At 40.2% G+C, this 122,802-nt stretch overlaps 12 protein-coding genes across 17 annotated transcripts in view; 6 read left to right on the plus strand and 6 right to left on the minus strand.

The window, feature by feature from the left end:
• LOC115757619 (probable hexosyltransferase MUCI70) overlaps window positions 1-223 on the minus strand; it is a 4,898-nt gene extending 4,675 nt beyond the window's left edge. The window contains exon 1 of the mRNA XM_030697918.2: window positions 1-223. This exon is cut by the window's left edge and continues 18 nt beyond it. Coding sequence (XP_030553778.1) covers window positions 1-223 — 223 coding nt within the window.
• A 32,018-nt stretch (window positions 224-32,241) lies between these two features.
• On the plus strand, window positions 32,242-38,545 carry LOC115757613 (uncharacterized protein At4g18257-like). Of its 2 annotated transcripts, none has more exons than XM_030697911.2 (4): window positions 32,242-32,561; window positions 33,069-33,383; window positions 33,595-33,737; window positions 38,049-38,545. In XM_030697911.2, exons 1-4 carry the CDS (start codon window positions 32,287-32,289, stop codon window positions 38,066-38,068), a joined length of 753 nt encoding a protein of 250 aa, XP_030553771.1. In that variant the 5' UTR covers window positions 32,242-32,286; the 3' UTR covers window positions 38,069-38,545. The 2 variants fall into 2 exon arrangements, with proteins under 2 accessions (XP_030553771.1, XP_048132582.1); XM_048276625.1 differs by lacking the exon at window positions 38,049-38,545 and adding an exon at window positions 34,969-35,143.
• Window positions 38,546-41,196: 2,651 nt separating this feature from the next.
• Window positions 41,197-44,354, minus strand: LOC115757612 (uncharacterized protein At2g34460, chloroplastic-like). The gene is made up of 5 exons (XM_030697910.2): window positions 43,981-44,354; window positions 43,674-43,892; window positions 43,280-43,399; window positions 41,958-42,230; window positions 41,197-41,524 (listed from the first exon to the last, which is right to left on the minus strand). The coding sequence occupies exons 1-5, from the start codon at window positions 44,116-44,118 to the stop codon at window positions 41,360-41,362; spliced, it is 915 nt and encodes a 304-aa protein (XP_030553770.1). The 5' UTR covers window positions 44,119-44,354; the 3' UTR covers window positions 41,197-41,359.
• Window positions 44,355-50,372: 6,018 nt separating this feature from the next.
• Window positions 50,373-56,287, minus strand: LOC115757622 (DNA replication licensing factor MCM3 homolog 3-like). The gene is made up of 16 exons (XM_048276589.1): window positions 56,086-56,287; window positions 55,883-55,989; window positions 55,235-55,443; window positions 54,466-54,596; window positions 54,152-54,390; window positions 53,806-54,042; window positions 53,545-53,699; window positions 53,258-53,466; window positions 52,975-53,140; window positions 52,701-52,897; window positions 52,481-52,540; window positions 52,312-52,401; window positions 52,049-52,233; window positions 51,136-51,201; window positions 50,914-51,055; window positions 50,373-50,755 (listed from the first exon to the last, which is right to left on the minus strand). The coding sequence occupies exons 1-16, from the start codon at window positions 56,149-56,151 to the stop codon at window positions 50,693-50,695; spliced, it is 2,322 nt and encodes a 773-aa protein (XP_048132546.1). The 5' UTR covers window positions 56,152-56,287; the 3' UTR covers window positions 50,373-50,692.
• Window positions 56,288-58,505: 2,218 nt separating this feature from the next.
• LOC115757030 (cation/H(+) antiporter 15-like) lies at window positions 58,506-61,634 on the plus strand. Its single transcript, XM_030697108.2, has 3 exons — window positions 58,506-58,712; window positions 58,795-59,781; window positions 60,399-61,634. Exons 1-3 carry the CDS (start codon window positions 58,506-58,508, stop codon window positions 61,632-61,634), a joined length of 2,430 nt encoding a protein of 809 aa, XP_030552968.2.
• Window positions 61,635-64,525: 2,891 nt separating this feature from the next.
• On the plus strand, window positions 64,526-65,110 carry LOC125314140 (agamous-like MADS-box protein AGL61). Its single transcript, XM_048275622.1, has one exon. The coding sequence runs from the start codon at window positions 64,526-64,528 to the stop codon at window positions 65,108-65,110; it is 585 nt and encodes a 194-aa protein (XP_048131579.1).
• A 6,875-nt stretch (window positions 65,111-71,985) lies between these two features.
• Window positions 71,986-79,286, plus strand: LOC125312471 (tRNA-specific adenosine deaminase TAD2-like). Of its 5 annotated transcripts, XR_007197747.1 has the most exons (8): window positions 71,986-72,246; window positions 73,889-73,926; window positions 74,051-74,117; window positions 75,116-75,275; window positions 75,365-75,461; window positions 76,662-76,765; window positions 78,102-78,199; window positions 78,972-79,286. XR_007197747.1 is itself a non-coding variant. In XM_030697085.2 (7 exons), exons 1-7 carry the CDS (start codon window positions 72,124-72,126, stop codon window positions 78,989-78,991), a joined length of 603 nt encoding a protein of 200 aa, XP_030552945.2. In that variant the 5' UTR covers window positions 71,986-72,123; the 3' UTR covers window positions 78,992-79,286. The 5 variants fall into 5 exon arrangements, 4 of the variants coding, with proteins under 4 accessions (XP_030552945.2, XP_048131660.1, XP_030552943.2 ...); XM_030697085.2 differs by lacking the exon at window positions 76,662-76,765; XM_048275703.1 differs by lacking the exon at window positions 78,102-78,199 and having other exon boundaries at window positions 78,972-79,010.
• A 1,690-nt stretch (window positions 79,287-80,976) lies between these two features.
• Window positions 80,977-85,984, plus strand: LOC125314141 (TMV resistance protein N-like). Its single transcript, XM_048275623.1, has 5 exons — window positions 80,977-81,469; window positions 81,677-82,784; window positions 82,875-83,153; window positions 85,058-85,882; window positions 85,961-85,984. The coding sequence occupies exons 1-5, from the start codon at window positions 80,997-80,999 to the stop codon at window positions 85,982-85,984; spliced, it is 2,709 nt and encodes a 902-aa protein (XP_048131580.1). The 5' UTR covers window positions 80,977-80,996.
• Window positions 85,919-86,946, plus strand: LOC125314191. The gene is made up of 2 exons (XM_048275701.1): window positions 85,919-86,762; window positions 86,851-86,946. The coding sequence occupies exon 1, from the start codon at window positions 86,068-86,070 to the stop codon at window positions 86,731-86,733; it is 666 nt and encodes a 221-aa protein (XP_048131658.1). The 5' UTR covers window positions 85,919-86,067; the 3' UTR covers window positions 86,734-86,762; window positions 86,851-86,946.
• A 5,970-nt stretch (window positions 86,947-92,916) lies between these two features.
• Window positions 92,917-96,296, minus strand: LOC125312466 (UDP-N-acetylglucosamine transferase subunit ALG14-like). The gene is given in 6 exon segments (XM_048275700.1): window positions 92,917-93,571; window positions 93,680-93,739; window positions 93,830-93,976; window positions 95,621-95,656; window positions 95,658-95,760; window positions 95,857-96,296. Coding segments are annotated over 6 exon segments (690 nt in total). The 5' UTR covers window positions 96,024-96,296; the 3' UTR covers window positions 92,917-93,394.
• A 4,648-nt stretch (window positions 96,297-100,944) lies between these two features.
• Window positions 100,945-101,920, minus strand: LOC115757015 (chlorophyll a-b binding protein of LHCII type 1-like). Its single transcript, XM_030697078.2, has one exon. The coding sequence runs from the start codon at window positions 101,859-101,861 to the stop codon at window positions 101,067-101,069; it is 795 nt and encodes a 264-aa protein (XP_030552938.1). The 5' UTR covers window positions 101,862-101,920; the 3' UTR covers window positions 100,945-101,066.
• A 9,864-nt stretch (window positions 101,921-111,784) lies between these two features.
• Window positions 111,785-117,595, minus strand: LOC115727627 (SNF2 domain-containing protein CLASSY 4-like). The gene is made up of 3 exons (XM_048275624.1): window positions 115,502-117,595; window positions 114,271-114,414; window positions 111,785-114,050 (listed from the first exon to the last, which is right to left on the minus strand). Exons 1-3 carry the CDS (start codon window positions 117,593-117,595, stop codon window positions 112,116-112,118), a joined length of 4,173 nt encoding a protein of 1,390 aa, XP_048131581.1. The 3' UTR covers window positions 111,785-112,115.
• Between the last annotated feature and the right edge of the window lie 5,207 nt (window positions 117,596-122,802).

Here is a 122,802-nt window from a genome sequence, read left to right on the forward strand (position 1 = left end):
AGGAGCAGGAGGGGCGGGCAGTCGGGAGGGCGTACTTGTGCTCGCCGTAGGCGGGAGGGTAAGAGAAGAGAGGGGTCTGGAGGGGGTCGAAGGGGGAGGACCGGAGGAGGCATCTGGTGGGGGAGAGAGAGGTGTAGAGGGCCAGGAACAGGGCGGTGAAGAGGTAGAGCAGGGAGAAACAGAGCAGCTTCGATTGGAAGAGGGGGACTGGTGGCTTCCCCATTGAAGTTTTGAGGCCATGGGTTTCCACGCCCTTTTGATGAATAAGTCGCAATCATCCTCTTTTTTTCTTTTTTTCCCTCTCTTCTCGCTTTATAACAAGGGAAAAAACCACCAAAAACCCCGAACTATGTCAACTATGACACATTTACCCCAAACATTTTTTTGTGACACCAAAAACCCCTAACTTTTATTCATGTGACACATTTACCCTAAACTTTTTCTTATGACATCGAAAACCCTAAACTTATATCCGTGTGACATATTTACTCGAAAATATTTTTTGTGACATCAAAAATCTTAAACTTATATCTATGTGACACATTTACCTCAAAATTTGTGATAAATGTGTCATATGCCTATAAGTTTGGAATTTTTAGTGTCACAATAAAAAGTTTGGGGTAAATGTGTCACACGAGCATAAGTTTGGGGTAAATATGTCACACGAGTATAAGTGTGGGGTAAATATGTCACAGCACGCATAGTTTAGGATTTTTGGTGGCTTTTTCCCTTATAATAATCAAGTGTGATCCAGCCCTTAAATATGGTGCCTAGAAAAAAATGTTTTTTTTTAACATATTTTGTATGGCAATGGAGTATCTTTCAACACTACGTTAATTCCACCGAAAAAAAAAATTCGGTCGAAATTCCACTAGATATAATAGTGGGTAGCTTTATACACATGCGAAATCAAGTTCTTAGTAACCATGAACCTTGAGGGAGTCATAAGTGAACAAAAGAAAGACCGTAAAATAATGTTCAGGATGAGCAAAAGAAACGAAAGGTGGCTTTCGTAAGTCGCCTATTGATTGGCCCGCCAACCAACCCAAAGAATATGATTGCTGAACTTTCTTTTTGTCATTAAGTCCAATTGAATACCATTCGATTATTGCGTGAACTGCACACGCAATGCTTGTGATCATTGAGGATGCTGTACATATTTTGAGCTGCCACACATCTACCGAGTTTTTTGCAAACTGCGGATTCACGGTAAATGGTTTCACCGAAAAAGCGAAAATCTTTCGAAAGACTAATGGAATGGATGAAGGCTATGAAAAAGGAGTTCTTTGTTGATTCTCGATGGAAAAATACGGATAGAAGGATCTCTCAAGTGCTAATATTTATATACGACGCTCACTTTGGTGTCAATATTTTTTGTTAGCTAACTTAAGTGCCAAAACCTAATAAAAAAACTTAATTGACAAGTCGGAGAAAAAACGATCACTTAAATGTTAATGGTGAAAAGTTCCGGCCAACTAATTACGTGTCATTTATTTTTAGTTTTTTAACATTAGGTGGCAATTTAAAAAAGAAATTAGGCCACATGGCGTCCACATGGCACCCGCTTTTAAACTTAAAAATAAGTTACTTTTTTCTTTAAAAAAAAATCAAATTAAACAGAAAATAAATAAAAAATAGAAAAAGGTTAAAAAAAATGGATTGTTTGCTGTGGCAAGGGTGGGGGATGGCCGAGCCACGACGACCCCCACCGAGGCCTCGTAGACCCACGGCGAGGCTTGACCTCGACGGTGGTGAGCATTGCAACGTCTAATTTTTTTAAGCTTATTTTTAATTTTTTAATATTGCGTGATATTTTTTATTAATTTTTATCTTTTTTATTAGCGATTGGGATCTTCCAGCGAGTTATGTGGATGCCACATATGATTTCCCATGAAGCTCATTGGAGTTGACAATGAAATAATCGCTTTTCAAAAAAATTGGTACTTAAGTGATTCAAAAAAAATATTGGTACTAAAGTGAGTGTCGTACACAAATATTGACACTTGAGGTGTCCTTATGCTGAAAAATACGTGGCTGAAATTGAAAGAGGATAAAAAAAAGCAAATATTGGAAATGAAAGTCCACAAGAAATGTAAATTGTGCGTGTATTCGAAAATGACGGAATTGAAATGTTGCAAGGAATTTAGACTCTGTTCTTTTCATAAAAAATAAATAAGTTGAAAAAAATTAAAAATGATGACCTATTTTGTTTGAAATAATTAGCTAATAAACAATATTTTCATAATGAGCGACCATTTATGTCTCAATATTTTGTAACCGATGAGATTTTTTTTTTTGTTCATTCATTTTTTGTGAGCAATATAGGCAATCATTTTCAAGAAATTTTTTTTCAAATAATTCATTTTCCGCGAAACAAACAGGACCTCAAAAATGAAAATAAATGCGAAAAACAAACGTGCTGTTATTGATTATGCACGGGAGTTTACAAAGATAACACCGTTGGCTGTTATATCCAATTCACAACAGTTGTCACAAATGGTCATGAATTTTTGTCCTTTGATAACTTTCTAGTGCTATCTTTAGTTATTGATAAAAGTTTTACATTATTAGATTCTAGCTATGTTGATCCACAAAAAGTTATAAATCCCAAGTTATAGGCATAGCAACCATGTAGCATTGGATATGTGCCGATCGACTGTCTTTGTGTTTGAGCTCCAACACTTAGCAAAAATTTGCAATAGATGACTTTTGGGGCATGCATGGTAACCATTCTCATTCTCTGATTCTGATTCCGGGAACAAAAAAGGATGAGAATCGCGTTTGGTAACGCGAATAAATTTGATTCCGATTCTGTTCCCAGAATCGGTTTTAGAGAATCAAAATCAGTTTTAAAGCAAAATCTAAAATTAAAAAAAAGTTGGTTCCGAAAAAGAATCACTTTTGAGAATCACAAAACAAAATGAAATCTCACATCTTTCACTTTTCCCTTTTAGTTCTCTCGTCGCTTTTTTCTCAACCTAATAAAAATAAAATTTTAAATTTAAAAAAAAAATTGGAAATTTTTTAAAAAATCACCAAAAATTTAGAAAATCCCTAAAAATAGAATAAGCTTATATTAGGCTAGTTTGACCTCATTTTCATAAATTTGGGCATAGATTTCCTAGATTTCATAGATTTCACTCCTATGCAAAAAATGTCACAGAAGATGATGGCATCCACCATGTGGATGATAACATATATACTCGTAGTTGTGCGTCACAAAATGTAAACATTTGCATGCAGAGCTGAAGCTAAACACCTACTTGGATTTAGGATAGAAGGCGCCAAATGTTAGTGAAGAACTTGTACTTCGTATCAAGGAGGATAATTTTTTTTTTTTTTGGTCAGTGAATAATTTGATTATTTGGTTGCTATGTTTGTATGTATTTTGGATAATGCAACATTTAAAGAAAAAAATGAGTTCTTAATATGGGAACTTTTCCATGCTTCAATCGAACTTCAAATGTAATATATTAAAATTTGTGTTTCATTTATGACATGATAAAAAATAATTTATTTTAAATTGTTTTAGTGTGCATTGAAAATTAGTCTTCAATTTAGAATGAAATTTTACAAAGTAATTACATATTTATTTGACTTAAATGAAAAAAAAATTAGGAAGAGAAACAGTTTTTGAAACAGAAATTTTGTACAAGTTATCAAATGCGTTTCTATTCCAGGAACAGAAATTTTGGGCAATTATCAAACGCGTTTCGATTCTCTAAAACTCATCCAGGAACGGAATCGGAAAAAGTCATTTTAATCAGAATCGGTTTTCCGGAACAGAATCGTCGACTAATGAAGTCCTCATCGATACCTTTTATACTGCATGCTATCGATGACTTCATTAGTGAGTTATCGATCCCTTTGAGTTATCAAATGTTTTTGTTCATCAGTTGCCTTTGCTTTGAGTTATCAAATGTTTGTCGTTTTTTTTTTTTTTTGTGCTGACAATACGGTACATGTTTGACTCTCTCACCATTCAACGGAGACAATCATATGTACACCTTACAATTTTTTTTTCCTCAAAAGAGGGCATTTTCAATCTTTTACCTATTGAAAGCACTTTGTGCCTTCTAAGCATTTTTATGTGACTTTTCTTAACCTTTCAATTTTTAATATCTCAATTTATTAAGGGAAAATGTAATACTTGCCTCTTCGATAGATAGCAATTGTTGAATATTGGGCATGATAAAATAAAGCTTCCTAATTCCCTAACAATTAATTGTTTCATCTTAAAGCATATTATACATTCTCAAATGATGTTTCTCATAATAACACAACAACCCTATAAAATTCACGAAAATGTCTCTACTTGAAAAGAGGCAACTAGCTTTACAAATAAGGCAACGGTGATTAACACGAGATCCTTATGTTTCGTCGGAATTTCTCGTGTGACAAAATATCTTTTGCTGAAGTTAATTCTTTAGCTTTTAAATGTAGAAAAAGGGCCACGTGATTATTCCGGACAAGAGTGATCTAGAAAATCAGGTAATCAATAGGTAGAAACTTCAATAAAATTATACAATCCTAAATCAAATCGGAATTTGACTTGACCGAAAGGTTTAGAGAATACAATTCTTACAACGGGCCAGCACATACCAACTACTATGTTACAATGAATTTCCATAAGCCTTTGAAAACCCGCGTAAAATAAAAGTTTGGAATATGCAAATATTTATGACGTCATGAACAGTGCTACATTAAACGTTGTAAGCTTTTGTAAATTGTACGAAAATATTAAGGGATTGGAATGTTAAAATATTTCGGACGCTTTGTACTATATTGCGACAATTGATATGTACTTTTATTAGCTTATAATATATAGGTAATTAATCCAATGACTCGTATATTTTTGCAATTGGATCTTAATGGTTGATGTACGTTTAGAGAGTAGACCCGATCATGGGTTTGGCAGCCCACCACGTGCTAGGCCAGCTCAAGCAACAAGAGCTAAAGACATCTTTAGGCGAGCTTTTTTTTTTTTTTGGTCAGATCTTTAGGCGAGCTTGGACCAACGGTAAGAGGGCTTGACCCGCCCGACTGGCCCCGAGCAAGCTCACCCTCCTCGCCTGAAATGAGGGGTCGATAAGACATGGCTCGAACCTGCGCATTTATAACCTCTATTATTAGTGCGCTCACCATTAACTGTATTGCTTTAGTAGTATTGATTATGATTAAGGACAAAGTTGCTATTAATCAGGATCATAAATTAACTGTATATTCTGCTAAGGTGCTGTTCTGTGCAAATGATTGTTACCTCTCCTGTGGACAGAGGGAAGATGCTGTCCATTCGGGGAATCAGTCTTCGTACGCGTCTGATAAAACTTAGCCCATGTACTTCTAGTTTTACGGTACGTGTATTTCGCCGTGTCGTTGATCATGTCATTGGGACATGATTCATACTCCCTATCGGCAGGAATAGCTATTGTTATATAGATAATCTCTTTCTCTTGTAATCAAGAGTTGTAACAAACACTACAAAAAAACAGGGCTTTAACGACGAATTTTGCCACGAAAAAATGGGAAAAATTCATCTTCAATTTGGCATCGCAAAATTTAGCGGCGAAAAGTTGTGTAAATCGTCGCTAATTAGCAACGAACTTTTTATCGTGGTAAAATTCATCGCAAATTAGCGACGAACTATTTTCGTGGTAAAATTCATCGGTAATTTGCGACAGACAATTTCGTGGCAAAATTAGTGGCAAATTAGCGACAAATTTATTTTCGTGGCCAAATTAGTCGCTAATTTGCGACGAAAATAAATTAGCGTCAAATTTGTTTTCGCGGAAAATTTGTCGCTAATTTGCCAGGAACATTTTCGGGACAAGATTTGTGGCAAATTAGCAACGAACAAAATTCGTTGCTAATTTGCCACTAATGTGTTTGTGACAAAATTCGTGGCTAAACTAAGTCACGACGAAATTTGCGACGAAAATTATTTTGTCGCTAAATTGGAGTAGCAAGATGTTGCGACGAAAAGCACGAGATTTCGTCGCTAATTTGCTATGAAACTTACGTTGGTCGCTAACTTGCGACGAAAGTATTCGTGGCACATTTCGTCGCTAATTTGCGACGGAAACTTTCGCGGCAAAAGTCGTTGCTAACTTAACTTGGTGACAAGTTTTACTTACGGCATTTGCGACGAAAAGCAATTAGCGACGAATTCTTTCATCACAAAAGTTGTTTCTGTTTATCGTCGACAGCATTGATGAATTTTGCAATAATTTAGTGATGAAATTAGTGACGATCGGGCATGAATTTCACAAGGAACTTTTATAATTTGTGATTGTATGATAAAATAATTTCTTTTATTTTTGATTTTAAATCTAATTAAAAGCAAAATTAATTTCTAGAATTTATAGTTAACATTGATTAAGTAAGTAATAAGATCTAAATATTATAATAAAATGAAAAAGGAGGAAAACTATATATAAAACACAAGAATGTACAATTGGTACAAATACACGTAAGAACTGGCCCTTCCATTATTTTGACTACCAAAAAAAAAAAATCTAGTTTAAAGGGACACGAAAATTAATCCGGAATACAAATGTGAAAAAAAATGAGCAACTTGCTCTAGAATAATGAGAACATTAGAGGAATGAATCAAAGATATTGATTTTAGAGACAAAAATCATACACCACCTGCCGTGTCCCTATTGCATCAGCCTCTGAATTGAAGTCAATAGTATGAGCTTGCTGCTTGAAGCTTCATGGAAAGAAACTGGAAGGGGCAGAAAGGAAATGAGCATCAATTGATTATCTGTGGACAAGAATGAAAAGCAAAGGCAAAAAAATGAAGGACCAAAATGAAATTTTGGTTTTTTTTTTTTTTTTGGTTTTGGTATACCCACTTACCTCAACTTGACTCTACATGACCTGACATAGTTAATGATCTCATCCAGCATCACTGCCATTCCCATGGTCTGCAATTTTGAAATCCTATTTGATCATATGAGAACATAGCTATGAAATTTGTGCAACAAAGGGAAGAAGATTGCTTATCTGATTGCACCCAGGAACAAGATCTTACAGAAGCCACAATGATCAATATCGAGCGCCTGCACGAATGGATTGAAAAAACCTATTGTTGCTTTGAATACCAATAAAAGCTTGGTATATTAAAATGATAAGTATAATACATACTCTTTTAGACCTTTTAAAGTCTATTTACCATGAAAACTTCGGGCACAAAAGGAAAGTTAAGACTCCTATTGCACTCAATAAGTTTTTAATTGAGACCAAACTTTAGTGAACAAATCTTGTCACGGGATCGACATTTTTTGGAAGCATTAAACTATTCTTGTGCATAAAACATAGATGCATGTGCTTCTGGGAAGATGGAGATAAATGGAGTGAATGAGTCAAAATCTCATAATCTTAAATGGGAAAGAAAGAACCTTTTACTAACAACAATGACAATTTAACAATGTTAGCTTTCCCACAATTTCCCAAAAAGATAATAAATACCAGAAGCCGTGAAGGATATAAACAATCGACATCCTAAACAAACCTTTCCACCATTCCCAGGCTGAAATACCTCCATTGAACACAAAAGTAAAAATGTAGAAATGCAGATACTGGGAATAAGAAAGAGCTGTGAAGGAGAAGTAGACAATGGACGCAGGAAGAATAAAACCACTAGAGAGGGGGAGAGAGAGAGTGTATGGGCATTCAAAACTTCCTTCCTCCATTCTTAAAAAAAAAAAAATTAGGATGCAAAACACTCTCCATCGATCGATTCGCTAGCTCAATGCTGCAACTATAAAATTGCATTCACTACCAAATATCTAACAGACCAATTGTTCCCTCTTGATTCTTCCACGTGCTCTTGAAACCAGAAAGTTTCCTCAAACAAAACGATAAGTTTCCCGAAGGGGGAAAAAGAAAGAAGAAACGTATGTACGCGCATAAAAAATCACCAACAAACCAACTACGCACCAACCTCACTACAGGATGAGAAGCCTGTAGAGGAGCCACCGTCAGCTCCACCACCTGCGATGGTTGCGTCGCCACCGCCTGAGAAAACGCGTGCACGCGCATAGAAAATCACCAACAAACCAACTACGCACCAACCTCACTGCAGGATGAGAAGCCTGCAAAGGAGCCACCGTCAGCTCCACCGCCTGAGAAACAGCTTGCGGCTGGGGATGCTGCGGCAACACCACTACAAAAAAATAGGGTTTAGTGATGAATTTTGCCAAGTATAAATTGGGGAACATAACAATGAAATGTAGGCAAGAAAGGGAAGAAGATTGCTTACTTGATAGCACCCAGGAATAAGATCCTACAAAAGCCACAGTGAACAATATCGCGCGCCTGCACGAATGGATTGAAAAAACCTATTGTTGCTTCGAATACAAATAAAAGCTCAGTATATTAAAATTGTAGCAAAGGACGATACATGCACTACATTAAACACTTATTTTTCCAGAGTTTTCACTTGTCTTCTCTGCCAGAGTATCTGCCGCAGCGTTTAAATCTTTGATTTAACCTGTCTATATCACTCATGACATTGGATGGAAGGAAAACTTAGGCCACATTGATATTCTTTGCAAGAGACAAATACTCTGTAACATTTCTGAGTGTCTGCACTGTGTAATCTGACTGGTTGACAGCATATTTCAGAGTACTAAACCAACATAAGTATCACAATTTATGAGCACTTGTCTCCTGCCCATATAACAAATAAGCTTACAAAAAATACTAACCTGACTGCCAAATAAAAAAGAAGCTCTGATGCCTTCTTATTTAATCAATAAAACTTCTAATTAATTCATCATCATCATCATCAGCAGCAATCTCGTCCTCATTGTGTCAACCATCATTGTGCCCATCACCTATTTCATGAGTGGGGAGGTACGGGAGGAACCTAATCTTGATTTAGGTTGAGGTGTCGCAAGACCAATTGTATTTGACTCTACAGAGAACTGATTTGCTCATCCTTCCGTGACATTTGTTGTGACATTTGTTCTTTGACTACTTTCATTTCTTCGTCCTTCTCTGCAAGTAAATATCTCGGTTGGCTCACTTGTTTTGTCATTTCCTCCTCGAGTCGTGTCCCCTTGAAGCAGCCGCATTGGAGGATGAACTTCCAGCAGCCTTTACTGTATATACCCTTGACAAGGATCCTAACCCAAATATTTTCACTCTCTTCACCCCACCCGACGCCTCCACCCATAATGCCATATTGTCGGCTACTGCCTTGGACATAGCCCCACCATCATCGCCACCAGTTGTAATGATTAAAAGCTCGTCATGTTTTTCCTACATCAACAAAATAGATATGAAAATATAATAACTTCATATATGTAACTGCCATAACTATTAAAAGGATTCATGATTTTCATTCCGGTTTCCATAAAGTCAAAAGTATAACTTTACATACCTTAACAGATTTTGCTCGGTCACCAACCATGTCTTATCTTTCTTTTGAAATGTGCATTCGAATGTAGCTACATACATTGGTTCTGTCCTCAATTCATGTGCCTACAAAATTGAAACATAAATGAGTAATTGAATTAAATTAACTTACAACATGTTTAACAAACTTACCATTTTTTTTCTATGCTCCCCAATGGTGATGGAGCCCCAAGTATATGTTGCAGGCGCAGAAGACCCTTCACTAGAACTAGAAGCTCGATTCTTGGCATTTTGTTCACTCCTTTGTTTATTTTTTTCACCTTCCCAACTTCTCTTTATTGCGGTCCAATCGTCACTAGTAATAAAATTTGGATTCACATTTTTTGTCTTTGCTTTATTCATCACATTGCGTATGTAATCATCACCTTTCTTCTTAAAAATTCTTATAATTTCATTTTCTTGCGATTCATCCCAGCTGAATTTACGCTGTAATCAATAGAAAAACAACTAGCTTTATTCACGTCGAACTTAGTTGTGAGAAAATTGAAGTAGAAAACTTACCTTAAACTCGTTCCACCATAAATCTTTTACTTCTTTTGGAGCTCTACTTGTAACTAATCCACAGCCCCTCCAATAGTTATTCACTATTTTATTAAGTTCCCGCACGACGTACGTACCTTCTTCAAATCTGTAAACAGGAACAATTCGGTTCACATTCATAGCTACAACCCAAACGAAGGGACACCTTGAATTTTACATTTACTTAAAAAAAATGAAGTACCTACGAATCTCCATGTGGGCATATCACACGCCGGTTATCTTCTTCAGCTATGTTTTCCTTGTCATTCGAGAGTTCCACTGAAGAAGGTGGAGTCGAGGCTGACGGAACTGCAGTACATTCAGTTCGGATGTATCCAAGTTGTCCCCTAAAATGCTCTTGAGGGTCAGTATGTAGTGGTTGAGGATGAGATGAAAGGGAAGAGCAAGATTGATGGGGCGGGGATGAGGAAGGGGAAGGCGAATGGGAAGGGGCTGCTGGTCTTCTTTGTGAAACCGCACCACGTATGCAACCTCCACATCTATGATCTTGACAAATAGGAATGTTGGACAAATATCAGCAAAAATAATAACATGTATTAGGGAAACATAATGACGTACATCATAAAACTTACCATTTTGGTTCGAAGAGCACATGAGAAACTTGAGAAATCAAAAGAATCAATGGTTGCCTCCGATAAATAGCAATCTATGGCACCGAAGGAACCTATTGAAAGCTTGTCATCAAGGGTTGGTCTGTTATAATCTATCTACTGAATCTAGGTTCAAGAGGCAACCACAAAGATGGAGGATGAAAATGAAAAATTTATAATGTTTTGAACCGACTCAATTTTGATTTTTATCTTGTTTGTTTGTCTTACTCGTATCTTTGAGCAAGTTTAGCTTGTGGCTTTCTCCTATATGATTCATCAACAAATAATACCGCCTAAATGAACATGTCTCTCGTAAAAACTAAGTTGTTTTTGAAGCATAATGAAAACCTTATCCATGTGACGATCGCATCTCTATAGTCAGCAATTCTTCGTAGATCACAATCAGAAACATTATTTGTAGGCCAAGACATGGTATTAGGTAAGAATTTCTCCCTTCGATCAACTAGAATTTAAGGAATATGAGGAATAACGCCGATCATCCTCCACTACTACAATATTGGGAGCTTGGGGAAATCGAAATCTTGGGCAGAGGTTCATGATGTGCTTGTCCATTTACCTCTTGTGTCCAACACTGAAAATGGTTTGAGGATTAAAACATGGCTAGTATATCCTATCTTACTTGACTAAGAGTATATTGTGGATCAATCGGAAGAAGTATATGGATGGAGTAGTCCTTGAATTCCACCTATTTTCTAGATTTGGAGAAGCATGCAATTTCGTAAACAGAGATCCCATCGATTAATGGAATCGTACCGCCATCATACATTTAAGCCTACGAAGTAGTAGCATCATGCAAAATGAGCTATTTCATAAAGCCTGCCAAAAATCAAATCAAGTATTTCTATGCCCTTTGCAATTGGACGAAGAATGCTTACCTTTAATTTTGGCAATACGAGACTATCTTCCACATGCCTGCCCGACCTCAAACTAGCACAATTAAAAGGACTTCCTTTGTGATGAGTCTTGAACTTAGATCCTTGTATGCATCTTCTATTTGTAGTGCCTGCCTCAACACTGTACAATGCAAACCTCATCACCATTCTCGGGTCTATACTTGAGCAGCCAATAGCCGCTGCATGGATCATTCAAGCGATGCATTTGGATGCATTTGGTTCATACTCAAGTAGCACAATCGCAAAACCAAGGTAAAGCTCATAAATGAAATTCATGGATCCACAGTTCACGAGCACATACCCTTGAACACTGCGGAGAGTCGGGTCGAATCGAGAATCAAGGTTGGGGGTCTCGGCCTTAGATCTATGAGTCTCAAGCTGCTGTGTTGCTCTTTCTTATGAACTGCTCCCGAGGAGAAAGGTATTGGGGCGAGGATAAAGGTACCAAAGATTAAGCGGATCAATTAAAGTTAAAATTCATCGTTGATCAATAACAAGCATCTATTTTCACTTACCCGAGAATACACAGACTTGAAGCAGCATAAATTGTCCATATAATTCAGCCTCCACCTCTCACCGGCACCCTCTGCCACCTACCATCTACTTCTGCGACATACCAATTCAACACATAATCGAGAGTTAACAACGAAAAACCCATCTCCAAAAAAACTCCCAAATCCCCACCACAATCAATATCAAATCAAGCAATTCTGACCAATCATTATAACGAATACCCACAAGAACAAAGACCCCTCTCAACTCAAAAAAAAAAAAAAAAAACCCCTAAATTGAGCCCGAGCGGATCGTCACAAGATCTTACCTTTACCGACTCTCACCAAACCAAAAACGAGCGGAAATAGTCCCCGCGTCCATTGCCACTAGACAATTACAAAGATGGGTGATGAAGCACAAAGACCACCTCGCTGCCCAATGCGACGAGAAGGGAAAGAAGGAAGAAACCGACCCTAAAAATGAAAAACCCGTCTCAATTACGTAGTCATATTGGTACAGAGAGAGAGAGAGAGAGAGAGAGAGAGAGAGAGAGAGCTGGGTCGCACGTGTTGAATTTGTTGGGTTTTTTTCCTTGTATTGCCGGTGCGTTTGGTTCGGTAATGAAGAACAAGCGAAGGAGGAAATTAAGAAGTAGAAGTGCAGGGGGAAATGAAGATGTCGTCCCGCTGCTGATATTAATAGGGTTTAGTGACGCAACATTTTTTCGTTGCTAATAAGCAATGAAATTAATTTTTCATCGCTAATTAGCGACGAACTTAGAGACGTACTTACGTTTATGTCGCTAATTAGCGACGAACAGACTTTTCGTGGCCAACTTCTACAAAACAAATTAGCAACGAAAGACGATGTTCCTCGCTAATTATTCAATGTCACTCATTTGCGACGAAAAAAGGATTTCGTCGCTAAATACAATTAGCGATGACACAAGAATTTCGTCGCTAACTAGCGAGGAAAGGACTTTCCATGGCCAACTTAAGCAAATTAGCGATAAAACACGATGTTCGGTGCTAACTATTCAATATCGCTCATTAGCGACAAAAAATAAATTTCGTCGCTAATTATACTCATTGGCGAGGAAAAATGAATTTCGTTGTTAAATGCAATTGGCGACGAAACATGAATTTCGTTGCTAATTAGCGAGGAATGGACTTTTCGTGGCCAAATATTAAGAAGCAAATTAGCAACAAAACACAATGTTCATCGCTAATTATTCAATGTCGCTCATTTGCGACGAAAAATTAATTTCGTCGCTAAATGTAATTAGCGACGAAACATGAATGTCGTCGCTAATTAGCGAGGAACGGACTTTTTGTGGCCAACTTCTACGAAGCATATTAGCAACGAAACACGATGTTCGTCGCTAATTATTCAATGTCGCTCATTTGCAACAAAAACAAATTTCGTCGCTAATTATTGTCGTTTACAATGAAAAAGGAATTTCGTCGCTAAGCGCTATGTAGCTTGTTAGTGACGAAATCCGGTTTTCGTCGCTAACTATCGAGTTTCGCTCATTTACAACGAAAAATGCATTTCGGCACTCTTTTCACAATTTGTGATGAAAATTGAATTTCGTCACTAATGAACGACGAACACAAATTTCGGTTTGTTATTTTATTGCTACGAGGCAACAAATTTTTTTAAATTTTGCTACGCATAGCAATTGTCTTCGACATCATAACAATAAAATTATATAATAATAATAACAACAATAAAATAACAAACGTTGCAGTAATAATAATAATTAAACAAAATTAGTTAAAAGTGTCAAAAATCCCAATCTTCGTCTTCGTCTTCATCTTCATCTTCACATTTGTCTTCATCTTGATCGTCATCTTCGTCTTCATCTTCTTCATGAGCATCATCTTCATCCTTTGCCGCGAAATCAAATTCTTCATCACATTCGACATTTGATTCACGAATTTCAATTGGATCCACATCTATCACTGCTCCACATAGATCTCGTAAAGTCGGAATGTTATATTCCTCAACTTCAACGATGTTACAAACTTCCTCGATTTTTTTTTTTTTTTTTTTTGCTTTGGTTTTACATACAACCCACCAATCAAATTTGTCACTCTTCAAACTAGGATACGATGCATAATATACTTGAATTATTTGTTGTGCCAAGACAAATGGTTCATATTTCATATAGCTTCTCTTGTGATTTACTTCAACCAAATTAAATTTCGTATGCACCTTCATTCCTTCGATGGGGTCGAACCACATGCATTTGAATAACACAACCTGCATTAATGGTCCAAGGTACTCTATCTCTATGATTTCATCCAACAAGCCATAAAAATCATTTTTCGCACCGCCATCATTGAATGACCGAATACACACACTACTATTCATTGTAGTTTTTTCCATTTCATACTTTCGAGTGTGAAAATTGTACCCGTTTATGAAATATGCTATCCAAGTTCGTATCCTTTTTTGTGGACTCCATGACAGATAATATAGAAATCATTGCTCTTCGACTTGATCATGATTCTTGTGAACTTGGAGGTACACACACAAAGTCAATAATATTTTTTAATTAATGATTTATAAAATATAAATAACTTGCTTTTTGTCCATAGGCAACTTACATATGTTTTGAATCATGCTGCAAATTCTTCATCACACAAATGTTGAAACTCATTCGATGGTAGTCCATACATTGAAGTTTGAAAAATCCTATTAACAAATACCATTTATATATTAGCAAATATTTGACACACAATAAATATATTTGCAAAAGTACACTTACTCAAAGTGTCACGCCTCATGTCCTTCGAGCGCGCCAACATCCCTTGATTTATCATTACTCATTAATGTTCCCATGATCAAACGGCGCATGACGTGTATAAAACTGAAATGCGCATGCGGAAGCAATAATGAAACTCTGACAGAAAACGTAACAAGATGACATCGGATGAACGAAAACTTAAGCATAGAAATTAGATCATTCTTACGGTTAGACATAAACAGTACAAAAAAGGGTTCCGGGAGAGGTGGTTAGTTTGAGCAAAAAGGAGCATTCCAACATCACACTACACCTATCCTACAAGGTGTCCAAAAAGGTCGGGAGGCACAACTACACCTAAAGGTCGGGCTCACTACCGTCGAAGAAATCCTCATCGCCCACGGGGTCAAAGTTTGCAGAAGCATCTGACTCCAAGTTTTCGGGGACATTTGCCCCCTCCGGGTCGGATTATGAATCCACGGGTGCATCGGACTCATCCTCCATCTCTAGCTCGGACTCGGGGTCCAATGGGGCATTCAACTCGTTCTCTAGCTCCAACTCGAACTCGGGAGATTCTCCGGACTTGACATCGGCATCGAAAGGCTCCACAACTTGCATGTCTTCAACAGGCTCTTAGGATTTCGGTTGGCTACCTTCATGCTTGGCTTCGGGGTGGAATATTTCACCATCGGGAGGAGTGGGGTTGCACCAACCGGAAATCATACTACGGGGTATGTCGAAACTCTAAAGAGGTCTAAAAGTCGTATCGCCATCTCGATAGAACTACGCCTCGAAACAGTGGGGTTTCCATTCATCGTCTCCCTCGTTGACCCACACTATGCTCCCTTTCCTAATATAGGCCTTGTCCTCATCCACGGGATACACGGCAACCAAGGTCATAATGTCCATCGGCACCCCAAAAATGCTTCGGCAACATACTCAAGGTCTCGGGTTTGAAAAGTTGAACGCACGACGAGGTGAGATTTTTATCTCAGCAAATCGAACCTAAACCTAAGCTAGGCCAATAGTACCTCCAAACAATTTATAACACACGTAAATCAAACGGGAGTAATCATCGGATGATCGACACCACAATCAGAATTTAAGGATAAATTGGCACAACACATGCTTTTAATCAACATTTAATTAATCAACTAGGATTATGCTTTGCACTTAAGCACTGGATATCATATCAATTATAGAGTAGTAATAGACTCAATATGGCTCGAATTTCTAGCAATCGGGCCCACGTATTAACGTCTTAGGCTTAATAAGATATTGCACCCACGTTAGTATTCCTCAGGTTACCATGCCCTTCTCGGACCCGCGTTTAACGCATTAGGGTATCATATACATATCAATTTGCAACTCATCCAATTGAGAGCCAAAAGCAGTAAATTGCGCATTTTCGCAGTCAAGGCACACAAATTGGACTTTACACCCAAGACTCAATCGTCTCACATTTTAAAACTTCATGATTGAATATAATGGAATTAAGCCAAACTTTCAATATTGGGTTCGCGAAAATCACCACATGATCGAATACTCTAGGGCACCAAATGGATTCAATCATCAACTTTCCCAATCACCACATGATGCTCGAATAATCTTAAGGATCAAACATTCACGCTAGAGCAATATAGCACAATGACTCGCCCAATCGAACATTAGGGATTCAATCAACCACTATGGTATCTTTACAAGCAATATCATGGTATCAATTTTATTCATACTACCATTGCATCAATTGGGCATTTAAACAAACTCATATGCCGAAAATAATTACTCGGCTCTCAAACAAATATACTAGACCAAATATATGCTCCCAAATCAGTCATGTTTAGCCACTTTAGTCTCTAGCACACACAATTCCATTTGGTTCATACATGGCAGATTTGGCTCCTCATTACACGTCCAAAACAGCCCCTCAACCTAACAAAAATCATCATCTAACATGCTCTTTAGTAGCCTATAGTCCTAAGTTAGGTTTAAGAACAACTTACCCTTGATTTGAGCAAGAGAAATCCAAGGGAATGACAGCAACACCCCACGACCAGAACTGTCCAAGAGTGAGTTGGTTCGATTCCAAGGAAAAAACACCAAGTTTTAATAAACAAAACTCCTTCAAATCTAACTATGATGTCCACCTTTTGTTCCCTAACAAGCTAAGATAAGTTTAAGGGTAGCTCACCTTCCGAAAAGGACTAAGCAAACCGAGCAAGGATGGCCTCCAAAGCTCACGGTTCAGCGGGTAGTTCGGGAAGAGGCTGAGGTGGTGGCGCCGGCTTGAAGCTTCCTTCACCGAGCAAGCAAGGATGAGAGGAAGGGAGTGTCGGTTTCTTGAGCTCAACCGAGAGAGAAAACCGAGAGAGAGGTTTAGAGAGAGAGCGAAAATGAGGGAGAGAGGGAGTTCAAATGGAGAAGATGAAAAGAAGGAAAAAGATGAGTGGGAGTTGTTTTAGGGGTTTCATGACAAGAGGGGTGTGAAATGACAAAAGGAATAGTAATGGTGGTTGAGAGTGGTTGGTGGGATTTGGAGCATAAAAAACACATGCCAAAAATTGCTTCAACAATGGAAGACCACTCTTGGACCAAATTGCCCTTGGATATTTCGGCCAAAGAGGGAGAAAAAGTCAAAAGGTTGAAATGCCCACCACCATTTCTAAAGGATTGAATATTAACTCAAGGGTAAAAAGGTAAATTCCATTTTGCAGTCCAAAATTCCACTTTTCCAAATTCATGTGGGGCGTAGCATGATTTTAATTGTACATGATGAGGCGACGTCCAATTTAATAACATTGGGATCCTTAAATATCCGACCTCAAATTTCGAAGTTCGATTCATGCTCAAAATCAATCGATTAAGAATTCGGTGCATCTCAAACTGACAAGCGACTCTTAGGAGTTACGCATATCGACTTGTGAGTAGTATCATGTTTAAGAGTTATTCAAACCATGGCGACCATGATTATCATGTAATTGTGAGGGTAAATTACTAGTTCCAAAGGATCCGATCGTCATAAATCAGTTTAACACTCGCAAATTATACTATGATTAGACGGAATCACTCATGAACCAATTGCATAATACTAGCAAATCGTTCTAAACAAATCTTAGATCAGCCCGCGATGGCCCAAAATATTCCCTCGACAATCCTTATAGTCAAGGTACTAATCCGCGGTCGAGTTCTTTAGTCCACGTACTTAGATCTTAGTTAGCCATTCCCTTTTGGTCAGTTGACTCTAGAGAGATCAATTCCGAGCGAGATCATTGAAATACATCGATAAGCATTTTATTCATTCATAAGCTTCGAAATGGGGTCGGAATTTAGAATGTCACAATTTCTTCCCCCTTACAGAAATTTCGTCCTCAAAATTTACAAAAATACAACTACTCGAACAAATGGGGGTATTGACGCCTCATAGCTTACTCGCTTTTGCAAGTAGCTCCTTCGGTTTAGTGATATTCCCGGATCACCTTCACTAGCAGAATCGTATTGTTTCTTAGGACTTGCTCCTTCTTATCCTCAATTCTGACCGGTCTTTCCACATACGTCACGCGGTCATCTACTTATATGACTTCATGGTCCAATACATGGGTCGGGTCCGGTTCGTACTTCCTCAGCATCGATACATGAAAGACGATGTAGACCTGCGATAAGTTTGGCGGCAAGGCGAGTCAATATGCTAAAATCCCAATCCGTTCTAATATCTCAAAGGGACCCACGTACCTCGAGCTTAGTTTCCCTTCTTTCCAAATCGAGACAATCCTAGCATTTGTGACACTTTGAGGAAGACATGATCTCCCACTTGGAATTCGAAAGGTCGACGTCGCTTGTCGGCATAGCTTTTCTAGCGGCTCTGAGCCGTTTTAAGCCTTTTTCTAATGACCTTCACTACCTCGATTGACCATTCTACTAACTCTGGACCCGTTATACTCATTTCGCCAACTTCGTCCGAACATATCGGAGTTGTGTACGCTCCGCCATACAGTGCCTTAAACGGTGCCATTCCGATACTTTGCCGATAAGCGTTATTGTAGGCAAATTCTACCGGGTGTAACTGTTCTTCCCAACCTCCTTTAAAATCTATGATACATGCTTGTAACATATCCTCCAACGTCTGAATCGTCCTCTCAAATTGCCCATCCATCCGAGTATGATAAGTCGTATTGTACTACAGTTTTATCCCCATAGCCTCTTGTAGGCTTTTCCAAAATGAAGTGGTGAACTTGGGATCCCTATTTGACGTAATTGTCATTGGAACCCCATGCAATCGGACTATACGTCGCATATACAACTCGGCGTATCTGTCCATAGCGAAATCTTTTCGCACGACCAAGAAATGCGCAGACTTAGTCAACCTATCCACAATTACCCAAATAGAGTCATGACCTCTCTAGCTCCTCGGCAAGGCCATAACAAAATCCATCGTGATGTGCTCCCACTTCTATTCGAGGATTTCCAACGGTTGAAGTAGGCCACCCGATTTACAATGTTGTGCCTTCAATTGTTGGCATGTCGGACACTTCGTTACATGTTTCGCAACATCCACTTTCATCCCATTCCACCAGTAATGCTGTCGTAAGTTCCGATACATCTTCGTGCTATCCGGATGGATGCTATAATTACTTTTGTGGGCTTCTGACGGGATCATTTCCCTTAACTCCTCATCTTTGGGTACACACAACGATCAGTGAAACTTCAAGGTTCCGTCCTCATACACTTGGAAATCGGGTTTTCTTTTCTCCCCATCCATCTCCAGAATTTTTTGGACATCGGGATCCGTAGGTTGCAGCGTCTTAATCCTTTCTCGAATCGCGGGTTCCACTCTCAATGTAGCTAATAAACTGGAAAGCTGGCAAACTTCAAGCTTGAATCCCGAATCCCTTATTCCTTCCAGTAGAGTCCACTCTTTAACTATCAAATGTGCGATGCTCGATTTCCGACTAAGTGCATCCGCTACCTTATTTGCCTTCTCGGGGTGATACAGAATATCACAATCAAAATCCTTAAGCAACTCCATCCATCGACGTTGCCTCATATTCAGCTCTTTTTGGGAAAACAAATACTTCAAGCTTTGATGATCTATATAAATCTGAAACTTCCCTCCACACAGACAATGCCTCTAGATTTTCAACGCAAAGATAATTGCTGCTAACTTCAAATCATGCATTGGGTAGTTCATCTCGTGTGGTCTCAACTGTCGCGAAGCATATGCAACAAATCTCCCATGCTGCATCAGAACATACCCTAATCCTTTTTGTAATGCGTCGCTATAGATTTCATAACCTCCAGGGCCGGAAGGGATCGTCAATACCGGTGCGGTCGTTAGTCTATCTTTGAGTTCTTGGAAACTCCTTTCGCATTTAACTGTCCATTCAAACCGTGTATCCTTCATTGTCATCTTCATCAAAGGGGTAGCTATCGAGGAGAACTTTTCCATAAATCTTCTATAACAGCCAACCGGTCCTAAGAAACTTCGAACCTCGGTTGCCGACGTTGGCCTCTGCCAATTCGTAATCGCTTCAATCTTCGCGGGGTCTATCGAGATCCCATTTTTGAAAATTACGTGTCCGAGGAATGCCACTCTATTGAGCCGAACTCGCACTTACTTGAACTTGGCATAAAACGAGTGCTCCCTTAACGTCCGTAGAACTACACCTAGATGTTGTTCATGTTCCTCGGAGTTTTTCGAGTAAATCAAGATGTCGTCAATGAAGACGATGACGAATCGATCCAAATGCCCCTCGAATACTCGATGCATCATATCCATGAAAGCGGCCGGAGTGTTGGTCAATCCAAATGGCATTACTATAAACTCATAATGCCCATATCTTGTCCGAAATGCCGTCTTTGATATGTCTTCCTTCTTATTCCTCAATTGATGGTAACCCGTCCTCAAATCTATCTTGGAGAACACTTGAAGCCCCCTGCGGTGATCGAATAAATCATCTATTCTAGGCAACGGGTACTTGTTTTTGACTGTCACTTGGTTCGGTTGTCTATAGTCGATGCATAGCCGCAAAGACCCGTCCTTTTTTCCTTACAAATAGTACCGGCGCCCTCCATGGTGACGCACTTGGACGAATAAAGCTTTTGTCCAATAACTCCCGTATCTAAACCTTCAATTCCTTTAACTTCGATGGAGATATCTAGTAGGGTATTTTCGAGATCGACTCCGTCCCAAGGGCTAACTTGATCACGAACTTTGTTTCCCTTTTTGATGGCAATCCCGACAATTCATGAGGAAAGATATCGGGAAAATTGTGCACCACTGCTATATCTTCCAACTTTGGTTCCTCGATTGTCGAGTCCACTACTACACCCAAATAAGCTTGGCACCCTTCGTCTAACAACTTAGTCACCTCCAATGACGATATCAAAGGGATCAAGGTTCCTCCTCGACTCCCTATAAATTCGAATCTAGGGTGACCGTTTGGACGAAATTGGATCACCCCGCTACCACAATTTATAACGGCCCTTATCTTATCCAACCAATCCATCCCAATAATAACGTCAAAGTCGTACATGGTCAACACAGCCAGGTCTATCCTTTCTTCACTACCACCAATTACTATGTTACAATCCGAGCATCCTAACAAAACCAATACTTTATCCTTTAATGGGGTGGTAACATGCAACACAACATCCAACAATTTCAAATCCAATTCGGCCAAATCAGCAAACCGTGTAGATACAAATGAATGCGATACTCCAGGATCAAATAAAGCATAGGCAGCATGATCGCATAATGTAACCGTACCAGTGACCACGCCGGACGCATTCTCCACCTCCTTACGTGCCACAGCATAGACTCGTCCTTGAGCCGGCAGCCTATTCAAGTTATTCCGCTTAGCAGCTCCAGTTGGCGGTCCCGACCGAGGTCGTTGCCTTTGAAATTGAAGTCTTGGGGCTTGATTTGGGCAGCTCCTCATTTGATGGCCCAGCTAGCCACACTTAAAGCATGCACGCGTCTTACTCGGGCAAGGCCCATTCCCATGTCTCCTTTCACACGGGCGATAATTCCAGTTGATTTGGTGAGCAAGCTTTCCAATATTTTTCCTAACTGGAGGGATAAAGCGTCTATTGTGTGTCATTGGCCTCTTGCCGAACCGACGATTGTCCCTAGTGGGGTTAAACCGCAATCCAGATGCGGCAGCCCTTTCTTTCATTTATCTTTCGGTCATCCGGCCTCGCTCATACATCTCATTATAGGTCATTAAATTCATAGCTATCATATGGCAGCGAAGGTTCGATCTCAGCCCATCTCGAAACCTTCGTGCTTTATCTATCGAATTCTCAACCATCCTTGGTGCGTACCTTGACAACCTTGCAAACTCCGCTTCATATTGATCGATCGTCAATTGGTTTTAGCGAAATTGTTGAAACTCTATTAGCTTCCGCTCCTAAGCGGTCTCCGAGAAGTACTTCCCATTAAATGCTTCAACGAAGGCGGTCCAATTAAGAGCGGTGCCTTTGGGAAAAACTCCTCCCCTGGTGGCCTTCCACCAATCATCAGCGGTACCTTCCGGTTGGTAAGCCGCCAGGGTCACTTTTTCTTCTTCCGTGCACCCTAGAACTTCAAAAGTCTTTTCTAACCTCTCGATCCATCGAGGTACAGTCTCCGCATCTCCGGCGCCATCAAATTGAGTCGGCTTCAACTTCAAAAATTGTTCCACTAATTGGCTCATCCGACGATTCACATTCTCATTTCCTCCTCCATGATTATTCCCATTCAGTCCATTGTTCCCATTTGCTAGGTTAGCAGCAACAACGGCAACCTCGGCGGCCCGGGCAGCGGCTCTTTCTTGAGCCTATCTGCCCATTAAGTTCCCAATCTCTTCCAGTGCTCTAAGGACTCCATCAACTCTCGGCTCTTCTACGACTGGTGACCTTGAGCTAGAAGCTCCTCTTGTTCCTTTATTCCGGTTGTTCATCCTCGCTAAGCCTCACAATACCTAAACCACCCTATAATCCTATCTATGAATTAGAGACCTAAGTCGTCTACTAAGTCTAACAAACCTATGCCACACATCAAAGCGACGGTCACAACAAGGTGAACAACTCATCAAGCAAGCAACCAAGCAATCCAGAGTACCACATTCAAAGGTTCATATTCATATCTCAAGTTCAGACGCATTTGCAACTTAGCATAATCACAATCAATCATCCACTTGCCCGATGAACACCATACTAAGCCACAACAATTAGGGCCAAGTACGAAGCTCTATAGTCTTATAATCACCCGAGGTGATGCCAACCAAATGTGCCAAATCACAAGCGCCAAATCACATGACATGCATTTCGTGTCTAACTATAGCGAATCCCTAAGGTCTTGCTACCCGGTCATCCCAAAGTCATCACTCCTTATTACTCCAAACCTCAATCAACTTGGACCAAGCTAACATTGCTCTGATTCCACTTCGACGGGTATGTCACGTCCCGTGTCCTTCGAGTGTGCCAACATCCTTTGATTTACCGTTACTCATTAATGTTCCCAGGATCAAACGGCGCATGACGTGTATAAAATTGAAATGCGCATGAGGAAGCAATAATGAAACTCCGACGGAAAACGTAACAAGATGACATCGGATGAACGAAAACTCAAGCATATAAATTAGATCATTCTTACACCCAGATATAAACAGTACACAAAAGGGTTCTAGGAGAGGCGATCGGTCTTAGCAAAAAGGAGCGTTCCAACATCATACTACACCTATCCTACAAGGTGTCCAAAAAGGTCATGAGGCACGCCTACATCTAATGGTCGGGCTCACTACCGTCGGAGAAATCCTCATCGCCCACGGGGTCATAGTCTGAAGAAGCATCTGACTCCAAGTCTTGGGGGACATCTGCCCCCTCCGGGTTGGATTCTAAATCCACAGGTGCATTGAACTCATCCTCCATCTTTGGTTCGGACTCGGGGTCCAATGGGGCATTCAACTCGTTCTCCAACTCCAGCTCGGACTTAGGAGATTCTCCGGACTCGACATCGACATCGGAAGGCTCCACAACTTGCATGTCTTCAACGGGCTCTTAGGGTTTCGGTTGGCTACCTTCAAGCTTGGCTTCGGGGTGGAATACTTCACCATCGGGAGGAGTGGGGATGCACCAACCAGGAATCATACTACGGGATATGTCGAAACTCCTAAGAGGTCCAAAAGTCGTATCGCCATCTCGATAGAACCACGCCTCGAAACAGTGGGGTTTCCATTCATCATCTCTCTCGTCGACCCACACTATGCTCCATTTCCTTATATAAACATTATCCTCATCCACGGGATACGCGGCAACCAAGGTCATAATGTCCATCGGCACCCCAAAATGCTTCTGCGGCATACTCAAAGTCTTGGGTCCGAAAAGTTGAACGCACGACGGGGTGAGATTTTTATCTCAGCAAGTCAAACCTAAACCTAAGCTAGGCCAATAGTACCTCCAAACAATTTATAACACACAGAAATCAAACAGGAGTAATCGTCGGACGATCGACACCATAATCAGAATTTAAGGATAAATTGGCACTCACATGCTTTCAATCAACATTCAATTAATCAACTAGGACTATGCTTCGCACTTAGGCACTGGATATCACATCGATTATAGAGTAGTAATAGACTCAATATGGCTCAAATTCAACAATCGGGCTTGCGTATTAATGTCTCGGGCTTTATAAGATATTGCACTTGCGTTAGTACGCTTCAGGTTATCATGCCCTTCTCAAACCCGCGTTAGTACGCCTTAGGTTGATCCCACGTATTAACGCCTCAAAATAAATTCCAAACCCCATGTTTAACGCATCGGGGTATCATATATATATCAACTTGCAACTCATCCAATTAAGAGCCAAAAGCAATAAATTGCGCATTTTCGCAATCGGGGTACACAAATTGGATTTCACGCCCAAGACTCGATTGTCTCACATTTTAAAACTTCATGATCGAATAATGGAATGAAGCCAAACTTTCAATAATGGGTTCGCAAAAATCACCACATGATCGAATACTTTAGGGCACCATATGGATTCAATCATCAACTTTCTCAACCACCACTTGATGCCCGAATAATCTTAAGGATCAAACCTTCACGCTAGAGCAATATAGCACAACGACTCGCCCAACTGGACATTAGGGATTCAATCAGCCACTATGGTATCTTTACAAGCAATATCATGGTATCAATTTTATTCATGACTATCATTGCATCAATTGGGCATTTAAACATACTCATATGCCGAAAATAATTACTCGGCTCTCAAACAAATACACTAGACCAAATATATGATCCCAAATCAGTCATCGTTACCCACTTTAGTCTCTAGCACACACAATTCCATTCGGTTCCTACATGGCAGATTCAGCTCCTCATTACACGCCCAAAACAGCCCCTCAACCTAAGAAAAATCACCATCTAACATGCTCTTTAGTAGCCTATAGTCCTAAATTAGGTTTAAGAACAATTTACCCTTGATTTGAGCAAAAGAAATCCAAGGAAATGGTAGCAACACCCCACAACCAGAATTATGCAAGAGTGAGTTGGTTCGGTTCCAGGGAAAAACATCAAGTTTTAGTCAACAAAACTCCTTCAAATCTAACTATGATGTCCACCTTTTGTTCCCTAACAAGCTAAGATAAGTTTAAGGGCAGCTCACCTTTCGAAAAGGACTAAGTAAACCGAGCAAGGATGGCCTCCAAAGCTCACGGTTCAGCAGGCGGTTCGGGAGGAGGCCGAGGTGGTGGCACCGGCTTGAAGCTTCCTTGGCCGAGCAAGCAAGGAGGAGAGGAAGGGAGTGTCGATTTCTTGAGCTCAACCGAGAGAGAAAACAGAGAGAGAGAGAGAGAGAGAGAGAGAGAGAGAGAGAGAGAGAGAGTTCAAATGGAGAAGATGAAGAGGAGAAAAAAGATGAATAGGAGTTGTTTGTGGGGTTTCATGACAAGAGGAGTGTAAAGTGACAAAAGGAATAGTAATAGTGGTTGAGAGTGGTTGGTGAGATTTGGGCATCAAAAACACATGCTAAAAATTACTTCAACAATGGAAGACCACTCTTGGACCAAATTGCCCTTGGATATTTTGGCCAAAGAGGGGGAAAAAGTCAAAAGACTGAAATGCCCCCTACCATTTCTGAAGGATTGAATATTAACTCGGGAGAGAAAAGGTAAATTTCATTATGCAGTCCAAAATTTCACTTTTTCAAATTCATGTGGGGCATGGCACGATCTTAACTGTACATGATGAGGCGACGTCCAATTTAATAATATTGGGATCTTTAAATATCCAACCTCAAATTTCGAAGTCCGATTCATGCTCAAAATCAATCGATTAAGAATCTAGTGCATCTCAAACTAGCGGGCGGCTCTTATGAGTTACGTGTATCGACCCGTGAGTAGCATCACGTTTAAGAGTTAGTCGAACCATGGCGACCTTGATTGTCATGTAATTGTGAGGGTAAATTGCTAGTTCCAAAGGACACGATCGTCATAAATATGTTTAGGTTAACTCGTAAATTATACTATGGTCAGGCGGAATCACCCACGAACCAATCGCATAATACTAGCAAATCGTTCTAAACAAATCTTAGATCGACCCGCGATGGCCCAAAATATTCCCTCGATAATCCTTATGGTCAAGGTACTAATCCGCGGTCGAGTTCTTTATTCCACGTACTTAGATCCTAGTTAGCCATTCCCTTTTGGTCGGTTGACTCTAGAGAAATCAATTCCGAGTGAGATCACTGAAATACATTGATAAGCATTTTAGTCATTCATAAGCTTCAAATTGGGGTTGGAATTCAGAATTTCACACGAAGTATGGCTCTACTTCTAGACAGTTCAGCAAAATATTTGTATGGGCTGCCCGCCATTCTTCGTTTGTTAAATAACGAAACTTACATGTGCCGCTTAGTCAACCAAGATAATTGAAAATAGAGAATGATTTGCAATTGGGAACAATGGGTTTCTCATCATTTCTTCTTGCTCTTCGCCTCTTACACCGCACGTGTGGCTCAAAATCGTGTGATGCAAATGTTGTCACTTCTTCCACAATATATGCATTACCAATTGAAACTTCAACACATGCCTTGTTCTTCGCTTTTCTCTTCAAATGATATAAAAACATAATTGCAATATGGAACAGTTTATCGGAACATAACAAGTGATAAAGTAATTTCAAATTTATAAAAAATATATATTTTACCTCTCAAATGGATACATCCAGCGAAATTGGACGGGAATTGCAACTTTGGCCTCATAAGACAAGTGAACTAAGAGATGCTCCATTGAATCAAAGAACGATGGAAGAAATATCATTTCTAAGTTACAAAGAATGATTGGAATATCTCTCTCCAGCTTCTCAATGTATGATGCTTTTAATATTGTCGAGCAAATATCACGAAGAAAATTACTTAACTCCGTGATGGAGCCCCATACAAAATTTGGTAGAAGTTTCTTGAAAGCTATTGGAATTAGTCTTTCCATAAATATGTGGCAATCATGGCTCTTTAAACCTATTAACTTGCATTCATTTAAATCAACACATCTCTCGAGGTTCAAAGTGCATCCATCGGGAAATCGCACATATTTCCGCCATTGACAAACAACCCATCTCTACTCCCTATTCAATGTGCAAACTGCTTTTGGTTTTGGTCTCTGTTGCTTGCATCAACATGTAGTGCTGGCCGATCACAAATAACTCTCATATCTTTTCTTGTATTCAAGTTGTCCTTCGTTTTTCCAGTGACATCCATCATGGTATTTATGACATTGTCGAAAACATTCTTTTCTATGTGCATGACGTCAAGATTATGACGAATAACATAGGTCTTCCAATATGGTAGATCCTAAAATATACTACGCTGAGTCCACTTTTGTGTGCTTCCGTACGCAATAGTAGTGCCAAGGAGGTTTTCAACAACAGTTGAAAAGTGATGCATTCACTCCCAAATTTGATCACCGATCAACCTTAATGGTGGAGGTGTTCTTTCAATCCTATTCTTGATGAACTCTTTTTTATTCCTTCGGAATGTATGATTTATGGGCAAAAATTATCAGTGACGGTCGAAATAGTTGGCCTTCTTACCGTGTTTTAACTCGAATGACTTTGATCTCTCCATACATATCAAACATCCTAAGATCCCAGCTATACTCCCATCTAGATAATATCTCATAAGCTGGAAAGTCATTTATCGTCTAAAGAAGTGCAGCCTTCATTACAAATGTTTGATCAGTAGAAACATCATACGTAAGAATACCTTCATCCTATAACTATCGTAACTCCGCAATCAATGGTTGCATATAAACATCTATCAATTTTTTCGGATTTTGCGGGCCAGACACGATCAATGTCAAAAACATGTAAGGTGTCTTCATGTACATACCAGGTGGAAGATTATACGGAGTTAAGATAACTGGCCAACATGAATAACTTTTTCCTGATTTTTCAAATGGGGCAAATCCATTAGCACAGAGACCTAATCTAATGTTTCAAGGCTCCATCGCAAACTCGGGGTATGTTCTATCAAAATGTTTCCATGCCTTTGCATCCGAAGGATAACACATCAGACCCTCCTCGGTTTCATGATTTGCAATGCCAAGTCATGTGTTTAGCAATGGTTTGAGACGCATAAAGCCTTTGCAATCTAGGGATTAAGGGCAGATAAAATAATTGTTTGCATGGTTTACGCTTCTTATTACGACCTTGCCTCCTGCTAATCTTGTACCTCGGTTGGCTATAGGATTTGCAAGATTCGGCATTTTCATCATCCCTCTAATGTAACATACAACCCCTACATACATCAATCCATACAATTGGAAAACTTAAGTTATCCATTAGCTTCTTCATGTCGTAAAAATCACCTGGCATGATATTATCGCGAGGCATTGCTTCCTGCATTACGTCAACAAAAGAGTTGAAGCAATTCTCCGCCCCATTATACTCTGCCTTGATGTTTAACATTCTTGCGGTCACCGATAACTTAGTGTAATTATCACAACTTGCTCATAAAGGTTCATCTGCTGCTTTCAGTACTTCCCAGAACCGATTAGATGTAAAATTTTCATTATGCACATTCTCATCAATACATGTTACTCCAGCCTCTTCCAATTGTGATACATAGCTAGTACCCACTTGTTCAAATGTAGGAGCAAAACTAGTACTCGCATGGTTCGATTCTGAAACGAAATTTTGACCAGCTACATCAATCACCATCCTCTAATATGGGTTCAATTGGTTATAATAGCTACATTCTTCCCTAATTGAAAATTGGTCACTTCTTCGATATTCTTCATCGGATATAAATGGTTCACCATGGCAAGTCCAATTATAATAATTCAGCGTGAATCCAAATCTACAAAGATATTCTCTAACTTTGTCACACACATGAAATTTACTATTATTACACCTTTTACACGGACACCTTAACTTATTTCTATCCATGAACTCAAATTTACTACTAGCAAATTCCAAAAACTGTTCCAACCCAAGACGAAACTCATCGGTCAATCCTCGTTGTCCAGGTAAGTCCTTATTATACATCAAAGCCCTGTCACTTTGCATTGTGTCTGCATAAATATTAAAAATCTCATAAAATATTAAAAATACCATATCTACTATTTAATATTCTTAATTAAAACCATAAAATCGTAAAAATTAAAATTTTATCCGTGACGCAATAATTACCTTGAAGTTGAAAAAAATAAAAATAAAAAATATCATGTCAAGAAGACTTACCCAAGTATTTGGCTGAAATATTTATAGCACAAAGTAGTTAATTTGATGAGAATTGCAATATACACTTGGATTGCGAGACCTTCAAATGGACATATACCTTAAAAAAAGAAAAATTACATAAGATTCATGAAGTTTATGGCAATTGATAGATGAAAATTGTGAAAAAAAAACAAGAATTTATTCTAATTAGCGACGAAAAAATACGTTCGTCGCTAATTAGCGACTAAAGAGAAAGTTCATCGCTACATATTAGCGACGAACGTGTTATTTTGTCGCTAATTCGACAGATCTCCTAAATTCACCACAACCCTATATGAACAATCCAACGGAATAATGTCGTAGATATTGTCGCTAATTGTGCATTACTACACTTTTTTACAGAGACACCATAACTTATTTCAATCCATGAGCTCAATTTTACTTTGAAATTGAAAAAAAAAATTACAATGTCAATAAGACTTACCCAAGTATCTGATTGAATTTTTTGTAGAAGAAAGTGGTCAATTTGATAAAAATTGCAAGGTTCACTTGGCGAGACCTTCAAATGGATACGTACCTAAAAAAAGAGAATTACTTAAGATTCATGAAGCTTGTGGCAATTGATAGAAGAAAATAGTGAAATAAACAACAATTTATTCTCTGATTACCATAAGGCACAAATAATAATAGAAAGGAGAGAAGACAGAAGGCAAAAGAGAAGGGAGAAGAGAGGAGAGAAGAGAGCGGGTGAAAGAGAAGAGTGCGGAGAGAGAAGGTAATGTGATTTTAAAGGGCGAAATTTTACTCAGCCACGAGATTAGCGACGAAAATATCTTGTACAAATTTAGCGACAAATGTAGTGACGAAATTTGAAATTAACGTCGTAAAAGCGTCGATGGCTTTAGCGACAAAACATTATTGTCATTAATTAGTGACAAATGAATTTTCCTCGCTAATTAGCGACAAAAGAGTAATTCGTCACTAATTTAGCAACGAAAAATGGTTTCGTCGTTAATATAGCAAGCAAAATTTAGCAACGAAATTGTTTTTCGTCGCTAAATTAGCGACGCAAAGTTAGTTCGTCGCTAAACTTGCGACGATAGCGGTGTTGGTCTCTAAATTAGCGACGAAATAATATTTCGTTGCTAATTTGCGACGAAAATAATTTTCATCGCAAAAATTGCGATGGAATAATTTTTTTGTCGCAAATTAGGGACGAATTTTTTCCATAGCTATTTTCGTCGCAAATTATCGACAAATTAGTTTTTTGTTGCTAATTTTGTCACAAATTAGCGATGAATTATTTCCATCGCAAATTTTTCATGGCTAAATCCATGTTTTTTTTGTAGTGAAAGAGGTGAGAGATACTAATTTAGCTCGTGACAAAGGCGAAAGTCAAAGTCTAAAGCCTGTTCTGTCCGAAGGGAAGCGAAAGATAATGGGACCGCCTGCGAAACTTGCTTGAACATCGCCAAGTGGGCCGCCATTTGACTCATGTCGAATGACGGATAAACCAACTTTCTCAAGGCTCTGCTAGATATAGTCATTGTTTAAGGGTGAACCATGATAAACATTTGAGTCTCAATTTCTCTTTCTTGTATTTATTCTTTACTCCGTTGTGTTTGCGCATCTACTCCTAACGCGTATCATATCCTTGCCCGTCGGTGCAATTGATGAATTTGATCATCGTCTGCATTAGGTAGTAATAAGGCATCATATCCTTAAATGGTCGAATTTTCATCATAGAAAATTTGAAATCTCACAATCGCTTTCTCTGATATGGCCGAGGAGATCATCAAATTTCATGTCGCTCGAACTAAGACCACCCTTTGTTTCCACGACAAGGATGGTTTCATTCGAGATTAATCTCGTTGGCCACCCTTGCAGCATGTTCGCCGACTAGACGAGCATCGACAAATGTTCTGCACCAGTTGCCCAGCAACAATGTTCGCCAAGTAATCTCGTCCACAGGTATTTGCATAAAGTATGGAGGTTTTCCAGACAAAAACGTCCACTAGGGGTCGACAAAAGACCATGTGACCAGCCAATGAACAGCACCAACCTCAACTTCGTGCTACCAATTTTGTCGTGTTGAACTCTCTCAACTGAACTTCAATTTGAGCGAACTTGTTGTTCGAAAGAAAAATCTTTTGAAGCAATATAAGACCCTTAAGTTTCTCCAACCTATCGGATGGCCGGAGACAGGCGAAAACTAATGCTAAACACGGTAACTCGAAACTATTTCCGAAAGCGCTCACAAAACTTCAAATTTCATCCTGACCGAGCGGAACCCCAAACCAACTTACATAAAGTCTCGCAGCTCCGCGACACCCTCTAATTTCACTACAAAATGATTTTTACAGCTCAACAATCTCCCGAATGAACCCAACAACCGAAAACGCAATCTAATCCGAATTCACAGCTTAACCAAGAAAATTCCTTCGATTAGATGAATAAAGGCTTCGACTCGCCAGCTAACACTTTGAAACGGAACTAACCCGGTTCGGCCGGACCTCCGAGAAGCGTGCATGCAACGAAAGCCCTTTCTTCTTTCCTCTCTTCCCCGTGTCTCTCTGTTTTCTCCCTCTCCCTTCTCCATCTCAGGAAGGCTGTCGCAAGAGGAAGAATGGGGAAGACCTCTTGAAGCTTATTGGGCTGAGGAGTGCTGAGTTGGGCCTCCGGTTGGCGGCCCAGATTTCCTTAATTTTTCATTACTGGGCCCACGCATAAACTTTCATTACGTGGGCCCATACATTACGCCATCCATCAAATCGAGAAAAGGCAAAAAAAATTCAAAAAGGAATTGAATTTTGTCACGGTCGGCGCCGAGATTTCGTTTCAGAAATTCTTTTGCGATTGGAGTTGAGAGAAAGAGATGGCCGACGAGGAGAGGAAGAAGCGAGTGGTGGAGTCGCTGGGATGGCTCACCGAGTCCTCGATCATGCCCAAGAAGCACCGCGCCATCGCCGGCGTCGGCGCGTCCTCGATCATGGAGCTCAAAGCTCAGCTCTACAGGTCTCAGGAGGAGTCCAAGCAATCCAAGGATCTTTCGGGCGGTTCCGACGCCTCCTACCATCGCGCCAAGATTACCGACCCCACGCCCGATTCCTTCTCTCGCAAAAACTCCGGCGTGGAGGCACGTGCTCATAAGTGCGTCTTTACCCTTCGATTTTTTTTGTTCATTTAGTCTGATTGTCGCTTTTGATACTTAGTGGTTTCTGATTGGTTGTTGAGTACCAGGTTCTGCGGTTTCTAGTTTTGTTGGTGCTTCCAAGCCCTAATTTGTTCCATTTCTTCCGGATGCGAAACGATTGAAGTATGCCGTATGGTCGACCTTTCTGGCATGCTTGTAATTACTCCAAATTGTGATATTAGGATTTAGAATTGTGGTGAATTGAACTGGAAAATGCTGAGAGAATCTGGTGCTGCAATCTTATTCTCTCTGTTATATATTGGTAGAGAATTAATGGGAACTTCTCTATCATTTTGTTATTTTGTCGGGCATTCGTCATACATTGGATGCAGTTTTTCTGTAAATCGTCGGTGTTTCCAACAAAAACCGTGTCATCTTTTCTGTGGGACTTTCCAGTTGATATAATGATTCCTTCTATGTAGTTGAAGGTGATATTCACTTGTGTTTGTTGATTTTCATTCAAGGGACAAGCTTGAGCTGAAAGCCATTAACGATGGTTCGAAAAGCTACGAAGCACTAGAGAAGAAGGCAGCCTTATATGATAAGCTAGTTAAGGGAGAGCTCTCTGATGAGGAGGACCAGGAAAAATATTGTGTGGATTTCTTTCGCAAGAACCTCGAGCATGATGACTCACAGCAGCCACAAGGGCATGACATGCCTTCTTCAGAAGTGCTGGAAGATAGGGATGACGAGGCCTCAGTGTTATTTGAGACAAAGTTTACAGGACCTGGTCGAACAGTTGGAGCAATGGATAGGGATGAACATAAGCGTTTTGTGAGGTAGGGCTCGACCTTTTTCTCCTTTTCCCAATGATATCTGGATTAAGATATTTTGCATTTGTGGACCTTGTCAATTTTTGGAAATATAAGCTTGAAAAATGATGAAAATATAACATCCATTCCTAACGGCGACTTCGATGTCAACAATGACATATATATTAGGTTCATGCCTTGCATATTTGCTTATTTAGTTATTCACGATCAATTACAGGGAAGTACATGAAGAGGTGAATCAAGCACGAGAAAAGGCATCTGACCTGAAAATGCGCAGACAAATCCAGGTAGAGGCTCGTCGTGAGAAACTGAAGCAGGCTTATCTTCGGAAGCAGCTGGACAAATTGAAGGCTACATCAGGTACAGAACAAAAATGACTATTTGGAGAAAGACATATCTTGCTCGTGCATGTGATAGATTTCCCATTTGCTTATGAAAAAAATGAATAACTTCATAAAGATCATCTCAGTGTAGTTTTTGTATTATTTTACTTTTCTACTGATTTGATTTGGTACCATTGTCTTGTACTATTGTTTCGTCGCGTTTTCTTTACGGTACTACGCACATGATGATATAGTAGCATAGTATAGGACTATTGAGTCCAACTGAGACTCTCCTATTGCACCGTAGCAATCTCTTGTGAAAATGTTGAATTTAGAGATTGTTGATTGTAAATAAAAACACGAATTTTCATCAAACAATATCTTCAGAGTACAATACACACTATAAGATGACTTAAATGCAATACCTCTCTCATGCTCACAAGAAACTCCCTTGGCTTCTGAAAAATGAATTCACGTTGCTCACCAACACTAAGGCTCACGACACTCGCTCTACACACTTAACTAATTTTTCTTTGCAAGCTCCTATTACTTGTTTATAGTTCTGTAAACCATGAAAGACTCCCTTTATTAAAACTAGTTGTAAGTCCACAGTTCTTGGATAGGAGAGGCTGCATGGATGTTATTCATGCTTGGACACAAAATGATCACAGAGCAATAGAGATGAATAGCTGAAATTTGTTGGCTTTTGATGAAAGGCCAAGAACTAGAAAGGATCCTTTAACATTGTGAAAGGTCATCTTATCTTGAAGCAAGTCGGTTGTCTTCATTTAACAGTCCTCTCGACACCAACTCCTTACCATGCCAAGTTGTTCTCTAAGTGTTGCCAATCATGAAAAAGACATCCTGGTGAACCTGGCAGCAATTTGGCATACTGTCTCTGTCGATATCATCTTTTTTCCTCCCTCAAGTACCTTCTTCTGGTTGGTGGACTTTTACATGTTTTATTTGGGTAGAGACACTGTTAAATGTTTAGTTGAATGGTTACACAATAGAGCAGTATTGAGTAGTTATCACTTGTTGCAAGTCTCTTGTCATAGTCAAAACATTAATCAAGAGAGCGTCTTGAGTATTAAGACTTGTTCTGCGTCTCTCGTCAATTGGACTAGCCATTTACATTCTTGTGCTTCCTTTGCTGCTACTCTGTACTGTACCTATTAGTTAATAAGGATACAGTGGACCGTCTTTTGGCACTCGGAAGTTGTCAATGTCACTATATCTTTCCTGTTCATTCCACTCTATTTCTGCAGAAAATGCTAGAGTCTAGAATTCGCTTTGGATACCATAGAATATGCTAAATTGCTTGCAAGCGAGGCTTCTTCAATAATGTTACTTTTGATTCCAATGGCAGAGGAGATATTTGGCCTTGTCAATCTCAACTAGATCAAAATCCATGGTATTGATAAATCTTCCATCTTTTGAATCTTTGCCTTCAGCAGAACAGAATTTTATATTAAGTTTTATTAAAGTTTAAAGTGGTTTGCGTTCTAGGATACAAAATTCTTAGAAAAGATTGTATTGAGAAGCCATGTTTTGCACTGCACTTTCAAGTATGAGAATGTTTGAGCTCTCCAAGGTCCTCGTGAAACCTAACCATAGGTTCACCTTTGTCCTTTAGATTTTTTTTATGTTATCTCCAGTAATAATAACCATCAATGCCGCAGCACGCAGCTAGCTTGCTTTTCTGGGTCCTGACAAACAAACTGGTATTTGTTTTTTTTTTTTTTTTGGTCGGAAACTGGTATTTGTTGAGCCATTGAATATTACGTTGGACAATAAATTGAGGAGTCTTCTTGCACCACATTCATGGTGCTTTTTTCAGCTGAGGATTGTTCTTTAATTTGCACATGTACTTGCAATGAGTTTGTTTTTGAACCCTGGGCATTTATCCATGTAAAATTGTTGTCTTAATCACTCATGTCAAAAGTTGTTCTTTTCATCCATTTGCACGACTTCCAATGGTTGCAAATTGCAACAGGTGTTAACAGAACGTTGACAATTTTTAATTTGGCTACAAGACAACTTCTCATCGTTATGATCACATTTTACTGTGAGAATCTTTGAGGCAACCATTGAGTTTCTTGTCTCTCTATTACCTATCAGGTTTTGTCTTCATTACGTTACAGGGGTCTCACATCTTTCTTAGGATTGTTTTCGTAGGGTTGGATCTCTACATTCAATTGCTCAAGGAGTATATTATGTCTCACATGTCATCGGTTCCACACATCCTTCTACATATATCACATTGGCATATCTAGGGTTTTATTTGTCTCGCCCAGTGGATTTCTGAAGTCATGGATCAGATGAAGTTCCTTCTACTATTTCCTGTTGACTTGTAATACTTCTTTGCTACAATCCCGGATTCACTTCCTTTTTCATCCTTGTCATTTTTTTGTTGTTTCTTTTGATTCCAAACTTGGTTACTCTCACATTGGCTTCTTATTTAATTGCTTCCACTACATAATTTCCCACTCTTTTTCATTGTATATTCTTCTTTTTGACCACGGATCATGTTGCATTGCCTTTAATAGCTTTGTTATTGGATCTGCAACTTATAGCATAATGAGCTTTTAACTGCAAGATAATCATTCGGTCATTTGTTTCTCTGTATTTCCCCGTAAGTTGATTGCAACACTGTTGAGCTCCACCTGCATGTAAGCTTTTACAGTGGTCTCCCCTTATTTCCCTTTTTAGTGTGGTAAAGCTCCTGTTTGTTGGATAGCTTTCAGACTATTTTGTGGGGCCTCCTCTTCACTTCTCATCAGTCATCTACATTTTTCAGAGTTTCTTTGTTGGCTAAAATACTTAATTTTTGTGTGATGGTGAGATTGGCCACCGTTGGTAGGCAGTGATAAATCCTTGATATCGACCATTTTAGCCAATAATCATAATTCTTTTCATGTTGTCTTCCTCTAATGCATTTTCAAGCTGCTGCGATTTCATGTCAGTTTTCTTGGAAAATTAAGAGGCAAGGCTGTCCCCAAGCCTCGTTTTGTGTTGTAGCATACCCATGTCACAACAATCTCTCCACAATAGTTTCCTTGATGGCAACTGCAGCTTAGACTTCACTTTCCATCTTTTGTTTTCTTCACTATCCACTTTTGGCCCTTTAAGTGTGATGTGATTGTTGTCGTTCAACCATTTGATGTCACCTACAGTTTAGAGATCTTCCGTTGTAATCTGTACTTTTCTGTACAAACATAACCTTGGCCTCTGACCGAGAATAATTAAAATTTTGACCAGACACTTGGCGAAATCCAACTCCAAATGGATAGCTTCCACAGATTGGTCTGTGCGACCTTATATCTACTCGACAGCCCCTGATTATGTTTGGACAAAACATTTTTCAATAACTCCAGATAAGACAGCCCCTAATTGCCTACCTTCATACTAATTTGTTGAATTTAGAGATTGGCGAGCACCAAATAAGAAATTGAATTTCCATTTAACTATAGCTTCGAACAATAACACACTTGCAAGATCACTTACAGTGCAGCACTTCACATGCTCATAAAACTCTCTTGGCTTCTCAAAAATGAACTCGGGTTTCTCAGAGAAGGTTTATTGTTTCCGTTCTGCATTCTCAGAAGCTTACATTATAGTGAAGGGGGATGGATATGCTAAGTTATTGCTGTGAGCTTTAGTGAGGTTTATGAGTGTGCAGAAAGTAAAGCAATAAGCTTATTGAGCACTGAGCTCATTTATAAACAAGTCGAGAATTTCTTGTGCCCCTGAGAAAATAGTATATTGCAAGTGACGTGTGTGTTATTGTACTATGAAGTAGCCGTAGCGATGGAAATTGATCTTATCTACTGCCCACCAATCTCTGAACTTATCGAAAAACAGTTTCAGTTTCATTTGAGTTTATCCAAGTAGCTCATCCATTATTTGGGTGATAGAGGGGGCTATCAAATTCTTCAATGTTCATGTTGGGAAGAAGAATGGCTAATCTGCGTTTTGTACTGTCTTGTCTTATGAGGCCATGGATTGTTCGCTGCATATTCCATCGAAATACTTGCATAACTGATGGTTTGATGACTTAATGACATAAAGAGATGAATAACTGGAGGAGTTGATGTTGTACAAACAATATTGAAGAAAACCGCTTCTGTCAGCCTCATCCATCTTATAAGGCATATCTGTTATATTTTGTTCTGTTTTTCGGGGTGTGAGGGCACACATTTCATTAAACAATTGAGAGAGAGACAGAGAGATCCTTTCCACGCTACAGTACCATTCTAGGTTTATGATTACCAGTTCTGCTTGGACTCTTGTAAAATTATACTGTAGTAGCTAAGCTCTTTTTCTTACTTGTGCTTGTTCTCTGCAGGTGAGGAGAAGAAGGCATAGAAAATTTGAGGGATAGAACTGAGAAAAGCAGCTCTCCCGCTTCAATTGGTTCGGGTGAACGGGGACATATCACATCTGGAAGATATCAAGCTCTGGCGGCGAATGAGGCACTTCCAAATCCCGGTTTTGGCAATTCTGCGGATGCCTCGAACCATTTCAAACAGCTACAAGAAGATGGCATGCACAACAGTGGTAATTACAATTGAAGACGCTGAGTTAATTGCACCTGCGACGATGGAAAAGTGGAGTCAAATGTACATTTTCCTTCCATTAACGTTCTTGATCTGCAAGAACTGCGATTTAGGTTAAGTGAAATTACCTGTCGGGAGCGAAGCAATCCCGTTGGAAGCTGCCTCCATCTAAGCTGTGCCAGATTTCAATATTGTTCTCTTCCTACATGTAAGGTGATACATTTTGAGCGGAAAATGATTGTATTGGGAAGCGCGCGCTCTCTCTCTCTCTCTCTGTTAAAGTGACAAATCATTGGGGGTGATGTTCAGAAAAATCTATAGATAGATTTGGGGATGAGTGGTCTGTAAATGGAAGGAAAATCGTGATGACAAGGTCTATGGTCGCCCACTAGACACTTCCCGAGTTTTTTTTTTGGTCCAATACACTTCCCGAGTTAAAGTCAGCTAGTTTTGGCAAAAACGGCAGGGTAGGATTTGGCACAAACCCATGCGGGAATTTAGCTCAGGCGAGACCGGTGCTCTGTCCCTTCTGTCATCGAAAGGCTTTAAACCCTGTTTCGCTTAGACGGGGTTCTTGATGATCATCGTTTCGTCAGACAATTATATATAAACAATTGGGTTGGGGGGTCATGTGGATATTTGAAGTTGAGAAGGGAGAGAATACATTGCGCAAGTACCCTCCCCATCTTGACGATTCGTAATATCCAAAAAGGAAAATAGAAAACCCTTGGCGATGTCAATTGTTCGCTGGCTTAATTAATACTCTGAAAAATCTTTAGCTTTTAAATCTTATCTCAATTTTACTTTTTGTCTTACAAAAAATTCCTACCTTAAGTGCAGTTTAAGTTCTACCATAAATTTATAAAAACCTCAACTTTATGTTGGTATCAATTATGTCCTATTTTTTTTTTTTATCTTATTAAAAACTCTTGACTTTAGATCCAGTACCAATTTTATTCTAAACTTTGTCTCATAGCAAAAATCTCATATTTAGATCTAGTTTCAATTTAACTTTAATTTTTTTGTCCAAACTCTGCTTTCATGAACTCTCCGTATATATCGTCCTTAGTGATTTTTCGCTCGGTCTTCAATCCTTCGTGTTTGGAATTGTTCCATCTCTCACATTCGGAGAGCTTGCACTTAGTCGCTCGAATGGCTTGTGTTTGTTATTTTTTATGAGACTGTACAAATTTTAGGTTAAAAATGGGACTAGACGGTAAAATTAGGACAAGGCATGAAGTTGGGGGTTTTCATAGCACAAAAAAAAATTAGGTTAGGATTGGGACATAAACTAAACTTGAAAATTTTTTACGGGACAAAAAAATTTTATGGTAGAATTGAGACCGAATCTAAAGTTAGAGATTTTTTATGAGACAAAATAATATTGGAGCAAAAATCTAAAAGGAAAATTTTTTAGGGTAGTAGGCCATTGCCGGCCTCGGAATCTTTGCTACCAATCTTTCTAACTCTCTCTTCGTTCTCTTCCTCGAGGAAGAGGAAGGCTTCTCACCCTAGCAGTATTGGGAATGAAGAGGGAACTTTGCAAGCATTCTGGACCAGAAGCTTCTCAATTGGGGCAAATGTGGGGTCTGCTTAAGGCCTTACTGATTTAGGTATATAGCTAATAGGGGTGAGCATGGGTCGGGTGGGTCGGGTCCAGACCTAGACCCCGAAACCAACCTTATTATAATCGGTTTCCAGTTTTTAGAATCGAGAATCTATCCTGTTTTTCTCGGAACCTGTTTTGGAACCGACCCTGTTTTTCTGTCCGGTTCTAAGGTCTACCCGAAAATCTGTTTTTTTTAATCAAAATAATATGATTATCGATGAAATAAGCAATAAAAATTACAATCCACCAAAAGCAATAGTCCAAAATATAATAGATAATACGATAAGATGGGAAAAAATAGAGGACTAAAAGGAGGTGAGGGATGTGAGGCAACCAAAGGGCAAGCGACGATGGACTAGACACTAGGGTTTCTTTTTTAAAAAAAAAAATAACTAAAAATCAATTCTAAAATCGGTCCGGGTGGATCTTCACCTAGAACTAGAAACCAAACCGATTTCAATCGATTCTCAAAAATTGGAACCGATTCCCTGGATGGTTTAAGCGGGAACCGATTCCCGACCTCGTTTTTCGGGTGGGCCAATTCGGGTTTCGGATAAACCCAGTTTGGTTGCACACCCCTAATAGCTAATTCGTTCCACAACTAGAGAAGTGATTTTTGAAAGAGAAATTATGCGTTTTTCTTTTTTTTCAGATCAATGTTCACTTCAAAACTGACTTTTAGCCCATTTCAACTGTGGACCAAAGTCCTTAGCCATTGTATGTAGGGTAATCGATTTGGGATCCCTTACAGATTTCATTTGAAACATATTTGTTGAAATAAATTTCTCATTTTTTAAAACTTGAAACCTATTCTAAAACATGAAATCTACTATATATACCGTGAAACCTAATGGTTGATTACGGGGTTTACCTAAATTTCACGATTGCAATAAATCATCACTATTAATAACCACTAATTGTTGCTATAACTCACCGACCACAACTCACATTTAGACATGCAAAATAAATATGAAATATTACTAAATTAAAAATCTCAGTCATAAATATCGCTAAAAATAAAAGTCAAATTAGTAGTTCTAGATTACACTTGTTATCGGACACTATGAAATACCGTAAGATTGTGTGAAGATATATACCAAGAAAAATACAAAAACTTATTCCAGGTTCAAGTTTTTGGAACCTAACCGTCGTTACCGATTTCTCAATTTTTAGAGTTTGTAACTTGACAGCTTCCCCACCTGCCTGGTTTTAGATTCCATATTCTACCTTGAAACCATGCTCACCCACACGTGTAACTGTATGCTAATTTACATTTTAACTCAGCTTCTCTGGAAGTCTTATCCACAGTGCACTAATGTCCGACCTGCTGCATAGAATACTTAAGTACATCATTAAAGTATTTGCTCGTCAAAGGATAACGACATGTTTCTGCTCTTTGTAAGCAATGTACAACATGTGGCGTCGCATGTACATAGCGAAACTAAAGTGAATAATGCCTGAGAAAAATTCCGTATCGCGAAATTTAATATTTCACTGCTGCTTAATGGAACCAAACAGTTCTTCAAACGAACGCTTTGGAGCATCTTCGCGGGCGACTATCTCGACAACTTTGTAAGAGGATTCCGGAAGGTTTAAGGCCTCAACAGCAACTTCTGCAACTTGGTCTCTGGAAATAGAGCCTTCATACAGAGTATCCTGAGGATCGAAGAGAAAGTAGCACAACTGATTTTGATCAATTTAAGATTTTGCTAAGGAATGGACAAATATATTTGGCAAACTATTTTTCAGTATATTCTTCTTGGGAAGCAGTTCTTCAGAACAAACCTACATCTAAAATCAACTGATGTTCTCAATGTTTTGACCAAGATGCATTTGAATAGTTGGGAAAAACTTATGCAAAGACTAATCAATATCTGAGAAAACAATGAACTTTAAACAGGAAAAACGATGCAATGAATGGTACTTCTAATCTTTAAAAACCAGGGGTGCCGAAAGGATTCTTGAATATCGTCAATTCATGGCCCAAAAAACTGGAAAAGATCTTTTCAGAAGCAATGGTTATAAACACTTCCAATTGACCGCTGCAAGTACCAAATGAAACCAGAACAAAATGTACGGGTCGAATTACCTCAGGCTCCATGACGATATTACCCTTGGGAGGTTCATTACGCAAACCACCAGGCCTTACTATGGTGTAGTTTATTCCGGATCTCCTGATATGTTGCTCTGCCTGAAGCTTGGCAACTAAGGTGAGACCAAAAACATTTAGGAAGATGTAAGCGGGATTAAGTAACTGCCCCATAGCAGCTCCGTTTACTAAGATAGAACTAATTAGGATGAATCTGTTCACTCCACGTTTGCGGCAAGCTTCAACAAGATTGACAGTGCCAAAATTATCAACCTGCGACAACAACAATCTCATCATTCCTGCTCTACATAGAGAATCTTTCTTATTTTCCGAGGTTAAGGTATGACATTCGGGGTCTGAACCTGGTAAAGATTTGTTAATGAAGATGCACAGGATGCATACGGATATGGGGCCATGTAACACTAATCAAATAATCTCATAGACAAACGATTCTTTCAATTTACCTGGAAGCCATCCAAACAGATCACTGAGAAATGTATCTGTCAGTGTTCGATTAGATGGAGACTTTTGTTCTGGTGTTCTTTTCTCCTGCTTCTTTATAGGCATATATTCAATGGAGGCGCAGACATCAAGAGACATGATTTCCTAGAATATCAGTTCCTTTCTCTTTCCCATTGTTACCTTTCTCCTATTCTGAATATCTTGAATTTCATTATCAACAAAATTTTCATTATACACTAACATAACATTTGACATTTCAATAAAGCCTGAGACGCAATAGGTGTAGATGTTCACCTCTCAGAGACAAATCCTATCGCATGTCTTATGTAGTAAGCCAAGAAAAAGTGTGACATCATACTAGAAGCGTTGCTAAAATTGTATGAAACTGAGCTTTGCTATCAACTCTTCTAAGAATAAACTGGCAACGGAGTAACACTAGCATTGGTTATTCGAAATTGCATCAAAAGTTCATCTTTCTCCTTCAATGAATTTACCTTCAAACACCAAAACCTCATAGAAGATAAGATTTGACACGAGATGCATTTCTCACAATTGATGTACCTTCTTTTTCCTTGGAGGAAGAGAGAGAGAGAGAGAAGATGAAGTGGAAGAAACAGAAAGGAACACAGTATCTTCTTTCGTAGTCCGAATGATAAGCAATTGTCTCTTTGACATTCAATTGAAAAGCTCGTGACATTGACAGCCCAAATGACTAGACAAACATTGTAAGTATAATCAAAGAAAACGTTCAACGGACATCAACAGGATGGAAACAGCCGCACTTGACTGCACTACATGACACTACGGATATACAAGAGGAATCTACTGAATGCATAACTGCGACTTTTGCTTCGACTAACCTTCCAAGGAGCAAACAAATCCCACCCTGGCCTAAACCCGGTGGCACAAATCACAGCCTCGGAGTCACCGCCAATTGCTTCAGCCAGCTTCTCGGACCCTTCCGTCACATCAGCTTTCACCTTCAAATGAACTTATTAGATTACACTCCTCTTACAATTCAACCAACTCTGCAACTTAAGATGTTCATTACACTTTAATACTCAATTTCTTCATTTCAGAATCGCAGCCATACTTGCTAGCCCCAACCCAAAAGGACGGCATTTCCCTATATCTGAAAACCAAATTTTCGCAGAATGGCACCATAATTTTCCCCTATACATTGCGAATTCTTCCAAACCTCAAAAAGGTGGAAAAAAAAAAAACCACAAATCAAGAAGAGCATGTATGACTCACAATTTGAAGAGCTGGGTTGTTCTGGGGGAAGGCCGCTCTCGCCCCGTCGATGTCGCGGACCCCGGCCTTGACAGCGAAACCCTTGGCGAGCAGCCGGTCGACGATTCTCTTGCCAGTGCTTCCCGTCGCGCCGGCGACGAAGACTTTCTTTGTCGGGCCCGCATTGGCGTCGGCCTTCCCCGCGGCCTCCTCTGTAATCTCATTGCCCTGCTGCATCATCTATCACAGAGAGAGATAGAGAGAGGAGTGAGAACTGGGGGCTTCAAGAAGAAGAAGAAGAAGACAGAAAACTTGGGTGGGCACGTACCCTGATGGAGTTGAGGGACGTAGACAACGAGGACGATGATGGTGATTGTGGTTTTCCGAGAGAGAACGAGAAGGGAGGCGGGGGAAGAAGAAAGTGAGACGTGGTCGCTCTAAAACTCAGAATCGAAGGAGTGGCCATTTGGGCTTAGGTGGGCGTTGACGGGTTATCCTGCAAAAATCTAAGCAAAAACTGCGGCCACAAAAAACTCCCTCCTCCTCCACTCTGCTTCTGCCAGTTGCCAGCAGCAGACTGGCATGTAAAAAAAAAAAAATGATCAATCGTCCCGGTCGGACTTCCGGTTCATGTGGGGGGGATTACAAGATGGACGACACAAATGGATAAATGAGAGTAACTTCAAGAAAATTTATGCTCCGACACAAATGGAAGATGTTCGAAGGTGAAGTTGGCTATCCTCGCCCGAGCAGATGCCACTCTCTTAACGACGGTGACGGGACGAAACTAGTTATTGTGTTGAATTGAGACGTAAGCGCTCGACTTACTCAAGCTAAAAGAAGTCATGATATAAGGATTTTTTGTAATATGAGTCATGAGAATCGTTTTTGAGAAAGGAAGGATGGCTTGTTATGTTGACTCGAAAAGTATTGCATGATTCATGACCATACTCAATCAGTTTGGACCGTAAAAAATAATTTATATTGGTGTAAGCGATGAAAGATGTGTTTTTGTAAGGCGAGCATAGAGGCCATTCACCTAAGACTAAGGGAGGGCGAGGAAGCCACGGTAAGCGATGTGTTTTGTTGGGCAAGTATCAGCCATTCATCAAAGACCTCAGGAGGGGCCATGATGGTTAAGGAAATACAAGGAAGCGACAAAATAACCCGCAATTAAGGGCGTTACGAAAATCAAGTGGGAAGAATGCCACAATCCAATTTTCCTCATTCAATGAAGGTTTGGAGGTAGACATGGCCATATGGAACCGTGGGCCCGGAACCGGCCCGTTGACCGGGCCCACGATACCATAATTGTGGGAACCGACTCGGAACCGCCGAGTTCGAGCTAGTTACGACCCGTTATTAAAAAAAAAAAGATATGGGCCAGTGGGGCAAAGAGCCAGGGCGGTTCGGGCCGGTTACGACCCGTTATTAAAAAAAAAAGATATGGGCCGGTGGAGCAAAGAGCCGTTGGGCTCTTTGCCCCACCGGGCCGCCCCTCCCCCCCCACCTCCAACCACACACACACACAACGGCTCTTTGGGCCGTTGGTTAAAAAAAAAAATCGAATTGTTTTTAATTCTTGCCTATAAATACCTATCTTCCCCCTTTCATTTTTCTCACAAATCCTCTCAACAATTCTCTTAAATCCTCTCAAACCCTCTCAATTCGCTCAAATTCTCTCAATTCGCTCAATTCTCTTAATCCCGCCTCAATTCTCTCAATCGGATTTCTGATCAATTCTCTCAAAAATGGCAAGTAGAAGCGGAAATGCTGGAAATGACAAGATGACTATGGGAGATTTCGAGTGTCCCATTCCCGAATATGATCCTCGTGAGTATGCATGTTGGGAAGACAACGACGATAATATCAACATTGTCCCGATTCTGAACGTCAAGCACATCCCAACACAAGAAAGTCTTCATTCTCCTACCGGTGTCGAAGAAACGTCAACGGCAAATGAGTCGGAACGAAAGGGCCGAGATAGTACATCCGACTTGTGACTACACTTCGACAAGGTACGTAATGAAGGCAAAGGTAAGTATAATATAAATTGTAAATATTGTTCGGAAACATATAAATTTACAAAAGAAGACGGCTACGGAACATTCCGTCGGCATTTGACGAAAAAACATCCAACGCAAGCGGAGATGGACAATACATAACAACAAATTTCGGGGTACGCCAATTATAATCCTCATCCTTTATTCTGTTATCTTGATGCACTTTATAAACAAACATTAGATGAATATGTTGCCTTTGATCATGCTCCGTTTACTACTAGTGAAAATTTTAATTTGAAATATTTGATAAATACTACGTTGGTTCCGCAAGCACCAACTATTCCAAAAAATACTCTTAAATGTGAAGTTTTCCATCTTTATAAAAAACGAAAAAAATCTTTAGCAAATTTTTTTGTGGAATTCAATGGACGTGTACATATAGGTAGAGATATTTGGAGTGATCCTTGGCAAATTCATTCTTATACGGGTGTCACGTGTCATTGGATAGGTGACGATTGGACCATTCAAAAAAGACTTATTGCATTTTGAGTTTTTGATGAAAGACATTCGGCTCATAAATATTTATAGAATAATTATGCAAGTTTTAGAATAATATAATTTGATAAATAAAGTATTTTCAATTGGTTTTGATAATGCCGCTGCAAATACCGCTTCTATTCCCGAATTAGAAAATATTTGCAAGTCCTCTTTTGGCAGATAATTTTTTCACATTAGATGTGTTTGTCATGTTTTAAATTTATGTGTACAAGATGGTTTACGAACTATTGACACTTCTCTAACCCCAATTAAGGGTGCAATTAAATTTTTATGGAGTCGTGCCCATTTTATGAAAGCATGGGGAAAATTTTGTAAACAACATAGGAGAAGGGCAAAAAAATTTCCAAAAGATATTCCGACTCGTTGGAATTCTACCTACGAGTTGCTTCGGCAAACTTTTGATTACAAAGATTTATTATGTATGTTTATTTCACAAAATATTCCCGAAATTATTTTACTTCCGCAACATTGGGACGTTTACAAAAAAAATTTAGATTTTTTAAAAAAATTTAATGATGCTACTAAGACTTCATCTGGTATTTATTATCCTACCATGCATATATTTTTAATAAAGTGTGTTAATATTAGTAGTGTTTTTAGTAAATATGAAAATGATACTGAATTAGCTCGAACTATTTTAGTAATGCGAGAAAAATGGTTGCATTATTATTTCCAAATTCCTCTTGTCTATTTAATTGGTATTGTTTTTTATCCACGTATTAAATTAGACGGTTTACTAGATTATTTAAATGTGTATTATCATGATTGTTTACATTTGGAAGATTCAATAGATATTTCAAAAATACAAGGAGATATTAAAGAATCTATAGTAGTATTATATGAAGAATTTTGTAGTAGATATGGTTTAACCGATTCTGGATCTTTACAATTTACTATCTCACGTAGCGAAGGTGGTAGTTCACTTAGTAGAGGGTATAATATGCTTAAGAGTAGGCAAAAAATAAAAATAAAAATAGGCAACATGTAGTATTTCTGAATTAGAAAAATATTTAACCACTCAATTTGAGTTTTGTGATGCATTACATAGTATAGATTTCGAAATCCTAAAGTGGTGGAAGAGTCACCAAATCGATTACCCAGTTCTTGCCCTCATCGCTCGCCGGATATTAACAACCTCTTCTTCAATAGTTGCAGTTGAACAAGCATTTAGCGCTGGAGAATTAGTTTTGGACTCTCGCCGTTCAAAATTAAGTCCGGAGTCTATGGAAGCTCAAGCTTGTGTCGATGATTGGATGAAGGCGAAATTTCAACACCAAAAGTCGGATCGAGAACACGAATTTTTTAGTGAGGATTGTGGAGATATCATAGCCATGGGTACCACAACGGATAACGACGATTGACGATGAGGTAAGTTGGGGTTATCAAAAGTAAAAGAACTACATAGGCTTTGATTCTTCTATCCCCAAGAAAATATGTAGGCGCTTAATGATAATTCATTAAGTTCAAGCCCATTCCTCCTCTCTCTTTTTTTCTCCACATTTTATTACAATGTACAATTTGATTATATTTTATAATTTATAATTTATAATTTATTTTATTTATTTTATTATTTTTTATTTTAAAAATTAAAATTAAAATTAAAAAAAGGAATCGGCCCGGAATCGGTATTTTCAAGGGCGGGTTCCGATTCCAACTTTTCGCGGAACCGGAACCGGTGGTTCCACGGAACCGGCCATGTCTATTTGGAGATAAGCTATGCTATATGAAAAGAAGCATGAGGAGTGCGAGATAGGATGATACAATTGCATGATGAGAGTGGTGTCCCAGAGTTTGTGTTAGGAATCAAGTGATGAAAGGAATATCACGCGGGAGATATCTAAATGTGTAATTAGACATCCACACACAAACATGTTAAGGATTGATACTACTTTCCTGATGTTATTCGTGGCGTGGCAAGCTACAATCAATTGTGTAGTATTGAATTGAATTGAGATGCGTGTCCTGCACAAGACACAAGATGACTAGGTTAAAAGTAGACGTGGTGCAGTCGGTCACAATAAGGCATTCCACAATATAAGTCAGGGAAAATGATTACGAAAAAGGAAGGCTAGCTTGTTGCATCAGCTTGCCACGTGTCGCATTATTCCACTACCGAGACCAATCAACTCAGGCCACACGAAAGAGTAAACCTATTGTTGTAGATTTTGAGAGAACGTCAGTCATAATCCTGGTTTTAGCGTGAGTGTTGAGGTAGAGAAGTTAATTTTTTAAATAAAGAACGCATGTAAATTTCTACACGTAAGCAAATAGAAGTTCAATGCACGAAAGCAAGATTCTTCGATTTCTTCTCCATCTAGCGGAGTTTCACCTGTGTCAGTAGGCAAATCTTTTGGGCTTTAGGCCCAAACATCCCTTTTTGACGGGTGTGGGCCTTGTCTTTTCTCTTAAATTTGGGCCCAAACACCCCTTTGAGCGGGTCCGAGCTTCAAAGTCGGGTCGGGTTGAACGGGGATGTGATTAACAAAACATAAAACTTGCATAAGCCAGTTTCCCTGCATTGCAGACATCCCCCCAAAACATCAAGCATGAAGGAATGTATTATTACAGAAGCGATTTGCGAAAATACTACAAAGACCGAAACATTAAACATATGAGTTCTCAAATAAAGAACTCATTCTATCTTTGTGGGTTACCTTGCTCATATATGTATAAGATCATATCCATTCGATTTCTAAAAAGGATTATTAATCCTCAGATTAACCCAATCCAAAGAACTCGCATGCACACAACCACTAAGTTTTACTTAATTGATTTATTACTGCCGAATCTAATCTCTTACGCATGTTTTGAATCCAAACTCAATGAGAGATTAATTTTGTGGTGCAACAATAAGTCTTCTTCTTAGGGTTTCATTATTTATAATAGACTATTTTTGAAAAATTAAAGTTTTGCGAGTAGTGGGAAAATCACTTTAAGAGTTTGATGAAAGAAGTAAAATTGACTAGGATTAGGAGGTTCATGACTAGACAATCTTTAGGCACGCTATGACAGTTAGAAATCCAGTTTGTATGTCTATGCAGGGAAAGAATCACCAAAAAAGTATTAAATTTATTGTAATTGTGTCAATTCAATCTTACACCTTTTTTTTTTGTCAATTAAGTCCAAAACATTTTGCAATCGTGCCAATTCACTCCATTTGACCGGCCGATGGTGATGTGGAGTCATTGGCACGAACAATTTTAATAATATTTTAATATTTCTCTATTTATTAATCATTTTTAACAACTTTTTCTATCTTTTCTTTCTTTCCTTTTTGTTAGGGCCGGCAAGATGCCACCGATCGCGGACAAGGGTTGTGGCCCTCCCTCGGTTGCAAGCGAGGGCTTGTGACCCTTGCCCGGCGGTCGGCGAGGGCTCGTAGGCCCCCGACAGGTGGCCAACGACCACCCGCCGACCCTAACCAAATTAGAAAAGAACAAAAAAAGACATGAAAAATTTTTAAAAAAAAATTAAAAATTGAAAAAAAATATCATAATATTATTAAAATGGCCACTTCTACGCCGGCCGGCAAATGAACCGAATTGACGCAACTACAAAAAATGTAAGACTCAATTGTCAAAAAAAAAAGTTTAGGACTGAATTAGCATAATTACAATATATTTAGAACTTTTTTGGTAATTTTTCATGAATAATTTTCAAGAGAAATTTCTTTTTGCAAAGAAAGGGTAAAAAGCACTCTCTCCAATAGCTCAAAAATTTTCTCCTACTGCGTTAGCAATCAGATATATATATATATTTTTTACTTATGAGATGATCACGAACAGATCGTCCTGCTATATATGCTGCATTTTAACCAGACAGCTAGCTTGAACAGTTTTAGATTCTGTGCCGGTTGCCGATGAAGCGGATGTTGCTTCTTTAAGTCATGGAATTTAACACACGAAGAGTCGACCTAATGACCGAGCATAATATACTTCTCAAAGAAGAAACCGAGCATAACGTACTTATCAAAGAAGAAACCGAGCCCAAGGTTCTCCCCTAGCTGGACGTGGCCGGTTCCGATTCAGGAACCGTCAGTTCTGGTTCCGATCTGGTTTTTTTTTTTTGGCCGTGTCTACCCCTAGCACATCAATGGCCTGTCAAGCAAAATGATGAGGAAATTCTTTACATCGACGCGCAAGCATGCAAACCAAAAACATCGATAAACATACCATCACATAGAATCACGACCTTCAATCCTTTTAATTTACAGTGACTAAATAAGGAGGTACCACTCTCAGATGACAGTAACTACAATGGAAGGATGAATAATAAATCCACGTACAACCAAAGATAGTACTAGAAGCTCTAAAAGCAGTGTGAAGGTAATGAACAAAAGATAAAGCCCTCAACAATATGGCTTTTTGCTTTAAAAATGGACCTGGCTGGACAACAGTAGCTAATGAGCAGCAACTTGCATATGAAGATGAAGGGTGATGGTCCAGGATGTTGGCACTGCAGACGTTTCTCTCTTAACAGTCAGGTAGTAACCATGTGCACGACGTCACCAATTATCATCACTCTATTCTCACCTTCCAGTCGCTGATAAAACGAAAACAGTCCATTCATCAAGTGATTCACAATATGGAAATCAGAGTTTAGACTGGGATACAAATGAATTCATGTACAAGTGCCTTGCATTTGAAGGCGGCCTTCAAACCAATGGATTGGGTGCAAATAGGTAAATGACTTTTCTCTACCTGCAAAAGTGACATTATCTGTGTACTTGAGAAGGGATTAGTTGCAATGCCATTGATGATTGTCTCAAGTTCCGCAAGTGATATGCTCTCCAAGCGGTTCACTCGCATATGTTGACCGAATATTGTATTGAATGCTTCTATTCTGCAAAGACTCAAAGGGGGAAAAATTAAGATATATGAAAGCAAATAAATCAGTGCCCAAAGAAACATCCTTATCAATACCTTTCTTGAGACAGGGCAGCAGGTGGTGCTGCGGGTGCGTCATCTACTTCCATGGCATCAGTTGAACTAACAAGAAGAAAGGACGAGAGAGTACACAGAAATCGTAAGTCCGGTCATATCATTGGACAGAAGACACAAGAAAGGAAAGAATCGGTTGAAAGCGAGCTGAGAAGAAGATTCAGTTTACTATGGAGAGAAAGGCTCCACTGTTAACCAACTTGAATTTGCAGAGTAGATCCTTGATCGCTCAGCAAAACAAGAATGAAAAGAAAAAAGCAAAACTACTACAAAAGTTGTATTGCTAGTGAGCTACATTAGCTCAATATAGACGAGACAGCTAACTCATCTGAATAATAGCAATGTAAAATGTATCAGATAGTAAACGAGGATAAACAATTAGGTGAGGTCAATGACTACTTTCCCCAAATTCACCAAAATCCCCAAAAAGGACTACAATGTCATCAGACATTTTCTGTGAAAACTGAAGAACCACGGGCCCTTCATAATAGAAAAATATCATTCGCTGCATGTTAATATGTCAGCGACGCACAAGAGTGAAATAATTCGTAGCAGAGAGATGTGGAAACCAATGACAGGACCTAGGTATAATAGGCTGCAGGCTGCAGCATAAAACAAAATCCTAAAGTAGTCTTGGTCCTCTGGATATAAAATAATGGGCAGAGTTACTGTTGACCCTCCCTTTCACTAAGGGTTTAGTGGACAACAAAAATCTTACACCAAATGGGAAGCTAATTAATCCACACTTTTTGTTGATTGGATCAAATGGTATGGTCAGATATAAGGGGTCATGGTGCAATTTAGCAATTCCATTTTGATACAAGAGGAAACTCTGGAATAGTGGAAGCAAACAAAATAAAACCTGTGAAGAGAAAAGCACATCATGTATACTTACCCTACTGCATTTATGGTAGAGCCATGATCATCTCCATTAGTTTGACCAGCATTGCGATCAGCCTGGTGTTTTCTCTCCAATTCTTTCTCTCTTTCTTGCTCACGCTCTTCCATATCAGTCAATTCTTTGTGATAAATAGCAAAATTTAATACTTTCAGTGCAGCTTCCACATCAGACTTTGTAACCTGATTATACATATAAAATGACCCAGTTATTCATGAAATAAACCTGCATAACGAATTAAATTGAACAAATTCAAGTACCTTTCTGCTCAATTTAAGCTTGGCATGGGCAGTAGATAGACGTATAATGGTTTCTAAAGTTCTTGCTGTGATCGGCAGAGTTCCTCCAGTCTGCAAAAGGTAGGAACCCCCAATAAGTTGTGAAAAAAAAAAATTATTGACTTCCCAAATATGATATTACTAGAGGTACCTGTGCATTCGAACTGGCATTGCGGAGCTCTGCGTATGCAGTTGCTATGTGTTCAGATGCCTGCAAAAATAAATTTTGAGATTAGCTCCTCACATTTCTGTAATATCAAAGTTCGATAAATACCATGGATAGCTGGTACTCATACTAGGTTCCTCAAAGTCACTTTGCTTTCAATTACAATCGACCAACAATAAAATAAAATAAAAAAGAATCATCATACCTCATCTGTTAGATCTGGCTGAATCCTGTGCTTTGCATAGTGGATGTATTTTTTAAGGAACTTGATGGTGAGAGAGTCATTCTTCTGACGCTTCCCTGTTTTCCTCCCATGAAGCATACGGTTATACTTGACAAAAACAGATGAGTCAGCATCCGCTTCATCCTCCCTCCCATACCGTGAACTTCCATCGACTTCACCTACAATTTAAACATATTATATCAAGGACTGAAAATCTGAAATAACAATTTCTACCTGTACGAATTATGACATTTACCCCCATCAAATGTGGAACGGTATCGGTGTATGCGCAAGACATGGTCAGAGATTTGGCGGTCAATATCAGGATCCATTTGATCCAATACAATAAATAGTAGATCAAAACGGGAAAGAAGGGAATCCGGAAGGCCAATGTTCTTTGTAGGAGTCAGAGATCGATCATACTGCAGGCAGGACAGCAGACTAAGTTAAGTAGAATGATGAGTTGTCGACATACATCAAATACTACATTGGTGTCGACATCCATCCTATTGAGAATTTAGCAACGCATGCACTCTTACAGTTCCATATATGGGATTGGCAGCAGCTACCACACTGCATCGAGCATTCAATGATGCATGGATACCAGCTTTGGCTATAGTTACAGTCTGCTGCTCCATGACCTCATGTATGGCAACCCGATCTTGGTCATTCATTTTGTCAAACTCATCAATACAGACAACACCTCTATCGGCAAGAACCATCGCACCAGCTTCCAGCCTTCTTTCCCCTAATATAAACAAAGGAATGGCATCAGTTAACTCATCACATAATGAAATGTATTTGATAGATCTACCAGATGCTTTACCTGTTTCTTGATCAGATGTAACAGCAGCTGTCAAACCAACTCCAGAAGAACCGCGACCTGTTGTTGATATGGCCAATGGTGCGATATTCATGATGGCTCTTAATAGTTGAGACTTAGCAACAGATGGGTCACCAACCATCATCATGTTTATGTCACTAATAGAAAGAAATATGCAAGAGTAACTCAGAAAGCAAGGAGAAGGTAACTAGGGGCCATGCCTATGATAGTAACTAAGGCCAATGTAAATCATATCTTACTCACCCTCGTAGATGGGTACCATTTTTCAAGTTCTTTTCAACTCCACCAAGCATCAGCAATATCACTGCTTTCTTTATCCATGAGTGACCATATATAGAAGGTGCCAGCGAATTACCAAGTAGATCAAATGTATCATCTCTCCCTGCTATCTTTTTAATATTTTTCAAGTCCTCTGGAGTGTAGATTGGTGCATTGGCCTCTTTATTGAGAAGGGAAACATTGTTAGCAACCAGCACAGTCCTGCACAATAATTGATTAGTCAATCCTACAGAACACAGAAAATGGGAGCATGAGAAGTTCAAGGTGGAAAGAGAGTGACAATGAAGTTTGCTTGAACACCTAACAATACCTGAATACTCCATTTACACCGCCCTTGCTTTTCCCTGGGATGGCTTTGTATACCCCTACAATAGCCACACGGTCTCCAGGCTTGCAAGAATCAACCAAGTCATCTTCCACAATTATATCCACTGTTCGTGGAAGTTGACCAGGAGCAGAATTTTCAGGCATTTCTTGCATTGAGAGGGTCTGATGATCCTTGTATTGGCAGAGTCCATATTCTGTGACCAGTAAATTCCCATTCTCATCCTGAAACAACAGTTTCCCTCAGGAAAGGCTCTCTATAAATCATCAATAATAAGTTCCAAAAGGAATATTATTTACCCTTGTTGGATAAACAGAACCTGTGGGCAGACCCATGTTGGATGTTATGTCTCGATATTCTCGCGTAGTGAACTTTTCAGTTGAGGGGCAGAAGTGTACACTCTTTACCACCTTTGGTCTCACAAGAGAACCTGAAAAGAGCATATTAGTTATTAGTTCTCCCAAATATGCGAAATTGCTGGGAGTGCATCTTATAGTGTGTTCAGATGTGCTCTTGAAGTCAGAGAGCAGGTTTGTACATTAAACAGTCAAACTCTGGCAAAGCAATTATTAGTATAATGTTGAGCTATTACACTAGAAATTACGTTCACTGGGTAAAACCTAATTCAACATATGAAGTATGCATCCAAGAAGTACAGGTCCATACAGTCTTGAGCAGATGAATATCATCCAAACCTATGTATGGAGGACAAATTGGTACTCTTAATGTGTTTAGTTCATGAGTAAATAAGCATGGCCAACTTAGGGCCTATGTGAAACAATCATACAGAGAAAGGGCTATAAAGTAAAGACTAAATAAACAAAGGTTATGCCAATGCCTCAGAAGCAGCATGGCATGATATTTGCTAACCAAGTGAACAACCTATCTTCATATCTGAACCTCTAGAATATCTACCGTTACGGGAAACAACTATCAGCTTCAGCTATGGAGCCAAGAAATTTAAGAAATTTCTAGTAAATTTCTCCAGTGATATGGACTCTCAGAACCTCAAGAGGAGTTTGGTAACCAAGCAACAGCAAAAACAACAGTGTTAGTCAAAAGATGTACATTTGGTTACAATGCCCTCGACGCAGACCATGGAGCCGATAAATTCGGAGAGAAGTTCTCGAGGAGTGACACGGCGAGAAACAAAGGGCCCCTCAAAGCCAACAAGAACAGTCTCTCCTTCCTTCAAGTACTTCCCATCGATTCTGTGAACTAGATCAGTGACCGCATCGGAAAATGCTTGCATGTATTCAACGGGGTTTCTTAAGATCCTGAAAAACAATACAATAGATAAACCATCGAATTATTAAGTAAAACAGATATGACCTGACTGAAATAAGAAATTTGCCTTCTTGAACGAAATAGTAGGAAGCAAAACCCCATTGCATCAAGGCCATGCATAACCAGCAATTTGAGAATGAACACAATATGAATAAAAACCCAGAAAATGACAAATTAATTGGGTGCATAATGCACTTGAGCTTTCACTCATAAGAGGAATAAAAAAACTAAACGACAAAACCTAATTGGGCTGCTCTCATTCACATTCTTTTCTTTCAAAATGACAATTTGAACCCGACAAACAGACAATCATCCTAATCAGCTCGAGACACTGACCACACTCCATAAGCTATCCACTGCCCAACAATAACAGCCGACTCTCCATGATCGAAACAGTTGAAATAGAAGAAATGGCCGAAGAAAACAAACCGGGGCGCCAAGTCGCGGAAGGAGTGCAGATCGGAGATGTCCACGATGAGGCGGCGGCGCTTGTGGTTGATCATCGTCTTAACGTCGTCCATATACATCCTCCCGACCTGAAATCACGGAGTAAGACCGAAGAAACAAATTGATTCAGTCCAACTTTGCTTCGACACGACACGGCAGCGACTCCAGGGGAAAAAGACACCCACATCGTTCTCCAAGAAAGCCAATAGCTCGCGCTTGTGAGCCGCCCTCACTTCCTCGCTGACGTCCATCGCTCGGAGTTCGCCTCGTGAAGCCTGTCCGGCAAAGAAGAACGCGAGAGAGAGAGAGAGAGAGAGAGAGAGGGAGGGAGTGGTAACCCTAATTTTGATGTGTTTTGCCCCTTTTCTTCATCGAGGTCGGAGATGGCGGGAAACAGAGGGGAGAGTAGGGGGCGGTGATGGCGGGAAACTGGAGGAAGCCGAGGATCATCTCACGTGCGTCACGTGACTACTCGTTGTGGAGCGACATTCTCCCGATTTTGATAGTTGTGGACATTGGACAACATCCGAATATTTTGAAAAGGAAAATTGGAACCAGAGATTTGGTAAAAAATTTTGGTCTGGTAAAAATATAAACAATTTTTTTGGTTCGGATAAAAAAAATAGAGAATTGATTAACTAATCTTTTTTAAGAGAAACGAAGCCCATATCCACCAACACCACTAATATTTTAAAGGGTAAAAGCTATAAAAAAAATCTTAAATTATACATGCAGTGACACATTTACGGCAAACTTTTTTTGTTAACACTAAAAACTTCAAACTTGAACTCGTATGATACATTTATGCCAATTTCGAGATAAACATGTAATGTGTCAACTTGATAAAATTTAGGTTTTTAGTGTAAAAAAACGACTTGGGTAAATATGTCACACGGGGTAAAAGTTTGAAGATTTTGAGGTCACAAAAAGAAAATTTGAAGTAAATGCGTCACGCGGGTACAAATTTGAGGTTAATGTCACAAAAAAAAATGTGAGATAAATATGTAACATTGGGCATCATTTAGTATTTTTTTTTTCTTGACTTTTTTCCTATTGTCAATGAAAACAAGTGTCCCTTTTACTTGGTGAACAGAAAATCTCGCTTGGAATTTTGCGCAAACCCCATCAGGTAAAAATTCCTTAAATATAAAAAAGGGAAAAATTAATCTGAAGAAAATTAAATATATGAGGATAGTATTACTAAAAAGAGATTATTACAGTTATCAAAGGTAAGAAACAAATTTCCAAAATAGAAAATAACACTAGAATTATTTTATTTTTTTATAATAAAGAAGACGTTGTTGTACGTTTACATGGCTTCTCATTCTACGCGCTTTGTTAAGTTGGTTCGAAAGGGCTTTTTATTATCTTAGATTTTCGAGACTCGGCTGGAGAAATTCTCACCATTACCGGACAACCGAATCGACTTAGCTTACTCCTTTTTGATGTTTTGTCTTGAACGATAAAAACTGCGTTCGAGCTTTTCTTTTTTACTTTTCCTTTTCTACTGTTTGGAAGCTCTAATGCGAAATCCGTTCAGCAATTGTTATTAATAATTTATACATGATATGTTTACTCTTTGATTTACTTAAAGATTTTCAAAACATAGTGTTTTGTTTTATAGAAATTTCCTAACCAATTTGAAAATACAATGAATTCTACAATCTATAAGTTACAAATAAAGTGCTAAAGAATATATTTGATTTTGGAATAATATTCCTACAAATGTTTTTAGCTTGAATAATATCCTCAGATTTATTTCTCTAAAAAACATGCCATTTTAAGTCCAAATTTGTGACAAAAAAAGGGGAAATGCTACACGGTCGGAGACGGTACAATCTCGACCGTAGATCCACACATTATCACCGCGTGTTTTGAGTAAAACATTCATTGATTGAGAGATCGTGTGATCGTAAATAACCGACAATCTTGTCGGACCGTCAAACTAGTAGCTTAAAAAAAAAAGTCATATTCAAATGTTTAAGATTGACAATGCAATATTTCCTGAAAAATTGCTACTTATTTTATTTATCGAATTTCAAGATCAAGCAAAGTAACTAGAGAGACGTATGGTTCTAGAGTAGAACCGGAGCAGTGAAAATAGGGTAGGTTTCAGGTTTTGAGGATAAGTAGATAGGTTTCAAGTTCAAAAAATGAAAGAATAGATTTCGACGAATAGGTTTCAGGAGGGCAAAATGCAAAACCTGAAACTAAGTCTTTTAAGTTTGTTCTTTTGTTTGTTACGGAACGCCGCGCCAGAAACCGCTAACGAGATCGAGAGCTCAAACGAGTCAAATCCTCCCAAATTTTCACAGTTGAAATTGTCTGTTCAATAGTTGTCTGATGCCAACAAAAAAACAAGAATGTCAACAGAAAGAGGAAAGGTCGAAATACCAGAACTTAACGGTCGAAACCCCCTCTCTTCCTCTCCCTCTCCTTCTCCTTCTCCGTGTCGTTCTAGTTACAAACTTGTGCCTCCCTTTGATTCTCTTCAGGCGTTATCCCTCTCTTCCGCGAGAAGAGGGCTTCGTTTCCGGGCCGCGAGAAGCTTCATGCCTCTGGAGTTTTCCGGGACCGAAGTAGGGTCTTTCACGGCGGAATCGCGATGGCTGCGACCAGCCTCCCGAACAGGACCGGCGCTTGTTACTTCGAAACTGTAGACAACAGCCATGATATCTGGCGAGAACCGGGGGCCCCTCGGCTGTCCGTCTCGGTGTTCCTCAAACAAGTCGGGCTCACCATCTTCGTGTCAAACGCCCTCTTCCTCGCCCTTCGGCCGCTTCGCCAACCTCGGATCATCTCCGACATTCTCGTGAGTTTCGGGCCGTGATTAAATTCGAAAATGTTTGTTCTTATGATTGTGAATCCAATCTCATCTCGTTACTGTCATGTAGTGTGGTGTGCTGTTAGGTACGTCTGGGTTCTCGCATAGCCCCTACTTTCATAAGATCTTTCCCGAGAGGAGTTACGTGAAGGTCGAGACGGTCGGGTATCTCGGCCTCATGTACCATCTGTTCCTAGTCGGGCTGAGGTTCGACCCAGCCGCGTTGGTGTTGATCGGGAAGAAGGCTACCTCAATCGCCCTGGCGGCCTTCTTCCTCCCCGGGATCGTCGGGATAAGCACCTTCTACATAGTGACCAGCTCCAGCGGTTCCAGCGACGCCAACAGGCTCGGCGGCATGTTCTGGGTGATAGCCCTGACCTTCACGGGGTCGCCCGTCCTTGCGGAGGTCCTCGCAAGCATCAAGCTCCTCCACAGCGACATCGGGAGGACAGCGACGGCCGCGGCCGTGGTCAGCGACGTCTGCGCCTGGGCCCTCGTCATACTGGTGATACCCATGAGCCTGGAGGGCAGAAGCTTCTACTACCCACTCCTCACGACCGCCGGGTTCGTGTCGGTGTGCCTCTTTGGAGTCCGCCCAGCCCTCGCGTGGGCGATCAGGAAGACTTCCGGGGAGGGAAACTACAGCGACGGCTACGTGGTGGTGATCCTGATGGGGGTGTCGGCATTCGGGATGATCACGGACGTGATCGGAACGCACTCGATGGTCGGCGCGTTCGTGTTCGGATTGATCATGCCGAACGGGGAGCTGGGATCGAGGCTGGTGCTGAAGATGGAGGAGTGCGTGGACGGGATCTTGTTGCCTTTCTTCTACGTGCTGTGCGGGGTCCGGGTGAATCTGTGGGAGATCAGAGGAGTGGGGAGCTGGGCGCTGACCGTGTTCGTGATCTGTCTGGGTTGGATGGCGAAGGTCCTGAGCACGCTCGGCATCTCCACGTTCTTCAACATCCAACCTCGGGAAGGCGTTGTCCTAGGATTGCTCATGAACTGCAAGAGCCTCCTAGGTTTGGCTCTGCTTGACGTGGCTTGGGACAAAGGGGTACGACCCTTCTCATGTTCTTTTTTTTTTTTTTCCATATTTTCAACCCACTTTTTGATTTCCGACCAAAAACAAAAACCCATTTTTTGATTGGAAAAATGGAATCGAGTCTATTTCGACAAGAGAAAAAAAAATTATTTGGTCCGAAAATCATGTGAACCAAGTCTATTTCGACGATAATCACGTAATAATCGTGTAGACATTATCAGTTCATATATTATGTACACTAAGTAAAACTTCCCTCTCATCGAATAGTAATGAAAATTATTTTCCGTGAAACTTGAATCACCTTTTTGGTAGCGTTGGATTGCGTTTGTCGATATGTGCTTAGGACCCGATGGCGCGTTTTTAGGCTAATTAAGCCTTGACTGCATGACACAAAATGTTCATTACATTTTTCAATAAAGTATTTCATACTACACCTATTAAAGGATTTGAAATTTGATTGAATTTTGTAAAACGACAATTTAGGTTTCTGGTGCAAACTTTTCCTACTTTTTCTTTAGTTTCAATTACTGTAGCACATTTGACCAAATAAAAAAAATTATTGTAGCACTAAAATACTATGTACCATGCTCATGAGAAACTCTACTTGCGTGTGATCACTTGTGATTCAGGCCTTGACGGTCCAGCAATACTCGATCATGGTGCTGGCTTTCTTGATCATGACGGCATCGGTGGCTCCGCTCATCGACCTGGTCTATGGCCCGACCAAGAGGTTCATGAACTACAAGATCCGATCGGTCCAGGCGACCGGATCAGACACCGATTTCCGCGTCCTCTCGTGCATCTACTCGACGCGCCACATCGCGCCCATCATCAACCTCCTTGAGATCTCCACGGGCAACATGCACTCGCGCCTCGCCGTGTTTGGGCTCCACCTGGTCGAGGTGACGGGATGCACCTCCGCGATGCTCATCGTCCACGATCCGCACCGGCCCACCCGGGTCAACCTGCACGACCAGGCCCAGTCCGATCACATCATGAAGTCCCTGGAGGACTTCGAGTACCAGAACCGGTCCGCGTCGGTCCAGCTCCTGACCATCCTGTCGCCCTACGAGAGCATGTGCGAAGATGTGTGTGGCATGGCCGAGGACAAGCGCGTCTCCCTCATCATCCTCCCGTTCCACCGCCGGTCCATGACCTCCGGGGCCATGGAGGATGCAGAGCCCGCATTCCGGCCTGTCAACCAGAGCGTGCTCGAGAACGCGCCCTGCTCAGTGGCCCTCCTTGTAGACCGCGGGCTTGCGGCAGGGACGATGCGGCGGACGGATTCGAACCGCGCCATGGCCTGCCGGGCCGTCATGCTCTTTGTTGGGGGCCACGACGACCGCGAGGCCCTCGCCTACGCATGGCGGATGGCAGGCCACCGCTCCATCAACCTCACGGTGGTGAGGTTCCTCCCCGGCAGCAACGTTGTCAACATCGACCCCATGGAGCTCCAAGAGCGGCAAGGCATCCTGACAATCGTTTCCAACGTCGAGAGGCAGGGGCGGCTCGACGACGTCTACATCACCGAGTTCCGCCGGAAGAACTCGGGCAACGATTCGATAACCTACCGCGAGGTGACGGTGAACAACGGGGACGAGACGGTGGCGGCGATAAGGGAAATGGACCGCGAGTTCGATCTGTACATCGTCGGGCGGAGCGAGCGGTCCATATCGCCCCTCACGTTCGGGTTGGCGGAGTGGAGCGAGTACCCGGAGCTCGGGGCCATCGGCGACGTACTCGTCTCTTCGAATTTTAGCATGCACGCCTCGGTTCTCGTGGTGCAACAATATGATCCGAAGTCCACGGCGGCGGATGAAGATGGGATCGGGATCTTAGATAGCTTGGCGTATTTCAAGAAGTAGGAACTGCACAAACCTTGAATCACGAAGTAGTACTTTCAGGGCAAACGGTATTCTTCATTTCTTCTTTTTTTTTTTTTTAGTTGGAATTTCTTTCACGTAATTATGGTTTAGGAATAGCTATTGTTTTATTTCTACATCATTTCGGGGCATTACGCTCTCCCAGCCGACAGAATTTTGTTAACGAGTGTCCCCGAGTACGCGGGTTAAGCAGCCGATTAGAGACGTTCCGCAATTTTCAATGCACCAGATACTGTTCGCATGACATGCGAAATCAATATTCCAGGAGATCGTACGTTTGATTGTTAAGCATGCTTAACAAATATCTTGAGAGCACTTATTAAGTTAAGAAATCACGCTGTGGTCTGACTTATTTTAGAATAATATGAGAACGAATTTTATGTCAGGAAATTCTAATTATCATTCTATCCATTGATTCACCGTAATACTGATTCGGACATTTATTGAGGTTACAAACACATGTAATATGTTCGTTTCATTATATAGATGTAAATGCGAGACAAGAATCCACTATGTCACCATGTTGTCAACGTGTGGGGACGAGAAGCCATTGAACCGAAGGCTTAAAACATGAAAATTATTCTCAGGAATCAAGAAATTCTCTTCCAATCATTAAATACTGTCCTAATGACTACTTAAATATCTTATGGAACAATTATCAAACATGTTTAATCAAAAGAATTATTTATTTTCCCTTTGAAATAAACGAGTTCGAACTAAAAGCTTTCTTTCTATTAACCGTGTAACAAGCTTCTCCATGTACTTTCATATAGAAATCCATGTTCCAGATCAAAAATATATTCCAAAGAGTTCGGAAAACTTAAAATCTTAATTTGGGAGATCGAAACTTTCGTTATTAGGAAGTATTTCAAACACTTGTTAGGATAAACCTTACTATAAATATACCACAAGCTTTTCTATACGTTTTCTCAACTCGCAGATATTGAAGTTTGTGCTTAAATTGTGACTAATCATTTTTTTTTTGCCACTCAATTATTTTTGTGGTTTCAGAATTTACTTGGAATTCTTTTTGACAGTGCACGGCGGTTATAATTTAAATAAGTTTCACTCTATTTTTTCTTGAGTTTAATAAGTTATCGCACTACGCAAGTTGTGGCTAAAATGCACGTGTGAGTTGCGGTACAAAAAAAAAGGCTCATATAGAAAAATTAGTGTGATTTGAAACCGTCAATAACTCATCGGTTTAAATTTTTCAGTAAAGTCGGGTCGACGGTAGACACATATCCCTTATTAGGGAGCAGGATTACTGATAATAAGTCTGTAAATATGGTGCCGCCTCCTCATAATTGTTGCTTTGGATTAGACATAATCACCTACGTAAGACAACCGACATACTCGGCCCGAGGGTATTCTCTCTGCAGCTGTGGCCATTGCGCGAAAAAACTGATCAGCTACCCTAAATTTGTAGAGAAGCAATCCAGTTAGGGACAGCCTTTTCACTCTGGCTACGCTCTCCATGTAAAATAGATGATCCACCCCAGGGCATTAGTTCCCCAGCCGCCTACAAATGAGCTCAATCTGCATTCCTATTCCATAAACGAGAAGGTCTCGGCAGTGTGACCCCCCTACAAAAGTCGGTGCATAGACATAGTATAACCACGGTATTTTCATCACAGAGAATGCAATCCACAGAGCTTACAAGTGAGCCATTTACTGGCTAACCGGAGCCTAAAACAATGAGGGTACTATAGGTTCCTCGAGATTTCCCATGGAGCGGTTTTCCACTCCGGCGTACATGAAAGCGGATCAATATCAGAAGAAGAAGAAGAGCAGTAACAGCAGCTACAACACAGCCGAGAGCCATATCCGATGTGCGTCGTATATGAAATTTCGGCGGATTGTTTCGTGCATAAGCGAGGTGCCAGAGGCTGACGAGAGTAGGGATATATAGCTATTCCTTCTTTGAAGTGCCTCCCTTTCCTGATAGAACTGCTACCTTGTGCTTGCTTACTAGACTGGCCGGACTGCCTCCACCATAACCGGTACTGGTGCCGCTGCCTATGTTGCTGATACTAAGCTCAAGCTGGGATCTGCGATTCTCAGTATTTTCTATCGCTTCAAAAGCTACACGATCCGCGTCATATTAACAGGGGTTTCTGGAATAATTTCATCCTCAGCGTCATCCTCAAGCTTTCCACAATAAAACACCTTCCAAAGCGGGCTGAACTCATGTGCTTCCACTTTAAGCCGGTGCCGGAAGCCTACTTCCTCACCTGATTCAAACTCGTCTCCATCCAAGGGGGATTTCAGCGCTTGGCCGGTGGTGTACAGTTTCTTCTTCTTCTTCTCCTCCTCCAATTTCTTGATCGAGTTTCAACCCAAGTCGGAGCTACACAGTCTTCACAAAACTGCTGCAACAAATTCTGATGTTCAGTAGCGTGTCCGTCGAACTAGAAAGGAATCGGATTGCCCATCGAAAACCCATTTTCTGAAGACATCGTCCGTTGATAAACGTCAAGTAAAAAAGCAATCTTTAAGGATGAACTTGCCTGCCCACTTCAGGTGAAACTGAAATCGCCCATTAGAGAAAGGAAAGGAAGGAGTAAAACTTGTTCTCGAGAAAAGATTATTTTCCAAAAAATAAAAATAAAAATAGAAAAAATATCTGGCCGTTAACGGATACCGATAACGCGTATATACCGATGACGTCACAACGCGTCTTGCACCTGACGTAACCAGTTCTTCAAGAGCTCTTCTCCCTCCTCCTCCTTCATATCTCTCTCTCTCTCTCTCTCTCAAAGAAACGAAAAAACCAGATCTGTTTGTTGTCTGGGGGACTTGCCAGAGAAAGAAAGAAGCGAAAAAGTGAAGAACAGAGAGTCGAGAGAGCATCCCATCGCCCGTTACCCACGATGGAGGAGGCAAAGAGAGCGCCCAAGCGCCGGCGGGTCGAGTGCAGGCTCATCGAGAAGGAGAGCGCGCGCGAGGTCACTTTCTCCAAGCGCCACCAGGGCCTCTTCCGCAAGGCGGCCGAGCTCTCCCTCCTCTGCGGCGCGGACGTCGCCGTCATCACCTACTCGCCCCACGGCAACCCCTTCGCCTTCGCCCACCCGTCCACCCCGGACGCCCTCGTCGACCGCTACCTCTCGGGCGACGTGACCAGAGACGACGCCGCCGCCGTCGGAGCAGCCGCTGCCCACAGGAAGCGGTACGAGGATTCCGTCGCGAAGCTCGAGGAGGCCAAGAGAGAGGCGGCGAGGACGGCGGCCGAGGCCGGGAAGCGCAAGTGGTGGCTGGACGAGGCGGTCGTGGACGGCATGGAGGAGGAGGAGCTGGAGCATTACGTGGCGTCGCTGGAGGCTTTGCAGAAGTTGATCGCCGATAGAGTCGGAGAATGCGGTGATTCGGGTTTCTACACCCGATTGCTGGCGACGGACATGGACATAAGCATGGACATGGATGCTGCCCTTCTGGCTGAACTGCAATATTATTGCTAATATGGGTCAAAATCCGCTTTCTTAGTTGAACATAATTAGGGATTTTATCAATTCCTCTTGTTAATTTCTTCTTCTGTTCGGTTTTGCAAGCCTTATTGGCTTTAAACTTAGGGTTTTAAGTTTTGGGAGACGAGGCATGATGGCGAAGTAAAATTCATGCTGAATAATATTCTTGTATTTCCTATTAATAAAGATGAATAGACCGAGTTCGTTTTCATTCTTTCTTTTCGCTAGATAATCTTTCGTGATCTTTTATTGTTTGCGAAGTTATTAGTATTAAATTAAGCTAAAATTACTGTTTATGAAACATAGATTATACGTACATAATTTTCTTCATGTTTATGTCCTATATATGCGATGGCATTAGGAGTACAATCGAAATTGCGAAAAGTAATTTTCTCAATTTATATTGGTTAAAAATTGATTTTTTAAGGAAAAAAAATGTGATAAGAATGAAGGGTGGGATCACAAAGATCGGATTTTGGGTCAGATCCGAACAAATGCTACCCAACCACCAATGTTCACCATATCGACAAAACATATCGAAAATTATGTACTTCAGCATTTACACTACTCGGATAATTACCATATCCTCTTCCGAGGACAATACTCGAGCCAAGCCGAATACGTCCTCTTGGAAGATCCACTTCTGGTCTGAGTTGGCCCCCAGCTAGTCGGTATTCTGGTCCGTTATAAACCGATCCCTGAGCGATCGTCCGACCCGATAGACATTCGAGACAGATAGAGAAAATGCTGCATCACTTGCTATGGTCATTCTGATGGCCATTGCTTTATTTACCCCCCGAGAGACAGAGAGCACGCTAGAATGGATGCGCTCACAGAAATGCAGCAGATCAAGGTCGATAGCCCCTACACAGGCGAAGATTTCTCCGGCCTTGATACGGCAATGCCGAATGGGCCTTATGAGAAGGGGAGGGGCGTGGTCGTCAGAGATCATGGAACGGAGGAACGGGCCGATTTGGATGAAAATGATGAGCAATCTTTGCTTCCAGGCAGCGAACTTTCACGAACGTATAAGGGGGAAGACATTACCACTTCTGGTCTGAGTTGAATCATGAGGTGTGTATATAGTGCATGAGCAGTGGCAATAGAAGTCCAAACAGAAGATCTATTTGAAGTAATGAAAACTCTTTACCACAAGTTTGACTCAAAAGCAAGCAAAGGGTCTATAACAGGACTTCGGTTGCAACGTACAGTCACAATTCTACATTCCATAATGAGATTTTTTAGGATCTAAGAAGACTTGGATGAATACCCAGGTCGCGGATCCACAGGTTGCTCCTCCAATCTTCGAAAATTCCATCCCCTGTTTCTCTGTTTCATCACAAGTTCAAAGTGGTGCGCAACAGCAATCAAACCAGGAGGTCGTTTCGTAGCCTCTCTCTTAGCACCTCCCCAGATCAGGCAAAGCACTTTCATTCACCGATCATCGTCTATGGGGGGTTTGAACCGACAACAGGATCGGTCTCGATGTCGATCGAACTCGCCGTTGGTGTCGATCAATGCTCAATTAGAGCTTCGGGATTTTGGTGATCCTATGTATGATGGAATTACAATTTGCGAAGCAACGTTGTGTTCATAATCTACTGTAAAATAATTCTAGACATGAGGTTGTTTTGTAACCATATGTATCGTCTTTATTCCTTTAGTATCGTAATTATCTCCGACATATGGCTTAATTCGATAACCATCGTCCAGCACATCCACTTGACTCCTAGTCTGGGGAGAGAATCTCGGATGAGGTTGGATCTTCTTCGAGAAAATCACTAATTGCACATTTTAATTTAGTCGATTTAGTCATAAATCTTTTAACGATTTACCAATGTAGTCCTTTAGACTAATTTTTGCTGGAAATTTATAATGTAGACATCGGTTGTCCTAGGTAGCATGACGGACGCTGATACTTTTTATACAATGAGATCGTGAAAAAAATAAATACCTGTAACTTTTATACAACACTCACTTTGGTATAATAAATTTTTTACTCGAGTGTCGTTAGTTCGGAAAAACATTCACTTGCATCTTTTTTTTTTTTTTTTTTCGGGATCAAGAGCATTCAACTACTACAAAAGGAACAAAAACAGAAAGGAGTTTGGAGAATGGAATTAGGACAGACTCCTACCAATCGCGAATTCAATGATTTCTAAATCGAGAAACGAATGTTTACTTTTTCGTTAAGGTAACGGGGTTGAAACTTAAAGCTTTATTTCCTTTAAACATTTAATAAGTGTCTCGAAAGATTCATGTTCTAAATCGAGAATATATCTCAAAGGAATCTTAGATACATGCGCGATCACAATTCGGGAAATTGAAACTTTCCTTATTGGGAAATATTTGGGACACTTTATGAGGACAAAACCTGGCTACGAGTAATCCGTGAGCTCTCTTGTTCCTTTTCTAAGCTCCTGCGCTTTCAATCTCAACTATACTGTCTCACTCGAGGCCATGGCGGAGGCAAAGAGGCAAACCCTAGGCCGCTCGTCGAACCGAGTGCAAGCTCATCGAGGACAAAGCCCCGCGCGAGATCACATTCTCCGAGCGTCACTGGGGCATGTTCCGGAAGGTGAGCGAGCTCGCCATCCTGTGCGGCCACCCCATCCGCCACCGCAGCTGCAGCCCGCGCTCTCGACAAGTGCAAGAAGAAGTACCAAGATGCGGCGTCGAAGCTGGAAGAGGGACGCGGTCAATGGCGGAAAGAGAGGAGGAGGTGCTGGGAATTGTTGCGACCACATGTGGTGGGGATGGGGATGCTGATGACGGCGTGGGAGCGGAAGAGTCAAGAGCGTTATGCAGCTTCCCTGGAGAATTTGATGAAGAAGGTCGCTGATAAGATAGACACCAGTATGTAAATTATGACTCAGCGTTCCTTTTTCGATCACTTAATTTGTTTGTAGAGGATTATGCACAAAGTATTGCCTCATAAAAACAGTAATTTCACCTGCTAATTTGTAGTTTTTTTCTCACGTAATTTATATGCATGGAACGACTCGAAGTCGAAACTTTAGTTTAATACTAAATAGTTATGAACAATAGAAGATCATGAGGGATTATATGAACGATAGAAATTTCGAAAACGAACTTAATCTATTCATCTTTGTCAACGGGAAATACAAGAAGATTGGCGGTCCTCTCCATACATAGCAAGTCAGGTTCACCCAACATTCTCTCCTAAACGTGGGGGCTAAATCTTTGGTAGACGAGGCATGATGGCGATGTGGAAATCATGTCACGCCGGCCGAGGCCGGGAAGCGGAAGTGGTGGCTAGATGAGGCAGTCAGGAACGGCATGGAGGAGGAGGAGGAACTAGAGCATTATGCGGCGTTGCCGGAGGCTCTGAGGAAGTTGGTCGCCGCTGCCGATAGAGTCGGAGAGTGCGGTGATTTGGGTTTCTACACCCGATTGCTAGCGACGGACATGGACATAAGTAAGCATGGGCATGGCTGCTACGTTTCTCGCTGAACTGCAATATTCTTGTTAATGGGTCTGGACGGAATCGTCTTTATTAGTTGAACATAATTAGGGATTTTATCAAATTCCTTTTGTTAATTTCTTCTTCTGTTCAGTTTTTGGGAGACGAGGCATGATGGCGAAGTGGAAATCATGTTGAGATTATTCTTTGTATCTTCAGTTGACAAAGATGAATCTATCATATTCGTTTCAGTTCTTTCCTTCGTTAGTTAGACTAATCTCTCGTGATCTTTTGTTAAACCATTTAACGGAGACATTTCAAACCTCCGTTGTCACACAGTGTAACAAGTCAATCAAAAGTATGTAATTCTAAAATTTAAGTGCCATATAAGATCAGATGTAATTAGTCATTTCATCGCATCAGTATTTATAACTGACACTTAAAACACTTTGAAAGTTTCCCACCGAGAAAAAAAAAGGAAAAAAGTCACCAAAAATCCTAAACTATATATATATTTCTTTTTTTTTTTGTAAGGTAAGTATGTATTGATCTTTCAAAAGCTAGATACAAAAATACAGAGCACAAAAGCCATGAATTCAACATGGCACATAGGATGCCAAGGAGAGTTCAACGGTGAACTGGTCACAAAATACACCAAGAGAAGGGGAAGAGCCCAACAGGCTAACAAGCTAGCAGAGGAACAGAAAGCCAAACAAGCGGCCAAACTAGAATAGTAACCAACCAACTATATATATATATTGTGACACATTTAACCTAAACTTTTCTTTATGTCACAAAAAACCTTAAACTTTTATCCATGTAACATATTTACCTCAAACTTATACTAGTGTGACACATTTATGCCATTTTTTTTTTGTGACACTAAAAATCTTAAACTTTTATCAATGTGACAAATTAACCTCAAAATTTAAGGTAAATGTGTCACAAGCCTATAAGTTTGGGGTTTTTTATGTCATAAAAAGATAATTTGGGGTAAATGGATCATATTGATATAAGTTTGAGATTTTTTGTGTCATAAAAAAGTATTTGAGATGAATATGTCACACGGGTACAAGTTTAGAATTTTTGATGTCACAAGAAAAAATTTAGGGTAAATGTGTCGCAATTAGCATGTTTCTTTTACTTATTCGTCTCCCTTTCTTTGGTGCTTTTGGGATTAGAAAATGGTGATCTGAAAACTGAAAACGAGAAGGATAGTGATGGCGATGCCGAGAATAGTTCTTCAACATCTGAGGACCATCGTAACTCATTCAACGAGTACAGATGAGGAGTACAGATGAGGACTTGAGGAGTGGAGTATCGCCATCTCCTCCGTACGCATCTGTGAACAAGCCTCTAGAGTCAAATGCGGTCGTTCGGAAGTGGAAGCCGGAGATGATCCACAGATCGAGCGGAAGGATGTCGACGAAGCTGTTGGCGATGATACTGATGGCCAAGGAAGCGAGTTAAAGCCGAACGGTGCTCTTATTACAGTTTAGTTTGTCAAGGAAGAAGAAACCCGGGGAGAGTTGGAGAGCGCCAAATATCTACATCGACAGGCTCGAGTCCACAAAGGAGTCTGTACAATGGAGACGGTGAGAGCTTTTGCGTGACGAATTCAGCAGAGAAGCCGGTACTTCACTTGTTTTCGATCAACTGTCGCGTACGATTATATGACCCCTTTTTGAAACGTGCGCCTCCGGAAATGGAATTCGCTTGATAAAGCTGTCGCGCCATTGCTCCGCAGCCTGAGGTACCGGTGACTCCAAGAGCGGCGCAAAGGACTTCTGTGGATGAATTGCTGTGGATTGCTTGATGTCATAGCTAGGTCCAGGACATAATTTTCAGGCTTTGGTTTTCCAAGTCACCTGGGAAATTGGTTTGGTAGCTAGGCTTTGTAATGCAGCAGCATTTACATGTTTGTCAAGGGAGTAACTCTACTCTTTGAGGTCTGAAAATCGTTCTTGTTGCCGATATGCTCCAAGACTGCGAAGTTCACCAAAATCAACCGGCAAGTACTCGGGGTCCGTTGTACGCGGGACCGAGGAGCTCCTCTCGAATCCCCTCCCTCGCTCGAAGATGCCGAGTCGCAGAAGACAGACGTTAAAATACCCGAACCAAGAAAGTTAGATGCGGCGGTTTACTTCAGCTCAGGATCCTTCCTATGCTTAGTTGCTCCAGATTGTTAGCTCCGGCGGACGCATTTTCACCGAATCGTGTTTTGATTCGGGCAGATCACTTTGCTCCGCATCCCTTGAAACAACAGTATCTGTGTATGCTGGCCAAAGGTAATGACAGACTCGCTGGAAAAATATACGCCTTCGATTCTCTTTGATTCTGATCAGCAAATCCTTAGCGAGCTTGCTCTGAACTTGAATCGTCAAGCTTGATTCCTTCCAATTGTACTTTGGTTTGCAGAGAGAACTGGGAATCTGTTATCAGTCGAAAGATGGCGAGCTCAACAAAGATTTCTGGTAAAATATTTCCCTCCAAACAAACAAAGCCTTAGTCAAAATCAATTTTTTGTGTTACCAAACTACCCTTTGATCATAGTAGGAATATAAGGATTTGGATTGCCTAACATTGAGATTTCTGTGACATGCGTGACATTATTCAAATTAGGCCGTTCAAATAAAAATGGACGATCCGATTTGAACCACGTCATGTGTTAAAAGGGAGAGAAAAAATGTGAGCGAGAAATTTTTTGGGGTTTCAAAAATTTTGAATTCCAAACGTGAGTCAAATCAAACCGTCTATTTTCATTCGGATGTCTTGATTCGAGTAATGTCACGCATGTCATGGAAATCATAATGTTAAACGATTCGGATCCGAAATGTAATAGGTCTTCAAGGAGGCCCACATGCTTTATAAATAGTAAATCATTTTTATTAGTGCTTGCATGATGTTAATTGATGCAATTCAACACAGGGGCCCTTACCCCCTTTGTGCATTCATCCTTAATTTGGTCATGGACTCTCGTCTCCTCTTGAGCAACAACCCCAAATGGAGTTTGAACTTTGAAGTGGACTGGCAAATCAACAAAGCAGTTGCTCATGAGCTAGCAAATTTTGACTTTTTCGTCGAATGGGAATCACATCTTCTTTTCTTTTTAATGATCCCTCATCTAAAGTAAAAACATATAATGTTAGTAGAATCTTCTTTAATCAATCATCTTAACATAGGCTCTTTTTCCTCCTTGTAAAATACGCACCGCTTTGATGGAATGGAACTGTTTTTTTTTTTTTAACCCAAAACAAAAAAATTATATCCTTTTTTTAAATAATCCTTTTGCTAAATCCCCTTTAACCCTGGTTAACTATATATATATCCTAAAATAATTTTCTGTAATTCGTTCTTCCATTTAATCTCTTTCTTTGTTTTTAATTCCTTGATTTTCCCGTTCTAAGCTCTCTTCCTTTCCTCTCCAGTCTCCACCATAGCCCCATGTAATATCACGGCTGCTCATCTTTCATCCCACGCCGGCGAGCTTCGACGAATGGAAGATAGCCACCTGCCAACGGTGGCGACGAACAGAAGTTGTTCTTCCCAAAACAGACTAGCGCACCGAAGGTGACAGAGACCGATGAGCGGAGGCGACGGACCACCGCCACCACCACCGACCGTAGCCATGGAAACTGATAGCGTAGCTTCGGGCGAACGATTCTCTCCTGAGGTTCTGGGTTTTATGCGGCTTGCTATAGATCAGGTAACGCCTGGCGCAGCCGAATTGTATTGACTTGATGTAGTACTTGAGCTGAAGCTTGATTCCGATTCGTTCGGTGCTGTAATTGCGCGGGAACTTGAAGAATTTATAGTTGAATTTGTACAGGAGGCGTTGAATAAGTGTTTCTTTGCAAGTGTTGTCTGTGGATGCGTGGTAATGCATCCATCGGTAATCGACATTGCACGCTGTTAAATCAGCAGCAATCCCTAGAAGGTATAGGTTTTCTTTCTCTCTTTTCATAGGTGGCAATTTATTGAAAGAAGTAGGTGAAGTCTAGTTTTAAAGGAAAAACAAGCAAGGCAGCGTGCAGCAACGGGAAGTTGGGTGTACATGGGTGGTTCAGTCCCCTTTTAAAGCCAAAAACAGAGCCAATCCAGATGCTGTAGGTTGGGAGGGATGGATTTGGGTGCTTTTTAGGTGTCTAGGAAATGTGGATGTGGAGTTTGTGCCTATCATGAAGATGTGTAGTGGGTGATAGGTTTGCGGGGATAATTTATTTGTTAGAAGCTTCGATCACTGGGATAGGACTCTGTTGTAGGTTTCATGAGGTATTTGAAGAAGAGACAAAACCATAGAACCATAGAGGAATGAAGAAGATGCAATGAGATGGCAAGCCACCAGGAAAGGTTGCTTGACAGTCGAGTCCTTTTGCCACCTTTTGACTTTGGCACCTAGGGAGCATTTAAACGCAAATTTTTTTGGAGCATGAGAATAATGTGAACATGGGTTGTGCCCGTTGATAAATGGTTAGGTGGCTATTTTCTTTGGCCCTGTGGCCTGTGGATATGGAAAAAGAAAAAAATCATGAGAAACCCAGAGTTTACGTAAGTTATTCAGTAGAATAGAGACAGAATCACAAGAAGCTGATTGTCAATTCCGATGTCCAAAAGCTTCGCAACAGTTTTAGGGATCTTTTTTTTTTTTTTTTTTTTGGTGACCCAGGGAACCCCCGCACGGCCAGCAGCCGGGGGTAAACCCCGGGGGCAACACGTGCTAGCCACCACACACGTGCCACTGGTTAAGTCACTCTGCAACGCCCCTGGGATTTGAACACTCGACCTTTTGCGAGAGGAAGAGTGCACGAACCAGCGGCGCCACCTTTTAGGGATCTCTTTTTATCCTTATATGCCATAGAATTTATGAAGGAAAATGACCCAGATGCTAAAACTCTAGGAAGCTTCTTGAATTTTTAAGTGAAACCTCATTATTGAAAGACAAGCTTCTGAGGTAACCATGCTAGGACACACTGGAATGAGCAACATGTAGTTTCTCAAATTAGTTCTTGTTTTTTCCGTGCTTTTGTTAGAGCCATATAAGTTTAACCGTTAGGTGGGATTTGTATCTCGTATTACAGACGAGTATGTGGGTATAATCATTGCTGGGAGGTCAATGACCAGTACATTATACGAGACCTGCAAAATCTTGATCATATAACTATGAGACATGCGTTTTTTCCTTTAGTATCTGCATATTGATGCTGAAGTATTTCTACTGCTGGCAACGTGATGCTGATTTCCTCTTGAATTTGCCTTTATGCATGCATTAGAGAATTTCTGACTCCTATTCTCATATTTTTTTCTCCTAACAAGTAAAGTAACGAGACCTATTTCTTTTCTTATGTAAGGCAAAGCTTGCGTTGGACAGCCTTGAAGTTCCAGTTGGGTAAGATACTGGTTTTAAGTAACCAGGCGCATTTCATATATGTTACTTTATTTTGTAAATGAGATGATTAGTATTATAGTCTTAATTAGTGAATGATTTCAGATTGGACTCTTTGATTGAACAGCTGTGTGATTGTTGAGGATGAGAACGTTATTGCGGCAGGAAGAAACCGGACTAACGAGACACGGAATGTATGTTTATCATTGCTTCTCCCCGCCATTATATAGATTGTGCCCAGCAACACTTTGTTGTTTTTCCAAATTGATACCCTCCAATTATCCACTCGTAGTTTATTGTTGATCATTTTATGTTTCTCCCTTAATATGTATTTATTAGATAATAAAATAATATATATATAATCAAATCTGTTAATAAGTTGAATTTTCCATGCATGATTAGGCTGTAAGGTGTTTTGTTCCCCGTTACTCTACATAAAATATAGCCACAGGTAACAACAACAATAATCTTGCTTTATTATACACAATGTTTTACCTTTTTCATTTGCCATTGTGCTATGTTTGGAACCATATTACAGTCTTTATCTGCTTTTGTGAAGTTCCTAACATTGTTCTTTCAGGACGTATGTAGCTAGATATCTAGTATACTATGTGGTCTAAAAATGCATTGTGACCGTTGTATTGCCTTTTAAGATGCAAGAACCTGCTCCTTGGCCACAGTTCTTCTTACAATGCCCATTTACACAACTAATTTAAGCTTGGCTTCTGGTAGAGATCATCTCTTAACTAATAGTATAATTCTTTAATCATTTATAGCCATGAGGTGACAATACATTACTATAGATGATTTTATGGATAGTAATGAATAGTTGATGTGAAAAATGCCCTTTATTATCTTGTGGAGCTTAATAAAAAGACAAAGGCCCCTTGCTACAGGGGTATATTTAAAAATACTGTTAGGAAAGGTAGAGGTGGCTGATCCAATAAGAAGCCTCTTTTGCCATGTGAGATTTTCATCAACTTCAAGTGAGCAAAACTTGTTGACTTCATGTAGTATAAGCCTTGATCAACCTTATATCTACTCTTAGTTAGTAAATTTGAAGGAGAAAGCACATTCCTCATGAAATGTATTTCGTAAATTCATGTTGAAACTACACTATGAGTAACTGTCTCTCTCACAAAGCTCCTAAGTTTGATATCCTTGCTTTGTTTTTCTCCTTGCGCTTTCATAGGCAACGAGACATGCAGAGATGGAAGCGATTGATGTTCTTCTTATACAGTGGCAGAGGACTGGATTTACGGCTGCAGAAGTTGCGGAGAAGTTTTCAGCATGCTCCCTTTATGTGACATGTGAACCCTGCATAATGTGTGCAGCGGCATTGTCAATCATTGGTATATCTGTTGATCAAACTGAAATAAAACTAAAATCTGCTCAAATTTGTTTATTTATAAATATTTGGATGACTCTTATTCTTTTGTAGGTATAAAGGAAGTATACTATGGCTGTGCAAATGATAAATTTGGAGGCTGTGGCTCAATACTGTCGTTACATTCAAGTAGCTCTGAGGCATGCATTAGGTCAGATTCTGAACTTGCTTTTGCTGGTTTTGTGTCTACATAGCTTTACTTTGAAATTATGACATATAACAATTGACAACTAGTTCTTTCCTTACATTTCCTTACCAAAAAAAAAAACAATTGACAACTAGAGCTTACTGGAGGTTTCTGATCCTTACGTTGATAACGGATGGATGTGGGTTCATAGTGATTCTGTATGTTGTTGCACGTTGATTGTTGTAACGCATAACCATGAAAATAAATGGAGGTTTGTGGAACTAATTTTCCATCTTTTCTGTCCTTTCCTTCGTTTGAGTGGAAGAAAGTGGTGTTTCTGGAAGCATCAAGAAGTCAGGTTTATATTTATTCTTTCTTTTTCAGCTTTGTTTCCTTTTTCTTAAATTCTTTGTGACTTGTTAGACAGCTCCGTTTTCTTTATTTGCCCTAAAAAGGTTTACAGTTCTGGGAAGTGCAACAAGTTATGCTAACATTAGTTTCTTTTTTCCTTTTCCCTCTCCCCCCTGTTTCTTCATTTCTTCTTTCTGACTTTTTTTCACTCAGTGAGATTCTTTGATGGCTTTAATGTTATCATATTTAAATCGAGAAATATAGTATCTTCAAAGAAGTATGATATTCTAACAATGGGGAAATTCATGCTTTCTGATATGTCATGGGCAATGTACTTGATAAAGAAATCTATTTTCTTGTCTGATAGTTGCAATTGTCTCTTCTTGCATACATGTGAGCATGTGCCTGCTAAATTGTGGTGTATGGCTTGTGTTTCCAGTATGATTTTTCATCTGTCTGACGCTGTTACGTGCTAACATTTCACGTCTCCTAAGCTTGTTCAGAACTCATCAATTTTTCACTTCGACTTTGTCGACGTAAATGTTAAAACGTAGTGAAACGTGATCTGTTTCATTGTGATTTGAGCAGTGCATGAAGTTGCTAATCTAGATTACGGACATTGTTTTCAGTTCAAAGTGGTAGTTTTGAAAGAGCAAGCTCAAGTACTGGGGGAAGAAGCAAGAGATGTACCGAGGATGCACCTAAAGAAAAATTTAAAAGGGGAAAAAATAAATTATGAAATCTCATACTTTTAGAGCTTGAAATTCATAGCTATGTACAGTGATTAATAATCTGATTATGAGTCAAAAGCATTCTGGGATGCATCTGCCTGATTTAGGAATGTTTCCAACTTTTTTCTTGTTTCTCTTGCAGTATTGGGAATTCTGGATCAAAGGGATTCAAATGTTGTGGAGGTATAATGGCATCAGAAGCCATTTCTCTTCTGCGAGATTTTTATGAACGAGGAAACCCTAATGGTATAAATGGCGATAACCTTTTTAACTAGTCGGACTATCTCTTCGAAAGAATGTTATTATACTGCAGTTTGCACCTATTTACATTAGATAACATAAGGGAAATGGTAGTTCATTTTCAATGGACCCATAGTTACATATACATTTTAAGAGGCTTTTATGAAATAATAGAGAAATTCTACTTAGAACAAAAGTTTTCTTTATCAATCAATCAAGTTGAGCATTGTGCCTTGGCAACATCTCCTTGAAAGACCCTTCTGGAAAAATTTAACTTTTAGAGCCTATATCAACTGTCTTCCTAGCACTGATCCCCTTCCATATTGATTAAGAAGAAATGAGGAAGCCTGTTTCTGTTTCTACTTTTCATTCAATTTTCTTAACCACCTATAGAAAGAACTGTAGCTGGAGGCTTTTGGTGATTGCAGATCTCCCTGAACAACTCTCTCTCTCTCTCTCTTCCATATGTAAATTGTTTGCTGCAGTGAAGATATGCTGTTGTATCCTTGGTCTGGAGTATTATCTGCCCAATGGAATGTTTTGTAATGACTAAGGGCTAGTGAAATTGCAATTATAGAAGTAGTGGGTCATTGGTTGGATGAGAATTCATTCAGAAGTTTTCTCCATTAAAGATAAGGAGCTCAAGAGTGCTCATCTTGACAATGTGCGTACACTTATCCAGACTGACACTTAGTTTGCTTGAGTGAGCCGTGTTCCACCTTATAATGGTTGCTATGAATAGGTGTAGAATTTGCCCAGTAAACAAAAGGTAAGAGTTTCAGATGCCCAGTCTTCTTCCTTTTTTTGTTTTGCGGGGGGGGAGGGGGGCACTAATGCCGTGCTTATCATATGTAGCTTCCCTCTAGACTCGGTATACCTAGTGAGATGGCCTATTGAAATATAGGATTTCATGTCCTTGATTAAGAAAAATGTCGAAGTGCATTATCTTAATAGTTGATAATCCATTGGTTAGACTCATTAGAGGGAAATATCTTCTTCCTTGATCCCTATCATGAATTTGTAAGCATATATGGTTCTTGGTCGAGCGATTGTCCAATTTGCGTTCTTCAGTTGAAAATATTTCAAGAGACTGATCGGACCGTAACCTTTTGATGCCTCTGAGATATAGCACGCTTTGGAAAGTCTTTACATACAGAAAAGATGGCCTCAAATAAATTTTCTTTGCAACGATAAAATCTAGTTGGTTGAACCTTGTTTCATGAAGTATCATTTCTCTTCTCCGGTTTTCCCCTCCTTTTCCATCCATTTTCTATTTACGACATCGTGGAATCTATCATTCGTTTGTATATATGTATGCTCAGTACTAACATTTGATTTTCAGCTCCAAAGCCTCACAGGTCACAGGTTACTCAGGCTTAAACTTAGATCTACGTGCATTGATTCTTCCTGTTGAATCTTCCCATGCCTTTGCACAACTAGGTAAGACCTTTGAACTTGTGATTCCTTGCTTTTCTGAACATCATGTGCATCATGTAGAGATGGAACGACTATAGGTTACTTGTGCATATAACAAGTCGGCTGCATGGTGTGACCTTCCTGTATTATAACCTGTTAGCAACGGAATGGCATGGATTAGGGCGCTGTGGCAGTATGATGCTCATGTGACTTTTGTGTGTACCTACCGCTATAAATTCCCTTGTGTGGTGGTAGTCAATTACAACGAGGCACTTTTAAGGTCTTCAAGATGGAGTTAGACAACATCCTTGCTCTCATTTCTTATTCTCGGTTTATCATGGTTGTTTTGTTCATTGTTCTTATTCCTGTAAGTTAATCTCTTTATTTGACTTTATCCTAAAAGTAAAAACTGGCAGTTCAAGGTAGTTCCCATTCTTGAAGTGAGAACTAATTGCAAAATAACTTTTGAACCATAGTTTTGTGACTCTTTGTATTCTACATATAAAGTGCAAATTTGGATTTGACGTCATTGGTTCTAGCATAGTAAGACTGCTGTTTGTCCGAAACAGTTGAGGGTAATTATTTTGTCTTAAGATCTTAAAAAGTTGCATAATCATAGTGTGTTTAGACAGCCCTTTAAGTGGAGAGATCCCTGTGAATGGTAATGACGATGATTAGCATTCTATTTGATGGTACGAAGATGTAGTTAAACATCTAGAATTCCATAGTGCCTTCAAATGATTTAGTGTACACTGACTGACAATGAATGTGCCATTTACTGAATTTCCTATTACAGAGTTTCATCAGGGGACCTGAGAAAGGAAGCGTGATGCACGCGGGGATCAGTTTTTGCCCGGATGATCAGGCGCTTACTGAGGGTTGCAGCTGTGGTCACAAGTCCATTCAATTATTTAGCTTGATTATGAGATTGTAAGATAACTTATGGCATCGCCCTGTGTAGGTATCCCTTTTTGTTAATGCTAGTTTTTCTCATCAACCTATTCTGTAATCTAGCTTGATTATTATTATTATTTTTTTTAGCTTTCGAACTTTGAGGTAATTCTAGGCACGCTATTGATGTGTCTGAGCTTCGTAATCTTGGTCTATATCACGTGTGATCCCTAGTGGTCCGCGACATAACCGGCACCCAAGCATGCTGGGCAGTGCCGTGCCCTGCTAATACCACATTCTCTTGAGCGTACATGTCATATTCCAAGAAACGAGACTCCAATCCTGGGTAAACAAACCTCTTCCAAGCAACCTTGGCCCCATGATTATTCTCCAACAGCTGAGATCTTCATATCAACTTCTTTGGCATAGTAAAAATTTGGCCAGTTGGGGTCTACCTGCATAACCGAGGTGTTTTACCGTCCATGTAGTCATTTCAGTTTGTAATTTCCCTGATCAAGGACCAACATTCCACATTTACTATTACAACTATGGAAAATCATGGTGCTTAAGTATGGACCAAGATTTCAAATATGTATGAACACTTGGACTTATTTTCACTTAGGACCACATGCCACGGCGTTTTTTGGATTGTCGCGATCACACAAATTTCTTTGTTTGATGCTCAATTTATTATTAAGGGCCTGTTTGGTTCAGCATTGCAAATGAGCATTGGAGCTCTAAAGTCCCTTGGCCAAATGCAAATGGTGTTTAGTTCATTTTTTGACTCACTTTGGGAAGATGCAATTGCATCTCAAATGCTCTTCAAAGTCCCTTAGCCCAAAGTACCTCCGGAGGTACTTTGGGCTAAGGGACTTTGGCGAAATGCAACTAATTTTTTTATTATTTTAATTTTTTCACCTTTGCTTGCCGCCATCGCCGCCGCCACCGCCGCCGCCGGTCACCGCCGTCGCTTTTTTTTCAAAAAGAAAAAATATTTTACAAAGTTCATTTTTCACCAAACAACATTTTCGTCAAAGTTGCTTTTTAAATGTGTTTTTAAAATATACTTTACCAAACACTACTTGCATTTTGAAAAAGGCCTTTAGCCCAAAGGTATTTGCATTTTCTCAAAGTCCTTTGGCCAAATGTTGAACCAAACAGGGCCTAAGTTGTTGATTAACTTGACTGGTTAACATTAGATAATTTTCTATTAAATGTCATTAGTGAGCCTATGACAAAAGCTAACCTAATGTCTTCTGACATGAAAGACTTCAATTACAAAACGGAAAATGAGGAATAAACAGAGCAAAGCCATTTCCACGAAGCTGGTTTGCGGTCTTTAACAAAAATAAGTCCAGGTGTTCATACCAATGAAATATCTTGGCCCATACTTAAAGCACCAGATATAACATTATTTTTTGCTGGTACACTTTTTTTTTTTTTTTTTGAACGAAAACCTTCATTTCATACGACAAAAAGAGTACATAACTTCAAAATAAATATGCGAATTCGATAAAATAAGTAAAATAGAAAAATTTAAAAAGTAAATCAACTTGGTACTATTTGCAAAGACGAGCCCATTCTCTAAAGACAGATTTATTGTAACACCAAAGCACGTTCAACGGTTGATCACCGAATCTCGAATTATCATGTGTGCTGGTACTCTTAGACTTTGCGAGTTATTATATCTCTTTTGAGGGGTGATGTGGTGAATTATTATATAGCAAGTAAAAAAGCAACTTCTCGGAGTTGGGGATGACATTTCGAGGAAGCTACCAAAGTTGACCTAGATCGCGAGAATCCTCCGCCCGGGAATTGGCTGATCTATTGGTATCCGCTACTTCCGCCGAATAATGCGGTGGTACGCGGTCTTCGGTACAGGAATAAATCAGCAAGAAGATCAAGCCGATTGTCGAAACTTCATCATCCAATGGCTTCTTCGTCCAAACCCGTGAAGGTTTATCACGTGTTCCTGAGCTTCAGAGGCACGGATGTCCGCGACAATTTCCTCCGCCATCTCTACGCAGCTCTTGACCTGAAAGGAATCTACACTTATGTCGACAGCGAGGAGCTCAGGAAAGGGGAGGAAATAGGGCCGGCGCTTACGAAGGCGATCGAGAAATCGCACATGGCGGTCATCATTTTCTCCGAGGCTTACGCTTCCTCATCGTGGTGTTTGGAAGAGGCGGCGAAGATCATGGAGTGCCGGGAGGAGAGAGGCCTCATGGTCTTCACGGTGTTTTACAAAGTGGAACCCAGAGAAGTGAGGACGCCAAGAGACAAGTACAGAAAAGCCATGGACAAACACGAGTCCAAGTTGGGGGAGAACTCGGAGGAAGTGAAGAGATGGAAGGAAGCTCTTTCAAAAGCCAGTAACTTGTCCGGGTGGGAATTGAAGGACGGGTAAGTAGAGTGCATGAATTAAAAGAGCATGAATCACTTGTTTTAATCGGTGTGGAGCTCTTAGGGTTCTAACTCGACTCAGTCAGAATAGGTTTAGTTAAGTTGTGTGCTTGTGATTATCATTATTGGTTGGTGATTGCTCGTTATTTGCTAATTCAAATTGCTAAGACGATGCTACAATCTTTTTTCCCGTTTTTTTTTTGTCAGAGATGACTCAGATCATATACAGAGAATTGTGAAGGATATTGCCAATAGCCTTGGCCGAACACCTTTGCATGTTGCTAAGCATCCGGTCGGGATAGATTCCCGTGTGGTTAAGCTGAAATCGATGTTAAACCTTGAGTCTCAGGATGGCATTCTCATGATGGGATTGTGGGGAAAAGGAGGCATAGGAAAAACGACTCTAGCTAAAGCCATTTACAATGATATTTTCGGTAAATTTGACAGTTCAAGTTTTCTGGCAGATGTTCGCGAAACTTCAAAAGAATGCAAGGATTTGGTCACTTTGCAGGAGAAATTATTATCCGAGATACTATTACGGAAAGAAAAATTAGTAGTGTCTAGTGTTGATGCAGGTTCTGAGCTAATACGAGAAAGACTTCAGCACAAAAAAGTTCTCCTTGTCCTTGATAATGTCGATGACTTACGCCAGTTAAATGCTTTAGCAGGAGAAGGCAATTGGTTTGGTAATGGAAGCAGGATTATTGTTACTACAAGAGATAAACATTTGATAACTTGTTGTGCAATTGATCAAGTTCTTGTGCATGAAGTTAAAGCACTAGAAGACAGTGAAGCTCGTGAGCTGCTGAGCAGTCATGCTTTTCCGACACACCAAAAATTAGAAATCAGAAGAGATTTGGTGGATAGTGTTTTGAATCATGCTGGAGGCCTTCCTTTAGCACTTGAGGTGCTGGGTTCCTTCTTGTGTGGGAGAAGAGAAGATGTATGGGAAAGTTCACTAAAGAAGCTTTCTAAGATTCCCAACAAGACCATTAACGATGTGCTCAAAATAAGCTATGATGGACTGGAGGAAAATGAGAAAGAGATTTTTCTCGACATTGCCTGCTTTTTTAAGAGGAGAGATACTGAGTACGTAAAGAAAGTTCTCAATAGTTGCGAACTTGAGGCGGTAATAGGATTAGAAATCCTCATTGAGAGGTCCTTGATAAACATTGAGCACGAGCAACTGCAAATGCATGACTTGATTCAGTCAATGGGTAAGGATATTGTGAGACTAGAATGTCGCGATGATCCCGGGAGACGCAGCAGACTATGGCTATTAGATGATGTTGTCGATGTTCTGTCGAGCGATATGGTAAGACTTGCAAATACGATCAAAATTCTGCTTTTTATCTTTGACTCGAATGACTAAACGTGCATAACTTAAATAGTCTTGTATACGCAGGGAGCTTGTGCTGTAAAAGCCATAGTGTTGGAGCCACCTACGCCAACGGAGATATATATCGGTCCCGATGCTTTTACAAAAATGAGAAAGTTGAGATTGCTCATTTTGCGCAACGTGCATAATTCATTCCAAGGTCCTATTTATCTTCCCGATGAGCTAAGATGGTTTCGATGGGCCGGATGTGCTCGCCCGATTCCAGAATTTTCCCCTGGTCGAAACAAATTAGTGGGACTTGATATGGAGGAATGCAATATGACACTAGTGCCAAAACAATTTAAGGTGAGCATTTACCTACATGAGCCTTTTTATTAGCTACTTCATCTGTGTATGTATTTGCTTTTTATATGTAGTAGGACACCAAAGGAAGTGGTGTTCCTTTGTTCAAAAAACAACTTGTCTACTTTCTTCAAGATCGCAAATACTTGAGTTGGGAACATTTTTACGTCTGGCAAAATTGGCATTTGAAAAATTAAGTGAAACAACTTAATTAGAGATATCCAATGGAAACATTTTGTTGATAAAATACACAATACAATTATAAATAAATGCAGAAAGAGAAAGATATTTCAACATTTGAAAACTTTTGAAGAAGGTTATCCAATCGTAAGAGAAAACTATATGGAGAGAATAATATATTTCGAGATTTAATTTTTTTTTTAAGGTCATTGTATCATAAGAAAATTCAAATTTTGGTGTTAAAAATATATGAGAGATGAAATAGAATAACCACTTTCAGGTTCTGTCCATGGTTATAATATTCGTAAATTAAGTAATTGAGGATAATTGATGGAAGAAATAAAAAAAAAAAAAACAAATTAAAACCATTAGAAGTAAGAGGTCTTCTTAAATTTGAATAATGATATTAATGAAGTTCAAATACTTTCTAAACCTGAAATTTCTAACTATTGACATCGTTATTTTTCAAAATCAAATAAAATCTACCTAATGCAGAAATTCAAAATGCAAATATGTTAGTGTAATCTGAGTAACCAAATTCTAACGGTGTCGGTTGTTTACATATAGCCTTTTTTAATTTTACATAAAAATCGCACTGTGATAAAAATAAAAATTAAAAAAAAAGTATGATGAACGAACCATTGACGTGTATAAAAATAAAAACACTGAAAGAGTAGCTGGCTAAGTCGTCAACATATCCTAATCACAACATCTCCCACTCAAAATAACTTTAGAAGCCACGTACGTAGTCATCATGTGATAAGAGACTTACCCAATCCATTTACGTAAACAGCATGATTTGTCCTGCATCTATAGACTTAGCCCCTACCACCATTTTGGGAATTACCAAAAATATCTTAAATCTATTATACATATGTCAATTTAAACTTTCAATTTTGCCAATTAGTCCTAAACCTATTGACGATTTGCCAATGTATTTATTTCGGTTAATTTTGTCCTGCAATCATTAATGGGAACGCCGGCCGTTCTACGTGACATGGCCGGATGCCAATGCTAGCGTGGTCAATTTTTATAGTTTTTTAAATTCTATAAATTTCTTATTTTATTTCCATTTTCTTTTTTTTTTCTTTTCCAATGTCCCTCCATTGGTCCGTGGCCTCGAAGATGGCTGGCGGAGGGAAATAAGAGAGAAGAAAAAAAAAGGAAAAGAAGTACAAATGGAAAATAAACAAATTAAGAATTAAAAAAAAAAAGCATAAATGGAAAAATAAACAAAATTAAGAAATTTTTTTAAAAAAATTACACATTGTTCACGTTAGCAACCATATCTGATCCAATTATTTTAAATAATATCTAAAATGTAAAAATGATAAGAGTTATCTATACCATGTTAAAGTGATCATGAAACTAAATTGTTAGGTAAAGCACACTTGTAAGTGTGTCACGTGGCTTAATCGTTTTATCGTATATCATTTGTAAAGTTTCAAAGTGCTTAAAAATTTCTCAATACAATGTATAATTCTCAGAAAATTAGTTTATAGTAACTTTGGAATTTTTTTTTTGGGTCAAAATAGTAACTTTGGATGAAAAGTTAATTGATGGGTTAAGAAATTTGCTCAGAAACCATAATAGTAAGCTCTAGGCTCCTTCCACATGAAGAGTGTTGAGGCCTAAGGATGAAAATCGTTGAAAGCACAGCTTCATACGAGCACCCTCTTTTTCCCTTTCAAAATGTTTTCCAAGAGTTAGTTTCGTTGTTTTCGCAGGACTTCCAACAATTGAAGTACCTTAATTTCAGTGAGTGCCAGTCACTGGTTCAAATGCCCGACCTCTCATGTACTCCAAATCTCGAGGAATTGGATCTCCAGGATTGCAAGAACTTGGTGGAAGCCCACGATTCAATTGCGTATCATGACAAGTTACATGTATTGAATCTAAGTGGGTGCTCTGAACTTTGTGTTTTTCCTAATGTGCTCAAGTCGAAAAATCTTGGAGTTCTCAATCTTTATGAATGCACAAAACTCGAGAAGTTCCCTGATATTCCACATAAGCTCGAAGGCTTGAAAAAACTTGGGTTACAAGGGACCGCTATTAAAGAGCTTCCAGCATCAATAGAAAATCTTGTCTCTTTGGAGGGAATGTATTTGGATAATTGCAAGAACTTGGTAAGTCTTCCCTCCGGCATTTACAAGTTACAAAACATTGAAACCTTGACACTTGACGGTTGCACAAATTTAACCGAGTTTCCAAAGTACGAGGATTCAGCTGATCCGCACATGAAGTTCGGACTTTCAAATTTAAGATGGTTAAATCTTTCGGGATGTAATCTATCCGAAGTAGATTTTCTCGAGAATCTTTCCTGTTTTCCCTCCTTGACAACTTTATTTCTGTGGGAGAACGATATTACTAGCCTTCCTACGTCCATTAATAAGCGTCATCGGTTGGAACGATTGGAAGTTTCAAATTGCCGTCGATTACAAGGGATTCCCGAGCTTCCACCATTTTTGCACCATCTTAAGGCAGAAGGTTGCGAATCTCTGCAAAAAAATGGAGAAGTCACTTTTTCCGTAGAACGTCGACCATGCCTCTTGGTCAGTTCACTCTCTCTCTCTCTCTCTCTCTCTCAAATTTCTATGTGGAATTCAGTAGGATTACTTAGCAAACTCCAGTTAAATTCTTCTATTGGGTACTAATATAACAAGCTTTGGTACTTTCTAACGGTCTCTCTTTAGAACAGAATCGTCCTTGTTCCGTTATTCTTTTCCCGGGAGGAGAGATGCCAGAGTGGGTCTTCCCTGTTGAAGATGATTTCGTGTCTTTCATGGCTTCAGCGAACTTGTATGATAAGTTCATTGGATTTGTTCTCTGCGTTGTTCTCGGTAATGATGAACAGCAAGGCGAACACTCATTTGAGGTTGTACTACATGCCAATGACAAAAGTTGGGCTTACAATGAAAAGACTTTTGATGCGTTGGATTCGGATCATATTTGGCTTCATTATCGCATGTCAGATTGGCTTCGGGGAAGAGTCGATTTTGGTCAAAATGGTGAGAGTAATGTACGATTTTTGCTTACCATGTCGAGTACAAACGTGAGAAAGTGGGGATTCCGAATAATATGCAAGCCACTAGAAGACGATTTGAAGGCCGTGCTTCAAGACAATCGGCTAATGGATCCAGCTTTACTCTATGAGATTGGGCATGAATCAACAGACTCAGAAGCTGAGAGTTCACATATGCATGAAGATAGTTCGATCGAAACAGATCTACAGAAAGACTTGCAAGACTGTCAACTGAGTACTGACAAACATAGTCAAATTGTATCAAAGAGAAATCATAAGCTTATTCTCCCCCAAGGCATGCAAACCAGCGCAATGTCGACTGCCAATTCGACTGGCCGAGGTGAGCATGGTAGTGTTGGCTTGCAGCTGTTGTTAGAATGATCGAAACTTGCCGAGGAAGCAATTCGCGGGTAAGTGAACTCGCTGATCTTGAGTACAATGCCTCTCTTTTTTTCTTGTCTTCTCGCTTCTTTTCTCAAGAAACCTTGTCATATGCAGTGGTTCCCACTTTTACTCATACTTCAACATTGAAGTATTTTATGTGCCCACTCCAAATAGTGTTGACTTTGCCAGCTACAACAATGGGAATGATCAGTCCGGTAGAGTTGGAAGCTATTGAGCAATGGCGGAGGACTGGATTTTCAGCTGCAGAAGTTGCAGAGAAGTTTTCAGAATGCTCCCTTTATGTGGCCTGTGAAGCATGCATAATGTGTGCCTCATCAACATCATCAGTCATTGGTACATCTGCTGATCATACTGAAATAAAACTGAACTTTCCTAAAATTTGCTTATTCATAAATGATTAGATGACTCTTAACCCTTTTCTCAGGTATAAAGCAGGTATGCTATGGCTGTGCAAATGATAAATTCAGAGCCCGTGGCTCAATACTGTCGTTGAATTCAAGTGGCTCCGTGAATCTTACCCCTGCTTCTTCATCTCTTCTTCCTCACTCTTATTCACCACAGTGAGATTCTTTGATGTCTTTAATGTTGTCATAATTAAATCGGGAAACATAGTATATTCAAAGAAATCTGATATTTTTATGTATGATGGAATTATGCTTTCTGACATGCCACGGACGATGTACTCTTGATGAAGAAATCTGGTTTTTCTTGCTTATTGGTTGCAGTTGTCTCTTCTTGCAATACACGAGAGCACGAGGCTACCAAGGGCGTGCACGACAACATTTTCTGGAGCAGAAATCCGTTTGATAACGTAACTTTTGGAGCAGTAAAATAGGCTTCTCAGATACTGGAGCTAGTGGATACTTGACTAAGGCTTTCCCTCTTGCACTAAGTGTCAATTCTGGGCCATCACTCTGCTATTCTTCCTAGAGACGATTCTCAGTATTCCAGTGGCGTCTGTAAATCCACCGAAGTGCTCGGAACCAGATTGGGATTTACAGAGAGGAGCGGAATGGGATGCAGGGACAGGGTTCGAGGGGAGAGATGATGGCGGTCTGGTCTAGTCGACGAAGAAGCAAAATTACCATAGGGACGCCATTTTGACATCCTTTTGAGTGGTTCTGGTTGAGGCATCCGAAATGAAAGAGGACAAAAGAGATCTAGTTCTATCGTTGGCGCGAGCAGGGATTACCATCGATGCTTAATACAACAAAACTGACTGTCTCGTTGAAGCCCTAAATAACAATCAATCTCAATTCTTTCTCCCTGTTTCGCTCTCTTCGCCAATTTTCTCTGCCGTCGCATTCCTCCCATCGCCTTCATCAAAAGGGTAGCAACCAAGCTTGTACTGGACAAGAAAACAGTATAGCAATTTGAGAGCTCAATAGTCAGGCCTAAAATGAACAAGGAACATTTATTTAGACATGGCCGCGGGCTGATTTGAGCTCGGAATTGGGCCGGTTACGGTTTTAAAAAATTAGGAACCGGACCGGAACCGGCGATTTCGGGCCGTTTCCGAACCACAAAAAAAAAATAATAATAAGGGGGGGAAAGAACCATCGGCTCTTCGCCCTCGGGCCATAATATGGCCGTTGCAATGCAACGATTCCACTCTTTTTTGTTCATTCTAAAATTTTTTATAAATATCATTCTCCCTTTCATTTTTTGTCACAATTTTTTTCCATTATTCTCAATTCTCAAATTCTCTCAATCCGCTCAATTCTGACTCAATTTTCTAAATCAGTTTTCCGCTCAATTCTCCGACAAAAATGGCAAGTGAAAGCGGAGCTGGTGACAAGGAAAAGAGGTTGATGCAAATGGGGATAGGGGAATCCAATTATCCTCAACTTCATAATCAATATGATCATCGTGAGTTTACATGTTGGATAGACGATGATGATGATATCAATTATGTTCCCAATGTCAAGCACGTCCCAACGCAAGAAAGTTTTCATCCCGCTGCTGGCGTCGAAGAAATGTTAACAGCAAAAGAGCCGGAACGGTAGGCCTAGGAGAGTACATCCAACTTATGACAATACTTCGACAAAGTACATGTAAGCGGAGACAAATACAAGATAAACTGTAAATATTGTACAAAATCATACAATTTTAATAAAGGACACGGCTATGGAACATACCGTCGACATCCGACGTAAAAACATGCGACGTAAAAACATGCAACGCAAACGGAGATCGACACCAAGCAACAACAAATTTTTGGGTATGACAATCCTAACATTTCTCCTTTATTTCATTACAGTGATGAACTTTATAAAGAAACATTAGCTCAGTATGTTGCCATTGAACATTTACCATTTACTATTGGTGAAAATTTTCATTTGAATTTTTTTATAAACACCGCATGTACTCCGAAAGCAAAACATGTTCCGAAAACTACTCTTAAACGCGAACTTTTTAGGGTTTATAAAAAACAAAAAAAGGCTTTGCAAAACTTTTTTAAGGATTTCAATGGACGTGTGCATATAAATAGCGACATTTGGAGTGATCCTTAGCAAATTCATTCTTATATGGGTATCACATGTCATTGGATAGATAACGATTGAAACATTCAAAAAAGAGTACTTGCATTTCGAGTATTTGATGAAAGGCATACAACCAATAATATTTATAGAATAATTAGGCAAGATTTAGAAGAATATAATTTGATTAATAAATTTTTTTCAATTGGTTTTGATAATTTCGCGTCAAATACCACTTTCATTCCCGATTTAGAAAATATTTGTAAACCCTCTTTTGGCGGATAATTTTTTCATATTATATGTGCTTGCCATGTTTTAAATTTATGTGTACAAGATGGTTTACAAACTCTTGAGACTTTTCTCACCTCAATAAAGAGAGCAATTAAATTTTTATGGAGTCTTCCCCAAGTTATGAAAGAATGGGGCAGATTTTGTAAATGACATGGACAAAATTCAAAAAAATTTCCAAAAGATATTCCGACTCGTTGGAATTCTACTTACAAGTTGTTTTATCAATCATTTGCTTATAAAGATTTATTGTGTGAGTTTATTTCTGATAATGTTTTCGAAATTAGTTTACTTCCGCAAGATTGGGTTGTTTGAAAAAAAAAATTAGATTTTTTGAAAGGTTTTAATAATACAACTTATATTTTATCTGGTGTTTATTATCCTATTACAAATTTATTTTTAATAGAGTGTGTTAACTTTGCTGGTGTTTTCTGTGAATATGAAAAAGATGCTCAATTAGCTCCGACTATTATAGCAATAAAAGCAAAATGGCTGCATTATTATGCATGCAATCCTCTTGTTTATTTGGTTTCTATTATTTTCGATCCACGTACTAAATTAGATGGTTTGTATGATTATTGAAGGATTATTATTATAATTGTTTACATTTAATGAAATAATAGATATTAAAACTATACAAGTAGAGGTTAAAGACGCTATAGTAGCATTATATAATGAATTTTGTAGTAGATATGGTTTAGGTGATAGTGGATCTTCTCAACCTAGTGTCTCAAAAGGGAGGATAGTTGTAAACTTAATAGATGGTACAATCTGCTCATTAGTATGCAAAAAAGACAAAAGGGAGTAACGGATAATATTTTTGAATTAGAAAACTATTTAACCATTGCTTTTGAGTTCCATGATTCTGAACACAGCACAAATTTCAAAATTCTGGAGTGGTGGAAGAATTATTCAACCCGATTCTCAATCATTGCTCTCATTGCAAGATAGATGTTAGCAAATCATTCTTCAATGATTGCAGTTGAACAAACATTTAGCGCTAGAGGATTAATTTGGACGACCGTCATTCAAGATTAAATTCGGATGCTGTGGAGGCTCAAGCTTGTAAGGGTTTATCAAAGTTAAAAGAATTACATGAAGTTTGATTATTCTATTCCCCATAAGATATGTAAGGGCTTAATGATAATTCATTAAGTTCAAGCCTATTTCCTCTCCTTTTTTTTCTCTCCAAATTTGATTACAATGTACAATTTGATTATAATTTATAATTGGTAATTTATTATTTTTTTATTTCATAATTTATTATTTAAAATTAAATTTTAAATTCAGAACCGGAACCGGTCCTTGAACCGGCGGTTCCGAACCGAAACCTGGGCCACCCCTACAAGGGCCGGTTCCGGTTCCATCTAGGCCACGAACCGGAACCGGTGGTTCACGGCCAGTGGCCACGTCTGCATTTATTTGTACCTGGAGACTAGAGACTCTGCACCCGCTTCCGGTTTGGATTATTCTTCGGATGGGTTCAGGTTCAGCCCTTGGCCCGGTCGCGTACAGATTCTCGGCAAGCGAAAAGCTGCGAACGATTATCCTCCTCCCCCTCCTCCTCCTCCAATTTCTTGATCGAAGTCGAGCTAAAACACAAGCGTTTCACAAACTCCCGCAACAAATTCAGACGTTCAGTAAAAACCCATTTCCTGAAAACTGCGTTCCTTACTAAATGCGGAATAAAAAAGCGTTCTTTAAGCGGACGGGCAACCAACCTGGGTATACTCGAACTCGTCGGCGTCGGGCTGCCGCATCCGCTCAGGGTGAAATTAGAAAAGGAAAATAAATAAGAAATAGAATATTTCCCACAAAAAAAAAACAGAAAAAGAAATATATTTCAAGAAAGCTCCGATCCCCGCCCTGTTCTTGCATGCACATTACCCACTTCAAGATCTCTGCTCCCTTCTTCGTCTTCATCACTCTCTCTCTCTCTCTCTCTCTCTCTCTCTCTCAAAGAAACGAAAAACCAGATCTGTTTGTTGTCTGGGGGACTTGCCAGAGAGAGAAAGAAGCAAAAAGTGAAGACCAGAGTCGATAGACCATCCCATCGCCCGTCACCCACGATGGAGGCGGCAAAGAGAGCGCCCAAGCGCCGGCGGGTCGAGTGCAGGCTCATCGAGAAGGAGAGCGCGCGGGAGGTCACTTTCTCCAAGCGCCACCAGGGCCTCTTCCGCAAGGCGGCCGAGCTCTCCCTCCTCTGCGGCGCGGACGTCGCCGTCATCACCTACTCGCCCCACGGCAGCCCCTTCGCATTCGCCCACCCGTCCACCCCGGACGCCCTCGTCGACCGCTACCTCTCAGGCGACGTGACCAGAGACGACGCCGCCGCCGCCGTCGGAGAAGCGGCCGCGCACAGGAAGCGGTACGAGGATTCCGTCGCGAAGCTCGAGGAGGCCAAGAGAGAGGCGGCGAGGACCGCGGCCGAGGCCGGGAAGCGCAAGTGGTGGCTGGACGACGCGGTCGTGGACGGCATGGAGGAGGAGGAGGAGCTGGAGCATTACGTGGCGTCGCTGGAGGCTTTGCAGAAGTTGATCGCCGATAGAGTCGGGCAGTGCGGTGATTCGGGTTTCTACACCCGATTGCTTGCGACGGACATGGACATAAGCATGGACATGGATGCTGCCCTTCTTGCCGAACTGCAATATTCTTGTTAATATGGGTCTAATCCGCTTTATTAGTTGAACATAATTAGGGATTTTATCAAATTCCTTTTGTTAATTTCTTCTTCTGTTTGGTTTTGCAAGTCTTATTGGCTTTCAACTTAGGGTTCAAGTTTTCGGGAGACGACGCACGATTGCGAAGTAAAAATCATGTCCAACTTATGTTCTTGTCTTTCCTGATGACAAATATGAATAGATGAAGTTCGTTTTCGTTCTTTCTTTTTTTGCCAAATGATCTTTCACGATCTTTTATTGTTTGCGACGTCATTATTATCGGATTAAAGTTTCGATTTGGAGTTGTTTCGTATATTTACAATAGATAAAAAAAAATTTACATATCGGTAAAATTACTGTTTATGAAACACAGATTATACGTACAATTTTTCACGTTTATATCTGAATACGCGATGACATTAGGAGTACAAATTGATATCTACCTAAACAGTGTTCTCTAGTTGAATTTTGGATGATGGCAATTGGAATTGACATTGTAACTCGGTTATGTGACCTGAGAAAAAAGGAAAGAGAAGCAGGAAGAAGTAGTTTTGAGGACCAAAATTGGATGTGACTCACAGAAGAGCTTGCATGTTTTTTTACCCGGACGTCAGGATGTACCGGCGAATCACCCACTAGTTTCCTCAGTTTTGTTTGTCTACCGGGACGAACTGCAAGCGAATCGTCTCAACCACGAGCAATTTGCTATTTCTCTCGTAAAAATTCGAAAATTCCAAACAGTAATTTTCTCAATGTATATTCCTTAAAAATTGATTTAATGAAAAATGTTATAAGAATGAGGGTTGGTATCGCAAAGATCGGATTTGGGTCGGATTCGAACAAATGCTGCCCAAACACCAATTTTCCCCCCTAAACCAGCATGCAGAATTCAAACGAATGCGGAGGCACAATGTGCACCATATCAACACAACATATCGATAATTATGTACTTCAGCCTCTACACTGTTCAGATAATTAGCATATCCTCTTGTAACGACAATACTCGAGCCGAGCCAAATACATCTTCTTGGAAGCAAGAACTACCAAATATGCTTGCTGTGCGCCTTCTGGTAAAATCAGTTCAGCCTCCCTTATTCCGGAGCAGGAATACTGTTAATAAGTCGGTATTTATGCTGCCGCCGCCTCATAATTGTTGCTTTGAATTAGACACATGATTCTCTCTGTGTGTAAGACACAAACCTTAATCACCTACATAAGACAACCCACATACTCGGCACGAGGATATTTTCTCTGCAGCTGTGGCCACTGCACGAAAAACTGATCAGCTACTCGTAATTTGTAGAGAAGCAATCCACTTAGAGACAGTCTTTTCACTCTAGCTATGCTCTCCATGTAAAATATAGATGACCATCTGATTCCCAGAACCTGCCACAGTTTCCATAGCTGTCTTTCAGTGTCTAATGACAAACAGATCAATACATGAATCCTCCACAATTTGCAAAAAGAAACCACCGACAGAGTGGAATTTCAAACCTTGAATAAGAAGGCAATTGCACAGAGTGGAATGCACGTCCCGGGGCCATTACAGAGGATCTGCACTTCCAAGGTGAACGTTATCCATCAAGTACGCAAAGCAAATTTATAACTAACTAAAACAAGAAGAAAATTATAGGAAGACATTACCACTTCTGGTCTGAGTTGAATCATGAGGTATAGTGCATGACTTGTGGCAACTAAAGTCGTCCAAACAGAAGTTACATATGATTGACCGACTTCTCTGCTCCGGTATATCTGCAAATACTTTGCAGTTTTCCCTACCTTGACCCCAGCCTACACATGCAGGAGATCTCTCAGTAAATACTGTGGTATATAACAAATGTCAGCTGCAATCAACAAAAGATAGAATGAGCGAATGACATGGCTCCGGCTGAGCCAGCAACAGACGACTGCTCTAATGGGAGCCACATGCTTTTCTTCATTTAGGATCACATGCTTGTTCTGTATGTATGTGTGTGTGCATATCTGTGTGTGTGTTCTGTCCAACTAAACTAGTGACAACTGAAATTGACGCCCCAAATTTATGAAAAAAATATGAACCCACGGAGGATTAAATCCTGCAAAAAGAAGTATTCTTCGAGTTTGTGTTGAGCAATAATGAGTCATCACGGGAAGACGATGACACTAAGCCACAGATGCTATAGACTATGCACATACGATAGCACAATATGGAAGATGAAATCTCAAAAGTTTGTTCTAGTTTCTTATTCAAGCGGAACTGGATTTAGCACTATCCAACTAGGAAGTCGACCACAATTACTTCTTTTATTTTGTCCATTAATCAATCTTTGCCTTACTACTTCCCACAAAAGATGATTGGATTCTAGCACAGCCACGCAAATAATCACTTCGGTATAATTTCTTCAGATTGAACCCAAATAGTTAGTCAGTATGGATTGTTTCAATGCGAGGTTGCCTCGCTCTTGAAACTAGGTTTCTATGGGAGTGTTATTACAAGAGTGGAAAGTCGTCAACAGGCAACAAAGTTAGCCGTTACCATAAAACAGTTTACAAGAAAATCTTTAGCAACAAGGTGTCCAAAAACTTTGGTTGCAATGTACTATTTTATGTCTGTTGTGTGGACACAGTTGAGTGATTTGATATATTAAGTCTTATTCCTTTTTCGTACAAACACGCATCTGCAGTCAACCGACTAGCATGCCACTTGCTTCACAAAAGACCCTCTTCCAGTACTTTTTGCACAAATATGTGAAACATGGAATCTGACAGGTAGGGCTCTAACACCATCACCATCTCCTAGCAAAGATCTATCATTAACGGTATCAAACTATGTGCTGGTAATCTCATGTTTCTAATGCACATCACAAAATTTAATCAGCAAACAAGTATGGCAACCAAGACCCTGAAATAAAAAAAACTACTTCCCTAGAAATAGCTAAAAGATTCAATTCACCTTATTGCCCACTGATTTTTTCCCCAACTCGAACTTCCCCAATGATTTAGTGACTCTTGTATATGGTTACCCCTCCATGAAGGAAACTGACTAAATTAGCTCCTTTATCCCAACAGCCTCGTATAGCTATAGTTAAGTCTATTTCAAGTAATTAAAACTACCACAAGTTGACTCTAAAACAAGTGAAGGGTCTCCGATAGGACTGCTATTTTTCAAATCTGCAGCTGGAATTGGTTTCCACTCTCCTCAACGAGCTGATCCTCCCCCGCCTACAAATGAGCTCAATCTACATTCCTATTCCATAAACAAGAATGTCTCGGCACAATCAAAAACTCATATTGAATGTGAATCCTTATACGCAAAATGATTTGAAGCATCTTTTGAACGAACAATGGAGTTTAAAAGTTTGATAAGAACAATAACAGCAATTATAAAGAAGTATCACAAGCAGAAAGCAGGAAATGCAGCTGCCATATCCTTATAGATAGCTATAAGCGCTTTACCGCGTCACTCGGAGAGTCCTCCATCAAGCGAGCTTTTTTGGAGACTCATATTGTCAGTGGCAGCCGCGATGTAGAATCTAGGTGCAAACCTATCTTTCTCCAACACAGACAAGAGATTCAACATCTCGGCAGTGTGACCCCTGCAAAAATCGATGCATAGACATAGTATAACCACAATTTTTCACAGAGAATGAAATCCAGAAAGAAGCTAAAAAGTAAACCATTTACTTAGCTAACCTGAGCCTAAAACAATGAGGGTACTATAGCTTCTCTGAGATTTCCCATGGAGCAGTTTGCCACTCCGATGTACAACATATAGAAACCGGATCGATATCAGAAGAACAAGAGCAGTAAGAGCAGCTACAACATAGCCGAGAGCCATGATCTGCACAGGAAATGGCATGTGCTTCCTTTTGCTAATTCAAGATTGAAACTTTATTTCCCATGAGTGCCCTTATGATTAACCTGCAGGATCATAGCTCAGTTGAATCAACAAAATCAGAACGGAGAACGTCAAATATTTGAGCCCTACACACGAAAACCAGAAATAACAGGAGTAATGTAAAGCGACACAATTACAACTCATTCTGCGAGAGAGAACGAAATCCTCTTAAATCATCAATGAAGACCGAAAATTTGCCGAATGACCGAACTGACACTTTTTAAGTTCTGGAATGATTAAGAGCATCAAACACGGATATTCAGCTCAAAAAGCAGCAGAAATTCATCAAGGCGCGTACAACTTGGAGATTTCGGAGTAATCGCGAGTGAGGATGCTGTAGCCGGCTATGTAGCACGGACACTCCTCCGGGGTCAACGCGTGTCCGAATTTCGACACGCAGTCAACGCGTGCCCGGAGGGGAATCTGGTGGAGATCGGAGGAGGAGACGAACTGGAGGAGCACATGGTAGTGGAGGACGTTGGCGAGGGGGGGGAGAGGCGGCACGTGATGTCGGAGGAGGCGAGGTAGGTTGCGAGGTCGGCGACGGCCAGATCCCGCCGCGAGAAAAGAAGTGAATTTGCCGAGACAAAATCGGCGAGAAATTCCAGGGAGAGGAATCGAAATCGAAATGGGCTGGAGGATGGGTTCGATCGTTACCTGAGATTTGGTTTTGTCGGTCGTACTGGCTCATCTTCAATCGACAACGTCGACTGAGATCCAGCTCTGAAGAAGTCTGTGGAGGGAGGGGGAGAGAGAGATGATGGAGATTATAGAGAGAGAAAGCGAGGGAGACGATAGGATTGTGGCTTAAAGTTAAAAGGGTGCAAACTGCAAGACACGTCCCGTCACGTGAACTGCAATCCCTTCCGGCTATCGCCACACAAGGTCTGCGCAAAGAAACAAAACAATCGCGGAAGATTTTAACTGCTGAAGAACATCAGATCCCCCATCAGACACTGCATAGATCTTTAAAGCCCAAAAGCAGACTTTGCACTTGGGTTTTGGTTTTAGCATCTAGTGCCTCAGGATATGAAACGATTCTGATAAATTACGACAAAACAGAGATGCCCACTCGAACCAGAGTTCATAAAAGCGTGCAGAAATGGCAACTCAAGAGCTTCAATACGCAAACAGCAGCAATCAAAATCGACCCCAAAGAGAGAAGAACACTACTTTGGATTGTTCCTCGCTGTACCATGAGATAGAAAAATACACGAGGGATATGTCCAAATTCAGGAGAAGCGAGAGGACAGAAAGGCGCGAGCTGAATCGACGAATCGAAGATGAACAAGACTAGTAGTCATGAACCTATCCCGTGAATTGAAATCGCCCATTAGGGAGAGGAACGTACGAGTGAAAACCAGTTGGAGAACAGGCACCGGGTCCCCACAGATGCCGATCTGCAACGCCGCCGCCGTCGTCCAGTCCAGCGGAGGAGCGGAGGAGGTGCCTATGGCCAGCGTCGAGTCGCAGAGATAATTTTATAAAGAGCGAGAATAACTCACGGGCTTCTTTCCCTATTTCAAGTTTAATAAACTGCAATAAATAGCTCGATTTCCAATGAGAAACAAAAATAAATGAAACGTGAAAAATGCATGTTTCGAACGAGTCGTAGATTTGTTTTTCCTTAAATTTTTCGTGAGTTCATTAAAACTATATCATCGGTCTCAGTTAGTTAAATTTTGGTTTGTTTAAGGAAACTATATAGCTAGGACAAAGATTTGTATCATTCAAGAAGTTTTGCTTATGGGAATAAATTATACAGTTTATTTCATTCTTAGTTAACTAGAACACCACGCCCCTTTTTTTTTATATATTACGAAATTACGTTTAAGAGCAAATTGTATCCGTTGAGAAAATATATGATGTGCTTTCTTTCCGTGAATTCATTTTTGGAAATTTAAACTCTACAATAAAATTTTTGAAGATGATAAATCGGTAAGATAATAGTCATTCATCGAATGTAGACGACGTGGCAAAAACATATCATGTGGCATGCCATGGGGTAATCCCAAAAGCAAAGTAAAGTCATGACGGAACGAACACTGAAATGAAAGTTCTTTGAACTTTAGAAGTAAACGGATGGAAAATTTCGTCCGATCTGTGTTCATGTGTCGAATACGAGTCAGTGTCCGACAAGCGCCGGATACGGCCGAACACGCGATCAACAACTCGAACATACGTGTCCGAGTTTCGACATGAGGTCAATAGAACGGACACGTGAGGAATATCGTTCATCGAATACATCCATCAAACACGGCTGTCATTCATCAAGTCTTCCTAGAAATCAGAAAGTTTACCATAGAAGCCGAGGCTAGCTGAGGAGGCGGGTTGAGACGAAGCCGGCAGCCGCAAGGTTGCGAGCGGCGACGAGTTGAGGGGAGGCGACAGACGGCGCAAGACAGAGCGCGAAGGTTGCGAAGAGAGGATGCGAACAGACTCGAGAAGAGATCCAAAATTAGGGTTGGGCCTTTCTCATTTTGACTTTTTTGCCCTTAAAAAATTATAATTTGCCGACCTTACCCCTTAAGAACTTTTGGCTTCGAGGATCTCATTCTTTGTTGGCTTCTGACTTTATTTATTTATTTTTTAATCAGAGGCTTCTGACTTGGATAGTTGGTAGTAAGATCGTTTTCTATGCTCTGAGTTTGATTTCTGTTTGATAGACGAGGATTGTTTTTTTTTTATCAATCATTCTAGGGCTCTTTTTATCCATTTATTTATTTGTAAAAATAATAATTTATCATGTATATATGAAAAAGTTATATATTTAATATACAACGTGTCTAAACGTGTAGAAATTTTTTATTTTTTGAGCAATCACATGTCGGCATGCCGTGTCGTGTCGATACTACATAGGTACTGGATTGTTATGGCTTAAGCTGAAAATTTCTGCGGCCGTTGCGAGATTTATCTGCCTCTTCCACCATCTTTTATTTAAAAAAAGAAAAAGGTGAAATGAAAAATCTACATCACATATTTGCTGGTCGCGTACTGGTATTTACTACAAAATTTAAAAGTAATATAATTTGAGATATGAGACAAACGTGAAAAATCTACAGAAGTAACGACCAAAATTTTGAAGATTATATATAAGTGTGAAATAAGGATGATGATACCTGTGTAATATCATATCTGTGTTTTTCTCCTTTCTGTCCCTCCCTCCCACACCCACCCCCCACCCCCCCCACCCCGCCCCCCAACTCTTTTTTGCTGTAATTACCATGTTTGGTTATTAAAATTTACTTAGCGCCATTTTCGCGTTTAATGTCTTTAAAATCCTTCTTTCTTATATGAAAATCGGTGAGGACTAGCTAGTTCATGACATCTTTAAGGTAAGTGTATCATGTATCATGTCGGGTTATATTTAGTTCAAGTAACGATTCGATTTCTCTACGTAGGTATATGTTGATGTTTTGTTTGTCGAAGTAGGTCTTTATATGTATATATTGAGTTTTTCTTTTCTTTTTTTTCTTTTTGGTGGAAGTATGTATTGAGTTTGAATAGTTTAAATTATCCCACGGGCTATTTCTTTCTCCCCTTTATTGACGCCATTGGTTTATTTCTTTAAATATAGAACCCAATCTAGACATGGCCAAATAAAACCGGAGGCCCAAAACCAGCCCGTTGACCGGGCCCACGGTTCCGACCCAGTTTTTTTTTTTTTAAAAAGAGGGGGGGAGAGGCCCGGGAGGAAAGAGTTGTTGTGCCCGGGAACCGCCTATTCCGGGCCGATTCTATTTCGGATTCCAACCTGGAACTAGAACCGGCCCGAAACCGGCGGTTCCACCTTTTTTAGGAACAAGAACCACCGGTTCTTGAACCGAAACCGGCGAGCCCGACGAACTGGCCATGTCCAACCCGGTTGTTCTCTCCAACAATGAAAACGGGTGGCCCCAGTCGGCCCGTCACTCACCGAAAGTAATGGCACCGTCACGGTAGCCTTGCCCTTTTGAACAAATAATTAGCTTCTCCGTATACCGATTAGCAAATTTAATCCTAATTTCCTAACTTAGGCTAATCTCTCTCCTAGGCAGTGGTGTGGAAAAGAACTGGGAGTCGCCCAAACCGAACTGAACCAGCCGGTAACCTTGAGGAAGGGTTCGGTTCCCAATTCCTATAAATGAGAACCGGTGAGTACGGGTCCGATTCCGAGTTTCGGGGTGATGGTTGCTCACTCGGATTGCCCAAACCAAACGAGATATGAACATATATATGTAGAGTTAAGTGCTTTTGTTGTTGAATGTGCTGATATCACAAGGTTGTTGCATACTAACGAGTCATTAGTGTCGGCTTATGTTTCAGTCCTTTTTTTTCTTTTCTTTTCATTTTGAAGAAGCTGCCTGTGCTGTGCAAATTATATGGAAAAGTCTTGAATTTCCCTTTTTATTCGGGAATATTTTGCTCTCTTGTGCAGATTATATGGCAGGAAAGAAATTGATGATTGAAATTTGAGTGTGCAGATTGTGCAGGTGTAAATGAATTTCACGAGGATAATTACTTGGGATTTCTTGTATTTAGTTTAATTTGCGAGGGAAGCCAAAGTGTTTACAAGATAAGAGTTCTATCTATGCCCTTCTAAGTTTTCAATCACGTACATGTCCCATGGGCAGTCTAATTGATCGAGCAACATATTCGAGGAAATAAGCAAATTGTGACTATCCGAGGGTATTCTTTACTATTGATGCTCGGTAGGATCGCTCCATGGATCTACCCGAGAACCCCGGTTCGGTGCTCGAATGGATCCATGAAATCAGCGGGCGATTTCCATACTCATTTTGTAAGACTGACTTTTAGTAGTGAGTGGTTCTCGATTCCGGACAGCGAGCAAATGGGCAATTCTCACATCAAGGACAGTAGACCAGCGATAAAATTTGGCAGGACACAAAAGGGTCACATTATTCTCGGCTCTCCATTAGGTAATTTGCATGAATTTACACGAGAAGAGGACACATTAAAAAAAAAATCGTCACAAAATCCCTCTCGTCTGCATAAGACCCTCGCTCACTTTCCGGGGACAAAGTTGGTGGCGTAGGCCCAAGCGTTGTTGTTCACCGGGTCGGCGAGGTGGTCGGCGAGGTTCTCCAACGGCCCCTTTCCGGTCACGATGGCCTGCACGTAGAACCCGAACATGGAGAACATGGCCAGCCTCCCGTTCTTGATCTCCTTCACCTTGAGCTCCGCGAAGGCCTCGGGGTCGTCCGCGAGGCCCAGCGGGTCGAAGCTCCCCCCGGGGTAGAGCGGGTCGGTGACCTCGCCGAGGGGCCCGCCGGCGACGCGGTAGCCCTCGATGGCCCCCATCAGGATGACCTGGCAGGCCCATATGGCGAGGATGCTCTGGGCGTGGATCAGGCTGGGGTTGCCCAGGTAGTTGAGGCCGCCCTCGCTGAAGATCTGGGCCCCGGCCTTGAACCAGATGGCCTCGCCGAACTGGACGCCGTTGCGGGCCAGGAGCTCCGGGAAGACGCACCCGAGGGCCCCGAGCATGGCCCACCTGGCGTGGATCACCTCGAGCTCGCGGTTCTTGGCGAAGGTCTCGGGGTCGGCCGAGAGCCCGGCGGTGTCCCAGCCGTAGTCGCCGGGGAACTCGCCGGTGAGGTAGGAGGGGGGGTCGCCGGAGAAGGGGCCGAGGTACTTGACGCGGTCAGGGCCGTACCACGGGCTCCCGGAGGGGCCGGGCCTGAAGGTCTTCCTCATGGAGACCCTCCCGTTGCCGAAGAGCTCGGGGGCCGACGGGGAGAGCTTCACGGCCCGGCCGGCGAGGGAAGGGGAGGAGAGAGCCATGGTGGAGGCTGCCATTTTCGCTTCGAATGCAAGGACTTTGGTGAAGTGAGGAAGGCGAGAATGATACGAATTTGGTTAAGTTTGGTGGAATATAAATACAGGGGCTGGAGTGATACGAGCCTTATCTTGTGATATCTCTATCTCGCATTTGATTGGGTGTCCAAGATTCCATCCTTGGCTTTGCTACGTATCCTACGTGGCTCGCCCTACTCCACCAGTTCGTGCAGTTGATGTCGGCTTTGATAGATTTTTTCGAGTCTCTTTGATGACTCCACGTGGTGTTAGGAAAATTAAAAAAAAATTATAAATCTATTATAATTCTATCACTCCAATTTTAAATTTTTTTTCATTAATTTTATCTTAAATCTTCTACATTTACGGTATTTTTAGTTCATCTGATTAATTTTAACCAAAAAACGCTGACATGGAATCGGTCATCTTAAGTGACGCGGCTGACAAAAATGTCGAAAATTTTATTTTTTTTAGTTTTCTATGTTGTTTTTTTTGTTAAAATTAAAATATTTTAAATATTAGTCATGTCGAAGCTCACGACACCATATAGAATGGATGATGTCTATGTCAATAATTTTCAATCAAAATTAACAAGATGGACTCAATTGGCATATAAGATTTACGACTCAATTGATCAAAAATATATATAATTAAATTGTCATAAATATAATAATGTTTTATATATATATATTTATTTATTTGTGATGCTGTGATTGATTGGTCTGAAGTTGTGCTAAGACCCTTTACAGAGGACCTTAATGGCTCATCATTATCCATCCGTCATATATTTGTTTGGAGCTTTTTCTTCACTCTCCACGTGGCTGCTGCATAGCGGATGTGTTCTTGAAAAGATTAATCTCCTTAAAATTTATCAGTTCACGGGCAGCAACTCGTGCCGTCTTATTTGCACGATATATTTGTGTCATCCCATGTCATCATGAAAATATATCAACATGATTAGGAAACTTTTATGATTAAAAGCGGCAAGAAAATGTGTCAATTCATGCTAATTTAAGTTAAGTTGTGTTGTGTCCAATGGCACGAAAACGTTTATGCTGTGTTTTCATTTCATGTCGGAAATCATCGCTCACAAATCTGCTCGCGGAAAAGTCGGGGCATCTCTTGGCTATGCATTTTTGTAGTTCATTTTAAAGTAGACAACTGCTACAGAGAAAGACAATCTCATCCTCTGATTTGTACACATTTTGCATTCTCTTCTAAAAGCAGACTGAGATTGAAAAACTGGTGCTAGAAATTGTAAGATTTCCCTGACCAGTTAAGCTTGGTCATCGAAAGCGTCTTCACTTGTTAATAAGATTAATACCATGTAAAAGAAATAAAATAATAAAAAGACACTTTAGTAATTCTCGTCAAGTTAATCGAAAAGAATCCGATGCACTAATTTGATAGCTTAAATGTACTTCTTAATAATTTTAAGATTTAATCGTACTTTTGTAACGAAGATTAAGGGTTTCGACGCACTTTATTTCACTAATAATGGATGCAAAGCTTATCTTCCTATTTCGGGGATCGGACCAAGTCCTCGGATAGGACAATGAGATAGGGCTATCCAACAACACGTGGTGTCCTCCAATGTCAGCATAGGTGGGAGATTCTTGGTGAGATGATAGTGGCTGTGAGGTTGCCAAGTAGACCCAGAAAATGCGAATCCAAGGTTAAAGACCTTTCAGATATAACAATCCTCTTTTCGAATATTATCATATTAAACAAACAATATCTTTTATTTTTATAAGATCATAGGTTTATTTTTTTTCCAAATATATTAGTTATTACTTATGTTATAAGTATTCTGTCCATGGTCGAATGTGTGAATTAATAATTTTATCATATAACTAATGTACTGCAATTTTAAAATTCGAATCTTTTCAGACTAGTGAACAACCTTTCTAAAAGAAATGTAAGTGCTGGAACGTTTTTTGTTCATATATGTGTACATAAATCTTCTAGTTATGTCAAAAAGATTCATTATCTTAACAAAAGTTTTCATTTTTGTCGGCAGTAGTATGTTCTATTTATATCTTAGTTTCCTCGCATGCGCTACATGCATCTTATTGGGCATAAATGTGGATGGTTTCTTTTACGCTAAAATAGGGATAGAAATACGAATTTCAAAGGTCGATTATGGCGAACATACCTATTGGATATTTGTTAGGTAGATATTCATGGATATTGGAGTAATTTTCTTTTCAATCTTCAATATTGAGAATAACATATTTTTGTCAAGGAAATGATTCCCTATCGTCAAGGATGGTACAATTTTAACCGTAAATCCATACATCATCATTGCGTGTTTTACATAAAGTACTCGGCGATTGAGAGATAGTGTGGTAAAAAAATAATTGATCGATTGTCAGGCTAGCAGCTTCCTCTTTATTATTTAAAAAGGATACCAAACTTGAAAGTTGGCTTCGTCCATAGTATAGGCTAAAGTTTACCCGTTTTTTCATATTATCATTGGACAAAAAGCTCGCATTAAAAGGGTGGAACATGCATGAAATTGTAACTAAGGCTTTGTTTATTTCCAGGAGAATAAATATTTTGACAAATATTTCCTAAAAATACTAACTTGTATCGCTTGAAATATATTCGATAAAAAATATACCGTTCTTAACAGCAATTTATATCTAAATATTTTTATGGGCAATAAAAATATTTTTATTTCGATGGACATGTCAAGTGATTTTGATTAAAAAAAAAAAAAACCGACCCGACCTAGCTCGAAGAGGGTTCGGGCCCGGTCGAGCTTTGGCACTATTCGGTTTCGAGCAAGGTTGGGCCCGGCCTCTTGATGGTAAGTTGACCCTTGGTGCACAGTTGCCTGTGGCCCTCGCTTGCTATCAACAAAGGTTGCGGACCTCGCCCGGCTATCTCACCGGCGGTGGAGGTGCCACCTCTATCTCCCGCTCCCTAGCGTCTCCCCTTCCTCATGTGTCTTTTTTTTTTTTTTTTCAGTTTGTAAAGACATTTGAATATTTTTGTTTTGAGTTTCTTGATGTGGTCGTGCACACGTAGATAGGGGTGTCAATTTTTGCAAAGGGGCTGAACATTCGTGCAGTCACATCTACAGAGAACGTATACAAAGGATACACGTTAACATGTATAAGGGATACACGTTTCACAACTCAAACCTTTTGTTGCATTTGTAAAGTCGAAAATATAGGGAGGGAAGAAAGCCGAGGCTATCAAAAGAAAAAAAAGGAAGAAAAAAAAAAGAAAATTAAAAATATATATTATTAAGAATTGTTCACGCCGGTTACAAGACATTGTGCAAGGCACGAGTCAACCCAGCAAGAAGCGAAGCTTTCCCTCCGCGACTCTAGGTGCGGGAGGCCGCTATATTTGCCTACCTAATAGTCGCCGGCCGAAGATGATATGGGGTCTATCTTCCCTAGCCAAAGGCCTTTAAGTTTCCTCCATTTATTTTTTTTTCTGGAGGGACGGATTATGGAGAGAACTTACGAGAAGATCTTTCCACCATATCGGGAAATTCCTTTCCCTATATCCTCTCGGGACCTACTCAAGTCCAAATGGTCACATCTACAAAGAACATATATAAGGGATATACGTTTCACAACTCAAACCTTCGGTTGTATTTATAAAGTCGAAAATATACAAGGGAAAAAAGCTAAAACTATCCGCAAGTCAAAGGTAGTATCATGTCGGCTCTGAAAAGGCAAAAAAAAAAAAAAGAAGAAAAAAAAATATAAAAATATATTAGTAAAAATTATCTACGTTAGTGTCGGTCACACTACATAGGATGTTCAGTGTCTATATGGATTGAATTGGCACAAATATAAAATATTTAGGATTCAATCAACAAAAAAAAGTTATAAGACGAAATTGACAAAATTGTAATAGATATAAGACTTTTGTGGTGATTTTCCCTAACATGGGAGCCTTAAAACCCAGGCAACACATATCACACATGCAGTGGACCTCACAAGTTCATGCGTGCGTCTATGCGGTTATGATATCACTAAAGCTCAACTTGTTTCATGGAAAATAAATCGTTTAGAAAATATTTTATTCAAAAAATAATCTCTTATATCACTTGAAGTAATTAATCAAGTGAAAAAAAAAATCATCATTGACAACAATTTCTTTCTAAAAATTTTCGCGGATGATGAAAATATTTCTATTCATTCAAGTTTTGTAAGCGATACAAGCCATTGTTTTTTTAAGAAAATATTTTTCAAATAATTTATTTTTCGCGAAATAAATGGATTCATCCTACATTGAGTTTTAAGAAACTGCAACATGGCCCGTTAAGAGATGAAAGGCCCATTTTCAGCCCAAAAAAAGAAAAAAGTTTTCGACATTGCGTTCGTCCAATTGGGCCTTCTCATGCAAAAGCCTTTTAAGCTGCGCGAGACGAGACCTCTATACATTTTCTTAATAATGTCGAGATCGCATCCCCAGCTTGCTCAAGACAAGCGAATCGTGCTTTCCGAACTGGCAATGGGGCCTTCATACATTTCATGGAGATCTACCAAAAGGCCCTTGGGTAAAATACGAGCACGGTTTTGCAATTTCTTCGACTTCCTTTGAGAAGATGCAATTGCATTTCTAAAAGGCACGGCACATTTGTATGAAACTTTGGCTTTGTCATTTTCCGAATGCTAGTATAATTTTTCTCCAATTTTGCCCTCGCTAACTGCTCAAAATTTTGGAACTCACCATTTTCCAGCATTGGATGTCGCCGACGAAGCCGGATCTCACCGCCGACGACCCCAAGCAAGGGTTGTGCGACCCCGACGAGGGCCGCCGGAGGCCGTACGACCCCGAGCAACCTTGTCGAGGGTCCCCGGGGTCAGCGGTACCAAATATGGCTCACCGAAAGCTTAAGCCCTTCGCTAGCATCTGACTTAGAGTTTGAGATTTTATATTTCTAAAAAAATAGCAAAAGTCATTTACAAGTGCGATTTTTCTAAACATCATTTAGATCAAAGTTGCTTCCTAATGCACTTTTAAATTGCACTTTACTAAACACTATTTGCATTTCAAAAAAACCCTTTAAACTAAAGTTCTTTGCCTTTTCCTCAAGACCTTCCCAAAAACTCAATGGGAGGCGGCGTAAATTCTTGTCTAATTAGACAAAGTGGACACTAAACCCACAATTTGAATGCCCAATGTCCAACCAAACATAACGAATTCCATGCCCTTTGAAAAAATTATGCATACACTTAGAGCATGTGAGCCCACTCCGTCTTAGCCATTGAATAATGTGAGTCCCATGTAAGACCGACATGATATAATGAGTGAGATAGAAAGACTCACATGCATCAAATGCATGCAATACTTACTCCTAACCTTCAAAAGAATTTTTATTTAATCTTCAATCCGTAGACAACATTGTGGATCACTTAATAATATGCTTGTGAAGTGTTTAATGGTTAGAATGATTACATAAAAATATGATCTAGCCCTATGTTTAAGACAAAAAGAAAGTTGCGGACTATGTATAACGTAACACTCTAACTACACTCCTTCAAAGGGAAAATTAGTAAAAAAATTTTATGGCTATTCTAATTGTACCAATTCAATTCTAAATCTTTTTTTTGTCAATATAAATCTTTTACATTTGTTTCAATTTATTCTATTTGGCAAATCAAAGTTGATGCGCCTTCTTTGGCGTTGACGTGAAAATTTTAAATAATACTTTCATATTCTTCAATTTTTTATTATTACATATTCTTAATAACATTTTGTCGTGTCTTTTTTTCTTTTCTTTTCTTTTTTGTTAGGGCTAGCAGGAGGGCGCCAAAACCAGGTGGGTGACGGTTTCAGCGTCCCTCTGGCGCCCTCACAAAAGAAAAAGAAAAGAAAAAAGGAAAAAATATAAAATATAATTTGAAACCCTTAATGCACTTCCTATTCAATTATAATCTTTCTTGAAAGGGCCAAAATAAAAAAGCCTTTGCCGCCACCTTCAAGTGGACAGTCAAACCATGCTGTGCAGAGGGGAAATTCTGAAATAACTACTTCATGGTGAAGATACATATTTGAGTCACAATCATCTGATGGCTCCGATAAATAGACCTGCTTTACGCAATTAGTTGACTAATTAGTAGCTGTTTTTATGAGAACCCCAGCACAGCCAGGGAAAGCGCGGCAAAAAAATGGATTATGCCATGAATATACAAGCTGCAAGAAGATTGACTTCATCATCTGTACGCGCACAAACAATGAGAGACTCCATAGGTTTAATATACATGTCCTCAAGCTCTTCAGAGTCCGTCACCCTGAGGAAAACGATATGATATTAATGACTACTAATGTAGCCACGATATCAAGGTTAAACCGGACAGAGAACACTCACATCCTTATGGTGGAAACTAAAACGAAACCAATGTTGAACACAGCAATAGTGGGAAACAAGTTTGATGAAAAAAGGTCCCTAACAATCCATTCATCAAATACCACATCTGAATCTATAGGACTATCGATCAATAAAATGTAATGGGGCCACCTTAATGTGCACTCTCTATTAATTTTCAAACAAACTAAAAGAACTGGAAAGGCGTAAATCTATGTGACAAGACTTTCAGAACAGGTGTGAACTGATGCCGTCAGATTTCTAAATTGTTTGGAAATGAAATGCACACAAAAGTCCTCTAGTTAGATTCAGCTTTTAAGTACATCTAATTAATTGTGACTTAGGTTGTCCCTGCACTTTCGAAAGACAGGAGGAATTTTGGCGCTTGGTTGGTTCTCATCATTAGTTTCCTGCTCACATGAGTCCATTTCCTGAAAATAAAGCAAGACACGGATCTCTTCCATTGTTCCACGTTTAACAAACTATGTACAATAATATAACTCATACAATATGGTTGAAAGCCAAGTAGTCACTCTCAGGATAAAAAATCCCCCCTTTCCCTTCCTTCTGTCATCATGTTACCACCAGTCAAGAAGACAAGGAAGCAAGCTTGGAACATAACAGCTCTAAGCATTTCCAATCATCATGATCAATTAATGGGATCAGCCTCTAAAATGCGGCTTTCGGGCAGAGGCCTGCCTGACTTTTTCCTGGCGTCCTCTTCTCTCACTCTTCCAATAACGGGTCATTATGCAGTTTTCTTCATAGTTTGCCACCAGATTAAAATGTGATCAGCAGCTCAAAGGTACAACCATTTAAGTCTAAATTTCAATGCGATTGTCCATCCTGATTCTCAGCTATTCTACCATGCACTAAATTTTATGTCCATGTAACTGTTAGCTGCCTCACTTCCCAAGAAGCTCTGTAATAAGCTAGATAGCTAGCCAGTCTTACGCAATAAAGAAGAACCGGTGGAGAGGCAATCTTGGGCCAAGTTCTCACACAACATTTAGTCTTCAGAAGAAGAAGTTGTTGTAGTCATTCAAGTAATGAATGGAGAAGGCCTCTCACTTGTGGCTGATGATCTTGTTGCTATACAAGCATCCATTCATGGATTATGATTCTTAACCGTGGAATTACAGATTATATTTCGTGAAAGATTAGACATTTATGTAAAGTTAAATTGAAATCCTAAAAAGGCGCAGGAGCAACAAGAAGGGTTGACATAAAATTAGCATGTTTTCCTTCAAATATTCCTGAACACTGTTTTATTTCTGTGGCCAGGAAGGGAAAAATAGCCTGGCCTAAAGCAGGAGAAGCATGGTCACTTCGATTCTCCTTCTTTAGCTTTCTGTGGTAGTGTTCTCGAAACAAGTGACATGTTTGAATCGCCTAATAGCAAGCAGACTTGGCAGCATCCATTGTCTTTATAAAGCATGATAAGTGGGGCAATAGAATTCTGAGTTTAATTGACTCAAAAAGGGCTTTGACAGGGAAAGACTTCCTTCTTTGCTCTTGAAGTAGGATTGGAAAGCACATCTAGACCATGTTTGGATTTCTGATAATTCTAAGATTCATGATACGTCCATTACTCGTTCTGGTGAGTTTGGCTGGCCCCTGTTAGTGATATTAAGAGGAAGAGTGACATGCCATTTAAATGAGTCCTTGAGTACTCGATGGGGCATTTGCATTGAATCCATTCTGATGCCACTTTTTCGGGATCCATGTAGGAATAAGCCATTGAACTAAGAAACTTATTAAAAGCAAATAAGAACCAAGTACTAACAGAAAGCAACATACCTTCATCTTCTTCAGTTATATCCTCAAAACCAGATTGAACTTTGGTCGTCTTGGAACTTCTCCCGAGTGCAGCAGCAGCAGATAATGCAGTGGAACCACATCCCCCATCACTATCTCCACTGCATGAAAAGCAAACACGAGTCATAACAACAGAATATATGCAATTATTGTTTCTCTCTCAACAGCTTCACTAGAGCAAACAAAGCTATTATTCTTGAATGAGCTCATCAACATACACTATACAGCAGCATCAAACCAGAAGGAAAGAAAATGCAAAGACTATCTCCATAAACTCTTTCCTACAAATTTTCCATTGGTGCTCTTGAGATATATGCAGTTTCTTACATGCCCAAACAGGCTGACCTTTATTCTATCTTGATTAACTAATATAATATACTTAGACAGCTTTATTGTGTACTCCTTGCTAATTGCTAGTACTCTGATTAAACCGCACTGTAAAAATCGGCAAAGACAACCGAGAGCGACAGTCCACCTTAAAGGACACCATTGATCTATGCAAATAGTTCAAGAACTTAACCTGAAATCCATGCGCCAAATCTCACATCAGTCATTAGCACCAGCACACATTCAGCTCACTAGAATCATACAAACCAACCATAACCCAATAGCAGGTCACAAAAAACGAACACATGGCCAAACACTCTAAAAATAGAGACCTTTTTTTTACCTTCTTTCTAAAACTCCACTAGTCAAAATCTCTTCAACTTCCTCCTTGGAAGGCGGTTTGGCCACCTTGGGGACCGCCTTCGAAGCCTCTGTCGGGCCCCAGTATATCGCCGATATTATCCCTTCAAAAGACAAATGACCCCAACTCTATAAACAGAGCACCTACCCAAATTGCCTCCACTCCAATACTACAGCACTCACTGATGAGTACATAAATGTGCAAAATTAATAGAATTTGCAATGTTGCAAAATGAGGTGTGCAAATCTGAAAAAGAGATTGGATGTTCAGGTAACTTTTGGAAAGCTTTAGAAAAGAATTAGACATAAGAAGAGTTAGTGAATTTAATTCCTTATATGCATCACGTCAACACAATGCATCTATTAGCAGTATATATTAAATCAAACTAACTTACCTGGGAATAAAAGATGCGAAAACCAGTTATCATATCTTCAAAAGATAAAGAGATGTGCCACGCTACACTTGTATGCTTATATCCATATTTTCACAAGTGTAGATGCACACAAGGCAGTAATGCATCAACCTTCTCATAAGATCGAACCGAGTTTGATAGAAAGAGATTACTGAGATAGTATGTAGGAGAACATATTCCTTGGCTCAGCCTCTCTTCAGGTCATGCTTTTTCCCGGAAGAATATCACCAGAGAAAGCTGCTCGGAGCCCTTGCAGTGAAGGAGAAATCATGCAGAAACTAAAAATATACTCCAGATAGAAACCACGAACTGGGAAGTTCAACCCTGAATCGAAAAACATTGTGGATAATTGCGAACCCTCTTCCCTGTCCAAGGACCATGATTATGCCGGAAAAGACCAGAAAAATAAATCATTATTTACACTCAAACGAGAATCATCTGGAAACTGACTAAAGTATGGATTCCATTTCCATAAACTAGATGGAATCTTCAGATTAGTGGGTGCAGATTTAATTGAAAAAAAGCAGAATCACAAAGCAAAATTTTTCTAGCAGACTATGTTTTAGTCCCTTTGTTGCTTGGACCAGAAATCGATATGAATTCAGTGTCTGCAGCGAGGAATTCTATACATGTCTGCAGTGAGGAATTCTATACATAATTTCACAGCTCTTTGGACATTGAGAATGCAAATTTCCTTGCCTCCAAAAAGACTAGATAAAGTAGAACTGTTGCAATCCGAATTAATGAAGCAGAGTTTGGAGAGGATCACAAAAGAGAAGAATCAGCAGAGGAGAGAAATAAGAAGGAAATCCATCCCTAGAACATTGCTTAATCAGATGATTGATTGTAGTTTCAGCTCATTGGTTACGACAGTAAGCACAAGACCTAACAAAGTGATACTGCAACTTCTTTTGCACTAACTATTAACGGCCGTAAGATACCAGGTCTCAACTTCAGATCAAGCTGCTGGTCACACTTACACAAACCAGTGGTGGGATGGCCTCAGTTGCAGTTCTCGACTGCATCGGAATCCTTTGGCTGGTAAAGTATCTGATCAAACAAATCCATGAAGTTTTGGCTGGAAGTCATCTCGTCCAATATCCTGTCTTCGGCAACCCCACTGGATTTTCTTCTCTCACCATTTTCCTTGTCCGTTGGGGAGAAAACCAGCTTAGACAATCTCTCTTTCTCCATCTGATTGCGGTACTTGTCACATTCCGTGGTTCCCTTCGTGATCAGATGGTAGGTATAGACTACCTTCTCCTGGCCAATTCTGAACGCGCGGCTGATTGCTTGCCTCTCCACCGAAGGATTCCAAACCACGTCTAGCAAGACAACTCTTGATGCTCCGACTAGACTTATGCCCTCAGAGCAAGCCTTAGTTGAAGCTAACATTACTCTTGCTTGGCTCTGTCGGTTGTTGAATTCTCCAATCAAACGCTGACGTTCCCTCAGATCCAGGCTCCCATGCATGTGTAGAATCTCTTTTCCTTTGGAGGACCACTGGAAAGTTGATCTCAGTTGGTCACTGATCAAGGACAGTGGCTCTTTGTATTGGCTGAAAACAAGAACTTTCTCGCCGAGTGCTTCACTGAGCCGGATCAACCCCACTAGGAACCTTGTCTTTACCCCGGCATCTGTGTTAGTCTTCAGATCTTCAAGCTTCTGATGCTCACGGCAGATAACAGGTTTTTCATCCGAATATGCATTGCAGCTTAGGATCAGAGAAGGGTGAATGCAGGCCAAAGACAGCTTGAACTCATACTCAAACCCGCATTGAGATCTTTGAATGTTCTCAACAATCTTCCTTTGCATATCCCCAGGGTTTAACACCACTATGCACTCTTTTATACCAGGAAGATTCTCTTTAAGAATGCTCCCTTTGTGAACATGAACAAATGGAGCCATGATAGACCGGAGATTCACAATCGCATCATCAGCCACTTTGTCAGGTGGCTGAACGAAGGAGTTGGTATAATCTGTTTTAGCTCTTTTCTGCTGTCTTGTTCTTGTATGGCAGAATTTCTTGAGACTAAGGGGGAGTTTGTCGGCTGTTGCGGGTCTCACTAAGCACAAGGTGTTATAGAGCTCTAGAAAATTATTCTGGAAAGGGGTGCCTGAGAGGATGATCCTCTTCTCAGTCCGAAGTTTCAGCAGAAGATTCCAAATGCTGCTCCTTTGGTTTCGTGGCGTGTGCCCTTCGTCAAGAACCACTACACCCGGCAAATCGAGAAGAATCTTTCTCATCTCTTCATCTTTCTTTTGAATCGCTGACTTCTTCTCCGGATCCTTTATGCCTTCCCTTTTCTGTACAGCAAGCTTCTCATACAGCGTGTAACTTATGCCTAGTATGCTGCTGCTCTTACTCCAGGAATAGAGCTTGATCATCCGCATCACGTCGCTACATTGCTGGAGGTGCCTATTTGCTTCCACCATTCTCATAGCCTCAGGATTTTCTGCCCCGGAGTACTCCGGATTATTCAAGTTGTGGAATGAAATGCTGTTGTCCCATTTCTTGTTCCACTTCCTGAATTCTTCTTCCCAAGTGAGAAGCAAGCTCGCAGGAGCAATAACCACAGGGCGGGAATTGGGGAAGAGTCTGAGATACGTGTGCAGAAAAAGTATGGTCAAGCAAGTCTTCCCTGTACCTGGAGCATGAGATATGATGCATCCACCAATGTCCTTAGGCTCAGAGTTGGACAATTCTTTTAGATCAGTAGACCCTGCTAGGTTCTTCCACATAAACTCAAAGCCCTCTAGCTGGTGTGGATACAATTTACTCCGGTCACAGGGGATGAGATCCAAAATGGAGCCGCTCTGATGAGAGAGTTCGGCAGAGTCATTTCCAGGAGGCTGAAGACAAAGCCCTTCAAATAAAGACAGATTCTCTCCGTTGGGCAATGTTTTCTTTCCTGACCCTTCGGTGGAGAACTTTTCCTACAGGATAAAAGGCAGAAAAAACAGAATAATGAGAAATCGATGGTTGTCAAAGATTTTAGTGCAAAGACATCCATCGAGGACGGCGGTAAGTGAAACAGTTAATCTAGGGAACTGATGGTCGATAACCTAACTAGTCCAACTGTGAAGTGTGGATGGTATTTTGAGAACGGTATGTAACAGTAACAGCCACAATACTTGGTAAACCAACAAAACTTACAAATGATGGTAGAAATGGTGGGAAGACATATTTTATCTCCTGCACTACTTGATCACAGAAGAGACAAATCAAACCAATTTCCTCATTGCAGATGAGCTCATGCTTTCCTCCCGGACAAAGAGTGGCTCGACTTGGTTCAGTTTCCTGCTGAAGAGCATCACAAGAGCACTTTTAGAACCACTAAATATGCAAGAAATCTCCAATGAATTATGCTGCCAGTCTAATTTTGTAATTTCCTATAGGTATTCGCACTAGAATAAGGGCCAGTTGCAATTGCAAGAAAATTATATTTTTGTTTATGCTCTAGCAGCCTCAATGGAAATGATTTTCAAAATAAGAAAATGGCATGGTCAATGCAGAACAGCAATACAACAGCGATAAAAGTGACAATGATAGGAATGATTGTGTCATGCAGTACTCCAAGTCCCATGAGGCCTAGGAAAGTAAATAGGGTGAAGCTAAGATAGCTGGAAACAAATTATGCGAGAGTATGGACTGCTTCAGATTGATCATTTAGTTCAAATTGGAAGCAGAACTGTTCAACTTCCTTAGCTACTGAGTTTGGTAGTCTCAGATATTCAAATCATGTGTCTATTGAGGATCAACTATCAAGTCAGTAAGAAACTTCGTTTTCATCTTTCTCATGGCTGCTTCTGTTTCTCCTCCATGTGTTTCTCATCCTCTTCTTGCGTTTTGCTTCTCATTTTCCATAGACTGAGGAAGAATGTAATAACCTCATCATCAAATGAAGGGAAACCACAAATATGACTCGGATGATATGCACATTAACATCAGCAACAATGGAAAAGGAATGGCGGAAATAAACACAGCTCACACATTTCTATTCATGATGAGCTGATTACAGCACAAGCGAATTCAAAAAGATTGTCAATGGTCTTATACGGATTTTCAGTAAATTGACTTTTTTGTTCATTTTGAGGTGAGCTCAGCTGTAGTATTTCTCACTCAATCATTAACACGAACTTATTTTGACAAGGTGACTCCAAAGGACCATCTTCTTGTATAAACAAAGGTATGTACATATGCTTAAACAACCACTTCACTACTGTGACAATTTGATTCGCATTAATAACTTAAGAAAAATATTTAACAATACGCAGAAAATTCAGGGCAGATCAGCACTCAACAGGTAAGATAAAATCTATATTCGGTGAGTTTTTTAGAAAACCTACTCATCTTTGACGTGCCTTTAGGCTGTCATGAAACTTACGGGGGGTTCGGAAGAGCTAAGTTCTCCAGCTCTAAGATAAAATTCCATGTCGCTCCACATCTTGTCCATCTCCTTCTCTGCTTCAGATTTTGGTGCTGGCTCCGGTTCCTCGTCTCCCCAGAAGAACTTCACAGGAAGCGGAGTCACTTCCGCCCGTGGCTCCGGCTCTGTCCTGCTTGGTATTTCCCATACAACTTCTTCCCGATCGGCATCATCTTTGTTATCTCTGAATTTCTGAGCAAGACGTTGGAAATACTTAAGTTCTTTTGACCTGACGGATCTCTCCCAGTGAATGTCATAGTCGTCGATGCTCCTATGATGTTTTCTCTCTTGTGCTTGATGCACCCTGACACCCTCTTCGCCTGACGTAGTCAAGATTTCGCCAACTTTCTTCTGCTCGTACATATCAACTGAGCAGTCTCTTTTCATGCTGCTGGCCGTCGTGCCAAAAGTTTCAAATATTTCCTTTCTCTCCTCCTTCACAGCACCAGCAAACTGTTTCTCTTCATCCGCCCTTTCCTTCTGAATGTCATCTTGAAGAATCTCATCCTTCCCCAATATGCAATCGGCAAGTTTGAATAACGTATTTTCCCTTGATTTGCGAGCTCTCTCACCCCTTGTTCTGGACTCCCAATCGCCCCTATACTCATTTCTCACAGTACCATCGGTAGCAGATGTTTGCTCTTTCTCGGCACTTCTGTTTGCTACCGCTTTCTCACCGCTGCAATCATCACATTTCCTTTTCTTTTGCCATTGTCGGATGCTACAGGACATGCCTGAATCCCTCTCCTTTTGACCTTCTACTTTCCCAAATCCTTTCTCCTGTGTTCTTCTATCAACTCCAGAGACCAAAATCTGGGAAGTCAACTTCTCTTGGCTCTGATTCGATCCTTTTTTCTCGGGCGTGCAAAAGTTTCCTCTTTCTTCCATCTCCCTGATCATTCCCTTTCCATTAACAGAAGAGACATCTGTTCCAGCATTCACTCTGTCGAACTCAATCTCTGCTCCGCCTTCCTCCTCCTCTTCCTCCTGCTCATCATCATCAGCCTGCAACCCTTCATCGCCATTTTTAATCCCGTCTCCTGTTTCCTCTTTTTCCATCATTTCTTCGCGCTCCGACACACTAGAACTTCCTCTTTCCTCCATTTTCCCACCATTTCCATTTTCATCATTGGAAGGGGAATTGAGTTCTGCATTTAATGGTCCAACATTACTCGCTCCTTCCTCTTTGACCTCCTCCATATCACCATGCAACCATTCATTGACCCACAAAAGTCTGCATACCATATTCTCTTTCCTTTCCGCTTTATCAATCACCGGATCATCCATGCACTCGATATCATGCTCAACATTGATCGCTTCTTCTTCTTTTTCCTCCTCCGCATCATCCTGCAACCACTCATTGACCCATGAAACTCCACGTTCCACATCCTCTTTCTTTCCCGCATCGTCAATCACCGGCGGATCATCTGTGCACTCAATATCAAGCTCCTTAGTAGTTTTCCTTGCGCTGAATAAACTACTCAAGAGGCCTCCCTCTTGGCTATCTCCCCGAGTGAAAGTATTGGACTTCTGCTGTGCGGTCTCATCACCTCCAAACCTTCCTTTGTCATCGCCACCTACACTCTCAGCATACTCAAAATCTGTGCTCTCCTCTTCATCAGAGTCACTAATGACGACATCAACAATGTCAATGTTCTTAAATTTATGAGAGATACGGTTACGCTCAAACCTTGGCGCCGTCTGAGATCTGTGATCGTTGGACTCTTCTTCCTCCTCACCACTTCCACTCACTGAAATCACTTGGTCACTGTCAGTGTCGTCTGCACCGTCTGAAACATCAATGCTCTCACCGCTGTCATCACTGGCGCCGCCTCCGCCGCCCAAACCACCCGAAACAGAGGAGACTCTTTGTCGAGCTCCTCTGCCGCTGCTCTCTGCTTCTGGGCCAGAAGTCTCGCGCAAGCGTACATCACGCACCGCGCGCTTCGCTCCTGAAGATCCGGGCTCCACATTGGAGAAAACTCCAGCAAAGTTAGCTTCTTTTTTTGTCCGGGATCGGGTTCTCGATGCTACAGAGGAGTGAGAAGCCATGATTTTGGCCAACGGCTGAACGGAGCCTGAGAGGTTGAAAAACAGAGGGAGAGAGCGGCTAACTATGATGGAAAAGACTCGTTTCGTATGGGGATGAAGAACGCTCAGGCCAAGAGCGGAAGAAGAAAAGCTAGAGAGAGAAAGGGAAAACGAGGGAGAAATGAAGGGGACCGAAAGACACAGAGGAGAGGGAGAATGTGCAGAGATAGAACAGGCAGTGTTTGGTTTCGCATGTTAGAGAGGAGGGAAAGTCAAGGAAACGGAGAGAAAACATTAAAGCTGAGTTCTCAGACCAAATCTTTCTATTTTTGGCTACAGTATCTTTTTTTTTTCTCTTTGCTTTTGCTGCAAAAAGACTAATTCTATGCATCTATCAAATGTACTAATTCTCGTCATCTGGCGAAATAAACAATCAAAACCAAATTGTTCGAGTTATTAGAAGCAATTCTCAGTCATCTAGAAAAAAGTCGTCGTTCTTCTTAACTGTATGAGTTCACTCCACTCGTATATCAACTATGTATGTTAAAGATTCGTATACGACTCCTTAAGAAATGCCAGTTTCTTAGCCCCGAAAAAGAGGCGAAAACTAGACACGACCCGTCTTTAAAATTAGTATCCTCTACTAGTACAGAAGATAGGCCAAATGAAAAGATAAAAAAAGACTATGCTATAAGGGGCTGCTTAGCATTAAAATCAGTCTAAGATGACTTCTATAAATGCAAGTAAGTTTTAAGTCATTTTCCATAAGCCAATGCCCCTGGCATAAGAGTTGTGCTTCAAAAGTTCTCTTGATATTCTCTTTTCAGTAACCTTTTCACAATAGGGGGTCATGCATGCAGGACGTCTTTCTTCATCCTTTTAGTTGGTAGGCCCACAAAGATATGGTACGGTTCTTTAGCAGAAAGGAGGGATGAGCAAGAATGAAATAATTAATATTTTAGTTTGGTTTTCGAAATGAGATTATTTATTTCTAGACCATACTCTTGTTTGGTCTGCCTTTACACCATAGAGGGATAATTAGGAATAGTAATCGGTTCTCATAATACTTAAAAATTACAAACGAAAAGAGATAAAGATTAATGTAGTAATCTTTTAACTACAAAAAGTATATCGCTTATGATTGTAATAGTATATCATCCCAGAATCAACTAGTATTTTACATTAGTATAGTAGTACAATTATGTTGAGTTATAAGTAAGAAACATAAAACACTTGTTGACGATTTTGATTCATTTTAATAGTAAAATTCTAAATAAGGGCCTAAAGTACTATCGTTTTTTCAAATAAGGGCTTGAAATAAATCTATTCGAATAAGAGCCCGAAACGCCTTCATTGTTTTAAAGGAGGGCCTCACCAAAAGTATTTTCGCTGTTTACATTTTCTTTTTTTTTTTGTTTCCTTTTTTTTTTCCCTTCCCTTTCACAGGTGGCCAACGAGGGTTGGGCGGCCTTGCCTGGGTAGGGCAAGGCCGGCCATTGCCCGAGACTGGTCACCAACGAAAATAAAAAAAAAAAGGAAAAAGGAAAAAAAAAATGAAAAGAAAATCAGAAAATGCAAAAGATGAAAATATCCTTGGTTAGCCCATTCTTTAAAATACTGAGGGTGCTTAGACTTTTATTTGAAACAATATTTATTTCAAATCAATACCCGAGAAAAATGATTGCACTTCATACTTTTATTTAAAATTTTCTTCATTTTAGCTGTGATTAATAATAACAATGCAGGGACATGAAGCTTCACAGGTTTTTTTCCTGCAGTTTCTATTTTTGCGCTTGAGCCTTGTCAGATCACAGATGGGCAGCCCAGTAGATGAGCCATTGGCTGACATGGACAACATCGTTAACATGCATCCTAAAAATGTATGTGTTTTCAGGAGCGGAGGAACCTTGCTTTTGAAGACTAAAAAGGAAAACATGGCAGTGAAGTCAAGACATGCTAATTAAGATGGCTCGTATTTTGTTTTTTTTTTAACTAGCGAAAATAGGACAACAGTAACGATTAGCGTCTAAACATCACGATTCTAAATGGATTAAGATGGCTTGTAGTCTGGTTAGCTTGCAATCAAAAATTGGTTTCAACTTTTTATTCTCGACTCGCAGTCGCTGCTTGCTATGTTCTTTTTTTTTTTTTTTTTAATGGCAACCCTTATGACATGCTTTCTTACTATTGGCATTCCATTCATTGACGGACAAGTCGATAGGAAGGCGAGTGGAGAGAGACGATCGAACAAAGTATGATGCCGACCGGACATTCTGATCCGCAAAAGTGGCTTATAGAGCTCTCTATCGAGTAAGTCGACAATTTCGACAAAACAAAACCCGACCTTTTCCACCTATAAATGGGGCGAGGATAAGTGAAATATCCGATGTCGGAGATGATGAACGGATGAGTTTCTGTCTATAGTTCTTATTTCATTACATTTCTTCTCATGAAGCCGGTATTTCACAATGCGAAGTCTGTAAAGACTTTGCCTTTCATGTAGAGCCGCGGAAATAATTTTATGTGGATTGATTTTTACAGCACATGTATGTAATCAGCTCTTTTCTCTTTTTTGTTTTCCATCTTAGGCTCTCCAAATTTGATGATGACGCTATAAATATAATTGATGAACCTCGCACTTCTTATTTATCTGAGGAAAGCGTCAGTAGGATCTAAAAAATTATCGTACACGCTTGTAACAATTGCTTGGAATCTGGTGGTTTTTTAGGCATAATAACCTTGTGATGAGAGGGCTGATTGTGAGGCTAATTAACCTAAAGAAGCATGGTGCATGAAAAGATGAAGGATTTGTATAAATAGGCAAATGTATTGGCCATACTCATTAGTATTGTGGATTAACTTGCATATTTCCATTTAATTCACATTTCCATAGTAGTAATCGTCACATTTTATTCATTCATGAACATTCATTTTTTTTCTCTTAAAGTGGCTGGCGAAGGTCACGGCCCTCGTCCGATGGCCAACAAGGGCTCGGCGACTCTGTGGGACACTTTAACGAAAAAAACACATTTTTTCATTGATGAACATTCAATTTTTTATTTTTATTTTTATTTTTTTTTCTTAAAGTGGCAGGCAAAGTTCATGGTCCTCATCCAAAAAAGAGCTGCAACAAGTGATCGGTCGAAACAAATTCTTCGACATCCAGAAGATTCAAACCCTGAGCCACCCCAAAATGCACGTCGCTCTTTCCACCCCGTAATCGCTCTCTCTCTTCTTTAGAGCCGTATCCGAGGGGTTATTGCTCCATCATTTCGGCGGCGTTGAACTGATCGTCAATGACTTGTTCCACCGGTTCTCACTCAAAGCGGCGAAATCTCCCTTTTTCCTGAAGCCAGAAAGCCATGAGACCATCACATTCTTTGTGGTCCTCAAGCGGAAAAAGTCTGAAGAGAATATGCAGTGATTCCACTGGTGCATACTCTACGTTGTTTCATGGTGGGCAAAATGTCTTCGCCAAATACTTTTTTCTGGTGGAGAGAAATGACTAGGAGCAGAAATTTGAGTTCAAGTCAATGGGGACGTTAACTGGATATCCCCAAACGAGTTTGTGCTTAATCTTCCATGGGGGGTGCTGCTTTTTCATATTGAAATGAATATTACTAATCAAACGAGTTTGTGTTTATTTTGCTTTTTTTTTCCTTACAGTGGCCGGTGAAGATTGCGATCCTCGTATAGTGGCTGGCAAGGGCTCGGTGACCCTTGCCGGACACTTTAAAAAAAATAATAATAATAATTCGATAAAATATTAGAACATTATTAAAAATTATCCACGTCAGCTTCAAGTATGCCACGTAAGATGGCCAATGTCCAAATCAACTAAAGCCCCTTTTCGTTAGTGAGTGAGTTAACCTTCCTTCACCTACTCTTCTACTACTGCGGCAAGTTAAAGGTTTCCAAAATTGCATTGTATAAGGGTGGTCCACGATTAGATGATCTGTACGATTCGGGATGCCAAGCAAAAGCACAAGAGCGGTTGGGTCGAAATGAAAAATAAAGGATTTTGAACCCATCTTCTTGTCCTATTACGAATATAAACTAATTTGATTGAAAAGGAGAGGATGGAGAGTCCGTTTATGAATCTACCTGTATCCGAGGTATCTATTTTTTTCTTACTGAAATACTTTGTTTCGATTGTATCACACTATGTATCATTTGATAACCAATAAACCCCCTAACTTTTTTCACTTTTTAGAGTCAAACCTAATTTTCAATGAAGGAATTTCAAGGATATTTAGAACTGGTGGTGGTTTCTTATTATGTAAACCAAACATTTACCGAAATTAGAAAAATGAAATCACCTGAGATTAAAGTTTCTTTTGGTTTTGAACTTCTAAGTAACATAAATAGGAGAGGATCCACATCATATTTTGTTGATTAGAGGAAAGTATGACAGAAAAGATACGCCAGACTTGCCATTGCTCTGAGGTCATGCTACTGTGGCAGGATTAACATGACAATTGCTCGAGCTTCATGTCAAATGTTTCCTTAGCGACATAGAAAACTGTAGAACCAATTTCATCAGAGATCTGTACATAATATGAGAAAGTAGAGAGATGTTCCACTAAGAATTTATATCAGAAGTGACGCATAAATCAAGGGCAACTCACACCCGTTATCGAGCTCTTATAGAACTTTACATGTAATAATTGCAAGTGAACCTGTTCACCCTCAAGCAGACCCTACATTCTCTTCCTCCATCTATCCATTAAAGATGGAGTTTGCTTTGCAACTTGGAGTTCTATGGGACAACATGGAACCTGTGCAAACTTCACTTGCCTTCGATGGATGGTGATTCAGGACGACAATTGGCCACGAGAATTGGCCCTTGATTAAACTTCCATACTTCTTCTTCTTTTAATGGTGTTCTCAGTCCTGCCCTTAACACCACATCCACCTAGAGTGAGATACTGCAATCTGCAATTGTGGAGTGATGGAAAGTTAGATCAATCATCCTAACCACACGTATGAACAATATTTAGTCGGATTAAGCCAAAAATAATTAAGCTGAAAATTTGTTTATTTTTGTAAATTCATACCCTTAAGGAAGACAGCATTGTCAATTTGATTATTTTGGTAAATCACTTATCTGACTTTTCGGGGTTAAAGCGTATGATGATGCATCTCCTATTGAAATCAAGAGCTTTTCGTACGTGGGCATGATCTTTGATGAAAGAAATGGATAGTAGATGCATCAATCGATTTATTGA

This window comes from Rhodamnia argentea, chromosome 3 (assembly GCF_020921035.1).
Source record: "Rhodamnia argentea isolate NSW1041297 chromosome 3, ASM2092103v1, whole genome shotgun sequence".
NCBI lineage: Eukaryota > Viridiplantae > Streptophyta > Magnoliopsida > Myrtales > Myrtaceae > Rhodamnia > Rhodamnia argentea.

Coding starts and splice junctions, on each gene's coding strand:
- LOC115757015 (XM_030697078.2), bottom strand. CDS start 101,861: ATGGCAGCCTCCACCATGGCTCTCTCCTCCCCTTCCCTCGCCGGCCGG.
- LOC125314140 (XM_048275622.1), top strand. CDS start 64,526: ATGGAGGAGGCAAAGAGAGCGCCCAAGCGCCGGCGGGTCGAGTGCAGG.
- LOC125314191 (XM_048275701.1), top strand. CDS start 86,068: ATGCCAGAGTGGGTCTTCCCTGTTGAAGATGATTTCGTGTCTTTCATG.
- LOC115727627 (XM_048275624.1), bottom strand. CDS start 117,595: ATGGCTTCTCACTCCTCTGTAGCATCGAGAACCCGATCCCGGACAAAA. Junction 114,415..115,501: donor TTAGCTCTTCCGAACCCCCC/GTAAGTTTCATG, acceptor GCTCTTCAGCAG/GAAACTGAACCAAGTCGAGC. Junction 114,051..114,270: donor CACCATTTCTACCATCATTT/GTAAGTTTTGTT, acceptor TTTATCCTGTAG/GAAAAGTTCTCCACCGAAGG.
- LOC115757612 (XM_030697910.2), bottom strand. CDS start 44,118: ATGGCCACTCCTTCGATTCTGAGTTTTAGAGCGACCACGTCTCACTTT. Junction 42,231..43,279: donor ATTTGTTTGCTCCTTGGAAG/GTTAGTCGAAGC, acceptor TTGTTGTCGCAG/GTTGATAATTTTGGCACTGT. Junction 41,525..41,957: donor ATATCGTCATGGAGCCTGAG/GTAATTCGACCC, acceptor TTCGATCCTCAG/GATACTCTGTATGAAGGCTC.
- LOC125314141 (XM_048275623.1), top strand. CDS start 80,997: ATGGCTTCTTCGTCCAAACCCGTGAAGGTTTATCACGTGTTCCTGAGC. Junction 82,785..82,874: donor ATGTTCTGTCGAGCGATATG/GTAAGACTTGCA, acceptor TTGTATACGCAG/GGAGCTTGTGCTGTAAAAGC. Junction 83,154..85,057: donor TAGTGCCAAAACAATTTAAG/GTGAGCATTTAC, acceptor TTGTTTTCGCAG/GACTTCCAACAATTGAAGTA.
- LOC115757613 (XM_030697911.2), top strand. CDS start 32,287: ATGGCCGACGAGGAGAGGAAGAAGCGAGTGGTGGAGTCGCTGGGATGG. Junction 32,562..33,068: donor GTGGAGGCACGTGCTCATAA/GTGCGTCTTTAC, acceptor TTTTCATTCAAG/GGACAAGCTTGAGCTGAAAG. Junction 33,384..33,594: donor GAACATAAGCGTTTTGTGAG/GTAGGGCTCGAC, acceptor GATCAATTACAG/GGAAGTACATGAAGAGGTGA.
- LOC125312471 (XM_048275702.1), top strand. CDS start 72,124: ATGAGCGGAGGCGACGGACCACCGCCACCACCACCGACCGTAGCCATG. Junction 74,118..75,115: donor GGACTAACGAGACACGGAAT/GTATGTTTATCA, acceptor GCGCTTTCATAG/GCAACGAGACATGCAGAGAT. Junction 75,276..75,364: donor AGCGGCATTGTCAATCATTG/GTATATCTGTTG, acceptor ATTCTTTTGTAG/GTATAAAGGAAGTATACTAT.
- LOC115757622 (XM_048276589.1), bottom strand. CDS start 56,151: ATGGACGTCAGCGAGGAAGTGAGGGCGGCTCACAAGCGCGAGCTATTG. Junction 53,700..53,805: donor AATGGTACCCATCTACGAGG/GTGAGTAAGATA, acceptor TCTTTCTATTAG/TGACATAAACATGATGATGG. Junction 52,402..52,480: donor ATGCCAGTTCGAATGCACAG/GTACCTCTAGTA, acceptor TACCTTTTGCAG/ACTGGAGGAACTCTGCCGAT.
- LOC115757030 (XM_030697108.2), top strand. CDS start 58,506: ATGGCTGCGACCAGCCTCCCGAACAGGACCGGCGCTTGTTACTTCGAA. Junction 58,713..58,794: donor GGATCATCTCCGACATTCTC/GTGAGTTTCGGG, acceptor ACTGTCATGTAG/TGTGGTGTGCTGTTAGGTAC. Junction 59,782..60,398: donor ACGTGGCTTGGGACAAAGGG/GTACGACCCTTC, acceptor CTTGTGATTCAG/GCCTTGACGGTCCAGCAATA.